The following is a 121896-nucleotide window of genomic DNA, read 5'->3' on the forward strand; positions in this document are numbered from 1 at the left end:
TATTCTGTTCTCTATCAATGTTAGGGTAGTAAAACCACAACCACTTGGTCTCTCTATCCTGTTCTCTATCAATGTTAGAGTAGTAAAACCCCAACCACTTGGTCTCTCTATCCTGTTCTCTCTCAATGTCAGAGTAGTAAAACCACAACCACTTGGTCTTCCTATTCTGTTCTCTAGCAATGTCAGAGTAGTAAAACCTCAACCACTTGGTCTTTCTATCCTGTTCTCTACCAATGTCAGGGTAGTAAAACCACAACCACTTGGTCTCTCTATCCTGTTCTCTATCAATGTTAGGGTAGTAAAACCACAACCACTTGGTCTCTTTATTCTGTTCTCTATCAATGTTAGGGTAGTAAAACCACAACCACTTGGTCTCTCTATCCTGTTCTCTATCAATGTTAGAGTAGTAAAACCCCAACCACTTGGTCTCTCTATCCTGTTCTCTCTCAATGTTAGGGTAGTAAAACCACAACCACTTGGTCTCTCTATCCTGTTCTCTATCAATGTTAGGGTAGTAAAACCACAACCACTTGGTCTCTTTATTCTGTTCTCTATCAATGTTAGGGTAGTAAAACCACAACCACTTGGTCTCTCTATCCTGTTCTCTATCAATGTTAGAGTAGTAAAACCCCAACCACTTGGTCTCTCTATCCTGTTCTCTCTCAATGTTAGGGTAGTAAAACCACAACCTCTTGGTCTCTCTATCCTGTTCTCTCTTAATGTTAGGGTAGTAAAACCACAACCTCTTGGTTTTTCTATTGATCTCTCTCAATGTTAGGGTATTAAAACCACAACCGCTTGGTCTTCCTATTCTGTTCTCTACCAATGTCAGAGTAGTAAAACCTCAACCACTTGGTCTTTCTATCCTGTTCTCTATCAATGTTAGGGTAGTAAAACCACAACCACTTGGTCTCTCTATTCTGTTCTCTAGCAATGTCAGAGTAGTAAAACCTCAACCACTTGGTCTTTCTATCCTGTTCTCTAGCAATGTCAGGGTAGTAAAACCACAACCACTTGGTCTCTCTATCCTGTTCTCTATCAATGTTAGGGTAGTAAAACCACAACCACTTGGTCTCTTTATTCTGTTCTCTATCAATGTTAGGGTAGTAAAACCACAACCACTTGGTCTCTCTATCCTGTTCTCTATCAATGTTAGAGTAGTAAAACCCCAACCACTTGGTCTCTCTCTATCCTGTTCTCTCTCAATGTTAGGGTAGTAAAACCACAACCACTTGGTCTCTTTATTCTGTTCTCTATCAATGTTAGGGTAGTAAAACCACAACCACTTGGTCTCTCTATCCTGTTCTCTATCAATGTTAGAGTAGTAAAACCCCAACCACTTGGTCTCTCTATCCTGTTCTCTCTCAATGTCAGAGTAGTAAAACCACAACCACTTGGTCTTCCTATTCTGTTCTCTAGCAATGTCAGAGTAGTAAAACCTCAACCACTTGGTCTTTCTATCCTGTTCTCTACCAATGTCAGGGTAGTAAAACCACAACCACTTGGTCTCTCTATCCTGTTCTCTATCAATGTTAGGGTAGTAAAACCACAACCACTTGGTCTCTTTATTCTGTTCTCTATCAATGTTAGGGTAGTAAAACCACAACCACTTGGTCTCTCTATCCTGTTCTCTATCAATGTTAGAGTAGTAAAACCCCAACCACTTGGTCTCTCTATCCTGTTCTCTCTCAATGTTAGGGTAGTAAAACCACAACCACTTGGTCTCTCTATCCTGTTCTCTATCAATGTTAGGGTAGTAAAACCACAACCACTTGGTCTCTCTATCCTGTTCTCTATCAATGTTAGGGTAGTAAAACCACAACCACTTGGTCTCTCTATCCTGTTCTCTATCAATGTTAGAGTAGTAAAACCCCAACCACTTGGTCTCTCTATCCTGTTCTCTCTCAATGTTAGGGTAGTAAAACCACAACCTCTTGGTCTCTCTATCCTGTTCTCTCTTAATGTTAGGGTAGTAAAACCACAACCTCTTGGTCTTTCTATTGTTCTCTCTCAATGTTAGGGTATTAAAACCACAACCACTTGGTCTTCCTATTCTGTTCTCTAGCAATGTCAGAGTAGTAAAACCTCAACCACTTGGTCTTTCTATCCTGTTCTCTCTTAATGTTAGGGTATTAAAACCACAACCACTTGGTCTCTTTATCCTGTTCTCTATCAATGTTAGGGTAGTAAAACCACAACCTCTTGGTCTTTCTATTGTTCTCTCTCAATGTTAGGGTATTAAAACCACAACCACTTGGTCTTCCTATTCTGTTCTCTACCAATGTCAGAGTAGTAAAACCTCAACCACTTGGTCTTTCTATCCTGTTCTCTATCAATGTTAGGGTAGTAAAGCCACAACCTCTTGGTCTTTCTATTGATCTCTCTCAATGTTAGGGTATTAAAACCACAACCGCTTGGTCTTCCTATTCTGTTCTCTACCAATGTCAGAGTAGTAAAACCTCAACCACTTGGTCTTTCTATCCTGTTCTCTATCAATGTTAGGGTAGTAAAACCACAACCACTTGGTCTCTCTATTCTGTTCTCTATCAATGTTAGGGTAGTAAAACCACAACCTCTTGGTCTTTCTATTGTTCTCTCTCAATGTTAGGGTATTAAAACCACAACCACTTGGTCTTCCTATTCTGTTCTTTACCAATGTCAGAGTAGTAAAACCTCAACCACTTGGTCTTTCTATCCTGTTCTCTATCAATGTTAGGGTAGTAAAACCACAACCACTTGGTCTCTCTATTCTGTTCTCTACCAATGTCAGAGTAGTAAAACCTCAACCACTTGGTCTTTCTATCCTGTTCTCTATCAATGTTAGGGTAGTAAAACCACAACCACTTGGTCTTCCTTTTCTGTTCTCTACCAATGTCAGAGTAGTAAAACCTCAACCACTTGGTCTTTCTATCCTGTTCTCTATCAATGTTAGGGTAGTAAAACCACAACCACTTGGTCTCTTTATTCTGTTCTCTATCAATGTTAGGGTAGTAAAACCACAACCTCTTGGTCTTTCTATTGTTCTCTCTCAATGTTAGGGTATTAAAACCACAACCACTTGGTCTTCCTATTCTGTTCTCTACCAATGTCAGAGTAGTAAAACCACAACCACTTGGTCTTCCTATTCTGTTCTCTACTAATGTCAGAGTAGTAAAACCTCAACCACTTGGTCTTTCTATTCTGTTCTCTCTCAATGTTAGGGTAGTAAAACCACAACCACTTGGTCTCTCTATCCTGTTCTCTATCAATGTTAGGGTAGTAAAACCTCAACCACTTGGTCTCTCTATCCTGTTCTCTCTCAATGTTAGAGTAGTAAAACCACAACCACTTGGTCTTTCTATCCTATTTTCTTTCAATGTTAGTATGCACAAAGAGCCCGAAACAATCAGAGAAGTCTGCAGCCCAGAGCTAGTAAACTTGCAGCACAAAGCTAATAAGTCGGTAGCGCAGAGCTACCAGAGGATCAGACCATTTTAATATGATACACTGGAGAGTCAGTTCATTTAAAAAAGTGTCTAAAACCAGATAACTTTTAAAAAGAAGGGAACTTTTGACAAATAGGGAGCGTGTCACTACAAGGCAGCTAGCAAACTATAACTAGAAAGGCCACAATCAGCTAGGTCTAAGTATATAAAACATATTATTTTGGCTTGGGTGGTTTAAAATTATTACAATAATTTTATTATTGGGACATTGTAATCTGTATATATAAATCTCAAAGTTTCTGTGTGTGTCTTTCGGTTTGTCAAGCTATAGCTATTAAAGTTTAGGAATTAAATATCCTTTTCATGCTGGATTTTATTTCAGAACCTCTCATTATCCAGGCAAACATCTTACCAACTTAGCTTTTAGAGGTTGATGGATCCGTTGGGCAATATGAGTGATTATCTAGTTAAAATACGCATTTCATTACGTTACGGCACGACGTCACTAAAGCTTGCTCTCACAGCTCTTATTAGTAAGCTTACTCAAATTAGCCATTTGCAATGTGCCAGGCTAATGGCAAGTAGTAGGCAATTACATTACCTGTCACAGCTTATAAGGTAATTTCTAATGCCCGTGCACCAACGGGCATATCCCTAGTAGTATATAAAGTCATAGAAACTTTGACAAGCACTGGTCTTTGTTGTTGTTAGCTTCAAATATCTCTGAGCATTCTAGTCTAACGGTGCCTGCCATAAATATTTCTGCCTTGTTGTTGAAGCAATGTTATAGACAGATTGGAGAATCCTTGGATATTAGATAGCTTGAACCAATTTACCGTAATTAGGAAACATTGATTCATATAGTGGCTCAACCTTGCCTTCTAGTAACTATTTTATTTTGAAATAAACATCAATACTGTAAAGGAAATTGGTGCATTCCTTTACCACTACGCCAAGAACCCCAACACTGAAGTACATAGACAAAGATATATATGTATATATATAATAGGTAAGTGGTCAGGTCTACTGCTAACAGCACTCTACGCTCTAAAAATTGCGGAGTGTTATAACTAACTAAGGTGTTGGAATCGGTTAATGGTACTTATATTTTTTCCAGATTGGTGTTTTTATTTGGGGTCACGACAGGTCTGTTTCGTGCTACTGCAATCATCAGATGACTTGCGTTAAATGGCTGGTGGAATTGCCTCACCTGGTTTTGTTGGTTTTATTCGATCTCCTTAGCCTATACGACCCAGGTAGAGGTGGAGCTACGAATAACACCAACCACAACAGGAGATATATATATATACATACATATATACATATATATATAAATATATATATAATAATCATAATAATCATAGCTGCATAATCATGTCACAGGTGTTGTGTATAAAAGTCTATGTGATGAGTATGGCCTTAATAAACCACAACACTGGTCGGAAATGATCAACCAATGTAATGAAAATAACCAACTCGAATGTATTGCGGTCAGAGGAGTACCGCAATACATTCGAGTCATCGACCAAAACCTACCAAACAGCCTTAAAGAATAGTGGGTACAACCACAAACTCCAATACTCTCCTATAGCAACAACACCTCAAAATAAAAGGAAAAACCGAACGCGTAACACTACTTGGTATAACCACCCATTCAGCAAACATGTCGCAACCAAGATCGGCAGACAATTTTTAAGAATCGTCAGAGAAGAATCTCCTAAAAACCACCCACTGCACACCATATTCAACAAGAACACTCTGAAAATCAGCTACAGCTGTATGAAAAACGTAAAAAACATCATCGCCTCGCACAACCTAAAACTCTTGAAGGGCGAAGAATCTACCAGGAAAAAATTCCCCAGCAAATTCTTGCAACTGTCGTGTAAAAGCCAACTGCCCACTAAAGGGGAAATTTTTGCAGTCTGCTATAATTTACCAAGCCACTGTCGCCTCTCATGATGGCGAAGCTAACTACATTGGCTTAACAGAAACTTCATTTAAAACGCGCTATAACAACCATAAAGCGTCGTTTACACAACGAAATAAAAGAACTGCAACTGAACTCAGCAAGCATATATGGCAGTTGAAGGATTCAAACACTAACTATTCCATCATCTGGAGAATACTGGAGCAGTCCATACCACTGGCCAATGGCTCTAAGAACTGTACCTTGTGTCTACAAGAAAAACTTTATATTATATACAGGCCACACCTTGGTTCACTAAACAAACGCACTGAACTCGTCAGCGCCTGCAGACACGCTAGCAAGTTTCTACTGTCCAATTTTAAAACCTAATGCTTCTGTGAATCCATAATCTTCCAGCTATGAAGTTTTAGTAATTTCAATAGTTCCAGCTGTATATAAGTAACCAAAACTGGTACTAACACTTTATCTGAAGATTGCTCTTACCAAGCATGAAACTAATAGTAATAAAGTGTTTTATCTGAAGTTATATTCTGTTTTATTGATTTTAACTTGCTCTGATTTTATCATTGAGCTCTCTGGTTGGATCTGGTTTTTACTTATGTATATATACAGTATATACCCCATATATACATGTATATGGGGTTTGCGTCCCTTGTCTGAGCTCTGAGGTGCACTGATGAGGCTTCAATATCCAAAACAGTACTGACTATAGCATGAGTATATATATATATATATATATATATATATATATATATATATATATATATATATATATATCAGTCATACATATATATATACACAGTCACTATTGACTGTGTATATAGACACAGTTAATAGTGCGCATACAATTGAACTGCATTCAATAAGACTGACAGGTGATCTGCTTTCCTTGGATCATCTAGGCTCCCTATATATGATTGGAGCTGGTAAACTCCGCCTCCTTCTTTAAATTCAGTTGATCGCGTACTGCCATTTGTGCCGGCTTTTAGCCGGGCTAGCTTTTAGCCATGCCAGCATTTGCCATGATAGCGATGCTTCAATTGTGCCTGGCTCCAGCTCTAGCTCCAACTCGAGCCAGGCTGTTTTTAGCCGTGCCGGCTTTTGCAGTGATGATTGTACTCACCTAGCTTGCTAACTTATTCTCACTAAGCTGACCGTGCATGCAGCTGGTTAATAATCTCCTAGCTGACTAACAAATTGTTAGCGAGCTTAGGCAGCTCATCTAGATGGCTTCTACTACACACTCCTTCATTAGAGATGTCATCATTTCTAATAAGTTGTCAGCAGAGTAATGTTCTATCAAATACGTGTACATGCTTAGTTTTGCTGGCTGAATGCTCCAGTTTATTTACTTGTAGGTTTGTTCAATCTACATTCTGATCTTGCCTTTTTGGGGTCCTGACCGGTCTGGAGTTGTGCCGGACTTGCTCCGGAACTGTTTTAGGCATCACACCCAGTGAGGGCGACAGTGATTGCTGATGCTTATCGTGTCTCGGTCATCATCGGTCACATTTGGTAGTTTAGGTACCTGGTTTCTACATTCTTTTTGTGACCTCCAAGAGCTCTTTATTTGACGATGGGACTGGTTGTGGAAACATCGGCTCAAGGTTTATTTTTTCAGGAGATGTTTTCTCCATATGGGTAGGCCTATCTCCTTTTATGTTTGGCCCTTTCTTTTGCTCCAGGGTTGCTGATGCCTAGCCAAGTTTCTTTGGGCAAGCATGATATGGTTTTAGCCAGTCCTCATTTTGTATAGATGACCATTCCTGCTTTTCGATCAAATAGGTATGGTTTGGCTAGGCCCAGATGATCTGATAGGGCTCCATAAATTTGGTCAGCAGTTTGGGATTATATCCTCTTCTTTGTCACTTGTTGAGCACCCACACCAATTCTTCATGGGCATAGAGGGTTGGCTCCTCCCTGTACTTTTGTCTTATTTCTATCTGCGCCTCTCTGAAGGTGCCATGGAGTTCTTCCAGCCTTTTGAGTAATTCCACCATGTACCCATACGCTGGCTAAGAGTCCATTCATGGAAGGATGATATTCCAGCTAGTCTGGCAGGTTTGGCTCTCGTCCCAGCATTAACATGTTTGCTGAAGTTTTTGTGGCTGAATGTGGTGCACCCCGATAGCGGTTGTGGGAAAGAGGCAGTACTGTCTCAGGTCCAAGACAGAGCAGGAAGGGTGATTAAAGAAACTACTAAAAGGAACCAAGGCATCCCACGGCGGGAGTTACTGGCAGTAGTCAAGGCCATGATGAACTTCCGATCATATATATGACCGGTAGTTATTATTCCGAACGGACCATGCTCCGCTTTGCTGGCTGGCAGGAAGAAAGACCTGTCTAACCAAGTGGCAAGATGATTGGAAATTCTGGTGGAGTTCCAATATTTGCTGGAACACCTGGCCATGATGCACTTTGGCAATGCTGATGGGCTGAGCAGGCAGATTTGCAAAAACTGCCAGCATTTGGGATATCATCGAACTGAAAAATGGTGCACCCACCCAAAGAAAACTTGCTAGAGAAGGTCAGCCTTTGTTGAGCAAACTCAAGGAAAACTCAGCAGCAGTATCAAAAGTTGCCAGGACCGTGCGAGAGATGGCTGATCATAAAGGCTAACCTGCTGCCTCCAAAGTGGCTGCTCTAGAGGATGACCCAAGACCGGCTACAGCCATACCAAGAGTTTGTGACATGACTTGAATGAATACTCAAGGTGATGCCGGCAAAGAGCTGGCACAGGATGCAAGCCAGGGACTGAAGACCCGTAGCCACTTTGTCTTAAGCACACTCTAGAGGAGATGAACTGACCAGGGAATAACTGGAGCTGAAAGGGTCAGGAGCTCCGGCAACTACACAAAATTCGGCCATTATTCCGAATACGGCCGGAAGGATTGTAAGAAGCTCGGACATTACCCTACAATTAGCGCACATAGTGTGCAGTCTGGCCCCCCGGCTGTACGTAAAACCACTGTATGACAAACGCATACTTTGGCCAGCTTTGAGGTGAGCACAACAACCAGTGGCCTCCATCTGACCTGGTACTGGCCAAGACTGACAGCAACAGTGAAGTGACTGGTCAAAGGTTGCGAGCTGTGCCAAGCTGCAAACCACCGTGGAACAGAGGCAGCCAGAGGAAGGCAGAGACTGTACACCAGATGGCCCTGGCAGAAGGTAGCTGTAGAATGTAGACCCCAAATTGGACTGGAGGACCATTGCTACAGTTGAACCGTTTTTTGTTAAAACAGTATTTTTGGACATGTCGTTGGTTTCCACGGCACCAGCACTGAAGAGGTTTGGCTTGCACAGTTTTCTTGGGTCCATGTCGTTCCTCCTGCAACTGTCAGACCTGCTTCGTCAGCTGTTGTACCAAGATTGGAAGCTGGCTGATAATCTGGTCTTAAACCACTGTTGCCTGCAAGGCTGGTCCTTTCTCCACGGACCAGACGGAAACCTCCTGATATTCCCCAAACCCAATCTGAAGGAACTCGGTGCCAGGTCGGACCGAATCAGTCAACGTGGTGGTTGGCACGACTAGCAAGTGCTGTTGCAGGTTGAGGTTGCTCAACTTATAGCAGAACATCCATTTTGCTATTTTGGTGAGAATCAAGAAGATTGCTGTAGGCTACTCTGCTTTTATTGTGCATGGGGCAACAAAATATGGTACATCTTAAGTGATTTATGACCTACTAGTAAAACTCTAGAATATTTTACTGAGTGCATTATATGCTTATTTGCTGACATTGTTCTTCCACTTTAATATTTTTTTCTGTTTTATTTACTCAGTCTTATGTCAGCATTTGTATATAGATAGTTTTTAGATGTGAGAATTATTTGAGAACAAGTGAATTAGATATTTTTCAGTCAGTGATATTTTCTCCTTCAATTAATAACTTTAAGAAAATGTAATCGATCTTTAACATACTCACTGTTTGCATGCTCTACCTATCTCGACCTTTCTTATTTATGCTGATGTTTCAGCACAAATGCTCTTCACAGAACCACTTCTTTATATTATTTACACAGTTATACAACCCACAAAACATTCAACCCACTCTCTTTTTGCTAGTACTTTGATAGTGGTATAGGTAAATGTGGAGAAAATATGTTATGCATAACTAATCCGAATCCTCACACAACATCAGTGTTGAAATTGCTTTGTCATCTTATTCTATTTTGACTATGTTTAGTTTGTGCAATTTTGCTTAGCGTGTGAGAGTTAATTGGAACTAATTTGATTATTCCTGGTTCAGGTACTATAAAGGTGTTAAGCTTTTGTAAGCAATACTGATATTTACCAGTAACAGTTACTTTTTGGTTCTATAAATAAAACGATTAAAATACAAAACTAACAAAATTCTGAAACAATAATATTAATGGGAAAAAGTTAGAATAGCTAATGAAAGTTACAATGCTTACTCGATCAATCATCGATGCTTGTTTGCTTAGTCTTTTATGGCTGTGAGTCTCGACAGTCAATGAGAGTTGTGACAGTCCATAGGTAAAGAGTTTCAGCAGTTGAGATGGTAGCGTAGAAGAGGCTCAGCTGATGAAGGAGAATTAGGCTCCATAGGCGAGGGAAAGGCTCCTCAGCAGGCAGAGGGGAGAGCCACTAAGAAAGCTCTCAGGAAAGAGAGAGAGATTTGCAGGCCTTCGGTAAAGAGAGAGAGGCTGAGTCATTAGAACTCTTCTCTCTTATAGATGTCTGGCATGTGGGTTGGCTAGCCTGTGGGAGAAGGTTGAGTGTTAAGGTTCAATGCTTTATGTCAGGTGTGTGTAGATATCTTGATTGCATAAGTCTTTAGCTGGTGCACGTGATATAGACATGTTGGGTTGACCTTATGACTTACTCTTGGTATCTAGGCCATGTTTGACAAAAGTGGCAGATCTGGATGTGTGCTCATTTGATTCGTCTCTAATATATTTTTTGGTGGTTTTCTAGTGACGGTCGTTGGTAGGTTTAATTGCTTCGATATTCCTTCAGCATATTCTCCATCTAGCGCTGACCCAATTTCTATGATTGATTCCTCTAATTTTGAAGTTTCTAATTTGCTTTTGACTTTTTCCAATTATTAGATTTTTTGCTGTCATGTGGTTTCTTGCTGCTTGTACGTAGTATATGTTTATCCTGTGGTTTGGCTGCATCTCCTGTTGGTATGTTGGTTTCTTAATATCTCCATCAACAAGAGCACCACCAGCAGGCTGAAACACATCAGTATTAAACTTGCCGATTGTCCACCAGCATACCGACCAATGATATACAGCCCTAAAGGGCTGTATATCATTGGTATCGACAGAAAGTTATGAATCATATATTGGTTGAACCAGTAGAGTAAAGGTGCATTCATTGCATCTCACTGCTTGGCTGGTTGCTGTAATCATTTTCTCCTGTCAGGACCCGAATTTAAGTTGACGCCCTTCTGACTGAAGAAACTTGAATTTTGAAGTTGTGTTTTCTTTGTCTATGCGATTTGTCTCTGCAATCTAGGGACAACACAAATCCACTTTACGATTTATTAAAGTTGCAACCGACCTTCGGTAAGAGTCGTTTCTATACTCGGTTTGATTGGTTCTAAATAACGCGCTAAAATGCGAGCCGACTCGGTTTAAAAGGTATTTTGAACGTTGCTAACTTTGAGTTAGTTAGGTTTTGGGGCTAACTTATATCAATTCAACTATAGTTCTTTTACTTTTATCAAAGACGTAAAATGAGCGGAAAACAAAGGCCAATTTACGAAAAGGATGAAGACTTTATACATCACGTGCCGAATAGCTTGGCAACGATTTGAGCATCTAATATGACCGATTCGACTATGAAGAAAGATTTATGTCCATTTGGTTACACAACAATTGCATGTGAGTTTTGTCTGGTCACAATGATGTTAATTATGACATATTTGTTATTTTAATTATGACATATTTGTTATTATTCTTTAACTGCTATGCGTTTGTGAGTAGATAACTTATTTCATACAGGTGTCACCTATCGTTCAAACTGTAATTGTACCATATAAAAATTCGAACTGCTAAATTACGAATGATTCGTTGTTATAAAAAAAATTCGTAAAATGTGTACGACTTTGTTTGAGTTAGTTTTTAAATAATGTACAGCATTCGTAAATTGTGTTGAATTCGTTAAAAGATTTGTGGACAAAACTAAGACTTTTATGGGTTGTTTGTTGCGCGCGAAAGATCTTACGTTTATCAAATAGACGTTTGCAGATAGACGTATGAAAATAAGACATACTCTCTTATACCGCATTTTGTCCAATGAAGAAAACCATTATGCTTTATCAAGCTCATATGATGAACCTATACAAGACCATACAATCCTACTGAAATGGCGACAACTAGGGCTGTGGCAAGGGGAGAACCTACTACAATATTCGCCAACAAATCAGTATACCATAACAGTTTCTTACCACAAACTGTCAAAGAACTTAAATCAAAGATTGCTTGCTAACTGCTCTCGTAACATACCGATGCTTCTAACACGCTGCTATAACATATAGTCGTGACACAGTAAACACTACCGATAAATGCTGGCTAATGACTTTAATTTATGAGGTGCACCACTTGTTCCAGCTCTAATGTGTCCGGAAGAAAAAGAGAAGAGAATCATTGTTTGAATACATACTTGCAAAAGAAGTCACGCTCTGTTAGAGTTTAAAAGATAAAATGAGCTCATTTAATATGAGGTTTAGTAAGCTTAGCAGAATTAGTTTGTTTTTAGAGAGTACGAGTGGAAGTGAATTGCTATGAAGGGAGACGTTTCAGGAGTGAGAATCATTCCAGATGAGATTCGATTCGCAGACACTCAGGTCAACACAGTCTATGCAGTAAACATTACCGTAAAAAATATCAGCACATCGAGCAAAAGTATTCGCTACTATGCTCCACAAACAAAGGTTGGTTATATATCATACCATGTAGTGCTAGTTGCTAGCCATTATAAAATATTGAAGAACATCTTCAATAGCTTGTAATATTATCTATATCTCAAAATCTATATCAATTCTATTCAAATTCCATCAATCTATTCAAATCTGCACATTTGCTTGAATATTGACGGTTTACTTTAAAGGAAACTTGTGTGCTATGGTGTGTTTTGGTGTGGCTATCAGACATGTTTTTCAATTATTGCCTGCTACCGCGTAGCCGAAATAGATCACTGAATAGACGTTCAAACAAGGTTTATAATACCTAGAAGAACATGTAGAAGAACTTGGCTGTCTGTGGATGGCTCACCATTGGTTTGTCGGTAATTGGAATTTGTATTCAGCTTTGTCAAAGTTTTAATTTTAATTGAGTTTGTATTAGAAAATGCTGGTGCACTAAAACTCACTTGCTGGCGAAAATAATTGCCAAACAACATGTCATTATTAGCCGAAGGTGCGAGATCTACAGCTGCCAATAGCAATTATCTTGCATCAGTGCCGACCAAACCATAATCTGACTTTTATAGTTTGTTTCACTAATAAACAGGCAAGCACTACACAGACTGACCTCATGTGCCAACTCTATTTTATCACGGAGACTCCTACAGAGTATCGGAAGTTCTTGTCATCGATTCAACTGAATATTCAATTTTTTCAATATGGCCAAGAAAATTTTCTGTCGTATTTAAAAAAAAGTAACATTTAGTATCAGACATGTTACTGAAGTGTCAGCCCGAATTCATATTTTGAAAATGATTTTTGGTTCATGGTCAGTTCAATTTGTTGTTAAGCGTAATAAATATGCTGTGATCAGTGGTTTTGTGGGAAAATTTAGAGAGTTGAAACTTATTGCATTTGCAGAAGTTTAGGTTGAAAGTGAAGAACCCAAGCGCAGCAGTAGCGCCAGGTTTGGAAGTAACAGCAGTCGTGGAGTATGAGACGAGTGAGCCTGTGGATGCAAAAGACAGAGTCGTAGTAACAGTTGATGGAGATGTCATAGAAGTACCTTTATTGGGGTGAGTGTGGATTTGTTACTTGTTAATTTAGTGCTTACCTGTTGAGCTATAAAGATGAAGACCACATCTAGATTTTGTGCCAGAACCAATTGGAAATTTTTTTTGTCATTCAGCAATATAATATTACTCGCAGGCAAACGTGACTAAAAAATAAGTGTTATATTTATCACATGCTGGTACGTAGTTAGTTTTAACTAATGCATGTAACTATGACATTTCACTTCTGCTCTTTTCAATATTAGCTCTTCACTGGACAATTAAATTTTTAAACATTAATTTTTAAGTTATATCGCAGATATAATCATGAATTTATTTGAGCTTTACACTGATCATTTACCAGACTACCTGCTCAACCTGACTTTCACCTCGAGACACCTGCTGATTTTGGCAATGTCGTGCTCGCTGCCAAAACGATCTACAATGAGATAATTTTATCTAACAATGGAGCAAAAGCAGGTGAGCCATTGTGCGGATGCGTTGAAACCAGGTAATATGTATTAACAAATACAAACAAATTATGTATTTGAGTTGCTGTATGTGTTATGAAACTCTCCACCGGAATGGCATGCAAGGTTGTTACAAACCAGTCCACGGTATATAAATTTTTTAGCTATTTACATGAAAGGGTTCTCTTACACCAAACTTAATGTTGTACTGCTCCATTTCAGGAAACTTTAAGATATCTTACAATGGAGACGAGCCAGTCTCTATTATACCCTCGTCAGGCTCTGTACCCGCTCACTCTCAGCTTCCTATAAGAGTTGAGTATGTCACAAGAGTACCAGGTTCCTTCTATGAGGAGGCCCAGTAAGTTTATCTCTGTGAAGCTGATTTCTCCTGTGACCTGTGTAACAACTGATAGTAAATTATCAGAGAAAGAGAGAGTTGGACAAGTCATTATAAGTTTGAAGATCATTTCGATAATAGTGTATTTTATGAAAAGCAAAGCACCAATTTTTTTAATTTGGTCAGTTCTGTTCTGTCTCCTCACACACAAAGATGATTTTTATTGTGATTTTTTGTTGCGAATTGCTGAACTTTAAACTAACATACTTTGTGAATGTTACGCACTTGAACAAACAGTTCTTATTGAAATTGGTTAAATTTGGTGAATTATGTTTAACATTCGAATTAACCTTGACCTAACCATGGTAGTTAGAAAGATAATTTTTGCTGAGATCTGCTATGAGAACATTGTAAAATATATAAATTTAATTTAAAAATGGCTTCCTTTGATAATAGAGACAATGTAAGCATTTTTTATGTCATCTTAGTAAGTTGGTCCTACTATAATCACCGATAATAAAAGCGCTCTGCAATCCTGCTACACAAAATAAGTTTTTTTGTATTTCGAACATTCAAGGCTCTTCAATTCACTTTCTACAGAGTTTTACCCGTTGGTATGTCACAAGCCAATCACACTATTTCATATGGCTATCAACTAAAATAATTCCTTATCAGTTTTCAAATGGAAACAAAGATAATGATTATGACTAAGTAATTAAGTTTATTAGTGGCTGCGATCTGACCTGACTTTATGTATCATATTTTGAGAAATTTACAATACATTGTATTCGCTATAAGGGTGGAACTGCAAGGACAGGCAGCGACTGTGCTGCCGATAAAGGGCTGCGTTGTTGAGAGAACCCTCGAGCTTCTAGATCAGGAACAACAGAAGATAGAGTGTCTCCGATTTGGTGCTACTTATTACGGAACGGACAGGACAGAATGGGCGTAAGTCTGTTTCTAGTAGTCTCCTGAGACAACAGCAATAGCAATTTCTAGCGGATAGACTGCTTCTCATATTAGTATTGGCTTAGTGCTATTTGAACTTGTACTCAACATAGTACTGTGATTAGTCCTTCAACTCTATCTACCACTCAACATAGTACTGTGACAGTCCTTCAACTCTATCTACCACTCAACATAGTACTCTGATTAGTCCTTCAACTCTATCTTCCACTCAACATAGTACTGTGACAGTACTTCAACTCTATCTACCACTCAACATAGTACTGTGACAGTCCTTCAACTCTATCTACCACTCAACATAGTACTCTGATTAGTCCTTCAACTCTATCTTCCACTCAACATAGTACTGTGACAGTACTTCAACTCTATCTACCACTCAACATAGTACTGTGACCAGTGGTTCAACTCTATCTATCACTCAAATAGTACTGTGACCAGTGGTTCAACTCTATCTACCACTCAACATAGTACTGTGACCAGTGGTTCAACTCTATATATCACTCAAATAGTACTGTAACCAGTACTTCAACTCTATCTACCACTCAACATAGTACTGTGACCAGTGCTCCAACTCTATCTACCACTCAACATAGTACTGTGACTAGTGCTCCAACTCTATCTACCACTCAACATAGTACTGTGACCAGTGGTTCAACTCTATCTATCACTCAAATAGTACTGTGACCAGTATTTCAACTCTATCTACCACTCAACATAGTACTGTGACCAGTACTTCAACTCTATTTACCACTCAACAAAGTACTGTGACCAGTGCTCCAACTCTATCTACCACTCAACATAGTACTGTGACCAGTGCTTCAACTCTACCTACCACTCAACATAGTACTGTGACTAGTTTACCCAGGTATGAATGATTAATGAATTTTAAAGTTGCCCGTTTCAAAACAAGCTTAAGTGGCTAATTGAATTAACTATTACAAAAATTACCAAATTGCTATGATACTAACAATGAACTTTAAATATTCTTAAATCATTATTTTGTCTAGTTGAGCTCAAACACTGCCTTCCTACAACAGGAAAAAGTGTGAGCTACCTGTGGTGAAATTGTTGACCTAGCCAGTCGGTTTTCAAGTTTTCAAGAAACCTTTTGTAGCGTTTTGATTCCTGTAGTATAACCTTTGATTTGCATAGAAAATATTTTGGGTTAACTATGAGTATAACTTAGTGTGTACTAATATTTAAAGATTTGAATTGAAAAAATCATATTTGATAACAGCAGTTCAGTGAGCTGTATGTCACTTTGCATACAAATTTAAACAATAAAATACTATCGCTGAATTGTTTCAAAGTGAAACCACTCGGTGTTCTTGATTAGTAGGTTGTTGGTGTTGTTTCTGGTTGGTTATCGTAGCGGAATAATCATCTGAACAACGAACAAGAGCATGGCTAATTATTAGACAAGTTTCAGATAAGTTGGTAGTCAAGTATTTCTCTGAATCATGAGCTGATCAGTTTTTACAAACATTGCCCAATTATCCGCTTTTGCAGGTACCTCTACAATAACTCACCTGAGCCAGTCAACTTCGTCTGTGTACTTGATGAGAATGCGGTCGGGCAAGAGCTGGGGGTTGACTTAACTATGAGCACGGCTGCCACACTCGCCATGAAGATGCAGCCTAAGAACCCAGGCGAGTTGAACATGATGAACTCACTAGTAAGTGTCGTTCCTAACCAAGGAGTTCTCAACCCCTACGACAGGATGATGGTCTGCTTTAGGTTTTCTCCGAGGTTGGTTTATTCTACAATTAGGTTTTTGTCATCTGCTAACTGGTGTGTTGTCCACAACTAGATATCTGTCACCTACTAACTAGTATGTTGTCTACAACTAGATATATATCACTTGTAGCCAGCTAACTGTCACCTGTAACCAGACATGTACCACCTATAGCCAGGTAACTATCACCTGTCGTCAGACATGTGACAGTACCTCCAATAGCCAGGTAACTGTCCCTTGTAATCAGGCATGTATCCCCTATAGCCAGGTAACTGTCATCTGTAACCAGGCATGTACCACCTACAGCCAGGTAACTGTCACCTGTAACCAGGCAACTGTCACCTGTAACCAGGCATGTATCACATATAACCAGGTAACTGTCATCTGTAACCAAGCAACTGTCACCTGTAACCAGGCATGTACCACCTATGGCCAGGTAACTGACATCTGTAACCAAACATGTATCACCTATAGCCAGGTAACTGACACCTGTAACCAAGCATGTACCACCTATAGCCAGGTAACTGACACCTGTAACCAAGCATGTACCACCTATAGCCAGGTAACTGACACCTGTAACCAAGCATGTACCACCTATAGCCAGGTCACTGACACCTGTAACCAAGCATGTACCACCTATAGCCAGGTAACTGACACCTGTAACCAAACATGTATCACCTATAGCCAGGTAACTGACACCTGTAACCAAGCATGTACCACCTATAGCCAGGTAACTGACACCTATAATCTAATGCGCATGTTGCCTAGTGCAACCTAGTTTATAATCTAGTGTATCATCAATAACCATGACATGCGTCACTTTCAATGTGTCACCTAAACCGATGGACTTGTGAGGTATAGTCTTGTTTATGTAAACAGTTACTGATTTAATTTTGAAGATATGTCTGTAATAATCCTCTAAGGTAAACCTTGTTTGAAAAAGAAAATCCTAATTTACAATCTTAGTTTAGTTATGAAAGATTATTATGTTTACAGGTGGACTCCAAGCAAACAAGGTTTTGCGTGCTCCGTGAAGCCTCCACCACGTCAGGACTTTGCCATATTTATGAGATTTCTTGTGGTAGGAGCCAAGGATGCCCTGGCAGAAAGGGAACAGAATGTTCCTGAAGCTCCTATTAGTAAACCAATCGGAGGTAAGTTGGAGTTGTCTTTACAATTTTTCAAAGGTTTCTAAAAGCTCTTCTTCCGTACAGAAGTTTTTTATAGATGATCAATTTCTGGCGGCTTTGCTGTGTTTTGACTCATAGTTACCACAAGTGGTGGCTTTGAAGTGACTAGCCGCTTTTATCAGCTGTTTTGGAGACTCATCGCTCGTCAACTACACATCCACCTTTTACAAGCTATGTTTTCATTACATCGAGTGTTATTAAATGTAGTTAGTGACATGAAATATAAAGATCGTATATTATTTGTCTTTCATCAATATGTATTTATGCATTTTAGCGTTTCTAGACAAAGGTTTGTCGCTCCCACAGCTTTTTAGTTATATCTACCACAGCCCATAGCACCAGCTTGTTTTCAAGTTGCACCCCACATGTTGTGACAAGTAACATTTTTTGATCAACATACACCTGCACATGTTATGACATACAGTGTCCTTTGATCAACGTACACCTGCACATGTTATGACATTCAGTGTCCTTTGATCAACGTACACCTGCACATGTTATGACATACAGTGTCCTTTGATCAATGTACACCAGCACATGTTATGACATACAGTGTCCTTTGATCAACATACACCTGCACATGTTATGACATACAGTGTCCTTTGATCAATATACACCTGCACATGTTATAACATACAGTGTAATTTGATCAACGTACACCTGCACATGTTATGACATACAGTGTCCTTTGATCAACGTACACCTGCACATGTTATAACATACAGTGTCCTTTGATCAATGTACACCTGCACATGTTATGACATACAGTGTTCTTTGATCAATCTATACCTGCAGATGTTATGACATGCAGTGTCCTTTGATCAACGTACACCTGCACATGTTATGACATATACTGTTCCTTCAAAGGTCTTCTTGGACCATGCTTAGGTGAAACAATCTGTTAAGACCAAGTTACACTCACCAAATAATTAAACTATAGTTAGAAAAATTAAAAGTTGCCTAAGTTAAAAAAAACTGGTCTTAACTAGTTATATGATGACTAATACATACTTCCATATACCGGTATATAATTGCTCATAAAAGCTGAAAAATGAATTGGCGATGTGCCAACTTTGGCTATGGAATGATCATGTAAGACCAATCTCTGAATTGTTTGGTTGTGCTGCTGAAATAACGCAAGACCAACTTTATTGGCATTAAGTATACTCATAAACAGGTTTGTATGATATCATAAACAGATGTGTGTGATGTCATATTTATATAATTTATAGACACTACGCTGAATACAGTATTTATATAAACTATGGAGACTTTGCTGAATACAGTATTTATATAAACTATAGACACTCTGCTGAGTAAAGTATTTATATAAACTATAGACACTCTGCTGAGTACAGTATTTATATAAACTTTCGACACTGTGCTGAATACAGTATTTATATAAACTTTCGACACTGTGCTGAGTACAGTATTTATATAAACTATAGACACTCTGCTGAGTACAGTATTTATATAAACTATAGACACTGTGCTGAGTACAGTATTTATATAAACTTTCGACACTGTGCTGAATACAGTATTTATATAAACTATAGACACTCTGCTGAATACAGTATTTATATAAACTATAGACACTGTGCTGAGTACAGTATTTATATAAACTTTCGACACTGTGCTGAATACAGTATTTATATAAACTTTCGACACTGTGCTGAGTACAGTATTTATATAAACTATAGACACTCTGCTGAGTACAGTATTTATATAAACTATAGACACTGTGCTGAGTACAGTATTTATATAAACTTTCGACACTTTGCTGAATACAGTATTTATATAAACTATAGACACTCTGCTGAATACAGTATTTATATAAACTATAGACACTGTGCTGAGTACAGTATTTATATAAACTATAGACACTCTGCTGAGTACAGTATTTATATAAACTTTCGACACTCTGCTGAGCACAGTATTTATATAAACTTTCGACACTCTGCTGAATACAGTATTTATATAAACTATAGACACTGTGCTGAGTACAGTATTTATATAAACTATAGACACTGTGCTGAGTACAGTATTTATATAAACTATAGACACTGTGCTGAGCACAGTATTTATATAAACTTTCGACACTCTGCTGAATACAGTATTTATATAAACTATAGACACTCTGCTGAGTGCAGTATTTATATAAACTATAGACACTCTGCTGAATACGGTATTTATATAAACTATAGACACTCTGCTGAGTGTAGTATTTATATAAACTATAGACACTCTGCTGAATACAGTATTTATATAAACTATAGACACTCTGCTGAATGCGGTATTTATATAAACTATAGACACTCTGCTGAATACAGTATTTATATGAACTATAGACACTGTGCTGAATACAGTATTCATATAAACCAGTGGTTCCCAACTTGGGGGAATTCCCCCCTAGGGGGAATTTGGCATTTTAAAGGGGGGAATTTTAGTTTTTATAGTTTCACATTTTACGAACGCGCTTTTAAGCCTTAACAAAATCCTAGATGTGTTTTCTGTTCTCATTCCTCTTCTATTACATGTTTATTCTGGCTGGGGTAGTAGACCAAGTACCTTTGACTGTACATTCATTGTAATACAGTCTGCATGTAGGTACTGTAAATGTAATAATCTTTGCCAACAACTTGGAAAAATTCCAACAAGCCAGCTTGACCTTAATTAATGACCTTAGTAACTAAGGTCAAACTAAGGCTTAGTTTGAAATTGTGCTGCTTACAGTGCACATGTATTTGACACAAGGACACACTCACTTATCAACTATTGCATCACATGTAAAAGAAAAAAATCTGTAAGATTCTTTTTACAAGTATAATTACATATATGCTCACATTATTGTTTCCTATTATCACTCATATTGTCTTACTTGCTTTTCTGCAAATAAGTCACATAATCATGTATCTATTATAGTAGTAGATTAAATAAAAAATATTAATACAGTCCAGATGATTATTATTGTACAAACAGATACTAGGTCGTTTATAATAGTTTTTAGCCGCCGCTTTATTTTTACAACTATTAATTAGTGCAAGATGTCAAAGGCAAAGAAACGAACCTACACTGAGAGTTACTTGGATTATGGGTTTTCGTATCTTATGAAAAACGGTCGTCGGCCTCCGCAATGTGTGATATGCTTGAAAACTTTCTCAAATGACTCCATGAAACCCTTTCAGTTGAAGCAAAACTCTCAAAAAATTTACCCCACACTAGCTGAGAATGACTGGAATTACTTTTAGTCCAAAGAGTGGCAAGTAAAGAGAAGTAGACTTAGGCAAGTGGAAATCTCTATGCTCATAGTAATGCACTTATTACAGCTTCATACGCTGTTTCCTACTGCATTGCTCAGTGTAAAAAGGCACATACAATAGGAGAGACCTTGATCAAGCCATGTATGTTAGACTGCGCATCAATAGTACTTTGAAAACTAGCTGGGCAAAAATTTCAAGACATCCCACCATCCAACAACACTGTGAAGCGATGCATTGGTGATATTGCAGAAAGTATTGGAGAAATTAGTTGCTAAGATTAAAGCATCCTTATTTTGAGCCATACAACTTGATGAGTCAACTGATGTTGCCAGTCTTTCCCAGCTACTGGTGGATGGTAGATATGTGCATGACACATCCATTGAAGAGGAGTTTCTGTTTTGTCAGCCCTTTCTTCGAACAACTTCACCAAGAAATGTGTTAAAAATAGTTGAATATTTCCTTGAAAAGGCCAAGTTAGGTTGGGAGAAGTTAATAAGTGTATGCACTGATGGAGCACCTGCTATGTTAGGATGTAGATCAGGCTTTGTAAAACAGATCAAGCAGAAGAACCCTGATATAGAAGGAGTGCATTGCTTCATTCACCGTGAAGCATTGGCATCAAAAACTCTTCCACAAGCGTTGAAATCAAACTTGGATGTGAACATAACAGTTGTGAATTACATCAAAGCATCAGCACTAAATACCAGATTGTTCTCAGCACTATGTTCTGCAAGTGATGTCGTGTTTACAATTTTGTTATTTCATACTGAAGTGAGGTGGTTGTTCAAGGGAAACATGTTAGGCAGGCTCTTTGAGCTACATATGTCTGAGGTTATGAAATCTCTTGAAAGTAAAGGCCAGCATGAACTTTTAGCAGCCATGAAAGCTGATAACTATGTATTTGAGACTGCATACCTGGTTGATACATTTGCCTCGCTAAACAAGTTGAACTTGAAGTTACAAGGGAGCAATCATCATTTCTTTGCCTTTTATGACAGCATTGATGCTTTCAAAGCTAAGCTGGTACTGTGGCATACACGAACCTGCACTGGGAACACGGTATCCTTTCTCACACTCACTGAATTATTGGAACACAAAACCTGCTCTTGGGAGTCTAGTGGCAACCATTACTGAACACCTGTTCGATCTCATAACAGAATTGGGATGCTACTTCCCTGAGCTACCTTCAGAAAAAAAAAGATGCTCAACATCACACGAAATCCATTTCAACGCACTGTTGAAAAAATTCTAGAGGAGCTACAATAGGAGTTTGTTGAGTTGGTTAACATTTCTGCACTGAAAGATGATTTCAGACCAATGTCTATTGACCAGTTTTGGCTCTCAGCGAGAAAAAATTCTCTACTCAGTGCTAAAAAGGCAATAATGATTCTGATGCCATTTAGCTGCACTTAAAAATTCTTCAGCAATGATGAAAATCCTACGCGTAGTAGGATTTTCATCAATGCTGCACCTTAGAAATGAGAAAAGAAATCGACTTGACCTTGAGAGCGACTTGAGATGTGCATTATAAAAACAAAGCCTGATTTGTGAAAACTTGCACAGAGGCATCAGCAGTCTCGTTAAAACTCATAATCTCACCCCACACCCGTTGAGTGTACCGGAATAACAATAATGTTGACGTGATTTATTACTATATATGCTACTCTCAGTTATTTAACAAATAAATATATGTATATATGCTGCTGACCTACATATATGTACCTGTGTAGCCCTTTCAGTGAATACAATATATAGTAGGCCTATAGGTTCACACTTCACTTTTTCCAGGGGGGGAATTTGTATTTGAAAATTTTGCGAAGGGGTAAAAGCAAAAAAAAGGTTGGGAACCACTGATATAAACTATAGACACTCTGCTGAATACGGTATTTATATAAACTATAGACACTCTGCTGAGTGCAGTATTTATATAAACTATAGACACTCTGCTGAGTGCAGTATTTATATAAACTATAGACACTCTGCTGAGTGCAGTATTTATATAAACTATAGACACTCTGCTGAATACAGTATTTATATATACTATAGACACTCTGCTGAATACAGTATTTATATAAACTATAGACACTCTGCTGAGTGCAGTATTTATATAAACTATAGACACTCTGCTGAATACAGTATTTATATAAACTATAGACACTCTGCTGAGTGCAGTATTTATATAAACTATAGACACTCTGCTGAATACAGTATTTATATAAACTATAGACACTCTGCTGAATACAGTATTTATATAAACTATAGACACTCTGCTGAATACAGTATTTATATAAACTATAGACACTCTGCTGAATACAGTATTTCACAAACCTATTAAGCCAACAACTCATAAGTATTATAAACACATTGAGAACCATCTACTTTTGATTATATAACACACCAATGATTCACGACGTGTATATGCTCTATTATATAACATTGTTATCCACTGATATTTTTTAGGTAAATTGAAAATAGCTACATTTTTGCACTGAAAGCGTTTACAAGCAATAGTAAGACGCTTTTATCATGTTATGGCTGGTCTTTTTTGTGTCAGCGCAGGCAGACAGAGCGATAAAAAATGATTGACACTTTTATATCTGGTCTATTTATATAAAAGTTGATTATTTTAATAAGAGCTCATCTGTTTTTACAGCTTTGGACATGGCAATGCACGGTGAACTACTACTCACTCCTTCAACTGTTTGCCATTGCATGTCCTTACTGACCAGCCCCTTTCTAATTAACTTTCTAGGACTCTCAGTCTAGCGCTCCTCTCGCTTGATTAGGAATATCCTTGCTTCCCGCACTCCAACACTTTGTGTGATCTTATTATGCATGAAATCATCTCATATCAGCGTGATCCTTATTGCGCTTTGTCTTCCTCTTTCACATACATGTAGCTGCGCTTTCACGTTTCATTCACATTTAATATCCTTAATTTAACATCTTATCTGGTGGCGCTATTGATTGTTCAGTCTCTCTCTCGCAATAGATATATGCTCATTAATAGATATATGCTCATTATGAATAGATATATGCTCATTAATAGATATATGCTCATTAATAGATATATGCTCATTATTAGATATATGCTCATTAATAGATATATGCTCATTAATAGATATATGCTCATTAATAGATATATGCTCATTAATAGATATATGCTCATTATTAGATGTATGCTCATTAATAGATATATGCTCATTATTAGATATATGCTCATTATTAGATATATGCTCATTAATAGATATATGCTCATTATTAGATATATGCTCACTATTAGATATATGCTCATTATTAGATATATGCTCATTAATAGATATATGCTCATTAATAGATATATGCTCATTATTAGATATATGCTCATTAATAGATATATGCTCATTATTAGATATATGCTCATTATTAGATATATGCTCATTATTAGATATATGCTCATTATTAGATATATGCTCATTATTAGATATATGCTCATTATTAGATATATGCTCATTATTAGATATATGCTCATTATTAGATATATGCTCATTATTAGATATATGCTCATTATTAGATATATGCTCATTATTAGATATATGCTCATTATTAGATATATGCTCATTATTAGATATATGCTCATTATTAGATATATGCTCATTATTAGATATATGCTCATTATTAGATATATGCTCATTATTAGATATATGCTCATTATTAGATATATGCTCATTATTAGATATATGCTCATTATTAAATATATGCTCATTATTAGATATATGCTCATTATTAGATATATGCTCATTATTAGATATATGCTCATTATTAGATATATGCTCATTATTAGATATATGCTCATTATTAGATATATGCTCATTATTAGATATATGCTCATTATTAGATATATGCTCATTATTAGATATATGCTCATTATTAGATATATGCTCATTATTAGATATATGCTCATTATTAGATATATGCTCATTATGAGTGAGTTTGTTTGAGATTGCTTATCTTCAAGAATGATGTTTGTTTGTTATTTGAATGTGCTGCACTCCTCTCGCTTACATTTATTTTCTCCAGTGACAAATTTATCAGCAATCACTTTAGCAGTGACTTCCTAAGGTTGGGTGTACTTTAGCAGTGACTTCCTAAGGTTGGGTGTACTTTAGCAGTGACTTCCTGAGGTTGGGTGTACTTTAGCAGTAACTTTCTGAGGTTGGATGTACTTTAGCAGTAACTTCCTGAGGTTGGATGTACTTTAGCAGTGACTTCCTGAGGTTGGGTGTACTTTAGCAGTAACTTCTTGAGGTTGGGTGTACTTTAGCAGTAACTTCCTGAGGTTGGATGTACTTTAGCAGTGACTTCCTGAGGTTGGGTGTACTTTAGCAGTGACTTCCTGAGGTTGGGTGTACTTTAGCAGTAACTTCTTGAGGTTGGGTGTACTTTAGCAGTGACTTCCTGAGGTTGGGTGTACTTTAGCAGTAACTTCTTGAGGTTGGGTGTACTTTAGCAGTAACTTCCTGAGGTTGGATGTACTTTAGCAGTGACTTCCTGAGGTTGGGTGTACTTTAGCAGTGACTTCCTGAGGTTGGGTGTACTTTAGCAGTAACTTCTTGAGGTTGGGTGTACTTTAGCAGTAACTTCCTGAGGTTGGATGTACTTTAGCAGTGACTTCCTGAGGTTGGGTGTACTTTAGCAGTGACTTCCTGAGGTTGGATGTACTTTAGCAGTAACTTCCTGAGGTTGGGTGTACTTTAGCAGTAACTTCCTGAGGTTGGGTGTACTTTAGCAGTGACTTCCTGAGGTTGGGTGTACTTCAGCAGTAACTTCCTGAGGTTGGATGTACTTTAGCAATGACTTCCTGAGGTTGGGTGTACTTTAGCAGTAACTTCCTGAGGTTGGATGTACTTTAGCAATGACTTCCTGAGGTTGGGTGTACTTTAGAAGTAACTTCTTGAGGTTGAATGTACTAATGAAAATTAGGCTAAACTTGGTTTTACATGAGCAACATTGATTCCCTGTGTTTTTGATGCTATGTTGAGATAGTCCACAATTGCAAAGCTTTCTGAATGGGTATTTTTTAATCTTACAGTAGAATAAGTTTATTTTCTCAATCAATGCAGTACATGATTTTTGAAAATTATCAGGTACATGTATATTTCATCATATATTATTTGGATAAACTGATTTACATATAACCTGACATAGTTTGATTTTATTTTGAGTTGTCACTGGACGAATTACCATTAGTTAGAGTTGTGATTGGATCAATCGCTGTTTGTAGACGTGCATGCCGAAGTGGCCATAGTTGCCACTGCCCTGCCAGTTCTTCTCACTGTCAGCCCAGTTGGCGAGTTCAACTTTGGAGAATGCCCACTGAATGAAAGAGTGGATGCCATGTGTAAAATATCTAACCAATGTTCTATACTTCCTGTCACTTACCAGTTCAGACGGATCGCTCATTTCCGGGCGCAACCATCGGCAGGAAAAATAAATCCTGGAAAATCTGAGAATGTGATTTTTTCATTTCAGCCAAATCAGATTGGTAAGTGAATTAATTAGTGCCTGATAGATAGTGGACAATAGACATTGGACAATAAACAGTGGACAATAGATAGTGTACAGTGGACAATAGACAGTGGACAATAGAAAGTGTACAGTCGACAGTGGACAATAGACAGTGGACAATAGATAGTGGACAATAGATAATGGACAGTCCACAGTGGACAATAGACAGAGAACAATAAACAGTGAACAATAGATAGTGGACAATAGATAATGGACAGCAGACAGTGGACAATATACAGTGGACAATAAACAGTGAACAATAGATAGTGGACAATAGACAGCAGACAATACACTAGACACCTAAACCAGTTAATTGCAAACAAGCCTTCTATAAACAAATAGTTACTCTAAAGAAGAGACAGTCTCACTCAATGTTCCAATGTTCACCTGAGGTTTACAAGTATCTGCCACTCTGACAAACACCATTCGGCTTGCATAAGCACTCAAATTTTGTTCGTGATTTCAATAGGCTGAATAGCGTCTCAAAAAATGTATGGACCAATCAAACAGGTGATTTACCAAAATTCAATTTTTGTGTATTTTTTGTATAGCTATCAACATCATTAGTTATATTCACAAAAAATGATAGCAATACTGAACAAAAAGTTATAGTTGATACTTACACACTTACCTCTGTATATTTCAAGGCTATACATGTACTTAATACCGTTACACTTACCTTGGTGTACATTGAGGTTATATCTGGTACTTGCACATTTACCTCTGTCTATGTTAAGTTTATGCTTGATACTGTTACACGTACTTTGTTGTACATGGTAGTTACAGCTGGTACTTACATATTCACTTTGGTATGTATTAAAGTTATAGTTAGTACTTACATACTTACTTATGTGTATATTATGTTCATGCCCAGCTATTAATGTTATGTACATCAGAGTTTTATCTATATATTTAGGTCACTTCAAGGTCACCCAGAATATTGATGTTCTGGGTGAAGTTGCAGACTATAACAACCCATTTCTTGCTTTCCTTGAAGTGATAAACTCTACACCGGTGTATTTTGTGGCCAGGTGTGATCCGCAGAGTAAAAGTGCGAAGCCAAGACTCAACCTTGGTAGGTGTTCAAATATGCTCTTTTTTATCTTCTTTAAAGATTTGTGTAAACTCATCCATTTCAGCTGCATTTGCTGTTTCAGAGCCATATAACAATTTTCTATAAATATTTCCTGGAGAATTTATCTGTTGTATATATTTGACGTTTTAGGGCTGATTTTAAAACTTGCAATACTAACTGAACTGTCCTTGACCCATTTATAAACTGTTTGTAGATACTTAAAAAGTCTCCTATACACACAAAGTGACCTTAATGTTAAAACATTATTCATTGTTTTTTGGTCTAATAGTTTCAGTTTGGTTGAAGGTAGTTAGTTTTACTTTGTTTTGTACTTATTGTGAAAGAAGCCTAGAAGTATTGATGTGTGGAAAACATAGATGCATTTGATTTAGTTTAGGTTGCCCATCAAAACAATATGTATACTTTCTTGTTTTACCAGACGAAAATGCGCCATTTTAAGAGTTGTCTAAACATTGTAGGCATAACACCAAAGATAAGCAATGAGGTTGGGTTGAACTGTGAGCTTACCTTTAAAGACGGCCTTGAACTCAATCCGAAAGCATCTCTGGCGGCAGCACAAAAGAGAAAACTTATGCCAGGTATATTTTTTATACAAAAAACAAGTCTCTATCTCCTCTCATATACTTTGCTATAAGCTCCCATATGATATTTTGCTATACGCATGCACTTATAGCAAGGAACTCACTGCTCTTCTGTTGTAAACATGATACTTGTTTCTAGGGTTCAGATCAGCCCCCTCAGATGCTCGAGGCTCTCAGAGTAAAATTACAGACTCCGATTCCCTCATAGCTTTTCCCAATGACAGATATGTGAGCGTGCGACCAACAGAGAGAGGCAAGCGTTATAAGTAAGTTGTTTGTATTATGCAGAAAGATGCTAAAAAATAAATGTTATAGATTTACTATTTAAAAAGTATGTGGCAATGCTTCTCTCCCTAAGATATACCTGGACAAAGACATCTCATTAAAGACTGACCACAGCTATTGCTATGATGCTACCTCTTGTCATAGTACATTCGCTGTTTTGTCATAGTACACTCGCTGCTTTTATAGTACACTCGCCGTTTTTATAGTACACTCACTCTTGTCATAGTACACTAGCTGTTGTCTCATCCGCAGGACGATATTCACGAGAACGGAGAGACACAACTATGCTGATCCAGATTACTCGTACACTGATGAGGAAATGGCGGCCATTGAGGCGCACAGAAAGTACTACAAGCAGTTTGTGGATGAGCTGAGAGAAGATAGAAAGGAGCGAACCAGAGTGAAGGAGCACAGAGAGTTTAACAATGAGAGGAACATTGGGATGAAGGTATTAGGGTGCCCCATTCATTTTTTTTCTATTTTACATTATGAGAGTGTGTGCATATTTTGTTTTCGCTTTATCGAAATTAATTTGTTCTCTCGGATGTTTGAAGTTCTCTCTTCACGTTGAAGCTCCACTTTAATGTGTAGCTTCTGTCACCCTCATATTGTGCTGCCTCCTTTTTGCTTGAACGATGTGAAGTGCCCCCTGTACTCAGATGCAGTTGTTGACCTCGGGCAATGTTCATGAAGTGCCTCTGTACTCGGATGCATTTGTTGACCTCTGACAATGTTTATGAAGTGCCTCTGTACTCAGATGCAGTTGTTGACCTCTGGCAATGTTCATGAAGTGCCCTCGTACTCAGATGCAGTTGTTGACCTCTGGCAATGTTCATAAAGCGCCTCCTGTACTCAGATGCAGTTGTTGACCTCGGGCAATGTTCATGAAGTGCCTCTGTACTCGGATGCATTTGTTGACCTCTGACAATGTTTATGAAGTGCCTCTGTACTCAGATGCAGTTGTTGACCTCTGGCAATGTTCATGAAGTGCCCACGTACTCAGATGCAGTTGTTGACCTCTGGCAATGTTCAAGAAGAGCCTCTGTACTCAGATGCAGTTGTTGACTTCTGGCAATGTTCATGAATTTTTCTGTGTGTATAATTTTGTTGTAACTATGTTATACTATTCCTTTACAATAACAAATTATGTTTTTAGATCAGAATAAGGTGAAGGTGTTGTTTACAGATTTCAAGTGAAAAGTTGCTCGCCTTCATTTACCATTATTCTAACATTGAAAACCCTACTAACGAGTCTTACATACATCTGTATTCAATGCTGCTGCAACTTGCAGGTGGCTGCTGGACTGAAACCTAAAAGGCTGACACTCATGGACATCAAAGATGACCCAAGGCCACCAACACCTCCAAACTCTAACTGGAAGCTCACCTCTACAAGTGAGCTAGAAGCCTTAGAGAAGCAGACGATTGGCAAACCACTGTGTGACGGTCTCAGAGCTGTCCCGCAAACTGACCAGGAGAAGAAAGAATGCTCCGCTTACCTAACTCCTTCCGATCTTCACAAAATTGTCATAGGTATTCACGATTTACTTAGGAGAGGACAGTCTTGCTTTGTTTGCTGGATGTGGTCGATCTAGGCTCAGCAGTTATTTCTGGTGAAATCTTGATAAGAAATTGAATATGCTAAACCATTGCATGTTTGTCTTGATTCTCGCTTCATTCAGGTCTGATTTATATTTTGATCACTTTATTTCATCTTGTCTAACTTGAATGCTGTTAAAGTAGTTCCAAGTTATCTAATTTATTTGCTCTTGACAACTAGCCTCCTTTTTGTGCAAGTTAAGTTGTTCATAACTTCTCTCAAGTTTTGCCCACATGAAGTGTCAAACTATCAAGCAATCCTACATTGGAGCCGCATTCGAGCTATCGCTGTTGCAAGAGTGCTATAAAATTTAGTGCTATAAATGAGGGCCCTACTTCTTGTAGGGCCCCCATTCATAGACTTCACTATACCTCTTGTAGGGCCCCATTCATAGAATTTACTATACCTATAGTAGGGCCCCCATTCATAGACTTCACTATACCTCTTGTAGGGCCCCATTCATAGACTTTGCTATACCTTTTGTAGGGCCCCCATTCATAGACTTCACTATACCTCTTGTAGGGCTCCATTCATAGACTTCACTATACCTCTTGTAGGGCCCCCATTCATAGACTTTATTATACCTCTTGTAGGGCCCCCATTCATAGACTTCACTATACCTCTTGTAGGGACCCCATTCATAGACTTCACTATACCTCTAGTAGGGCCCCCCATTCATAGACTTCACTATACCTCTTGTAGGGCCCCCATTCATAGACTTTATTATACCTCTTGTAGGGCCCCCCATTCATAGACTTTACTATACTTCTTGTAGGGCCCCCATTCATAGACTTTATTATACCTTTTGTAGGGCCCCTATTCAAAGACTTTACTATTCATCTTGTAGGGCCTCATTCATAGACTTTACTGTACCTCTTGTAGGGCCCCCATTCATAGACTTTCAGGACGTCTGCATGAGATCCGTCAATACCAAGCATATCAACATCGTGAACAATCTGGAAGCTCATATCTATGTGCAAGTTACAGTAAGGAATACAGTTACTACTCATTTCTGTCTCACGCGCTCATTTTTAGGTTACTGTTTTTAGGTTACCGTTTTAGGTGTATAAGTAGAAATTTAGTATACTTGTGAGTTGTTCTTGTTTCTGTGCTGCCGACAAGTTTAGGTGCACTGCTATATCACTTTTTTGATAAGCTTTCAGTAAATGATAAAATGATGTAATTACGTATATAAATTATGTCACTAAATGCAGCTATTAGATGTTTAAATGCTGTCATGGAAGATTGTCATTAAATATTTAACTACATCTATTGAAGAGATATTAAACGTGGCTTATTGTATCAAGCATCAACTCTCTGAACAAGTCTATGTATTATCTAAACATGAATATTCAACTCTATACATTTGAAGTTATCTCATTCTTAGATTTGCTTTGTACATCAAAACTGTTGTATGTTGAAGCAGATATTCCTATTAGAATACATTGTAATTGGCTTAGTCCATTTCACAGCCTACAACCCTTTGCCAAATTATTGACAAATACTACAGTAAATTACACATAGCCTCAAACAATTATCTTACAAGAAGCTACGTAAAACCTAATTATAAAAGTCTTAAATCTTTTTAAGGACTGAATTTATAAAGTAAGGATAAAACCAGTTTGTACCTTACCTCCTGAGACACACATAAGCAGAAGGATAGGTTCAAAAGTGTAAAGGTGTTGAGGTTGTGATAGATATCTGTGGTGTAACCTACTTATGTGTAGACCAGGTGAAACCTATTCTTAGGTCGACTAGGTTAAACCTGCTCTTACGTAGACCAGGTAATACCTACTCTTATATGGACCAGGTGAAACTTACTCTTATATAGACCAGGTACAACCTACTTCTACTTAGACCAGAACAAATCTACTTTCACTTGGACCAGGTAAAACCTACCAGACGAAATTCAAATGACTTTTGCATATGCACTTCCGAGTTCCTTCACTTTCGGCTAAGAAGCTGTGATGCTCCATAAAGCTTTAAACCTTTTATGTAGTAAGCTACTTGGTTATAGCATCGAATATTTGCTCACATTTTTATGTAATGTTGAACAATTTATATGCAAGGTTTATAAATGTGTAAATAACCAAGTTCAGCTTGCTAGGGTTGAAGTTCTTCTCATTGAAGTCTTGTCTAACTGGAAGTCTTCTGGATTGGAAGTCTAGAAATTCATCACAGTGACCTAGTTTATATAGGTCATACTTCATATACTGATGCTATTATAAGACAAATAACAGTGATCTAGTTTATATAGGTCATACTTCATGTACTGATGCTATTATAAAACAAATGACAGTGACCTAGTTTATATAGGTCATACTTCATGTACTGATGCTATTATAAAACAAATGACAGTGACCTAGTTTATATAGGTCATAATTCATGCACTGATGCTATTATAAAACAAATGAAAGTGACCTAGTTTATATAGGTCATACTTCATGTACTGATGCTATTATAAAACAAATGACAGTGACCTAGTTTATATAGGTCATACTTCATGCACTGATGCTATTATAAAACAAATGACAGTGACCTAGTTCATATAGCTTATAATTCAGCTATAATATAAGTTGTATTATTACTCTACAATATATACCTGCATATTTTAGCTTGAAGAGTCACCCGTACTATTTGAAACAAAGTTAGTTTAAAGTAATTGTTTGGCGTATATATCGCTGACTTTGTAACATATTGCTTTTCAGATTGACTGCAGAGAGCTAAGACAAACTAGTCCACTGTCACAGGTTGTTCCTCCAATGAGCAAAGCCGCTGTGCCTGTCATTTTCGAGTCAGCAACAAAAGGAAAGTTCCAAAGGTAAGGGCCTTTAACGCATGAATGGAGTTGAGATTTAGTATTCGTAAATTCTTACCAAAGCATGGCTGTGCTGTATGTAAACATGCAATATTATTAAATTGCATTTGTCAACTTATTGTTTGAGGATTGCGCATTCAATACAACAGTGATGCTAGTATAGTTCTAGATACAGTCTAAACTGTGGTGACAGTCTGCACTGTGGTGGCTACAATCTGTACTGTGTTGGTTACAGTCTGTACTGTGGTGGCTACAATCTGTACTGTGGTGGTTAGAGCTTGTACTGTATTAGTTAGTCTCACTGTGGTGTTTACAATAAGCACTGTGGTGATAGCAGTATGCACTTTGGTTATTATGTATGGTGGGGACTGCAGACTGCACTCTTGTGGTGACAGTCTGCACTATTGATGTCGGCAAAAAATCATTACAATTCTATTAACTTAACGTGAATATTGCAACCATAATGAGAACCATTTTTATGAAACTTTGAATCTTTTTGAGGGCATTTACTTAACATCTATCTTCATTAGGTTTTTACCTTGGCAACATTTTGTTTATTTGCATAGACTACCATGAAGTTATATTCATCACACGCTAGACCCATCTGCAGTTATATTCATCACTCACTAGACTCATCTACAGTTATATTCATCACTCACTAGACTCATCTACAGTTATATTCATCACTCACTAGACTCATCTACAGTTATATCCATCACTCACTAGACTCATCTACGGTTATATTCATCACTCACTAGACTCATCTACAGTTATATTCATCACTCACTAGACTCATCTACAGTTATATCCATCACTCACTAGACTCATCTACAGTTATATTCATCACTCACTAGACTCATCTACAGTTATATCCATCACTCACTAGACTCATCTACAGTTATATTCATCACTCACTAGACTCATCTACAGTTATATTCATCACTCATTATACTCATCTACAGTTATATTCATCACTCACTAGACTCATCTACAGTTATATTCATCACTCACTAGACTCATCTACAGTTATATTCATCACTCACTAGACTCATCTACAGTTATATTCATCACTCATTAGACTCATCTACAGTTATATTCATCACTCACTTCTACATCTGTATGTAGGTCTATAAACTACTCAATCAACGGGTTCTATAAGAATCATTTGACAGTGACAGCTAATGTGGTGCCTCCCATGCTGAAGTTACACACCGAACTCTTAGAGGTCGATGCAACTGTCGGCCTGCCGGCGGAGGCAGGAATGAGAAGTGTCATTTCCCTCAGCAACCCACTCAACTACCCAGCAGAGTTCACCTGGTATCCAGTCGTCAGCGAGCAGGGAACTGCTTTCTCCATTCGACCCGCCAGCGGTAAGCCAACTTGAAGTTAGAAAAAATATTACAGAGAGTTGCTTCAATGCAGTATGGACAAACAGGTTTCAATGCATTATTGACAAACAGGTTTCAATGCAATATGGCCAAACAGATTTCAATGCAATATGGACAAACAGGTTTCAATGCATTATGGACAAACAGGTTTCAGTGCATTATGGACAAACAGGTTTCAATGCATTATGGAAAAACAGGTTTCAATGCAATATGGACAAACAGGTATCAATGCATTATGGACCAACAGGTTTCAATACATTATGGACAAACAGGTTTCAATGCAATATGGACAAACAGGTTTCAATACAATATGGACAAACAGGTTTCAATGCAATACGGACAAACAGGTTTCAATGCAATATGGACAAACAGGTTTCAATACAATATGGACAAACAGGTTTTAATGCAATATGGACAAACAGGTTTTAATGCAATATGGACAAACAGGTTTCAATGCAATATGGACAAACAGGTTTCAATGCATTATGGACAAACAGGTTTTAATGCAATATGGACAAACAGGTTTTAATGCAATATGGACAAACAGGTTTTAATGCAATATGGACAAACAAGTTTCAATGCAATATGGACAAACAGGTTTTAATGCAATATGGATAAACAGTTCTGATGATCTTTTGTTTAACTTTGTAGAATTTTAGCACTTACATTCTAGTATCGTCTACCGAATTTCAATTCCTGTCATAAGGAGGATTCTACATTTATAGTCTGAATGATATAGGAAGTGAGAAGGATAGCATTCGAATGTTAATAATAATATGTTAATGCTCTTTGTAATAGGTTTTATGTTTCTGCTAGGTACGGTGGACGCACACCAGACACTAGACTGTGAAGTCGTTTTTCATCCATCGTATCTCGCACCAGATCACGGTCGTTTTCAGCTAAAGGTAGGACCTTCAGTATTTCGTCTGATCAGTTAGTGGTTAGTTGCATTGCACAGTGTAGCACTATGACTTTATGAAACGCATACGAAGCACTGTGCCAATGTAAATCATGCTCATAATACAAGATAAAGTCATGTAAAAAGGTGTGAACACGTGACAAACTTTGGTAATGGGATAAATTATAGTCATGTAATCACGTGAACACGTACGAAACAGTAATCTTGTTTTTGTGTATTTTCTGTTGTATTTGTTGAATTTGAACTGATATGTAAGGTGAATAATAATGGCCTATTTTATTGTTCGCAATATCTTTCCTGTCTCAAATAACGTCTCACTGAGTGTGCATGCAATACCTTCCCTGTCTCAAATAACGTTTTACTGAGTGTGCATGCAATATCTTCCCTGTCTTAAATAACGTCTTACTGAGTGTGCATGCAATATCTTCCCTGTCTCAAATAACGTCTTACCGAGTGTGCATGCAATATCTTCCCTGTCTCAAATAACGTCTTACTGAGTGTGCATGCAATATCTTCCCTGTCTCAAATAACGTCTTACTGAGTGTGCATGCAATAGACCCTTATTGAATATTAGGCTTAATTTGTATCAGCCACGTCTATTAACCAGTCTCTACTTTGCAGGTGCACGGAGGTCTTGCTCAATCTCTCGAATGCGTTGCAAAGTTTGGTCCAACCAATGTTCAGTTTATAGAAAGAAGGCTTATGTTTGGAGTTGTTCCTCTTAATCTCACGACTACCAAATCAGCACTCCTATTTAATGGCAGCAGCAACCATGCCTATTTCCAGGTACAGTATTGGGAAATTTTCAGCAAAAAAATTGTCAGCAATCACTTCATCTGGTATGTTCCATGGAGGATTGTTAGTCATGAACCAATTAGTTGTTGTCTTTACAAAATTAAGAAATAATGGGGATTTGTCTTATCTCTAATAATGCATACCCGCCTTGCTCTGTTTACTCCATTTACTCTATTAGTGTCCATTGCAACTTCAGTTGTCTCCCTTAACTGTAACTATGCGTCCTGATTGGTTTATTTAATATTTGCTGCAGGACGCCCTTAACTTTTACCATCTCTTTTAATTAGTGTATGTTTATTTACTACAGTCATGTCCCTTATTTCTATGCCAAATAAAGATGACTTGATGCAGTATTGTTAGGAACAATAATTAAAACTGCTGAGTCCATGCCCTATGCATGCTTTTCTTGTATATTAGAGTTTGTGCATTCTTTCTCTCTGTAGGTGTTGGATCCAGTGCCATTCCAAGGACTTCTTATAACCCCTGTTCAGGGTGTCATACCTGTAGGTGGCAAAGCTGAACTCAAAGTCGTACTGTCTCCAAATGCACTTATCAAGTTTGATACCAGAATACAGGTGGCCATCAGAGGAGGAAAGACACTTGAACTCAGAGTGGGTGGCACAGTGGAACCGCCCTGCATTGACATTGAACTGGTTAGTTCCATTAAAAACGCTAAAAATTTCATTGCTTCAAGGCATACACACACAACTTTGTAGTCTTTATATTACTCTCTGCTTCAGTTGGCTTTGTATGTCGCTGACATATATAGCTTTAGGTTAAACTATATTTATGAATTGTACCTTTCACTTATAGGCACCACTTTCCTCTCATCTAGTGTTCAATTCAAACGTCGCATTAATTGACAAAAGCTGCACCTTTCCCCTAGTTTTTACTCACCTTTTGCCTAGTATCTACTCACCTTTCACCTAGTGTCTACTCACCTTTCACCTAGTGTCTACTCACCTTTCACCTAGTGTCTGCTCACCTTTCACCTAGTGTCTACTCACCTTTCACCTAGTGTCTACTCACCTTTCTCCTAGTATCTACTCACCTTTCCCCTAGTGTCTGCTCACCTTTCACCTAGTGTCTACTCACCTTTCACTTAGTATCTACTCACCTTTCACCTAGTGTCTACTTACCTTTCACCTAGTGTCTACTCACCTTTCACCTAGTGTCTACTCACCTTTCACCTAGTGTCTACTCACCTTTCACCTAGTGTCTGCTCACCTTTCACCTAGTGTCTACTCACCTTTCTCCTAGTATCTACTCACCTTTCCCCTAGTGTCTGCTCACCTTTCACCTCGTGTCTGCTTACCTTTCTCCTAGTGTCTACTCACCTTTCACTCAGTGTCTACTCACCTTTCACCTAGTGTCTACTCAACTTTCACCTAGTGTCTACTCCTAAAAAGATTTGGAGAACTACAAAAAAGTCATTTCAATGCAGTAAATGAGCAAACATACTGATGTTTAATATATGTGTGGATGAATAGCAGTAGTCGGACGTATTTACACATGAATATATAAGATACAGTATTTCTCTTTTTTTCTGTGAGTCTCAATGTGCTAGCTTGAAGCTTCCTGCGTTTCCAAAGCTCTTGCAATTTTCTTCTACTTGATGGAGATTTTAGGTAGTTTAGTTGAGGCTGATACCGTTTTACACCAATTCACTTGGTAAACTTTCAGGGACATACTTTACTGCATAAAAGTTCAGCACAGCCAATTTATAGAAACATGAAATATACAGACACACGAGTTAACATCACAAAGCCTGTTCACCCACACTTGAAAATGCATATGACGTGATGTCAATGCATATGACGTGATGTCAATGCATATGACATGATGTCAATGCATATGATGATGTCAATGCATATGGCGGGATGTCAATGCATATGACGTGATGTCAATGCATATGACGTGATGTCAATGCATATGATGTGATGTCAATGCATATGACGTGATATCAATGCATATGACGTGATGTCAATGCATATGATGTGATGTCAATGCATATGACGTGGTGTCAATGCATATGATGTGATGTCAATGGATATGATGTGATGTCAATGCATATGATGTGATGTCAATGCATATGATGTGATGTCAATGCATATGATGTGATGTCAATGCATATGATGTGATGTCAATGCATATGACGTGATGTCAATGCATATGACGTGATGTCAATGCATATGATGTGATGTCAATGCATATGACGGGATGTCAATGCATATGACAGGATGTCAATGCATATGACACAATGTCAATGCGTATGACGTGATGTCAATGCATATGATGTGATGTCAATGCATATGATGTGATGTCAATGCATATGACGTGGTGTCAATGCATATGATGTGATATCAATGCATATGGCGTGATGTCAATGCATATGATGTGATGTCAATGGATATGATGTGATGTCAATGCATATGACGTGATGTCAATGCATATGATGAGATGTCAATGTATATGATGTGATGTCAATGCATATGATGTGATTTCAATGCATGTGATGTGATGTCAATGCATATGATGTTATGTCAATGCATATGATATTATGTCAAAGCATATGATGTGATGTCAATGCATATGATGTTATGTCAATGCATATGATGTGATGCCAATGCATATGATGTCATGTCAATGCATATAATGTTATGTTTCCAAATAAATGGTTCACTTTTTTCAACCATAGTAAATCTATAGTTAACAGTACAGCACACCAAGCATCGGTCCGCAGCTACTAAAGTTTGTATAGTTTCCCAGTCATCTGTGTTGCACCGTTTTACATTATTTAGCATTTTAACATTTCCTGAAAGCATATCTCATATCTGTATTTATGCACAGACTAACTTCAACCTAGGAGGAGTTGCCTGCGGTTCTATAAAAAAGCTCGAGTTTCAGCTGGTGAACAGAACTAAGACTAAGACAAAGTGTGAGTTTGATCTCTCATGCTACAAAGACTTTGCTCTCGAGTTTCCACAACTCGTCACTCCCGAGGATCTTACCTACCAAGCTCGGAATCCTGGAAAATACTGTGTCATGCTCAATGGAGAGGAAGAGACAACTGGGCTTCTTGTCTTTTGTCCAACAGAGGTTCGTATATTGGTGGGATATATTCGAGAAAGTTAGCATGATGTCTTGGTTAGCTAGGGCTCAGCTGCAGATGCTCTGTCATCAAGGTTTGTCATCTCAATTGTGTCCAATCAGGGTCCTGTGCTGTCGGACTTCCCACTGCGAGGTCGACTGCTTAAACGCTATTATATGTAGATTTACATATAATAGTATATCTACAAAGTAAATTGCTTGCAAGTAGAATACGGCGACAACATGGCTTTTTCAACTCGTGAAACTTATGTCTAAATAAACCACTGTGAACAACGCTTGTTATAATGAGTTCCCCTGAAAAGGGTCAAGGTTGTTATAATGAGTGCTCCTGAAAAGGGTCAAGGTTGTTATAAGGAGTGCCCCTGAAAAGGGTCAAGGTTGTTATAATGAGTGCCCCTGAAAAGGGTCAAGTTTGTTATAATGAGTGCCCCTGAAAAGAGTCAAGGGCCAAGGTGGAATAAATGGAAGGAATAAAAACAATGCGCTTGTGCGTTGGCCTAATTGGCTGCAGACTTTTTACTGCAGGCTTCTTTGCTGTATAATTGCAACTGAAAAAAAATCATGAATAAAAAGCTAAACTTATGGTGGGGAGAGACGGTGAAGGTAAGAGAACAGTGAAGGTGGCGAGTGTTAGAGGGTGAAGAGAAAGGTCACTTGATAATAGAGGAAGTAACTACCGGATGGTGGATGAGGTGGCCACCAGATGGTGGAGAAAGTGGCCACTGAATAGCAAAGGAAATGCTAGAATGTCAGTGAGAGAATTTTAATGTTTGAGAGAATTTAACGTTCTCTCAAACCAAGCCTTGTTTGACAAATAAATAATCTCTGTTTTGATATGATTACAACAGCATACCTCCATTTGAAGGTGGCAGCATATGATTTCATACTACCTGTGTCTATCAACGCCGTGACAGCACCTACGCCTACACACACACCTGTACCACCTACTCCTGCCCCAAGTAACAAGAATACTATACACAACATCATTAACCCCAAACCTATTCCAGTCACCATAGCAACCCCGAGGAAACGAGTGATATGCACTGCACTCCGACAGCCTCTTCAAATGAGCAGGTCCAACTTGAAGTTTGTGCTGACTTCAGACTATTACCAGCTAGCCCCTGACTCAGGAGCAAACTCTACTAGAATCCAGGTACATTAATAATATATTGCCTTTGTTTTATTCAAAATGTATGTAATCTATATCTAAATGTTTGTCTGTCTGTCGTTCGTCTGTCCAGTTATGGCGATAAAGTTTTAGCAACGAAAAATCACCTTCGTACTGGATTTGAACTCGCAACTACTGAACACCGATCATTCAGCTATATGTAGTTTATATCTATATTTAAATCTCAGGGTTTATTTGTCTGTCATCCGTATGTCCGGTTATAGCGATCAAGTTATAGGAAAGAAAAATCCGCTTTGCATTAAAATTGAACTGGGAAGCTCCAGGTCTGCAACCAGGCATGCTATCTACTAGGCCAACCGACCACATTGTTATACAATAGAATAATTGAGGTCATATTCATTACGCCAGTGAAAATACGCACACTAGAAGCGCGTGCGAAAGTCCTATTGATTGCTACTAGCACGCTTAAAGATCATGATTGACTGCGTGAGAGATCATGATGTATAAAGTAATGATTATAAGCATGGCTCTTATTATAATAAGTTAATTTACTAGCTGACAAGTTAGTTGTAGCTAGCTCAAATTACTAGTTTAAGTTACTCAAATTCATCGGGTAAAGACAATTAGGCAATGGCAGCTACATTACCTACCAATGTTTATAAGCCATTTTTTACAACGCTGGGCATTCACCTAGTTCTTTACTACAATAAGATCTGGGCCCGTCTGTCCGAAAACTATAGTTAGAGGTTTAGGAAAGTATTTCATCATACAGGATTTCAACCCTCGGTAGGCAGCTTGGTAGCCCGACACTTTTACACCTGCCCCAATTGATCTCCTTAGCAGACTGAAATAATTGTGCAGCAAATTATTCTCTCTGCTTAATCGACACTCCTGACGATCTCCCGCAGAACACTAGACTGCCAGAGTATTGCTACTACATAATCTCACTGTATCTTTTTCCTGTGGGCAGTAGTAGCTCTGCTATACACGCTGTGATCCCACTAGACAACAACACCCTCAGAATTAAATGACAAACTTCATGAATTTTTTGTAAGCGCTCAAGATACAACCTGAGTATAAAATTGATACACCGTGTGTGGTCTATTAAGCTTTTACGTATCATGGAATTTTGCTTTTACTGCCTCCATTATTGAAGGCTTTTGGAATTTTGTGGATTTTTTCGCTCACTGACTGACACCTGCCACTTATCCATAAGTAACTATGGACAGGTTTTTGCCTATGTATAAGTGGTCATTCTGATGGAACTCTCCAAGCTTTATTGCATTTCTATAGCGCTTACTTTGCGTGTTAATGTGTTTAGATTAAGGGTCTCGTAGATGACTGCCCATACACTAAAATGGTAAGAGGCCTGGTTACTGTGGTGTTTAAACTTGTAATATCTCTGCATTGCCATTGATATTAGGCGTGGCTTGTGGCTGGTGTGAGGGTGTGGTTTATGGCTCCTAAACTTGACATTTCTGAGTTTCTGCACTCTGAAGATTGGCTCTAGGTAGCATTATTCTATGCATGCCAGTGCAGACAATAGGAACAGTGTCTATGCGCAATACCGGCATTCATCGATATTCTACTATATTTCTAAGGTGTAGCAGATCTTGCAATCCTTCCATTAAAATGGTTTCTGTCAGTAATTGATCGGCAATGTTAGTTTGCCATATAATGTTATTATTTAGAAGAATGAGCCAACATATATATATATATATATCTATATATATATATATATATATATATATATATATATATATATATATATATATATATATATATATATATATATATATATATATATATATTGTATATTAAAGTTAATAACCTAACCATTAGGTGAGGCTATGACTATTTGTAAAAGATTCGGCCAGGTCGAGATCCTTGACCCCCCAATTCCTATCATCTTCTGTATCGGCTCTCATCACTACTTTAGAAGTTTTCTGGAAATGAGAGGATGAAATTTTTTTAATTTACTCGCGAGGATTGTGTGATGTAGTGCCCGCAGTTAGAGTGTTTTAACTGATTGCTGGCATTGATCTGCTTTTGTGTGTGAGTTTTGAGGCTTGTTACCCTTTTCCCTATATTACTCATACGAAGTGGGAGTAATAGCAATGCTTTGTTCGTCTTTAAAAGTTGTTTCTCTGCTGATCAGTGCTTTGCTTAAAGGTTGACTCGCAACAAAGTTCACATTACAGTTATTTGGTATCAAAAGGTTCACCATGTCTCACTCTGCTGTGTTGTAGGTGCCAAATATGTAAAAATGTGATTACAAGCTCATAAAAACTAAAAAATGAACAGTTAATCACAGCTATCACGAAAACGCCATAGGTTGGAATCCCCCTCCAAAATGGCTCAAAGGTGATGTAGTTGAACACGATGTGCTCTTGTTTACACTTTCATGCAACCTCATTCGTCGAAATATTTTTACAAATAAAATTCTCGCATTCAATAAAACCAAGTCTATTGTCCTTACGCGTCTGTTTCATCATCATTGCAATGCTGTCATTTTGAGCACTGATATCTCAAAACCCACTGTGAAAATTTGTTTAATTTTTTAACCTTAGCTCGAAGGAGTGCATATCATCTTGTGATAAACATGAGGAGCCTGGTAGTCACCTGTGATAGTCGAAAATGCTGCAGAAATTATTCGCGCTTTTTTGCAGGAAGTATGGGTCACATGATTAGATTACAACTAGATGAATAGACCAAGTCGAAATAAAACTGCAAAATAGCGAGCATCTATATTTGATACAGGCTTTTTGGTAAAACCCGAAGTGTTTATCATAAACTAGTGCTATGAGACGTTTTATATTGAGCCTTTTATTGGCCTTTCAGTTCATGTGATAACATCACTTGTCAAAACAATAACCAAATCGTTTGACTATGTCAGAGAAATAAATTGATTCCAATGTACGGTGGTTTTGTGATGGCGGCGATTAACAGTTTGTTTTTGAGCTTTTAAGAGCTTGTAATCACATTTCCACATATTTTGCACCTACAACACAGCAGAGTAAGACATGGTGAATCTTTTGAAACCAAATAACTGTGGCGTAAATAAATTTTTCACATAGCAGACACATCACAAGCCATGCATGGTTCGCATAGCAGACACATCACAAGCTATGCATGGTTCACATAGCAGACGCATCACAAGCCATGTATGGTTCACATGGCAGACACATCACAAGCCATGCATGGTTCACATAGCAGACACATGACAAGCCATGCATGGTTCACATAGCAGTCACAGTTCACAAGCCATGCATGGTTCAAATAGTAAACACATCACCAGCCATACATGGTTCGCATAGCAGACACATCACAAGCCATGTATGGTTCACATAGCAGCCGCAGCTCACAAGCCATGTATGGTTCACATGGCAGACAGATGACAAGCCATGTATGGTTTACATAGCAGACACATCACAAGACATGTATGGTTCACATAGCAGACACATCACAAGCCATGTATGGTTCACATGGCAGACAGATGACAAGCCAAGCATGGTTCACATAGCAGACAGATGACAAGCCATGTATGGTTCACATAGCAGACACATCACAAGCCATGCATGGTTCACATAGCAGACACATCACAAGCCATGCATGGTTCACATAGCAGACACATCGCAAACCATGCATGGTTCACATAGCAGACACATCACAAGCCATGCATGGTTCACATAGCAGACACATCACAGCCATGTATGGTTCACATAGCAGACAGATGACAAGCTATGTATGGTTCACATAGCAGACACATCACAAGCCATGTAATGTTCACATGGCAGACAGATGAAAAGCCATGTATGGTTCACATAGCAGACAGATGACAAGCCATGTATGGTTCACATAGCAGACACATCACAAGCCATGTATGGTTCACATAGCAGACACATCACAAGCCATGTATGGTTCGCATAGCAGACACATCACAAGCCATGTATGGTTCACACAGCAGACAGATGAAAAGCCATGCATGGTTCACATAGCAGACACATCACAAGCCATGCATGGTTCACATAGCAGACACATCACAAGCCATGCATGGTTCACATGGCAGACAGATGACAAGCCATGCATGGTTCACATGGCAGACACATCACAAGCCATGCATGGTTCACATAGCAGACACATCACAAGCCATGCATGGTTCACATAGCAGACACATCACAAGCCATGTATGGTTCACATAGCAGACACATCACAAGCCATGTATGGTTCACATAGCAGACACATCACAAACCATGTGTGGTTCACATAGCAGACGCATCACAAGCCATGCATGGTTCACATAGCAGACAGATGACAAGCCATGTATGGTTCACATAGCAGACACATCACAAGCCATGTATGGTTCACATGGCAGACAGATGACAAGCCATGTATGGTTTACATAGCAGACACATCACAAGACATGTATGGTTCACATAGCAGACACATCACAAGCCATGTATGGTTCACATAGCAGACAGATGACAAGCCATGTATGGTTCACATAGCAGACACATCACAAGCCATGTATGGTTCACATGGCAGACAGATGACAAGCCATGTATGGTTTACATAGCAGACACATCACAAGACATGTATGGTTCACATAGCAGACACATCACAAGCCATGTATGGTTCACATGGCAGACAGATGACAAGCCAAGCATGGTTCACATAGCAGACAGATGACAAGCCATGTATGGTTCACATAGCAGACACATCACAAGCCATGCATGGTTCACATAGCAGACACATCACAAGCCATGCATGGTTCACATAGCAGACACATCGCAAACCATGCATGGTTCACATAGCAGACACATCACAAGCCATGCATGGTTCACATAGCAGACACATCACAAGCCATGTATGGTTCACATAGCAGACGCATCACAAGCCATGTATGGTTCACATAGCAGACGCACCACAAGCCATGCATGGTCGTCTTTTTACTTTCTTTTATTCCATCTTCTTTATTTCAGAAAACTATGCTGGCCAATGTGAGTGACCGGGTTGTGGAATGGTCTCTGGATTTAAACAACTGTGGTTCAGTTATTGACGCAGGAATATTTAGGTTTGTTCATGAGAATGGAGCTCCTTTTCTCACCCACAATGGCGGAGGAGTCTGTGGAAAACTTGAACCAGGAGAAACCTTTGAAATTGGAGTATTCTTCTGTCCAGGTACGTCTAGTCAAATTCTTTGGTTATCTCGGGCAATTTTAATTTAGCTCATTACATTTCTTTTAGAGGCGCTAATAAAAGTACTTTTCTGAAAAAGTGGTTTGGCACAATTAGGCTTTAACTCTCAGTACCTACCTTATCGGCAAGATTTAACATTTAACAAGCCGTTTTAGTTTCATGTTTTGCTTTCAGTTTTTATATTAGCTTTAGTTTATCATAGTACTTTTAGCTTTAAATAGTTTTTTAAAGTTACCATGGTAATTTCGGTTTCACATAATAGTCTACATAATATACACTATCACTAGTGTACAGTGACCTTGTTATAAACTATCACCAGTGTACAGTAACCTTGTTGTAAACTATCACTAGTGTACAGTAACCTTATTATAAACTATTACTAGTGTATAGTAACCTTGTTATAAACTATCACTAGTGTATAGTAACCTTGTTATAAACTATCACTAGTGTATAGTAACCTTGTTATTAACTATCACTAGTGTACAGTAACCTTGTTATAAACTATCACTAGTGTACAGTAACCTTGCTATAAACTATTACTAGTGTACAGTAACCTTGTTATAAACTATCACTAGTGTACAGTAACCTTGTTATTAACTATCACTAGTGTATAGTAACCTTGTTATAAACTATCACCAGTGTACAGTAACCTTGTTATAAACTATCACTAGTGTACAGTAACCTTGTTATAAACTATCACTAGTGTACAGTAACCTTGTTATAAACTATCACCAGTGTACAGTAACCTTGTTATTAACTATCACTAGTGTACAGTAACCTTGTTATAAACTATCACTAGTGTACAGTAACTTTGCTATAAACTATCACTAGTGTACAGTAACTTTGCTATAAACTATCACTAGTGTACAGTAACTTTGCTATAAACTATCACTAGTGTACAGTAACCTTGTTATAAACTATCACCAGGGTACAGTAACCTTGTTATAAGTTAGTCTCAGTCTCTTAATGACTCAACATCTACTGACTCATGGCTGACTAAGATTTATGACTCATCATTCCTTGCAGAGAAACCACGAAACTATGAAGCTAGAGTCCCCATCGTACTCAATGGGGACACAGAAAATCCATACCTTTACCTGTCACTCTTTGGAGAACTGGAAAAGCCAATTATAGCCTTTGAGCCTAACCCAGTCAGTTTGACACCTGTGCCACTCGGTATCTCCTCCTTTGCTATGTTCACCATGTCTGTTTCAGGATACCGTATGTAAGTATCTCAATGAAGCATCTCATTAATCTGTGTTTAACAGATTAATTACTGAACAATGATGAACAATTACTAATTCTAACATTTGTTTGATGTGTGTTCTAACAATGTGTACAATTAATATGATTCGTGTGACAAGTATTCACGCTGTTGTAATAATCATACCATCAAACTTTGACAGGAAGTTTGACTGTAAAGGTTAATGGAGGCCTCTATATGTCTTACAATAATTTTATCACCTATGTTCCAGAGCTTCAGAACTCAGACTAAAGCTGCCTAAAGTCGAGTGTGAAGACGGCAGCATTGTCTCTCCCCTCTCTGTGTTTTACGAGGACAAAAATGAGTTTGAATGTCACTCAATAGAGCCTAGTGACGACGTAAACCACAAGTGCCATATAGCTCTCAAGCTAAGGTAGTTTTACTAATATAAACCTCAAGTACCATAGAGCTCTCAAACTAAAATAGTTTTACTAATATAAACCACAAGTGCCATATAGCTCTCAAGCTAAGGTAGTTTTATATATACAAATATATATAAATCTGTTATATATATATATATTTATATATATATATTTTTTGTATATATATATATATTAGCTGTACAACCCAGCTTTGCCTGGGTAATAAAAAGTCTTTGGACAGAAAATTGAAACTTCATATTACAAGGAATATGTTTTGTGCAGGTCAAATAAATTTAAAAAAATAAAACAACTATAAAAGGGTTTAGATGTAAATGTGAAATAATTAGCAAGTAATAACTAAATTAAGTCGGTTTTGCTACGATTACAATATAAGATGATTCTGTAATGATACAATTAATATGAACTGAGAAAACAAAATAAAAATCCTAAATATGTAGAATTAGTAATAACAATTCCTGCATAGAAGTGTGTGTTTAAAAAAGGTTACTGTTCCAAGAGAAAATATCCGTCAAAACCTTGAATATGACGATACTATTACCTCTCGATATTGATACTAAGGTAAAAATGAGATATCGTACTTTGTCTGACAGAAAGGAGAGCGAATGTCGAGGCTTTCTCATGGAGATGATATAATTGTACGCGCGAGAAGAATTGGCCTTGACCCCAGGTATAGTAATTGAGCGTTAAAAAATATTTCTTAACAGGGGCATCGTAATGCGTATTCGCATTGGTGAAATGATAAGCATGCGCTCTAGCTATATCTATAGCCGGAAAATCGACAAACGACGACATACTTTGAGAAATATATATATAGATACAAATAACTACACTGTTATATATAGTAGTAGCTATACTGATGTATATAAAAATAGCTTCACCGTTATATATACAAATAGGTACACTGTCTTGTATACAAATAGGTACACTGTCTTGTATACAAATAGCTATGCTAATATATATACAAGTAGCTAGGTTGCTATATAGCTATTTAGATAGATACGCTGTTATATATATGAATAGCTATGCTGTTTGAAAGGTTTGAAAGCGACAGACCTTTGTCCTTCATGGCTCCACTGATCTTTGAGGATAGCCTGGGGAATTGCTACTCTCTCGATATTACAGCTACAGCTGACAACAGTCTTCTTACCTGCTATCCGTTTGTAGCACAGCACCGCATGGACCACCAAATAGTTTGTGAAGAGGTAAGACATGAAACAGTCGGTCCTTTGTTCAGACAACTATTGAGGCAATGGTGATGGTCAAACCTTCTGTTTGTCCAGATGATGGGAAGGATTTAGTTAACTCTGTTAGGGAATGAAAAGATTGAGATTTGTTGTGGATCAGAAGGAGGGGGGGGGGGTGTGAACTCTCCTTAGAGCATTATCTTATATCTGTAGAAGGTGCCTCTTATCATGGATAACACGGTGAGACCGCTGATGAACTTATTGCTAATCATATGTTGAAACAAACCGCTGCCTTGTTTGAACTTATGTTTGCACTTACCTATTGAGCATATTTGGTTCTGAGTAACAGTTTGGAAGCATTTTCCTTTTGTTATGAGTGGGCTTCAAACTGTTCTGGTTCTTGCACTAACAGGTGCAGAGGAATGTGGCTATTCGTGGGCCAAATATTCAGCGAGTAAGGTCTTGGTTTGCTTACGCTGCTTTTTGTGTTGATTACTTAGTCTGTTGTCACTGCAAATGACTGAAAGGTCTGATCATGTATTGTGCTGCTGTCTATTATGTTTGAGATTAAACCACTGTTTACAAGACTCACGACACTCAGTGGCATTTAGTCACATCAGATAGCAAGTATTCAACGTACAAAAATTATTAAACGAGTTGAAAAAAGTTATTTTTGCATCTTTGCTATTATGCAATTTTGTATTATTTCAGTTCTCTGTGTTGCAGTTAGAAATACATAGAGAATAGATGTAAGTGTGAAAGGTTCGGGGTATGTTACTAAAGATATTATAGCAGAGATGTAGATGTGAGAGGTACAGTGTATATTACTAGAGATATTATAACAGAGATGTAGATGTGAGAGGTACAGTGTATATTACTAGAGATATTATAACAGAAGTGTAGATGTGAGAAGTACAGTGTACGTTACTAGAGATATTATAACAGAGGTGTAGATGTGAGAGGTACAGTGTATGTTACTAGAGATATTATAACAGAGGTGTAGATGTGAGAGGTACAGTGTATGTTATTAGAGATATTATAACAGAGGTGCAGATGTGAGAGGCAGTATGTTACTAGAGATATTATAACAGAGATGTAGATGTGAGAGGCAGTATGTTACTAGAGATATTATAATAGAGGTGTAGGAGCAAGAGGTACAGTGTATATTACTAGAGATATTGTGTTACTACTGTGGTCACTCAATTCTATCACCTGTAGGGTAAGTCCTTGCGCTCCTTGAGGCGGTCCAGTTCAAGTAACCGCAGCGCAGGAGAACCAATCATCAGAAATATTGTAACTCCCAGCAAAAGTAGACCGAGCACCAGCGTCACAGTTTCACAGTTTGAAGTGTCTAGCTCCTCCTATGAATCAGAAAGCAGCTCAGGTAGGAAATGGGCTAACTTACTAATTATAACAAGAAGTCTTACCGCGAAGCTGTGAACTGAATGCTTTAAAAATTAGTTGTTATTGAGTCATTGTTGCTATTAGCTGGCTGATCTCGGATTCACAGGGTTTGCTTCAAGAATTGTTTGTACATTCAGAAATTGTTCACACATTAAGGAGTTGTGTTCACACATTAAGGAGTTGTGTTCACACATTAAAGAGTTGTGTTCACACATTAAGGAGTTGTGTTCACACATTAAGGAGTTGTGTTCACACATTAAGGAGTTGTGTTCACACATTAAGGAGTTGTGTTCACACATTAAGGAGTTGTGTTCACACATTAAGGAGTTGTGTTCACACATTAAGGAGTTGTGTTCACACATTAAGGAGTTGTGTTCACACATTAAGGAGTTGTGTTCACACATTAAGGAGTTGTGTTCACACATTAAGGAGTTGTGTTCACACATTAAGGAGTTGTGTTTACATTCAGATTATGTTTTTATATCCATCATTTGTAGTTGAGTAGCTAAAGGTTTAGAGAATAAATAGAGACTTTTCCATGTATAATGAGTAGATACAGCCCTGTATGACGGCGGTCAGAGAAAGGGCGCTGTCAACAAAGCAGGAAAATCTGACAGCAATGCCGAGGCAGCGCGCAGGTCTCTTGGTTCCGCTGTTTTTCCTGATGAAGAGACAGAAGAAGGAATTTTCCACCAGGAAGTGCTTTACTCTGTACAGCGGTGGTTCTCCGCTCATGGCTGGCCTGGAGGCTCTTATCCAATCAGAATACCCGAGTCTCTCAGAAGGTAAAGAAGGCAACCGAGTTTCTTTGCTGCTGACATAAGCTTCTGAGGGGTAGTTTAGTACCGTGTGATATTGTCATATTCTATTCAACTGATACTTTAAAACTCTTCTACGGTGATTCTTATTTTTACTGAAAGGCGTGCTGATAAAAAGCAAACCAAATAGTAAGTATGGTCATTTGTTAGTTATAATCCATTTTGTTAGTCACTCTATGACTCTTTCTGTCTGGTATTCTCACTCTATCGCACATACGCTGTCTTATAAGCAAGCACATCATCATATGAGTTACTGGTTAGCACCTCTCACAAGTCTATAAACGAGTCTATAAACGAGTCTATAAACGAGTCTATAAACGAGTCTATAAACGAGTCTATAAACGAGTCTATAAACGAGTCTATAAACGAGTATAGTAGTTCATCTGGTTAAACAAGTTTCCCAGTCATCCTCTTTATCAGCTAGTCTACTGTCTCTACATCGCATGTTTGTTACTGTCTACTGGTGGCTGATGAGTTTTATCTCTCCAGAAGCTCATGAGCTGCTCACTTTCTCTCCAGACACCAAGTGCCTTATCTTGTGAACCCGTTGTTTGTTAATTGACTCTACTAGAACAGGAGCGCAACCACCATAGCTTGATAGAGATTTTCTAAGGTTTACATGCTGGAGTTGTCATCTCATTTGCATCTAATATGTAATCCCAATTGGCTTTATTTCTATGAGCTTACATTAAAAATTCTTTATAGAAGTGTTAGAAAAATTTGACTGATTTCCTAAAGTTGTAAATAAAAAGTAGATGGTCAGTGATAATATTACCGCTATGTTGTAACAGTTTTGTCTTTAATTCTTTAGTGGAGTTACAAAACAGGGGGACCAGTCCAAATCACGAGCCGCGTCCATGGATGCTAACAACCTGCGGAAAGATCTAAAGACTATATATGAAATGGTAGTGCATTTAGCTGGAAAGCCTATACCAGGAATTCCTACAAATGGGCCATTACCAACCGACCCTACCGAAAGAGTCAACCAAGTTTACTGGCAACACAACACCATGCTTACTTTTCTCAAGTGAGTTTTATATTTCATTTACATAACTGTGAAGACAACTCCAACAAGACTGGGCTAACACATTGCCGTAAAAAAGAGGGGCTGCGGTGTGGAAAAGTTTAAATATTTGGATGTTGAATGACAGCGAAAAAGATCACTTCAGAAATATCTTAGCTTGTCATAGAGCTGCATTCGAGTTATATAGCCGTCTGCTATGCTTGCACTTGATGTATGTTTATACTTACTCATACTTCAATGTATGTTTATACTTACTCATATTTCAATGTATGTTTATACTTACACATACTTCAATGTATGTTTATACTTACTTGTACTTCAATGTATGTTTATACTTACACGTACTTCAATGTATGTTTATACTTACTCATACTTCAATGTATGTTTATACTTACTCATATTTCAATGTATGTTTATACTTACACATACTTCAATGTATGTTTATACTAACTCATACTTCAATGTATGTTTATACTTACTTGTACTTCAATGTATGTTTATACTTACTTGTACTTCAATGTATGCTTATACTTACACGAACTTCAATGTATGTTTATACTTACACATACTTCAATGTATGTTTATACTTACACGTACTTCAGTGTATGTTTATACTTACACGTACTTCAGTGTATGTTTATACTTACTCGTACTTCAGTGTATGTTTATACTTACTCGTACTTCAATGTATGTTTATACTTACTCATACTTCAGTGTATGTTTATACTTACACGTACTTCAGTGTATGTTTATACTAACTCATACTTCAATGTATGTTTATACTTACTCGTACTTCAATGTATGTTTATACTTACTTGTACTTCAATGTATGCTTATACTTACTCATACTTCAGTGTATGTTTATACTTACTCGTACTTCAGTGTATGTTTATACTTACACATACTTCAATGTATGTTTATACTTACACGTACTTCAGTGTATGTTTATACTTACACGTACTTCAATGTATGTTTATACTTACTCGTACTTCAGTGTATGTTTATACTTACTCGTACTTCAATGTATGTTTATACTTACTCATACTTCAGTGTATGTTTATACTTACACGTACTTCAGTGTATGTTTATACTTACTTGTACTTCAATGTATGTTTATACTTACTTGTACTTCAATGTATGCTTATACTTACACGAACTTCAATGTATGTTTATACTTACACATACTTTAATGTATGTTTATACTTACACGTACTTCAGTGTATGTTTATACTTACACGTACTTCAGTGTATGTTTATACTTACTCGTACTTCAATGTATGTTTATACTTACTTGTACTTCAATGTATGTTTATACTTACACATACTTCAATGTATGTTTATACTTACACGTACTTCAGTGTATGTTTATACTTACACGTACTTCAATGTATGTTTATACTTACTCGTACTTCAGTGTATGTTTATACTTACTCGTACTTCAATGTATGTTTATACTTACTCATACTTCAGTGTATGTTTATACTTACACGTACTTCAGTGTATGTTTATACTTACTCATACTTCAATGTATGTTTATACTTACTCGTACTTCAGTGTATGTTTATACTTACTCGTACTTCAATGTATGTTTATACTTACTCGTACTTCAGTGTATGTTTATACTTACTCATACTTCAGTGTATGTTTATACTTACACGTACTTCAGTGTATGTTTATACTTACTCATACTTCAATGTATGTTTATACTTACTCGTACTTCAATGTATGTTTATACTTACTCGTACTTCAATGTATGTTTATACTTACCTGTACTTCAATGTATGTTTATACTTACACGAACTTCAATGTATGTTTATACTTACACATACTTCAATGTATGTTTATACTTACACGTACTTCAATATATGTTTATACTTACACGTACTTCAATGTATGTTTATACTTACTCATACTGCAATGTATGTTTATACTTACACGTACTTCAGTGTATGTTTATACTTACTCGTACTTCAATGTATGTTTATACTTACTCGTACTTCAGTGTATGTTTATACTTACTCGTACTTCAATGTATGTTTATACTTACTCGTACTTCAGTGAATGTTTATACTTACTCGTACTTCAGTGTATGTTTATACTTACATGTGCTTCAATGTATGTTTATACTTACTCGTACTTCAGTGTATGTTTATACTTACTCGTACTTCAATGTATGTTTATACTTACTCGTACTTCAGTGTATGTTTATACTTACTCATACTTCAGTGTATGTTTATACTTACACGTACTTCAGTGTATGTTTATACTTACTCATACTTCAATGTATGTTTATACTTACTCGTACTTCAATGTATGTTTATACTTACTCGTACTTCAATGTATGTTTATACTTACCTGTACTTCAATGTATGCTTATACTTACACGAACTTCAATGTATGTTTATACTTACACATACTTCAATGTATGTTTATACTTACACGTACTTCAATATATGTTTATACTTACACGTACTTCAATGTATGTTTATACTTACTCATACTGCAATGTATGTTTATACTTACACGTACTTCAATGTATGTTTATACTTACTCGTACTTCAGTGTATGTTTATACTTACTCGTACTTCAATGTATGTTTATACTTACTCATACTTCAGTGTATGTTTATACTTACACGTACTTCAGTGTATGTTTATACTTACACGTACTTCAATGTATGTTTATACTTACACATACTTCAATGTAAGCTTTATCAGTGTGATTTGTATGCATTACAAACTCTTCTCAGAAACCAGAGCGGCTGCGTAGCTTCGGTGAGACCAGAGTATTTGATGGAACCAAAAGACTACAAGCACTGGAAGTGGCTCCAGGAGCTCGAAGAATCTGGAGGAGACATAAACACTGCTGCTGCCAAAAGGCCAGTGCCGTCTGAAGAAGAAGTTCACCTCGCTGACTCAATATTTGAGGCGATTAGCAAAAGGGCCTGGACTGATGTCCTCTTACAGGTGTGTTTGTATTATCCAGACGTAACTTGAGAGTCGTCTAGTTGCAAGTAAAAACTGTGTATTTGAAGTTTAGATATTTAACCATTTCTTTCAAAGAGTTGGTATGTTTTGTATAGGGTATGCATGTGTTTGTATAAACAAGCATAATTCATTTTGTAATTATATAGCATTATTAATATTCTTTAAAACTGTTCACCTCTTAAGCAACGACCACCGTTATGTGTTAATGAGTGATATAGTACTAGACCATCGAGAATTGTGTATACATATATATGCTTGTGTAAAACACTGAATTATTCGTAGTCAAGTTTGAGGAACTCAAACCAAGATTAACAGCATCATTCATTACAGGAAATGTGTTGTAGTAGTGCAGTTTGGTAGTGGATTGGATGGTTTTATTCGGTTTTACAGTTATTTCAAATTCAGAATGCTTTGAAGCGTGTCAACACTGTATAATCTGGTTTAATAATCTGGTATAATCTAATTACTAAATAATTCTATAATCTTCAGTACTTATGAATCACTGTTTGTGTGTCTAGATCTGGAAGAGCCTCGTACTGTCAAAGATAACTCCGCGGCAGTTGAAAGCGAGCAGATTACCGGACAAAGACTTTCCTCCCCCAGTCGTGAATGTAGATCCACTTTGCAGTAACATATACAACGTCTCTGAGAGGATTGTCCTTTCTTGGATGAATGACCTGTACAGCAACTACAAGGATAGAGTGTGGTATCAGAGCACCAAGGGTCAGTGTCTGGCATAGACTATGTCATACTATTCTTTTTTTGTCAAATAGAGGCACTGTTACCAGTGTTTTGCATTGCTACCGCAAAGAAGGGCCAACTAGCCGGAGACCAGCTGATCTTGATACACTCCTACTCCAACCAAACAGGCTATGGCTGACTATGAATATGGCTGACTATGAATATGGCTGACTATGAATATGGCTGACTATGAATATGGCTAACTATGAATATGGCTGACTATTAATATGGCTGACTATGAATATGGCTGACTATGAATATGGCTGACTATGAATATGGCTGACTATTAATATGGCTGACTATGAATATGGTTGACTATTAATATGCCTGACTATGAATATGGCTGACTATGAATATGGCTGACTATGAATATGGCTGACTATGAATATGGCTGACTATTAATATGGCTGACTATGAATATGGCTAATGTTAAAGTTGTTCAATACATAGATGCTGTTTGGCCTAATTGTCTTTTCTGTCATTGATATCTGTTATAGGAGGAGTACCCAATGCTCGATGGCTGGTTAACTTTGACTATGACTTGCTCGATGGACTCGTGTTGGCAGCATGTCTCGGCGCTTACTGCCCTTTTCTCATTTCCACCCACTTTGTCGACATGTACACCAAGCCAGAAAGTGCTGAACAGTGCTTACACAACGCCCTCAAGGTATGTTCACTCGGCCTATCAGACAACCTCTTACATCAGCCTATCAGACAACCTCTCTTACAGCTCCAGGTTGAACCCTCAAATTGAGCTTATCACAACTCCTCATGCAGTGAAGATTTAACTGTACATGTGAATAGGGGTTTGTCTGTACTTATAAATAGAGGTTTGACTGTACCTTTAAATAGAGGTTTGACTGTACTTGTGAATAGAGGTTTGTCTGTAATTGTAAATAGAGGTTGACTGTACTTGTAAATAGAAGTTTGACTACACTTGTCAATAAAGGTATGACTGTACTTTTAAATAAAGGTTTGACTGTACTTGTGAATATACGTTTGTCTGTAATTGCAAATAGAGGTTTGTCTGTACAGTACACCCTCGAGATACGATGTTGATCCGTTCCAAGGCTGGCATCGTATGGCGAAAAACTTGTATGTCGGGGTATAGAAACCATTGTAATTATACAATGAAAAAAAAATGGTAAAAATCGTCCAAAATTTTATAAAAATGCTGTACATATTGAAAATTAGCAACAAAATAGTATGTTAACTTTAGTAACTATAGTTACCTACAGTAGCTGCATTGTATTAAGTGCACCTAGTGATTATAATCTGCAATACTGTAAAATTGTAATCTGTGTACTAAATGCAGATCGTACGTTAAGAAGTTCTTACCTTCAAAAGGTACGCGTGACATAAACTTTGAATTCGCTTCAAATAAGTTTAGCTTGCCAAACTCACCCTTAAAACTAAGTTTTAGTATGTATTTTGAACTATTTTAATGAATTTTTACTTTTTATCACGAAATTTTATCCATCATAAGTTTCTGTCTTCACTTTCATTATAGAATTTAGCGTGTCTTTGTTTGTTTGTTTGTATTTTCATCAAAGAATCAAATAAAACATAATAGAAAAATCAATCTATATTTAATGATGAGGGCCCACGTGCACAATAGCGTAGCTAGTCGAGGTGCAGAGCCCGGGTAGACAGTCAACAAAAACAAAAGTTCATTTACTGCAAAAAAAGCTATGTCAGAGAGTCAAGGAGCCATTGTTTCAGAGTAGTTCGAAAAACAGTGTGATTTTCAATCCGCCGCAATCCGACCGGCTGTCCGTTCCAGGCAGCCGCCAGCTGGTAAGCACAACGCCTGTGGCCAACAGCGGAGGTCGAAGGTGGCAAGGGAAGAGAAAATTGAGAGTTTCTGGTATCATAAGGTGGAACTGGCTTAGATTTAATATAGCTTTTAAATTCAGAATGAGCCAATGTGCAAATACGTAAAAGATATAATTCATGAATAGGTGGAATATTTGCTTTTTTGTAAAGATCAGAAGTATGATAGGGGGTTTATTAAAAATTACTCTCAATAGTCGATTTTGAATTACCTAAATTTTATTTAGGTGACTCCGTGGTGCATTTCCCCAAGCCTCAATACAATAGATAATTTTACTGTTGATCAGACTGTTGTAAAGCAAAATCAAAACATTTCTAGGTAATAATCCTGATGCTATATAAATCAGACCCAAGCTTTGTCTAAGTTTTGAACGGAGGCTGTCAATATGGTCTTTCCAGCTTAGTGAGCTATCAATGATAATTCCAAGAAATTTAACGCTATCTGAGTAATTCAGTTGTCTGTCATTTAAATAAACCACTTCGTTTAATTGAAATCTGTTTTGGGGATTTTTAATTATCATATAATTAGTTTTATCTACATTTAATGTCAGTTTATTAGCAAAACACCAAAATTTTAACTTCTCTAGGTTCAGGTTGATTTGAGCCATGTCTCTATTTAGATTGTTACTCTCAAAAAATAAAGTGGTATCGTCTGCAAACAGAATTGTTTCAAAAGAATTTGCGCTTTGAACTAAGTCATTGATATAGAGGAGGAATAAGGTAGGACCCAAGATAGATCCCTGGGGTACCCCACAGGTAATATTCAGAGACTGAGATGTGACTTTGTTTACATTTACACATTGTGTTCTATTAGTTAGGTAGTGTTTTATTAGATCCATAGAGTTGTATTCAAAGTTTAGGTTTTGAAGTTTATGCAAGAGGATTGTATGGTCAAGGGTATCAAATGCCTTCGAAAAGTCTATAAATATACCAATAATCACCAAGCTGGAGTTTAGCGCTGCAAATGCATTGTTCACAAATTCTATTAAAGCATGGTGAGTACCTTTGTTTGATTGGAAACCATATTGGGAGCTACAATGTAGATACTATATTTTCTTCTTGAATGTGCAACTGTAGCTGGGTGTTTAATACTGATTCGAACACTTTAGAAAAAATTGGGAGTATGGAAATAGGGTGATAATTAGTTAGACTGGATTTACTACCTTTGTTTTTATATATAGGTAAAACTTTGGCACATTTCATCTTAGAAGGCACTGAACTAGTCAGGATAGATTGATTTATTATGTGCACTAAAGGAGCGGCAATGTAGTCCGCGCTATCCCTAACTAACCTCGCAGGAATTCCATCGATACCTTCAGCTTTGTGCTCATTTAAATTTTTTAAGAGTTTGGCAACCAAGTCAGCATCAATTAGATGGAAAGTAAATGGTTTATGTTGTGTTTGCTCAGAGAATGGATAGCTTGGACAGGATGGAATTTTCTTAGCTAGATTTGGCCCTATTTCAGTAAAGAAAGTGTTAAAAGAATTTGCTATATCTAAGGGTTCACAAAGGATGTGTTTATCATTATCTATAAGCTTTTCAATAGTCGAATGACAGCTATTTTTGCGTACACAAGCTTCATTTATAACTTTCCATAGCTTTCTAGGATTACCAGTCAAATCATTTACTAATTGAGTGTAATAGTCAGTTTTAGCCTGTCTTATTAAGCTAGACACTTTATTTCGTTGTTTAATATAGCTGGTTGAAGTGTCTGGTTGAAACCTTTTTAACCAGACTTCAATAAGAAAGGCCAAGCGATGCAGTTATCAAAGCGGCCTTTCACACACCTGACCATTTAATGGCTACCGAAAAGAAAAATGAAATTTTATTTACAGGGCGTACATACCTTTGGAGTAATGTGATTTTAGCTGGTACGTGTAGCGAATAAAACAGAGAGGAGGCAAAAATGTTTCAATGCTAATTATGTTGCTGTACACTTGAAGATTAATTGAATACGTAATGAAATGGAACTTTTAGCAGGCTAAAGAAAGTTGTCTAGTCCTGTCCAATTTTTCTTCTAGTTTAAAAGAAAAAAATGCTGGTGCAATGCAGAAAACTGTTAGCTAGCTAACGCTTGTAGAAGGATCCAGAGGAACCAAGAATCAATGTAACCATACATACAAAGTTTGTACGTATTTATACACTAGATGACAGGGCTTTAACAAGTTTCAGAAAGTAATGTGAATTCGTCAACTATCTTGAGTAGCTAGTTATATGAGTTACATAAATACTATGAATTGTATTCACGTAGGAGATAACAAACCCACCTGCAAAGACATGGTTAGACGAGAAAATATAACATAAAATCAAAAGGAAACGGATAAAATATGAAAAACATGCCACACAAGAGATAAATAATATATATTATACATGCATTGTTTTAATGTACCAGTCCACATAAGTAAATTAAACACTTGAAATATTTCTGCCAATGTGGGGTTTTCTGTATCTTCTACTTCCTCGCCCTTGCTAAATGGGTGCTCCTTTTGAATGCTGATCGCATGCATGGCCTTCTAACTCCTTCAAATATTCAGCCGTAAGCTCCTTCTTGTGCTTGCTTTAATGGAGTTCTTGTTTTAATAATAATTGCAAATGCTGATTGGTTGCGATCATATTCCTTGACAATGTTAATAATACAGGTGCCTTCTTATTTACTACATCCCCAACTTTGTTGACATAGAAATCATTTTTCCTTTGTTTTGTAACGTTTGTATCGGTCTCATATTCCATAGCTAACTAATTAAATGTAAATACTTGTAGTTATATACGTATGCTGACTTGAAAAATTATAGTAAAACATATTATAACGCTACAAACGAATATTTGCTCTCGCTTGTGTACTTTACACGAATTTTTCCACGCGGTATGCTGACATGAGAGAAGTCGATCATCGTGTCTCTTCTAAACTTTCTGAAAATGTTATCGGCAAACTATATTTCGGTGTCTTTTTTTATTTTGACGTGCGTTATGAGCACACCGACCACCAAATTTTAACTCGGGCGAAACTTTTTTCAAGATCGTATGGTGAAATAAAATTTGTATAGCGAGGTGAAGATCTCACGATGTTCGACTTCGTAAGGTGAAAAAAATCGTATATCAGGGTAATCGAATCTCGAGGGTGCACTGTAGTTGTGAATAGAGGTTTGTCTGTATTTGTAAATAGAGGTTCGACTGTACTTGTACATAGAGGTATGACTGTACTTTTAAATAGAGGCTTGACTGTACTTGTGAATAGAGGTTTGTCTGTAATTGTAAATAGAGGTTTGACTGCACTTGTGAATAGAGGTTTTTCTGTACTTGTAAATAAGAATTTTACTGTCTAAAAATTTTTCAATTCTTCTAGTAGTTCTGGCGGTGCTACTACTAAAGGAGACTGACAACGAGACCAAGTCAGCAGTGAATTGAAAACTCTAGGCAGCGATATAGTAAAATAGTAAGGTAGTAAGGTAGTAAGGTGGTAAGGTAGTCAGGTAGTAAGGTGGTATGGTGGTGAGGTAGTGAGGTGGTAAGGTAGTAAGGTGGTAAGGTAGTAAGGTAGTAAGGTGGTAAGGTGGTAAGGTGGTAAGGTAGTAAGGTGGTGAGGTAGTGAGGTGGTAAGGTAGTAAGGTGGTCTATTTAACTATATTCATTTTGTGTCTCAGGTTGTTAATGCTATGCGCTACATTGGGCTCGACTATGACATTCAGGCCATTGATATCACCGACCCCAACCCTATATCGCTGCTCATGCTCTCAGTCTATTTGTACCAAAAGCTGCCACTCTACCTACCTAAGAGTACAGTGACATTCACAGGTGCTTTACATCAAAAAGTGCAAAGACAGGTAAAGGCCAATGATTTATATACTTTATTAATAAGTAGTATATTTCAACACCTTGGAATGGATCATAAAGGGTTGCTAGGTTTACTCTCTCTTAGTTATCTGATGAAATGTTTGTGTTTAGTCTAGTTATGTCTTATTTGTGTCTCTTTGAGCTTAGTGTCCTTTGTGTCACCTTGATCTCAGTGTCTTTAGTGTCACCGTGATTTCAGCTTCCTTTGCGTCACCTTGAGTTGAGCATCAATTTGATCACCTTGAGCTCAGTGTCACTTGTGTTACCTTAAGCTAAATGTCTCAAGTGTCACCTTGAGCTCCATATCTTTAGTGTCCCCATGAGCTCAATTTCTTTATTGTCACCTTGAGCTCAGTGTCCTTTGTCTATGTAGCTAGTATGGCTCAACCTCCATAGCAGTTTTTTCTTGAGAACTTTTTTCAAATTATTATTTTAAGAAAATTTTAATTTATCATATTTGAGTATACATGTAATCATGCCTATGACAGAACATATTGTATAGAGAAGCGTATATCAACCATTATCATGCTATTATGGTGATTTTAATTTGATGATTAAAGGCTACTTTAAGGCTAGTTAAGCCTCCCTGACTGAGTATTGTTGGGGCCAAAAAAAACAGTGCTCCGGTGACACAAGAAAAACCTTGCCTTTTGGTAGATACTTGTAGAAAATAATGGGTCAGTAACTCGCACTCATTACGCTGCCTACATAAGAGGAGCTGATGTTCAATGTTTTACGCTTAAAGATGTTTGGGTAATTCTGCTATTCGCTTGTGCTGTTACGTTGTTCATATCTTTTCCATAATACATGTAGGTATGCTACGGCTACATACATAGAAAATTTCAGGAATGTTTATATATGTTTACTGCTAGTTGCCATGATATTGTTATGTATTTTTCTCTAAATGTATTTCTAACAATGATAAACAAGTTTCAATGTATGCTCATATTGATGGGCTCTGGATATTGAACTAGTTTACTGTTTTCTATGCTTGCTTCATGATACATACAGTGTATTACACGATACATACAGAGTAATACATGATACATACAGAGAAATACATGTTACATACAAATTAATACATGATACATACAGAGTAATACATGATACATACAGAGAAATACATGATACATACAGTGTATTACATGATACATACAGAGTAATACATGATACATACAAAGAAATACATGATATATACAGTGTATTACATGATACATACAGAGAAATACATGATATATACAGTGTATTACATGATACATACAGAGTAATACATGATACATACAGAGAAATACATGTTACATACAGAGAAATACATGATACATACAGTGTATTACATGATACATACAGAGTAATACATGATACATACAAAGAAATACATGTTACATACAAATTAATACATGATACATACAGAGTAATACATGATGTATACGGAGTAATACATGATATATACAGAGTAATAAATGATACATACAGAGTAATTCATGATACATACAGAGTAATACATGATATATACAGAGAAATACATGATATATACGGAGTAATACATGATATATACAGCATAATACATGATATATACGGAGTAATACATGATACATACAGAGTAATACATGATACATACGGAGTAATACATGATATATACGGAGTAATACATGATACATACAGAGTAATACATGATACATACGGAGTAATACATGATACATACAGAGTAATACATGATACATACAGAGTAATACATGATACATACAGAGTAATACATGATATATACAGAGTAATACATGATATTTACAGAGTAATACATGATATATACGGACTAATACATGATACATACAGAGTAATACATGATACATACAGAGTAATACATGATACATACAGAGTAATACATGATACATACAGAGTAATACATGATATATACAGAGTAATACATGATATTTACAGAGTAATACATGATATATACGGACTAATACATGATACATACAGAGTAATACATGATACATACAGAGTAATACATGATATATACAGAGTAATACATGCATCAGATTGACTTGTGCAAATTCGTATGCTAGTGATGTTTTGTCTTTTTCATTTTTTATTGCCTTATTATAGTATTATTATAGTATTATTATAGTATTATTATAGTATTATTATAGTATTATTATAGTATTATTATAGTATACAGCATTTAGACATACAGTCCACCCTGATATACGATCTTTTTCACCATACAAAGTGGAACATTATGATTTTTTCACCTCACTATAAGAATCTTATTTCACCATACGAATCTTATTTCACCATACGAATCTAATTTCACCATACGAATCTTATTTCACCATACGAATCTTATTTCACGATACGAATGCAACAAAAATTTCTCTCAAGTTCAAATTTGGCAGTTGGTGTGCTTATTACATGCGTCAAAGTAACAAAGACATCGAAATTCTGTTCGCCAAAAAAATTTTCACGATGCCTGAAAAAGACACGATGATCGATTTTTCTCAGCTCAGCAATTCTAATGTGTAAAATGGCAATATTTTCCCTTTTAAAACCAATAGCAAAGTTGGAGTCTAATACCTTCAAACAAATCAGCGGGCAGAGAACTTAACTTAACTTGCTAACAAAAATCCACTTTATTATGAAAACAGCAGCGCTCAGGTTTTCTTGCCGCATTAGGTTGAAAAACTAAAAGTTATAATGAAAGCAAAGATGAAAACTTATAAAGGATAAAATTTTAGGGATAAAAAGTTGAAATTCAGTAAAATAGTTAAAGATACTGAAACTTGGATTTACATGTGTCTGTTGAATAAGCTAAATTTATTTGGCTTATTCAAATATTTGGCTGAATTCAAAATTGATTTTTTACATACATCTGTCTTGTCTTGAAGGTAAAAAGTCTCTACGGTGCGTACTGTATATGGCACATTATAATGTTACATTTTATTGCAGATCGTAACCACTAAATACACTAAAATTAATACAATAAAGTTACTGTTGGTAACTATAGTTACTAAGGTTAACATACTGTTTTGTTACTAATTTTTAATATATGCAGTACTTATAAAATTTTGATGATTTTTATTAGGAAATGTTTACATTATATAATTACAATGGTTTCCATACCCCTGCATACCATTTTTCTACCATACGATTCCAACCCGGTATTGTATCAAAATCTTATTCCGAGGGTAGATTGTAGTCATTTGTTCCTTCGAGTATCAAATTTTAATTTCAGTCAATTTGGAACAGAGCCAATTTTATAAATCACCTTGCATTGCTGTTAAGAATAAACCACATTTTGCAAATAGCTCACTTAAATACAACATTATTTTTGTTTATTTCTGAATGGACATGTATACTCTAACTTCTGCTTTTGTTAATAGGTAAAGTTAATGTTATTTATCTGAGTTTTTGTATTCTGAAAAGCATATTTTAGTAGGTGTATCCTACATCTTTAGTCATGCTGTTTCCTGTTCTGCAGATAAAGTTGAGCAATCCAAGCAATGTCAAACCTCTTCTCTATCAGCCAATTATCAGCGGCTTCGATGCCGATGACTTCACAGTCAATAAAGGAGGGACAGCAATATCTATACCACCTAAAGGTTCCCCTCTTAGTTGTTTACCGTTCATCCGTGTCATGGTTTTTTATTAGGCAACCAATCGACTGGAGTGCATTTATAGCTAAATTTCACTTTCTATTCTATATGTATTTTCAACTCTTGAGATGTACTGAGTTGTCTGTGTAATGACTTGAATAGCATTGTACTATATAGGAGTATATTTTCTATAAAACAAGCTATTGTTTGCTATATTCCCACAGCATGTCATCTTGGGTTGACATGATGCTATATATGAGATATATGTTAGGTTAATATGAGGCTATATAAGCTGGCTAACACAGATGCATGCAGACTTGTGGTTCCACTATCAGCTATTGAGAAGGCTGAATATTTTGTACAGTGGCAGAATAACAAAGTTGACCTGCAGCAATTGTACAAAATCTTGCATCTTACCATTTTGTAGGCCAAGTCAATTTGTCGGTTGAGTTTGAGAGTAGGTTTCTTCGGCCCGCAGACGCTATGCTTATACTTGTTGGCCACAGGGTAGGCTCTGCCAGTGGAACTACAATGGTATTCAAGCTTTGCTCACAAGTTGATGATGTGACCCCTCTGGTTAGTTTACAAATACTTGTAATAGTTCTGTTTAGCCTTTAGCAGTCTGTGTATACATCTTCATGACTGGCAGCGTGTAAATATTCCTTATTTAGATAAATCCCAGTGTTTGACTACTAGCTGTTGATAAATATCAAACTGAAGCATAACAGATCAGCTTGCAGGTGCAAGACTTGTTACTTGTCTCTAGTCATGAATATAGTTACACAGAACCCATTCATTGATTTTGGTTTGTTGGTTTGTAGCAAACATTGAGCAGTCTATATGAAGCTAGTTAGTTGTCATATGGTGCTAATTGCTATCACGTTGCTGGAGAGTTACTGTACAGCTACTATAGAGTTACTGTTGAGTTACTATAGAGTTACTGTCGAGTTACTGTAGAGCTACTGTAGAATTGCTACGGAGATACTGTAGAGGTACTGTACAGTTGCTGTAGAATTACTATAGAGGAACTAACAAGTAATGTGGAGCTACTGAAGAGCGACAATAAAAATATCACACAGCTATTGTAAAGAGGTTAGATTTGAAAAAAACAGAATAGATAGAAGTGCCCTTAAACTATGATTACTTGAGAAATAATATAACTTGCTACTCATCTTCATGCAGATCTGGAATAGCAGGAAACCACCTGCAAGCTCTCAGGTTTGTCTCCCTGTCCACCATTAAATTTGATATCTTCTAAAAGAAGACGATTATGAGTTTGCGTGTAAACCCATTTGTTGACTGAGCTATGAGTTAGCTAGTCGTGTATTCATATATTAACCAAAGTATCGTTCTGTTTGTATGTCTTGTTTGTCCATACATGCACCATATATAGCGACTTTAACCTACAGTTATCATTTACAACCATTGCTAATTTTTTGTTTCAGATGGTCGACTATTTTTTGGTTAAATTATTTGTACATAAAGTTTTTATCCCTGTCTTTTAGTTATAGTGTTATATTATGTGACTCTGGCTTAACTCCTCAAGTTATGTCACCTTGATTTACCTCCTTTAGTTATGTGACTCCGGCTTAACTCTTCAAGTGATGTGACTCCGGCTTAACTTTTCAAGTGATGTGACTCCGGCTTAACTCTTCAAGTTATGTGACTCCGGCTTAACTCTTCAAGTTATGTGACTCCGGCTTAACTCTTCAAGTTATGTGACTCCGGCTTAACTCCTCAAGTTATGTGACCTTGACATAACTCCTATAGTTATGTGACTCTGGCTTAACTCCTCAAGTTATGTGACCTTGACTTACCTCCTCAAGTTATGTGACCGTGACTAGATTATGTGACTGTGACTCAATCATGTTTCTTTACCTTTAGTCAAACTGTGGCCAGTGTGACTTATTACCAGGGATTAATGCCTGACGATAGCTCTGAACATTATTTCAGCTAAATCCCTTATGCAAGAGAGTATTAGATAGTAGAACTCTAATTCATATCTTTTTTTAGCAAAGCATATAATCTATATCATATCATATATTCAGGTTATCAAAGCATATAATCTATATCATATCATATATTCAGGTTATTAAAGCATATAATCTATATCATATCATATATTCAGGTTATCAAAGCAAATAATCTATATCATATCATATATTCAGTTTATCAAAGCAAATAATCTATATCATATCATCTACTCAGGTTATCAAAGCATATAATCTATATCATATCATATATTTAGGTTATCAAAGCATACAATCTATATCATGTCATCTACTCAGGTTATCAAAGCATATAATCTATATCATATCATATATTCAGGTTATCAAAGCATATAATCTATATCATATCATATATTCAGGTTATCAAAGGATATAATCTATATCATATCATATATTCAGGTTATCAAAGCATATAATCTATATCATATCATATATTCAGGTTATCAAAGCATATAATCTATATCATATCATATATTCAGGTTATCAAAGCATATAATCTATATCATATCATATATTCAGGTTATCAAAGCATATAATCTATATCATATCATATATTCAGGTTATCAAAGCATATAATCTATATCATATCATCTACTCAGGTTATCAAAGCATATAATCTATATCATATCATATATTCAGGTTATCAAAGCATATAATCTATATCATATCATCTACTCAGGTTATCAAAGCATATAATCCATATCATATCATCTACTCAGTTTTGAGGGACCAGTTCATATATTTTCAGCATCTACTTTCTCCTATGTACTTACTTGATGGTCTATTTGCACTAGGACACTTCACCAACACCAGTAACAAAAATGTTTTAAGTATCTGATAGGCATAAATTATATATATATGTACAATATACGTAAATTTTATATGATATATTTTACATGTGATATAGGCATAGGATACAGGTTAAGGATATAGACATATTTTATACAAATCTGAACTAGATGATTATCTGGAAGTATGCTATGTAAGTGTATGATTTAAGCATATGATATAGGTGAATGTCACAGATACATGATATACGCATCTGATCCTAGTTTGTGATATAGATATACTTTCCCAGGGATAACATTGAGTAAACTATACTATGCATATATATTATAGGTGGACAACAGCTGATTAGTAGAAAAATGCTATGAGTTTGGTATGAAGTCAATTTAACAATACACTGTTTTGAGCAGGGCATCATACAGGAAGAATCGCCATGTTACGAGCTGCACAAAATAGATGTCGACATCACAAATCCTTTCAAAAAAGATGGCGAGTTCAGAATTGTTACCGTAGAGAAGATGGATGAAAATGAGAATGGCAAGGACAAGTATGTCACTTCCTGTTAAGGATTTATTCCCTATTTAATGCTGCAAAGCCTTGTGGAATCGGCGAGCACTGTGGAGACAGCGAGCACTGTGGGGACTGCGAGCACTGTGGGGACAGCGAGCACTGTGGGGACAGCAAGCACAGTGGGGACGGCCAGCACTGTGCTATGCGTATTCTTTGATCAGGATCTTTTTGTTAAAGTTATTTAGGAAATACTGATGATTTCTCCACACAAAACTCAAAGGATGCTGTATGCTTTTTTATCAAGTACCCACATTCTTTAGTATCTGACTAGATGCAAACTTTTAAACTATCACACTCATCAGTTATTTTATAACTTTGACTATCAGACTCATCACTTATGTTATAACTTTGACTATCACACTCATCACTTTTGTTATAACTTTGACTATCACACTCATCACTTATGTTATAACTTTGACTATCACACTCATCACTTATGTTATAACTTTGACTATCAAACTCATCACTTATGTTATAACTTTGACTATCACACTCATCACTTATGTTATAACTTTGACTATCACACTCATCACTTATGTTATAACTTTGACTATCACACTCATCACTTATGTTATAACTTTGAATATCACGCTCATCACTTATGTTATAACTTTGACTGTCACACTCATCACTTATGTTATAATTTTGAATATCACGCTCATCACTTATGGTATAACTTTGACTATCACGCTCATCACTTATGTTATAACTTTGACTATCACACTCATCACTTATGTTATAACTTTGAATATCACGCTCATCACTTATGGTATAACTTTGACTATCACACTCATCACTTATGTTATAATTTTGACTATCACACTCATCACTTATGTTATAACTTTGACTATCACACTCATCACTTATGTTATAACTTTGACTATCACACTCATCACTTATGTTATAACTTTGAATATCACGCTCATCACTTATGTTATAACTTTGACTGTCACACTCATCACTTATGTTATAATTTTGAATATCACGCTCATCACTTATGGTATAACTTTGACTATCACGCTCATCACTTATGTTATAACTTTGACTATCACACTCATCACTTATGTTATAACTTTGAATATCACGCTCATCACTTATGGTATAACTTTGACTATCACACTCATCACTTATGTTATAATTTTGACTATCACACTCATCACTTATGTTATAACTTTGAATATCACGCTCATCACTTATGTTATAACTTTGACTGTCACACTCATCACTTATGTTATAACTTTGACTATCACACTCATCACTTATGTTATAACTTTGACTATCACACTCATCACTTATGTTATAACTTTGACTATCACACTCGTCACTTATGTTATAACTTTGACTATCACACTCATCACTTATGTTATAACTTTGACTATCACACTCATCACTTATCTTATAACTTTGACTATCAGACTCATCACTTATGTTATAACTTTGACTATCACACTCATCACTTATGTTATAACTTTGATTATGACACTCATCACTTATGGTATAACTTTGACTATCACCCTCATCACTTATCTTATAACTTTGACTATCAGACTCATCACTTATGTTATAACTTTGACTATCACACTCATCACTTATGTTATAACTTTGATTATGACACTCATCACTGATGTTATAACTTTGACTATCACACTCATCACTTATGTTATAACTTTGATTATGACACTCATCACTTATTTTATAACTTTGACTGTCACACTCATCACTTATGTTATAACTTTGACTCTCACAGGAAAAAAGTGACTAAGGCAAAGAAGAAGGCAAAAAAAGTCAAAAGCAGGATCAACCATGGACAGCGTACAGTAGAGACACCGTCTCCCCCACTCATTGAGAAAACTGAGACTGTAGATTTGGCAATGCAGACTGCGGCTGCTCGTAAGTTGGGCCTGAAAATTATTTTAAGTTTTTCTCCCTGTAGGATTATTCAGAAGCAGCCATGCATTGTAGTTTTGTGTGGTTATTATCTGCTCGCGCTTGCAGTACTTGATATCTGTCTTTAGGAGACATTACCAAAAAATACAAAAGGTTCTCAGTGTTCTTATTGAGCGATTCTCCAGAAGACAAACTTTGTTTCATTTTATTTTGTGCATTCAGCTAGTTATTATCGTTTCCTTGATAGTTCTACTAAACAACTAACTATATCTCTTTTTTTGTTTGATCCTCAAAAGGACTAACCATGTCCCCATCTTGTGGTAGATTCACTCAAGTACTATCTCCCCTCCTTTCATAGTTACACATCAAGTAGTGTTGGTGCGGGGCAGCCGGGAATAACTACTAGTAACCTAGAATTTTGGTGGACTGTGAGAGATTATCCGGTGTAATAAGTAACTACGCAATTGCTCCAAACCATAGTATGGCAATTGATTAGCCCAGATGGGCAAGTATTGGTCTATCAAGCTGAAAGTTGTGAATTTTGAAAGCAATTTTTTTTCTAACTTCTAAGCATGCTTGAGGCAGACGAATGGACGGAGGGACATGGCTCTTATTATAGTAAAGATCGTTTTATGTTGACAATGGGAAAATCATGGATACCGAAAGTTCCTAGAGTTGTCTTTTATATTAGCAATAAGTCTGGCAACAATTACTGTATCTTATTCTAGTCGCTAGCTTTATTTCATTGCAAAGTATATCGAGTCTTTTTTTCTTTTAATTACCACTATGCATATTCTTATAGCCTCCATTTTTTGTATGCAACTGCACCGGTCACAAGCCTTGATTGTTATCTCCCTTGTCACTAACGTTTCCATATTACTTATTCTCAGCATAGACAGAGTACAATTAAATAAGAAATGATCAAGTGTTGCCTATAGTTTAACTTCCTAAATTTGACAGATGAGCTGATTGACGGGTCGAGCAAGATGAGCGCCTTCTTTTGCCCAGCAGAGACTGTGTACCTAAAAGCCCATGAAACTAGAACTATACAGCTCCACTTTCTTCCTTTCAACCTCGGTAACGACTTAGAGTGTCTCGTGTGTAGAATTAGTAGGAGTTATCCCTACAATAAAAGTGCGTCTCGTTTTGGACCTCACAGAAATTACTCATAATCAGTGCTTACAAGCATCTCACTCCAGTTTGGCATTGATCTCTACAGGCAAGTACTGCTGCTCAGTCATACTGATGAATGAGAGTATCGGAGAGTTTCTCTACACAGTCGAGGTCAAGGCTGGCTACCCTCAGGTCTCCGCTTTGCCATTCAAGCCTGGCCCTAACAGCGTCCGAATCAGCAGTGCGGCAGCTGCCAGTAAGTCTATATAGCTTACTATTGAAGGTGATCATTTTCAGAACCAATGATTTAGTCAGTTTCTATTGCAGAGTTATGGTCTTATGCAGAAAAATTAACTAAAAATTAATATTGTATATAGTAATATATACTCAAAACCTTTTGAGTATATATTGCTATATACAATATATACTATATATTGTATATAGCAATATATACTCAAAACCTTTTGAGTATATATTGCTATGTACAATATAGGCTAGTAAGCTAGTGTATATATGTATATATATACACTAGCCAAATGTCAGGTGTTCACTGGTATTAAAAACTGCATGTGTATTAAAAACAGCTTATATAAAGTGGCAGGTAATGTAGTTGCCTGGCACTCGCCATTAGCCTGGCACATTGCCAATAGATAATTTGCGTAAGCTTACTAATAAAAGCTAACTACATGCTCTCACGATTGAGCATGCATAAAATTACGCTAGCTACCGCTCTAAATCATTGCACCGTAACGAAGATGGGTAGCATATTTACACTCATATAACGAAATATATCGCCAAATGAATTCATCAACCTTGTGTGGCTTAATCGGTACGGGATTGGACTGGTAAACAGAAAGGTCCGAGATCAAATCTTCTGCGATTCTTCATTCTACGATTTTAATAGCTATAGCTAGACATAGTGAAAGTCATGCGTACGCAACTTTGAGAACTCTATATAGATGACCATGCTATATGCTTATTTGGCTAATGGATTTGGTAATTTAGTGCATATTTGAATATGCACTTTTTTTTAATATGAATTTTATTATAAAACGTATAATTCCTCTAGAAAAACAAACCTGCAGCTGTTTGCAGAGACAAAACCTATCAGAATTTGAGCTAGGTACCAATTTAGGTAAGACGTGTACTTTGACTTTAGCTTTAAAACGGTTTTCTTATCCTAAATTATAAAATTATTGGCATCACCTTGTAGGGAGTTTTGTCCTCTTTCAAATATTGTATAATAAAAACATCAATTTAAGAGCTACCAGAAATGGAAATTATTTTTGTTTGTTAATGCAATGATCTCTTGGTTGTAGCTTAGCTTGTATAAAATCGTCTGCTTGTTTGGAAACTAGCGTTTTCGTTTCCTGTTTGGTTTACTGGACTCTCCGCTACATGGCACTAGGTTGCTGAACTAAGCACCAGTTGTCATGGTTACCATTACAAATTACATCTCAGACATCAATTAGTCAACATGTTTAGTGTAAACTATTGTGGGTGTTGATTGGTCGAGATCTTTCCATAATAATGGTTTTCCCCTCCTTGCTTTCGAATATTTGTATGATTGTCCGTCGTACAAACATTGATTTATTTGATCTTTCGAATTCTTTGATGAGCTGAAAGTCATTGATTCTGTTTGGGACCTTTCAGACGATGCCTTAGAGAACTTTGGTACTTATAGGCTTTGCGCTTTAGCTTTAGTATCCTAACATTAGTATGTATGATGTGGGATGCCTAACATTAGCGTGTGAACGGCAAAAGGGTGTGCACTAGTTAGCAGCCGCTGGAGTGTAATTCTGATTCATGCTAGCTGGTAAAACTGCGCTCTACCAACTATCGCTTATAGTATTACAGTGCTGTGTCTGTTTATTTATATGACACTCTAGTTGGTTAGATTGCATTGTCATACTGTAGCGTGTTTTGTTGCATTTGATTTTATTATATTGTCATGCGAAATCTTGTGTTCTCCTCCAGGATGTAGCATGAATTTGTTCTCAAACAAGTGTGCCGCCCACACCTTATTACGCTGCTACACGAGGCTTCTTTTCTGCACTAGTGCTAAATAGCGTTGCTGTTCTGCATTTAGTGAGTTCCACAGTCTTTACCACTATATTGGTTGACTATTGCAGGCCGGGGACTCGGCCAGTTTGGAGGCAGGGATGATGTGGTGTACTGGAAGTGTGAAGAGGGGCAGCTACTAGAAGAGCTGTTGACGATACCCATGACCAACATTCGGCGAGAGGAGGCTCTCATCACTGCCGCGCACCAGCAGATGACCGAGATGGAATATGAGAGGCGGCGGGTCACCGGCACCCTTAATAGCTCTACTATTACAACTAAAGCCGTTCAGCTGCTCACAGTGGGGGGAAAACTCCACAGCAGCCAAAAGCAACCTAAGGTAACAATTTTTTGATTGGATCACAACCACAACTCTCAATTCTATGCACAGAGCTAAAGATTTTTCAAAAAAATATTTTTCAAGTTCTTTTCTCGAAATATTCTATCTACTTTTGGGAGCTGAGCACTCTCACATGTGTCTAGTTGTGTGAAACTAGTCTAGTTTATAGCTGCACCCCACTGACCCCAGCATGTCATTGTAGGCTAATCACCACTTTCCCTGTGATAGCTCTATGAACTGACCCCCAGCATGTCATTATAGGCTAGTCACCACTCCCTGTGATAGCTCTATGAACTGACCCCCAGCATGTCATTATAGGCTAGTCACCACTCCCTGTGATAGCTCTATGAACTGACCCCAGCATGTCATTATAGGCTAATCACCACTCCCTGTGATAGCTCTATGAACTGACCCCCAGCATGTCATTATAGGCTAGTCACCACTCCCTGTGATAGCTCTATGAACTGACCCCAGCATGTCATTATAGGCTAGTCACCACTTTCCCTGTGATAGCTCTATGAACTGACCCCAGCATGTCATTATAGGCTAGTCACCACTTTCCCTGTGATGGCTCTATGAACTGACCCCATCATGTCATTATAGGCTAATCACCACTTTCCCTGTGGTAGCTCGATGAACTGACCACCAGCATGCCTTTATAGAGTAGTTATTTCTTTTGTACTGTCCATACTAGGTAAGTTTTTTGTCATTGTGCTTACTGTAAGCAGGTAAGTTTCTTAAAATTTCACTGTAAGTAGTAGGTAAGTTTCTTGACATTGTACTGCAAGTAGGAGGTAAATTTAATTGTACTGTAATTAAGAGGTGAATTTCTTGCCTTTGTAATGCAGGCCAAGCACCACCGAGGGACGCAATTCACAGTTAGCATTGACTCCAAGTATTTCTCTTGCCCGTCCACCATCATTGTGCCTCACCCCAACTCTCAGGCTAAGCCTGCCGCCCTGCAGGGCACCAAAGTTGAAGGTTAGCAAACAGGCTACACACAGCCTTCTTAACCAATCACATCTACACAGAGCCTTCTTAACCAATTACAGGCTACATACAGCCTTGTTAACCAATTACATCTACCCACATCCTTCTTAACCAATCACCAGCTACACACAGCCTATTTAATCAATCACAGGTTACATACAGCATTTTTAACCAATCACATCTCAAAAGCTTATTTACCGAGCAGATCATATCCACAGCTATTTAGCCTTTTTCTTTTATTTATATTTGTATGTAAGATAGATTAAAGGTTGTTTAGCCTGAGGCCTGCTTATAATAAGTCAACCCTCAGCTATACTACGGGTTAAACTTGATGTGTCCAATCATAGACACTATTGACTAAATTTTATAATTTATATTGCAGTTTTTGATATATCATAATTGTTATATTACCTAATGATGTATCATTATTGTTATATTAACTAATGATATATCATTATTGTTATATTACCTAATGATATATCATTATTGTTATATTACCTAATGATATATCATTATTGTTATGTTAACTAATGATATATCATTATTCTTATATTACCTAATGATATATCATTATTGTTATATGACCTAATGATATATCATTATTGTTATATTACCTAATGATATATCATTATTGTTATATTGCCTAATGATATATCATTATTGTTATATTACCTAATGATATACCATTATTGTTATATTACCTAATGATATATCATTATTGTTATATTAACTAATGATATATCATTATTGTTATGTTAACTAATGATATATCATTATTGTTATGTTCACTAATGATATATCATTATTCTTATATTACCTAATGATATATCATTATTGTTATATTACCTAATGATATATCATTATTGTTATATTAACTAATGATATATCATTATTCTTATATTACCTAATGATATATCATTATTCTTATATTACCTAATGATATATCATTATTGTTATATTACCTAATGATATATCATTATTGTTATATTAACTAATGATATATCATTATTGTTATGTTAACTAATGATATATCATTATTGTTATATTACCTAATGATATATCATTATTGTTATGTTAACTAATGATATATCATTATTGTTATATTAACTAATGATATATCATTATTGTTATGTTAACTAATGATATATCATTATTGTTATATTACCTAATGATATATCATTATTGTTATGTTAACTAATGATATATCATTATTCTTATATTACCTAATGATATATCATTATTCTTATATTACCTAATGATATATCATTATTGTTATATTACCTAATGATATATCATTATTGTTATATTAACTAATGATATATCATTATTGTTATGTTAACTAATGATATATCATTATTGTTATGTTCACTAATGATATATCATTATTCTTATATTACCTAATGATATATCATTATTGTTATATTACCTAATGATATATCATTATTGTTATATTAACTAATGATATATCATTATTGTTATGTTAACTAATGATATATCATTATTGTTATATTACCTAATGATATACCATTATTGTTATATTAACTAATGATATATCATTATTGTTATGTTAACTAATGATATATCATTATTGTTATGTTCACTAATGATATATCATTATTGTTATATGACCTAATGATATATCATTATTGTTATATTGCCTAATGATATATCATTATTGTTATATTACCTAATGATATATCATTGTTGTTATCCCACGACCAAACAAGAGTGAAACGATTGATTGGGAGATTATGATAAATGCACATGTGCACACAACTCCCAAAATATTATCCGTTAACGGCCGTCACCAAACTCTTGCAACGAAATCCTATCAACAAATTTAACTATTTTTCAGTTAAGTCGTTTAAGTATAATAATGATACAAAACGCATATAAACCTATTTAAATATGTTACCAAGCCTTAGAAAGGTTACCGCAAATTCCTAAAACTAACCCATCTGATCGGATTCTACACAAATAGACAGATTTCTTTGAACGAAAGTCACCACAAAACGCTTGAAAAGCTTGGATTAATAAAAGTTAAGACCGGAAATTGAAACGCCGAGCGACAGAGAATAGAACGATAAAGTCTTGCGCGTTTCACGAAAAAAAACGTGCACTTTTCACCAGTCTATAGCATTGTTCCCAAGGTTTCAGCAATTAACATAGGAGTACAGAAATCGTTTCATTCTTGTCGATTTCAATTTTTTCATTTTCAATTTCATTTGCTGACACATTTGAGTACTTTGGTATTCTAACTGATGTCCAATGCAGTATAAGTAAAGGAAATGACGATGATATTTTTAACAGTTCTTATGAGATTATTACAATAATTAATTATAAGTTTGGATGACTACAGAACAATGACTATGTAGTACAGATTTTCTAAAAATCTATATCAGTGCATTTTACTTCTAATATTGGCCGATATTGCATTTCTATTTTTGCAGGAGGAGAGATATAAACATAATCCTTTCCTTTCATTATTGCTATTTGTTGTATATAATAACACCCACACCCAGTACATTACAGCTACAATTGCAGTTATCCTATTTGACTGCTAATATTGCATTTCTCAACCAACAGTACCCTTTCTTTTTTCCAATATCACTTTGGTCGTGGGCTGTATGGCAGTGGAATTTCTAGTTATCTTTATGTTAACTAATGATATATCATCATTGTTATCTTACCTAATGATATATCATTATTGTTATATTAACTAATGATATATCATTATTGTTATGTTAACTAATGATATATCATTATTGTTATGTTAACTAATGATATATCATTATTGTTATATGACCTAATGATATATCATTATTGTTATATTACCTAATGATATATCATTATTGTTATGTTAACTAATGATATATCATTATTGTTATATGACCTAATGATATATCATTATTGTTATATTACCTAATGATATATCATTATTGTTATATTGCCTAATGATATATCATTATTGTTATATTACCTAATGATGTATCATTATTGTTATATTAACTAATGATATATCATTATTGTTATGTTAACTAATGATATATCATTATTGTTATATTGCCTAATGATATATCATTATTGTTATATTACCTAATGATGTATCATTATTGTTATATTAACTAATGATATATCATTGTTGTTATATTTCTTAACACTGTGTTCAAAGAGCAATCAAAGGCTATTTAAACCAACCAAACATGGCTCGAATGACCAGCTAGTACATGAATGCAGAGGCTATATATAAACATTATATTATATATATTCCTACTTGTCAAGAATTTGTTGTTTTAACAGTCTCAGGTCAAAGGCTCCGGACAGGTATCAGGATGCAGTTTCTAACAATAGCTTCTATCCCTCTTGTTCTTTAACATGTCTGTGTTTGTGACTCTTTGGACGCATAGGCTAACTCTATGGTTGCATAGTCATAGATCTCCGCTCCATAACAGTTGTCCAGTTATGGATGTCTTTAATGTAGCTATTCCAGCCAGCTAAAGTTGTGATGCTTTCTCAACTCATCAAAACCGTCACAAACTGACTTAGTTTTTTGTGGTGAATGTCTGTCCACCATCGAGGACTCAAATGAATACGTTGAACTGTATTACCTTTGCAGGCATGGTATTGGATGATGGAACCATAGACCTGCCGATAAAGTTTACATCAGATAAATCAGGTCACTATCCTTGTCGAATCATATTGGAAGCGCCTGATGACATCAGAGTTTATCAGGTTGAGTGCACAGTCAATCCTCCGGGCTGCAGGTGAGCAGTTCTACTCGTCATTAGGCTTGCCTACTAACACGCTGTCAAACTCTTTTGGAGTTATCTCTCTATTTGATTATATTTTGCTCCAATCTCTCGCCTATGCCAATGTTGCCAAGTTCAAAGAAGATTTTCAAAAGTGTAATCTTTCTTGTCTACTTATGAGATGAAATTGCAACAAAATTTGTTGAATGAGCATTTTCTTACATGAATTAATAATCAGTGCATTCAAGTATCACGAGTAGAAGGGTTGCATTGTAGAAATATAACATGATGGATGAGACAGCTAGTGCTCACCGTATACTGTGCAAGAAAGCAGTACAATTTAAGAGCTGCCAGCATTATACTCAGATTCACTGCTACAAGTCCAATGGCAACTAGCCTAATTGTATATAATTATGACAGTTTAGGGCAGGTGACTGACTCGCTTATATTCCTGCTGACTGACCTGTGGGTGAAGCAGTAAAAAAACTTTTAAGGCTTAACTTTACCTGCAAGTCCTACCAGATTTTCTGTCATTTCTTACAATTGTGCTGAAGGCAGATGTTGCGAGCCTATTGCTATATAGCTATAGCTATATACATGTATTGCTATGCTATTGTATCAGCTATTATTCAGAGCATTTGAAATGTTGACTTATTGTTTGCCCAATATGGCTAAAGTCTTGTGTTATCTAGCGCACAACTGGAGTTGCGAGCCCCTGTCCACCAAAGTGTCATCCAAAACATCCCAATTATAAACACAAGCAAGCATGACTGGCACTTGGATGCTCAGATAGATGGTAGGAATATTCTAAGATATCGCATGGATCTGAGTCATTATAATTTGCTTGCCTAGTTGTTCAGTTTTGTTTTGGATTTATCTCCTCAATTGAATGTTATATGCTCACAGCAATAGTGACTTGTATAAAAATTCACAAGTTTTGAACACTGTTCGCCACTTTGTAAGAGTTGTCATGTTTGGAAGGTACAGATATTTGTTCAGTAAATTTTATTGCTAGCCTTTGGACAATTGTTTCTGACGACACGCTAATATAATACTGTAGATGTTTCGGTAAGATTACTGGCCGGTGGACAGCGGCTAAAGCATAGGCGAGATTAACTGATAATACTGAGTAAACTGTGATTGGCTTTTGTAAGTCTGAACATAAATGTTGTCTAGTTTCAGTCTGCAATTTATTTTCAAGCAGTATTTCATTTGGATTATCTTTTGAGTTCATTTAAAGGTTTACTTGCAACAAAATTCACATTACAGTTATTTGGTATCAAAAGAGTCACTATGTCTTACTCTGCTGTGCTGTACATTGTAGGTGCAAAATATGTGGAAATGTGATTACAAGCTCTTGAAAGCTCAAAAACGAACAGTTAATCGCCGCCATCACAAAACCGCCTTAGATCGGAATCTGTTTATTTCTCTGACGTAGTTAATCCATTTGGTTATTGTTTTGACACGTGATGTTTTCACGTGAATTGAAAGGCCAGTAAAAGGCTCAATATAAAACGTGTCGTAGCATTAGTTTATGACAAACACTTCGGGTTTTACCGAAGACCCCGTATCAAATATAGATGCTCGTTACTTTACAGTTTTGTTTCGGCTTGGTCTAGTCGTCTAGTCGTAATCTGATTATGTGATCCAATACTTCCTGCCAAACAGCTCGAATAATTTCTGCAGCATTTTTCGATTATCACAGGTGACCAACAGGCTTGTAATGTTTATCAGACAATGATATGTATTCCTTCAAGCTAAGGGTGAAAAATTAAATGAATTGTTACAGTAGGTTTTGAGATATCAGTGCTCAAGGTGACAGTGTTACAATGATGATGAAATAGGCGTGCAAGGACGATAGACATAGTTTCATTAAATGCTTCAAGTATATTTGTGAAAATATTTCGGCGAATAAGGTTGCATGAAAGTGTAAACAGAAGCCATCTTGTTCAACTATGTCCCATTTGAGCCGTTTTGGAAATGAATTCTAATCTACATGTGCAGCATTTTCGTGATGGTGGCGATTGACTGTTCGCTTTTTTAGCTTGTAACACAGCAGAGTAAAACATAAATCTTTTGATACCAAATAACTGTAATGGGAAATTTGTTGCAAGTAAACCTTTAATGTTGACAACTGTTCGTAGGGATGGGATTCTTTGGCCCGCCGTCTCTGATAGCCAAGGCTATGCAGGTTACAACATACCCGCTCACCTTTAGACCTGCTTACGAAGCAACTATTGATGGCAGTCTGTTGTTAGAGAACAAGGCCGATTGTCATGAACACATCTTTGATCTGATAGGGGTGGCTACAGAGCCGCTCCCTCTCGAAAAAATCACTATAAAAGGAGCTGTGAACAGTCCTTGGTCTAAAATAGTTGATGTTCCAAATGTGACTAAGAAAAAGCTTGTGTACAGGGTGAGTGAGTTACATAATAGTACTTACATGATAGTACATTACTTACATAATAGTAGTTACATAATAGTACTTACATAAAGCTACTTACATGATCTTACTCACATAACTTACTTTTAACTTATAAATTACAACTTACATGACGATCAGTCACATCAATGCTAGAGAAATTTGAAAAGTCAGCTTTCATTTTTTTGAGTATTTCAGCAACCAATTGTTAATTTATTTGGTACAACTGACTGTTGTTGTTAGGTCTATCCAGGCAGCAATAGACAAAATTTTGTATCGAACATATGGATAAATATATTTTGCATAGTTACATGTATGTGGCCACAAAGAATAAATATCAAAAATCTAAACATTTCCTGTGAAGTCATGTTAGCTAGACTGCTCATTTCTGTAAAGTTATGTTAGCTAGACTGCTCATTCCTGTGAAGTTATGTTAGCTAGACTGCTCATTTCTGTGAAGTTATGTTAGCTAGACTGCTCATTTCTGTGAAGTTATGTTAGCTAGACTGCTCATTCCTGTGAAGTTATGTTAGCTAGACTGCTCATTTCTGTGAAGTTATGTTAGCTAGACTGCTCATTCCTGTGAAGTTATGTTAGCTAGACTGCTCATTCCTGTGAAGTTATGTTAGCTAGACTGCTCATTTCTGTGAAGTTATGTTAGCTAGACTGCTCATTCCTGTGAAGTTATGTTAGCTAGACTGCTCATTCCTGTGAAGTTATGTTAGCTAGAATGCTAATTCCTGTGAAGTTATGTTAGCTAGACTGCTCATTCCTGTGAAGTTATGTTAGCTAGAATGTTAATTCCTGTGAAGTTATGTTAGCTAGACTGTTCATGGGCACTGAAAGCCATTGAGCTGATTAATCTGTGTAGTCTATAGCAATATTCTGAAATGAGTTACAAACCTTCCAGTATACAGTGCACCCTCGAGATACGATGTTGATCCGTTTCAAGGCTGGCATCGTATGGTGAAAAAATTGTATGTCCGGGTATAGAAACCATTGTAATTATACAATGAAAGAAAAAGTACGCATAACATAAACTTTGAATTCACTTCAAATAAGTTTAGCTTGTCAAACTCACCCTTAAATTAAGTTTTAGTATGTATTTTGAACTATTTTAATGAATTTCAACTTTTCATCACGAAATTTTATTCTTCATAAGTTTCTGTCTTCACTTTCATTATAAAATTTGGCGTGTCTGGTTGAAACATTTTTCAACCAGAATTCAATAAGATAAGCCAAGCGATGCAGTTATCGAAAGTGGCCTCTCACACACCTGACCATTTAATGGTTACCGAAAAGAAAAATGAAATTTTATTTACTATTATACAGGACGTACATACCTTTGGAGTAACGTGACTTTAGCTGGTACATGTAGCGAGTAAAGCAGAAAGGAGGCAAAAATGTATCAATGCTAATTATGTTGCTGTATACTTGAAGATTAATTGAATACGTAATGAAATGGAATTTTTAGTAGGCTAAAAAAAGTTGTTTAATCCTGTCCAATTTTTCTTCTGGTTTATAAGAAAAAAAATGCTGGTGCAATGCAAAAAACTGCTAGCTAGCTAACGCTTGTAGAAGGATCCAGAGAAGGTGCTACAGTAGTTTTTCTTGTATTAAATGTGCACAAGAATCAATGTAACCATACGTAGAAAGTTTGTACGTATTTATACCCTAAAGGACAGGGCTTTAACAAGTTTCAGAAAGAAATGTAAATGCGTCAACTATCTTGAGTAGCTAGTTATATGAGTTACATACATACTATGAATGGTATTCACGCAGGAGATAATAAGCCCACCTGCAAAGACATGGTTAAACCAGAAAAGAAAACATAAAATCAAAAGGAAACAAATAAAATATGAAAAACATGTCACACAAGAGATAAATAATATATATTATACATGCATTGTTTTAATGTACCAGTTCACATAAGCAAATTAAACACTTGAAATATTTCTGCCAATGTGGGGTTTTCTGGATCTTCTACTTCCTCGTCCTTACTAAATGGTTTTTCCTTTTGAATGCTGATAGCGTGCATGGCCTTGTAACCCCTTCAAATCTTCAGTCGTAAGCTCCTTCTTGTGCTTGCTTTAATGGAGTTCTTATTTTAATAATAATTACATATGCTGATTGGTCGCATTCATATTCATTGACAATGTTAATAATACCTTGCCTTTTTTCTATTTACGACATCCAACTTTGTTGACATAGAAATCATTTTTTCTTCGTTTTGTAATGTTTTTATCGGTCTCAGATTCCATAGCTAACGAATTAAATGTAGATACTTGTAGTTATATATGTATGCTGGCTTAAAAGTTTATAGTAAAATATATTATAACGCTACAAACAAATATTTGCTCTAGGTTGGGTATTTTATACAAATTTTTTCACGCGGTATGCTGACATGAGAGAAGTCGATCATCGTGTTTCTTCTGAAACGTTCTGAAAATGTTTTCGGCAAACTATATTTCGGTGTCTTGTTTATTCCGACGTGCGTTATGAGCACACCGACCGCCAAATTTTAACTCGGGCGAAGCTTTTCTCAAAATCGTATGGTGAAATAAAATTCGTATAGCGAGGTGAAGATCTCACGATGTTTGACTTCGTAGGGTGAAAAAATCGTATACCAGGGTAATTGTATTTCGAGGGTGCACTGTATAGGAGTTAATTGTGTACAAGCCGCATGTTAACTCACATGACCATTTGGATGTTTTTTGCTTTCTGCTATAGGTTGAGACGGATTTGTCTTTCCTTGGTGGAAAGCCTGTCCTCACAGTGCTTGAAGGCCAGTTAGGCAAGTATGAGCTGACAGCGCTGCCTAGGCGCAGAGGAAAGTTTACAGGCGTCGTTGCATTTGTTGCAGGAAAGAATCCAGTGGTGTAAGTGCATAGCATACATAGTATAGTTGTAAGTACATAACATACATAGTATAGGTGTAAGTGCAAAGCATACGTAGTATAAGTGTCAGTGCATAGCATACATGTAGTATAGGTGTAAGTTCATAACATACATAGTATAGGTGTAAGTGCATAGCATACATAGTATTATTACATAGTATTACCATGTATGCTATGTACTTACACCTATTTAGGTGTAAGTACATAGCATACATGGTATAGTTGTAAGTGCAAAGCATACATAGAATAGGTGTAAGTGCTTAGCATACATAGTATAGGTGTAAGTGCATAGCATACATAGTATAGGTGTAAGTGCATAACATACATAGTATAGTTGTAAGTGCAAAGCATACATGGTATAGGTGTAAGTGCATAGCATACATAGTATAGGTGTATGTGCTTAACATACATAGTATAGGTGTAAGTACATAACATACATAGTGTAGGTGTAAGTACATAGCATACATAGTATAGGTGTAAGTGCTTAGCATACATAGTGTAGGTGTAAGTGCATAGCGTACACAGTATAAGTGGAAGTACATAGCATACATAGTATAGGTGTAAGTACATAGCATACATAGTTTAGGTATAAGTACATAGCATACATAGTATAGGTATAAGTACATAGCATATATAGTATAGGTGTAGGTACATAGCATACATAGTATAGGTGTAAGTACATAACATACATAGTGTAGGTGTAAGTACATAGCATACATAGTATAGGTGTAAATGCTTAGCATACATAGTGTAGGTGTAAGTGCATAGCGTACACAGTATAAGTGGAAGTACATAGCATACATAGTATAGGTGTAAGTACATAGCATACATAGTATAGGTATAAGTACATAGAATACATAGTATAGGTGTAAGTACATAGCATATATAGTGTATGTGTATATACATTGCATACATAGTTTAGGTATAAGTACATAGCATACATAGTATAGGTATAAGTACATAGCATACATAGTATAGGTGTAAGTACATAGCATACATAGTATAGGTATAAGTACATAGAATACATAGTATAGGTGTAAGTACATAGCATATATAGTGTATGTGTATATACGTTGCATACATAGTTTAGGTATAAGTACATTGCATACATAGTATAGGTATAAGTACATAGCATACATAGTATAGGTGTAGGTACATAGCATACATAGTATAGGTGTAAGTACATAGCATATATAGTGTATGTGTAAGTACATAGCATACATAGTATAGGTGTAAGGGAAGTCTAACATTATCTTTCTTATGAAAATCTGAAAGCGATATGTGTCTTCAATGACATAAGGGATGTAGCTGGGATCAGTGAAGGTGCTAATAACTTAGCTACTTCTACAGCTATCTCTAACACCAAGGCTATATTTTACAGTTGTCATCATAGAATCTATTAAGCTAGTCGGCCTGTTAGATATTTACTACTATGCAAGATTATGTAGAGATACTAGGGCTATCAAAAGTATTAAGTTATTCAACACTACCTACCCGCAGTCAATACGACTCAGACGGGGATGAAGTTGTTGGGTCTGACAATGAAGATGATGAGTATAACGGGTACAAAGTTTGGTACAGCGTGACTAGCGACATAGCCCCTGCTCCTGCTGAGAGAAGCATCTCCATACGCTGTAACTGTCAGGTATGTTTGTCTATGATCGTACCATTTTTCAATTTATCGTCCAGTAGAATGACATTGACCTAACTCTGGGAAGCACTGTCAGAAAGAGGTTGGGCAGCCTTTGAAGTTTTTATTAGCTATAGATTGTAATTAAATGCAAAATGCAAAACTAGTTTAACTGTTAATATGTATACACTAATCTAATGCATATACACTAATCTAATGCGTATACACTAATCTAATGCATATACACTAATCTAATGCGTATACACTAATCTAACGCATATACACTAATCTAATATGTATACACTAATCTAACGCATATACACTAATCTAATATGTATACACTAATCTAATGCATGTACACTAATCTAATACGTATACACTAATCTAATACATGTACACTAATCTAATACGTATACACTAATCTAATGCATGTACACTAATGTAATACGTATACACTAATCTAATACATATACACTAATCTAACGCGTATACATTAATCTAATGCAGGTACACTAATCTAGTGCTCATACACTATTCTAATGTGTATACACTATTCTAATGTGTATACACTAATCTAATGCATGCACACTAATCTAATATGTATACACTAATCTATTACATGTACACTAATCTAATGTGCATGCAGTTTTAAACAAACTATTTTAGGTCTAAGGGAATAACCTATCATAAAATAAGTTTTGTATTGGATGAATTCAGTACACAATGCTTGCACTTATGCTATACATACCATACAACGCATGACTAGACCAGCATTGCTTGTTGGTGATCATGGAAGAGAAGTCGCACAAATTTGGTGTGTTTTTCCTTGGATTTAGTCTCCTTCCGCTTCTTTGACTTAATTGTTTCATATGAATGACAGGATATGGCCATTGAACTCTCTATTGTCGTGTTTAAATACTACTAGCTTTTCAGAAGAAAATGAGCCTGTGTTTACACCGACAATTATGTTCTAGAAAATACACACAGTTGTTGGTAAAATTTAGATAAAAGTTGGTTCACAAAGACCAGCATGCGCTTGCAAGGTTTTTTCTGTTGCTTTCTGGCATTTCATCGGTCTTCTTTCTGGCATCTGGATATGTAACTTGTATGCGTATTGGGTTGTCCTTCAACATTATTAGCCGGTAGACGCAAGTTGTCGCTGGCATGACCTCCAATAGTAATATTATCATCTGGTATATATTTGCCATAATGTAAAGCCAACCTTATGATTATATTAGCATTATGGCTTGTTCCTTTTTTATCATGCCTTTTTTGGGTATTAAGAGTTGTTTTGCTCTCTTCCATTATGCTTTCTACCACTCTACCCATTTCTAGTCTTCTACGGAGCTACTTCGATGTCAGGCGGTTCTTTTAGCTGGTGTCTTCATGGTAACCAAGTGTAGATAGCCTCGAGGCTGCTGTCCTCCTGGGTTGCTACTAATGTATGCTGGGCTTCAATTTTTCTGATATCTGTTGAACCCACTCATTGATCTCTACTGAATGCATCACCATGTATCTTTAGTAGTTACTCTACTAGCTTTTTGTTATTTGTGTCCAAGCATTCTGTCAACTATTCTATATGTGGGGTCTAAATGTTTGCTGTCTATTATCATGCTTCCTCTGCCAGTACTATACCTATTCTCATCATGATTAGTGCTTTTACTACTCTTGCCTTTGTAGTGTTTCTATCAATCTGATAGAGTTCCATGTTCTCCCACTGATCTTCACTGCATAAGCGGTTAGTTCTGTCGCTTCAGTAAGGCACACTCCAACCTGAATTAGTTGTTCATCATGATCGCAGCATAACACTGTTTCTGTCTGTACTCTCTAAATAAGTCCAGCCCTAGCAGGTTACACCGATTCATTTCTGCTAGCTGGAGCCGCTGTCATACGACTTGGTTTCTAATGGGCATCTCAATGTCTCCTATTTCATGCATTATTACGACGCTGCCATCTGCAAGTCTTCTCCTATTGGCCATAGCCTTCATCACATGGTTACATTTCTCTGCAAGCTCTTCAAAGCACTGACTGGTTCCCAAGACATCACTGAATGTGAGCATTCTGCATCTATTATCATCACATTTTTCACATAGAGTGCATCACAGAGTGCATCATAAAGTGTATCATAGAGTGCATCATAGAGTGCAGCATAGAGTGCATCATAGAGTGTATCATTACCCACTGCAGCCATTCCTACTGCAGCCATTCCTACTGTAATTTATCTTTTTCACTTCTCTCTCTTTCTTGCAACTACTTGCTCTTCTTTTACGGAGAGTTCACTTTATTCTCCACTACTTCTTCATCTTTACTCAGTTCGTGGTTAGCTGGTTCAGAGTGACCAGCGTCTGAGTCTGCCTGCGCATGACCTGATGGCGTAGAGTAGTAAGTATAGCGATCCTTGGTATCGCTACTGCATTCCTGTTGGTATGTCTGCGTCCTCACTCTGTATCTCAGGCTGTAGAAGGGTCAAGGGTGTCGCTACGCTAGTTACATTATGTATATTTGATGAAATGGTCTGTTTTTGCTACGCTACAATACAAGATAAATCCATGAATTGAAAACCTTTACAGAAAAGAGCGGTAGTGGAAATAGGAGTGAAGAACCCTACAGAGAATGACATAAAATTGGAAGTAGACATACATGGGATGGGCCTCTCTGGAGAGAAGGATATTCTCGTGCCAGCCAAAGGTATGTATGGAGGGACTGGCCTCATTTAGAAATCAAGCACCTTACAGAGACTGACATAAAATTGGAGGTAGACATATATAGAAGGGTCTCTCTGGGGTGAAGGATAATGTTTAGAAGCCCTCCGGCAAGTGTACATCACTTAGCTATCCTCAAACAGTGCTTGATGGTTATACCTGATGATCCTGCCAGAAATCTTTAAGCTGATAAATGTTTTGTTCTATGAAGCATTTTAACTAAAGCTTACCTTTCAGCAGTTGTGACTCTTTCATTGGGTCGGCTCTCTTAACAGATGTGTCAACGAATTTATGTCAACAAAAAACAAACATTTGTATTACAAGAAATTCCCCTGACCACGACCTGGTAATGGAATAAGTGATAATGAAAAAAAGAAAGGGTAGTGCTGGTTGTTGAAAAAGTAGTTGTCAGCAGGAATTGGTAGAGTATAGTGTAAAAGAAAGTTGTTCGAGATGACATAAATTAAATTTGAGGGAGCACGACTTCAAAAAGGTGCAAATAGCAATTTCAACAAATATAGAAAAGTTAGATAAGTTCAGCATTTGATGTAGATGGTTGCTGTGAGGACCTATTTATCCTCCTATTTATCCTCCTATTGCACTGTAATAATTGAGAGACACGTGGACGGCCATTCCATTGGCCGCGACGTGGTGTTTTGGGAAGTTGTATGTCCATGGTAGTTGTCAAGTTGTTTTGAAGTTAAATTCAAAAAGTCAATTATGCAAAACAAAAGATTGTAAAAAAATCACGCTTAATCCACTACTATCTCAAACCTATGTTTTACAACAATAAAATAAATATTAATTAAAGCTGTAGGCCTAACCTACTGTAATGTATGTAATTTAACAACAACAATAAGGAAATATGTTTATTATAACTCTGAAATGCGAAATTGGAAGTAAAATGGCAAGCTACTGTCTACTATACACAGTTTGAAAGTTGGTTGTGTTGAATGCAGAACGGTTTTGATAGCGATCTTTAACAGAAAGCAAGTATGAGCGTTCACGCGTCTGGAAGTTTTCTGCAAACTGCAGCAAAATAAAAGAATGTTCTCGTCGTAAAGGGGCATTGTAGTTCGGCCCTAGCTTGTACATAAGTTGTAAAGAATTTTGGCTAACGTTTTAAATAATTTAATGAAACCTTCGGTGATTGGACAAAAAAACATAGGCTGATAAACTGTGTACCACAATTTCGTACCTGTAAATCGGTCTACGCCTCAAACGGTCTACATTTATTACAAAAATCTTCGGATAAATTCAATTACAAGTAAACAATGCCATAGACTGGTGAAATGAGCACAGTTTTCTCGTGAAATGCGCACTGCTAAATAGTTCTACTATCTGTCGCATGGCTTTATTGACATATCGTAGGCCGGTCTTAACATTTATTAAACCAAGCTATTCAAGCGTTTTGTGGCGATTTTGGGCCAAATTAATCTGTCTATTTATGGATAATCCGATCAGATGGGTAAGTTTTAAGATACTGTCGACAATTTACAAAGACTTGGTAACATATTTAAATAGGCTTATATGTGTTTTGTATCGTTATTATACTTTAACGACTCTACAAAACGATGGTTAAATTTGTTGATGAGATGTCAAAGGGTTTGCGACGTTTTTGATGAATAATTTTCGTAAGTTGTGTGCACATGCATTTATTATAAAAACTCTCAAACTTTGCTCCGCTCGTTTGGTCGTTGGATTACTTTTGTATTACTAATGATGCTATACTGATATTTATATTACTATTATAATAATATCACTATTATATTTATATTACTGTTGTATTAATATTGCTATTGCATTACTACTATATTGCTGTTAGAATGACGCTGAAATAAATAACTGGGAACAATATTTCTACATGGCTTCTATCACTAATGCTGAGATCATCAGCTATTGTTCCTGAAGGAGCCTCGTTCTCATCTTTACACTCTATAATAATACTCGCAGGAAGTGCTGCCTATGAACTAGTCTTCTTTCCTACCTGCATCGGGGAGACCAAAGGAAGTATAATATTCTACCATGATGCGACGGGAGAGTTCTGGTACGAGATTGATCTGATTGCTGAAAACCCTGCCATCACAGATCTTCCAGAGATGTCCTGTGAGCTTGGAAGGTAAATAGGCTGGGAGGTCATTTAGTGCGTGTCTAGAGGTATAATCTTTTTGCTGAACATGTGTGTGTAGTAGCGAGTTGTTATTGCTAGCCACCAAGTTCATTAAGCTGATAAAGTTGTATCTTGAACAGGTGGACTCAGCAGATGATATCACTGACCAATCCAACATCACAAACACTAGAATTTGTGCCGACAATATCTAATGCCAACAACTTCTCACTAGAACGTGATGACCAGAGGCCGATAGTGATCAAGGCTGGGGCAACTCTCAAAGTTCCTCTCAACTTCATGCCCTCATCTCTTGGCCAAGCTGACCACAAGGCAAAGATTACATTCCACAGTGAAGAGGTTAGAGGATATTTTACCCAAACCAGTATTGATGTTTATATTTTCATGAATTGGAAGATTTTGGAATATTTGTAAAATCTGAGGGAAATTTTTGGTCTCTGTTTTTTGGTCTATCCATTTTGTCTTTTCATATCATCTAGTTTGGAGAATGGGTCTTCACAGCTTCAGGCAAAGGAACCCTGCCCCAACCACAAGAGCCAGTTAGTCTGAGTTCACCAGCTGGAGCAAACAGTACAGTAATCATACCTTTCAGGAACCCCCTTGACACAACCATCAGCGTTGATGTTGTGCTTACTGGTAAGCATTTATCTTATTCATCGTCTGCTATTCTGGTTTACCACCAGGATGTTCAGCCGCACAAACAGATTGAGTCAGAACACTTTCTTGTCACTTTCTAATTTTAGTTTATGTTCAAACGCTCTCACCACACATAAAAACTACGCCTGACTTGTTAATCACTATGTTTCCATGATGCGCAGCGCTTCAATGCAGCCCCCTCCTAAGTCGAGAGGGTTGTACATTTACATGCTGCGCAGTGGTTTTCAGCAAATTAGCCAGAGAAGAAAAATTGTATAATTCGAATCACCGGATGGAGAGATAAAATCGATCATGGATACCGAACGTCAGAAACAGTCTTTTTATGCTTCTGTCGTCGTTATATTTTTATTTACAATACACATTCACAAGGTTTTACAAACCGTAACACAATTTTTACAAAGTAATATATTTGAATAAGTATTTTTAAGTAATATATTATTTAAATGTTACTTTATGACTTGCCGCCTATTTTTCGAAGTGTTGGCATTGATAACAAAGTCTAGGAAAGTAATCACCTAAATAAATATTAAGACCATAATTAAATTTAAGTGAAAGAAGATCGGAAGAATAGAAAAAGCGAGATTAGCAAGATAACTTTAGTGCTAGTTTATGGCCTTCGATGAATCTGCCTCCACAGCATGAGAGCTATGCGCAGCTACTGCGCAATGCCGTTTGCTTGCTGTGAATTTGCACTGGCTTCGCACTGATCAGTGCGCAATGATTTCAGTGCGAAGACGCAGTTTCCATGATTCGAAGAGAGCGAAACTCCGAAGTACTGCGCATCATGGAAACAGTGATTGATAACAAAACATATAATTTTATGGTAAACTTTGACTTGCGATCAATCTCTTTACATACAAAAGTTTGAAATATGATGTCAATTGATACAAGTACGTGTATTCGACACAAAACTTAAAGGAGTTTATAGTATACGTCATTGGAAGTTTCTCAAAACACTGTAGTAAATCAGTTCACATGTAAACAGTTTGCCTTTATATAACTTGGTTTAGCAGAGCTTGAATGATATTGACATAATATAATAATATTAACATAATACAATAATATTAACAGAATACAATAATATTAACATAACATATAAACAGCATTGATTGTCTTAAAATAGACTGGAAGAAGACTAGTGATAGCGTAAATAGGGAAAAACAGCTGATTTTCTTAGAATATAAGCTTATAGTAAAATAAATCTTACACTGTCTGGGAGTCATTGTGAGAAAACAGGTGAAGAAAGGAAAGCGAGCAACTGGAGACGTGACAAACAATCAAAGATATACCGAACCAGAAATATATAGAATATGCTAATTTATAAGAGTGAGATGATTAGCTCCGTATTTTACTGTCACTCCTACCGATGCCCCATCCACCTCTTTTCGCTTGCTTTTCATTTGAAGGCAAAGGGATTACAAAAACATTTTTTTTGCTTTTTTGTGGATTATTACTTAATTAATTGAGTTTCTGGTATAAAGCTAATTCTTTTTTAATTTAGTTTTTTACTTAGTTTTAAACAACCCATTATTCTGCTATTATATAATACTAGATGAATGTCCGGCATTGCACGGGTAATAAAATAAGTACCCAATGATTTTGAGTACCTCAAACTAGTAACTTGAACTAGTCTAAATATTTACTATAGTAACAGCCATGTCTGAAGCCAGCTTAATAATCGTTATGTGTTATGATCTCTCACGAAGTCATGATCTTCAAGCGTGCTAGTTGTAACCAATGGTTTTTTTCCAAGCGCTTTAAACATGCATAGTTTGACCGATGTATTGAGTATGACCACAATTATTCCATTGTATAGTCCATAGGCCTAGTAGATAGACTGGATTCTCCAAGTTCAAATTCAGTGCGCAGTAGATTTTTTGTTCTTGAAGCTCTGTCGTTATAACTGGACATACAGACAACAAACGACCAATTACAAACAGTGACATTAATATATGTATATAAATTACTCTACTGAAGTATTTACCATTACTTTTTGGGTCGTGGAAGGAATTAAAGGAAATACACTGTATTTCTCATATGAGAAATACAGTGTATCCATACAAGAAATACTGCGTATTCATATGAGAAATACAGTGTACTCATATGAGAAATACAGTGTACTCATATGAGAAATACAGTGTACTCATATGAGAAATACAGTGTACTCATATGAGAAATACAGTGTACTCATATGAGAAATACAGTGTACTCATATGAGAAATACAGTGTACTCATATGAGAAATACAGTGTACTCATATGAGAAATACAGTGTATTCATATGAGAAATACATTGTCTTCATATGAGAAATACACTGTATTTCTCATATGAGAAGTACAGTGTGTTCATATAAAAAAATGCAGTGTATTCGTATAAAGTTCTTGCTTCAATACTTCAAAGGAAATCATCAAATGATGGCTATGATGATTTTAATCTAGAATTCAAATGTTTGGATTAGCTTAACATGTTTTGATTTAGCTGTATTTTGTTAACCTGACAATTATCAAATGCATATAATCATTTCAGAACAATCTGTAGTCAGTGATCCAGGTAACATGATTTAGTATCTATTATACAAATATTTATATTTCCTGTTGTATTTATTTTGTTTTAGCAGCTCACTTTGGCAGCACTCACATACTGTCTTTCGCACCATGCACATCTCTCATCAATCATCTCCCTTTCTCACCTTATGAGTTGAGAGAATTTTAAGTCTTGGTTAATTTTAAAGCACCGCAGGTAGACTGTTGTTTGTTTTAAAGCACCGCAGGTAGACTGTTGCTTGATTCCTGTCCGAGCTGATGCAAATATAAACTGGTACAGTTTACGTTACTGATATAAACGAACCAACCAGCTCTCTGTAGCTCATGTAAATTAATTAACATATCATGACCAGACAATTCCACGCATCCTGTCTTTTAACACTTACTTTGTGTATCTATCTGAGGGAAGCCTTGAAGGCAAAACCATCAGATGTTACAAGTAGTATAACTATGCATATACTGCGTATAAAATATAAATATGCATTTACTATGTATAACTATGCGCATAACTATGTACGTATTTTGTGTATAGCTCTGTGCATAACAATGTATATACTATGATATTGCAGACAAAGATTTACAGTATCACAAGATCTTCCACAATAGTAACGATTTATCTCCAGAAACACCGTTTCGTCTTCTTCTCAAGAAATCATTGGGTATAAGAATAGGTCCCAAATCAACCATTGATATCCCAGTATCCTTTGCACCCGAAGAGATGCGAATGTATGAAGCCTTGTGCCTCATTACAGTCAGAAAACTGGATGGATCTGGCTGGAAATATGATATGCCTCTAAGGGAGTCGTACGTGACTATGTTGATCTAAACTAGTGGTTCCCAAAGCTTAAGTTAAAGCTATTCTTATCATGTGTTAAGAACAGCAATCTGAGAGAAAGGATTTTACCAATTATGCTGAATTTTTGCTTTAGCAACACTAGCTAATGAGTTGCATGTGTAGAAAAGAAGGAGTTGGCTTTTCTTACAGTGAATTTCGTGCAGTTTCTCCATTGAATCTGGATTTTGGTAAAAAGAGACTTGCTGATGTAAGAGAGGTGTTTGCAGCTTTGCGTGGCCAGCCATCTCAAGCTATTGGTATATCCAACCCTTATCAATGTTGAACTTTGAGGCTAAAAATCAGTCTAAAAATTAATTTGCGTGGCTAGTGCCATAGAGAGTTGTCTAAACTTGGAACGAATTGTGTATAATTGGAATTGTGTGTACTTGGATTAATCGAATATGACTCTTTCAAGCATTCTCAAGCAAGCTTGAACACAATGTTCACTTTTACTATATTATAGGAGCAATGGTCCTCTTTTACCATGTGGAGAGCTCAATGAAATCAAGTGGTTGTACCCGGTGCATGGAGTGACAGAAGCCTTTGATCCAACAGCCAAGTCAGCAGTGCTTGAGTGCCAAGCACGCAGCAGGATTGAGGAGAGGCTCGAAGTGACACTGACTGGGGTTGCTCCCTCCTGCTCTGGTCAAACAAGACCCATTAAAGCAAGAGCTGTAACTCCTAAGGACAGTCAGCCCACTGTGCCAGCAGGAGTTGTAGTTGCGGAAGGTATTACTAGGGCTGTTTCTGTAAAGCTCATTGCTGTTCCTTGCTGTTCCTAATTGTTGGACTTGTCAAGGAATTTCCTAGAGAACTTGTCAGGGAGCGGGCAACAAAGCTCTTACATAATTCCTTCGTTTATATAGGACCTGTTCCAAATACCCTAGGACACTCATATTTTGCTAGTATTTAGTTTCGTGACTAGCATACAGAGAAAATTTCACTGCAACTTAATTTCGCAGCTCTGATGACTGCGAAAATATAGTGATGTGAAAATAAATGCAGTGGAACAAACATAATTAGATTCATCAGGTTCAGTTCACCGCAGGCCTGTATTCACTGGTTGCAAGTTGGGGCGGCTAATGTTAGGCGACTAGTTATGAACACCTGGGGGTGTTGAGGGGGGCGGTGTAAGCCTCCAACAAGATTTTCTTATGTAGGGCCTCAGCCGGGCCTCTTGTGTGAAGTTTTAAAAAATTTTATCGAAAAGTATCAACATTTTTCTATTCGTTGAGGTTTGTTTTGTTTCAGGTGATGTGACTGACGAGACGTTTTTAAATTAAAATAGGCAAAACTTGACCGCAGTTAAAATGCTCAGAAAAAAGACATCTTTTTCTTTTGAGCGTTTTAACAAGGATCAATTTTGCCGATTTTATTTTAAGTTTATACGGAGGTTTCCACGCTTTCGATGGGACATGGCCAAGCGGATGTTTGGTAAAACTTGATATTTTGCAAACCTTTATAAAGGTCGTTAACAAGAATATTTTGCCTCTGATGATGATAATAATGACGCCTAAGAACTACTAAAAGTTGATGTTTGTCTCTATGGCTTGGAATAAAACGATATTCTACAGCAATAAAAACCGTCTCCATAGCCGTTGGGCAAATAACTTTTCGAATAAATGATGTTGAGGTCGAGTTATTTGAAGCAATTTACCATTGCGTGGGAATGGACCAAACAAATCCGTTCGTGTTAACCGTGTGTTTGAGATGAAATGTTACATTTTATCTGAGGGCGAGTTTTCCGTGTTTGACTGTACTTAGCCGTGGAAAGTTCCTAAAAAGTTGAGACGGCTCAGCTGGCCAGCCGCCCCAGGGAATGCTGTCCTGGTTCACTGATAAGAAAAAAATTTCAATTTGGGAGTAGTTTGTAATTGTGAACCGCAGGTCAAATGGTGTGGGCGAGGTCGATAATGCAATTTGATCACTTGCTGCCATTTGTTTCTTGGACTATCAATGAACAAAGCTATTTAATTTCATGTTTTCGCTCGTTCGTTATGATAGTTTAGTTTCGCGCATGAAATTTTCGCGAGGGTGACTCCGCGAAAGTTAGATGAGGCGAGTACATAGGTGTCCTAGGGTAGCACACTTTTTTGCAATCGACTTGTGTCGATTATTACTGGTATTTGGGCTTACACATTTGATGTACAGGTGTCATTGCACCCAATGCTTCAATGACTGCTGGAATTACAGTTAATCTTTTCGGCCAGAACTTTTCTATATCCTTGCTGTCTGATTAGGAGATGTTTCTCTACTTTTTCTTGGACAATGTTTTAGTCATTAGGTATATCTATATAGATATACTATATCTATGATAATTTCTGGTGTGATAGATCTGTGTCTGGAGTTAACTATGTATATAATAATATATGTAGTCACTAATCTTGGCAGTCCAGGAGCAAGTGCTCCCAACTAGGTATATATATATATAACTCATAAATGTATATATAGGTATGTATATAACTCATGAATGTATATACGTGTATATACATATATATAATATATATAACTCATGTATGTATATATATAACTCATATAAATGTACATACGGTATATCTATGTACATATCAAAAATCCTTGTAAAACCATGTTAGGCTGCACACCAAACATTGAAGGTTTTTTTTAGAGACAGGTGTACTGTATGTATAAGCTGCACCTTGTCAAATTAACACATTTAATTTCATTTAACCACGCAGTCATTCGCAGTCTACTGTCTCTTGTCTGTCACACGCTGACATGGTGGTAATTGACCAATAACTGTTCTTACCTTTGCGGAGGATGCGTTACGTCTTCAACGAATTAATCTACAGTAAACAAGTACCAAATCAGCGAGCATATCTTTTAACAAGATGGGTAAAATACAACGCCATGTTTAAATTTAAAGCAGTAAATGTAGCTTTGGAGACTACCTACCAAATTGCTGCCACAGTTTTTCAATTAATGAAAAACACCCAAATGAATGGAATCCAGTGCTGGATTCCATTCATTGGGTTGCGTGGATTCCATATGTTACATGACAGTGACCATGACTCATAACGTCAGTACAATTACTAGCTATTTCCTAGCATCTTATTGTTAAATGAATTATTCTTTGCATTTGCACATTTTTACAGTTAATTCATAATGTATTCATAATTATTCTTATAACAAATCTTGTTTAAATTTATTAATATTTTATATAGTTATAAATATATCTTTCCATTATATGTAATGCCAAGATTCTCTTGTGATAGTACCTTAACCCAAGTGCAAGGAAAAGTTTACAGGTATAATTTTCAGGCTACAGGTATAAGCCGTATGACAAACCTTTAAACAAAATTTTAGGTTCACAGGTGTGGCTTATACACGAGGATTTACGGTGTGTATACATATATACATATGCACATATATAAACAATAACAATATGTACAATAGTTTTGTACATATACACATATGTACACACTTACCCAGCTGTATACATATATACATACACACATATGTACACACTTACCTAGTAATAGTAATATGTACACACTTACCTAGTAATAGTAATATGTACACACTTACCTTGTAATAGTAATATGTACACACTTACCTAGTAATAGTAATATGTACACACTTACCTAGTAATAGTAATATGTACACACTTACCTTGTAATAGTAATATGTACACACTTACCTAGTAATAGTAATATGTACACACTTACCTAGTAATAGTAATATGTACATACTTACCTAGTAATAGTAATATGTACACACTTACCTAGTAATAGTAATATGTACACACTTACCTAGTAATAGTAATATGTACATACTTACCTAGTAATAGTAATATGTACACACTTACCTAGTAATAGTAATATGTACACACTTACCTAGTAATAGTAATATGTACACACTTACCTAGTAATAGTAATATGTACACACTTACCTAGTAATAGTAATATGTACACACTTACCTAGTAATAGTAATATGTACACACTTACCTTGTAATAGTAATATGTACACACTTACCTAGTAATAGTAATATGTACACACTTACCTAGTAATAGTAATATGTACACACTTACCTAGTAATCGTAATATGTACACACTTACCTAGTAATAGTAATATGTACACACTTACCTAGTAATAGTAATATGTACACACTTACCTTGTAATAGTAATATGTACACACTTACCTAGTAATAGTAATATGTACACACTTACCTAGTAATAGTAATATGTACACACTTACCTAGTAATAGTAATATGTACACACTTACCTAGTAATAGTAATATGTACACACTTACCTAGTAATAGTAATATGTACACACTTACCTAGTAATAGTAATATGTACACACTTACCTAGTAATAGTAATATGTACACACTTACCTAATAATAGTAATATGTACACACTTACCTTGTAATAGTAATATGTACACACTTACCTAGTAATAGTAATATGTACACACTTACCTAGTAATAGTAATATGTACACACTTACCTAGTAATAGTAATATGTACACACTTACCTAGTAATAGTAATATGTACACACTTACCTAGTAATAGTAATATGTACACACTTACCTTGTAATAGTAATATGTACACACTTACCTAGTAATAGTAATATGTACACACTTACCTAGTAATAGTAATATGTACACACTTACCTAGTAATAGTAATATGTACACACTTACCTAGTAATAGTAATATGTACACACTTACCTAGTAATAGTAATATGTACATACTTACCTAGTAATAGTAATATGTACACACTTACCTAGTAATAGTAATATGTACACACTTACCTAGTAATAGTAATATGTACACACTTACCTAGTAATAGTAATATGTACACACTTACCTAGTAATAGTAATATGTACACACTTACCTAGTAATAGTAATATGTACACACTTACCTTGTAATAGTAATATGTACACACTTACCTAGTAATAGTAATATGTACACACTTACCTAGTAATAGTAATATGTACACACTTACCTAGTAATAGTAATATGTACACACTTACCTAGTAATAGTAATATGTACACACTTACCTAGTAATAGTAATATGTACACACTTACCTTGTAATAGTAATATGTACACACTTACCTAGTAATAGTAATATGTACACACTTACCTAGTAATAGTAATATGTACACACTTACCTAGTAATAGTAATATGTACACACTTACCTAGTAATAGTAATATGTACACACTTACCTAGTAATAGTAATATGTACATACTTACCTAGTAATAGTAATATGTACACACTTACCTAGTAATAGTAATATGTACACACTTACCTAGTAATAGTAATATGTACACACTTACCTAGTAATAGTAATATGTACACACTTACCTAGTAATAGTAATATGTACACACTTACCTAGTAATAGTAATATGTACACACTTACCTAGTAATAGTAATATGTACACACTTACCTAGTAATAGTAATATGTACACACTTACCTAGTAATAGTAATATGTACACACTTACCTAGTAATAGTAATATGTACACACTTACCTAGTAATAGTAATATGTACACACTTACCTAGTAATAGTAATATGTACACACTTACCTAGTAATAGTAATATGTACATACTTACCTAGTAATAGTAATATGTACACACTTACCTTGTAATAGTAATATGTACACACTTACCTAGTAATAGTAATATGTACACACTTACCTTGTAATAGTAATATGTACACACTTACCTTGTAATAGTAATATGTACACACTTACCTAGTAATAGTAATATGTACATACTTACCTAGTAATAGTAATATGTACACACTTACCTAGTAATAGTAATATGTACACACTTACCTAGTAATAGTAATATGTACATACTTACCTAGTAATAGTAATATGTACACACTTACCTTGTAATAGTAATATGTACACACTTACCTAGTAATAGTAATATGTACACACTTACCTAGTAATAGTAATATGTACATACTTACCTAGTAATAGTAATATGTACACACTTACCTAGTAATAGTAATATGTACACACTTACCTAGTAATAGTAATATGTACACACTTACCTAGTAATAGTAATATGTACACACTTACCTTGTAATAGTAATATGTACACACTTACCTAGTAATAGTAATATGTACACACTTACCTAGTAATAGTAATATGTACACACTTACCTTGTAATAGTAATATGTACACACTTACCTTGTAATAGTAATATGTACACACTTACCTAGTAATAGTAATATGTACACACTTACCTAGTAATAGTAATATGTGTTTTGAGCATTAGATTCTAGTCTACTCTCCTATTTCCAGGAATTTTGGTCGCCAAGCAGTTCTCCTTCAACCTGGAATACTTTTGTGCGGAACAACAACATGCATTAGAACACTGTGTGGCTCTTTCATTGGTCAGACAGCAACGAGACAACCAATCAGGTGTTGTCACTCTAGTGTTCAACATTGTGTATGCTCCATATATACAGATGAGGTGAGTCTAAATACGTCTGCTGACGAGTTGGTAAATAGAAGGTAGAAACAGTAGTGCCCAACAAACCCTTTACAGCTCTGTTCACGCTAGTAACAAAATTACTTATTATCACTTTGGCAGCTTCTATATATATATTTCTCAAAGCCCGTCTGTTGATCCGTCTGTAGGTTTTCCGGCTATAGCTATTATTAGAACACCTGAGCTGAACAACAATGCAGACTCAGTCATGGCTTACCGTCATTGGAAGCCTAACCTTATTAACTAGCTTAGTGGAATTTTTTATTGGCATTATGCCAGGCTACTAGCTTGAAAGGTACAGTTGTTTGACAAAGTTTTAAAACCTTTACAGTTGTTTTTATTTTTTAAATGATATGTAGTTTGAAAGTTAGAATGGCAAATTTTGTTATATATTAAATACAAATGAATTTTCTGTACAAATACTCTTCTATTACACGGGTAACGCCGGGTGGTACAGCTAGTTAGTTTATATAGTTGTTTACTGTATATGTAGATGATTCATTTGGTGTCTAGAGTGGTCTGTCCTTGGATATCTATGGCAAGATCAATGCAACTAGAAGTAATGTTATCCAGCCATTGTTCTTTCATTTGATTCCCTGTATGAAGTAACCTCCATTTTAACATTGTAGACATGATGTTATGCTGGTGATAAAATCAGCAACAGGGGGAGTGTGGAAGTTCCCAGTAAAATTTGTAGCCACGGAACCTATGGCTGATGACACGATAAAACTGGAGGCGGTTGGTCTGAATAAGACTTCTAGTGTGGGCATAAGACTCACTTCTCAAACCAAGTATGTATGTGTATGTATGTACATGCATGTGCATGTATATGTATGTACATGCAAGTATATGTATATATATTTGTATGTACATGCATGTGTATGTATATATATATATATGTACACGCATGTGCATGTATGTGTATTTATGCGCATGTATGTGTATGTACATGTATCTGAATACACATGAAACTTCATAATCATCAGCTGCTAGAATATAACAATGATATTAGTCACTCACTACTACACATGACATCCATTACAGGTGTCCTGCATCATACCAAGCTTATATGCTTGGCAATAGCGATCCAGAGCTGACAGTGACACCTTGCAATGGAGAACTTCCACCTGTTGATAACCAGGGTACCTTACTCATTGTGTCATTCACACCCAACAAATATGGCAAAATTTACAAAGGCAAACTAGTTGTGCAGGTATGCGATTTTATTGTGAACCACTTGTTGATAACTCTATTATCACTTTAGAGCTCAACTAAATGGATGATTCTGATTATTATGGCTGCATTCACTGTATCAGTCTATTAAAAATGTATGTAAGATATTATCACCCTACACATATAACAGGGTGTGATAACATGGAATACACATATAACAGGGTGTGATAACATGGAATACACATATAACAGGGTGTGATAACATGGAATACACATATAACAGGGTGTGATAACATGGAATACACATATAACAGGGTGTGATAACATGGAATACACATATAACAGGGTGTGATAACATGGAATACACATATAACAGGGTGTGATAACATGGAATACACATATAACAGGGTGTGATAACATGGAATACACATATAACAGGGTGTGATAACATGGAATACACATATAACAGGGTGTGATAACATGGAATACACATATAACAGGGTGTGATAACATGGAATACACATATAACAGGGTGTGATAACATGGAATACACATATAACAGGGTGTGATAACATGGAATACACATATAACAGGGTGTGATAACATGGAATACACATATAACAGGGTGTGATAACATGGAATACACATATAACAGGGTGTGATAACATGGAATACACATATAACAGGGTGTGATAACATGGAATACACATATAACAGGGTGTGATAACATGGAATACACATATAACAGGGTGTGATAACATGGAATACACATATAACAGGGTGTGATAACATGGAATACACATATAACAGGGTGTGATAACATGGAATACACATATAACAGGGTGTGATAACATGGAATACACATATAACAGGGTGTGATAACATGGAATACACATATAACAGGGTGTGATAACATGGAATACACATATAACAGGGTGTGATAACATGGAATACACATATAACAGGGTGTGATAACATGGAATACACATATAACAGGGTGTGATAACATGGAATACACATATAACAGGGTGTGATAACATGGAATACACATATAACAGGGTGTGATAACATGGAATACACATATAACAGGGTGTGATAACATGGAATACACATATAACAGAGTGTGATAACATGGAATACACATATAACAGGGTGTGATAACATGGAATACACATATAACAGGGTGTGATAACATGGAATACACATATAACAGGGTGTGATAACATGGAATACACATATAACAGGGTGTGATAACATGGAATACACATATAACAGGGTGTGATAACATGGAATACACATATAACAGGGTGTGATAACATGGAATACACATATAACAGGGTGTGATAACATGGAATACACATATAACAGGGTGTGATAACATGGAATACACATATAACAGGGTGTGATAACATGGAATACACATATAACAGGGTGTGATAACATGGAATACACATATAACAGGGTGTGATAACATGGAATACACATATAACAGGGTGTGATAACATGGAATACACATATAACAGGGTGTGATAACATGGAATACACATATAACAGGGTGTGATAACATGGAATACACATATAACAGGGTGTGATAACATGGAATACACATATAACAGGGTGTGATAACATGGAATACACATATAACAGAGTGTGATAACATGGAATACACATATAACAGGCTGTGATAACATGGAATACACATATAACAGGGTGTGATAACATGGAATACACATATAACAGGCTGTGATAACATGGAATACACATATAACAGGCTGTGATAACATGGAATACACATATAACAGGGTGTGATAACATGGAATACACATATAACAGGCTGTGATAACATGGAATACACATATAACAGGGTGTGATAACATGGAATACACATATAACAGGCTGTGATAACATGGAATACACATATAACAGGGTGTGATAACATGGAATACACATATAACAGGGTGTGATAACATGGAATACACATATAACAGGGTGTGATAACATGGAATACACATATAACAGGGTGTGATAACATGGAATACACATATAACAGAGTGTGATAACATGGAATACACATATAACAGGATATAACATATAACACATATATACACATATAATAATTGACCATGGTGAAATTAAGTTCTTGAAAACTCAGCAAAAAACTTCAATAAAATCAAACGATTTATAAAACTATTTCTGGGACAGACAATCAACTTTTAAAGAAAATCAACTTTTAAAGAAAATCAACTTTTAAAGAAAATCAACTTTTAGGAAAAAATTTTCAACTAAAACCGTAGTAGAGTATAACTTGGAAAAATTTTGATTATAGTAAATATATGCAGTTTGTCTTCTCTTACATAATCTGTAGTTGAATCAATTATCTCCACTGACATAGTGTAACCTACACTATGTCAGTGTAACCTACACTATGTGAGTGCAACCTACACTATGTGAGTGTAACCTACACTATGTCAGTGTAACCTACACTATGTCAGTGTAACCTACACTATGTCAGTGTAACCTACACTATGTCAGTGTAACCTACACTATGTGAGTGCAACCTACACTATGTGAGTGTAACCTACACTATGTCAGTGTAATCTACACTATGTCAGTGTAACCTACACTATGTCAGTGTAACCTACACTATGTCAGTGTAATCTACACTATGTCAGTGTAACCTACACTATGTCAGTGTAACCTACACTGTGTTAGTGTAACCTAAACTATGTCAGTATAGGCTACACTACATCCTCTTGGACCCGAGACAAATATTAGTAACTGTTCTCAGTGCTATTCAGAATGCTGTCTAGTTTGTTCAAGTCTGTTTAGCAGCATTCACTGCTGGCTGTACATGATACATAGTGTTTAGCAGCATTCACTGCTGGCTGTACATGATACGTAGTGTTTAGCAGCATTCACTGCTGGTTGTACATGATACATAGTGTTTAGCAGCATTCACTGCTGGTTGTACATGATACATAGTGTTTAGCAGCATTCACTGCTGGCTGTACATGATACATAGTGTTTAGCAGCATTCACTGCTGGTTGTACATGATACATAGTGTTTAGCAGCATTCACGGCTGGTTGTACATGATACGTAGTGTTTAGCAGCATTCATTGCTGGTTGCACATGATACATAGTGTTTAGCAGCATTTACTGCTGGCTGTACATGATACATACTGTTTAGCAGCATTCACTGCTGGTTATACATGGTACACAGTGTTTAGCAGCATTCACTGCTGGTTGTACATGATACATAGTGTTTAGCAGCATTTACTGCTGGCTGTACATGATACATACTGTTTAGCAGCATTCACTGCTGGTTATACATGGTACATAGTGTTTAGCAGCATTCACTGCTGGTTGTACATGATACATAGTGTTTAGCAGCATTCACTGCTGGCTGTACATGATACATAGTGTTTAGCAGCATTCACTGCTGGTTGTACATGATACATAGTGTTTAGCAGCATTCACTGCTGGCTGTACATGATACATAGTGTTTAGCAGCATTCACTGCTGGTTGTACATGATACATAGTGTTTAGCAGCATTCACTGCTGGTTGTACATGATACATTAACAGACAAGCTTGAAGGATGCTCTCACTTGTTCAATACATTAAGCATTATTATTATTCAGTTGTAATATTTTGCATAAATGTAAGTTGACGTTAATCATTTATCAATACAGGAATTGGCCAACTTTCGTTGCTATTTTTACAAATTTCCTCAGCTTACAAATTTTGCAGAAATTTATGTTTAAGTATGACAACAAAACATTAATTAGATACGCTATGGGGATGCTGTGGGGATGCTGGGAAGGCTAAATGGAAGCACTCCTTAGAAATCAGACATGTCCAAAGTCCGGTCCGCGAGCCAAATGCGGCCCGGGTTCAATTTTCATCCGCCCGCAGCCTCTGTCATAAAATCAATAACGTCTGGCCCGCCTGTAGAGTTAACCCTTTGAACCCCAACGACCGATTTTCCGGCATTGCGCAGTGTGAGTCAAAATCCGTAACGACTGGAATTCTGGCATTCACATGGCTTTGTTTACAAAGGCAGTTTCCAAGTAACAGCGTAAACCAATCAGATTGATTCTTGCACAGGATGTTTTACTAGAAATGTCTCATCCATTTGTAACAATTTTCAAATATCTTTACTTCCTTCGATTTAATAACAAATTTTATTAGAATGGTATCACAAAAAAATTGGTACGACTCGTTTGTTGGTAAGTCACAAATGATTGTGATGCAAATAAAGATTTTTATGATACTAACTATAATTTTCCAGTATATTTTGAGTCAAAATGATGATGAACATGTGCTCAATGGATATGATGCTACTGTGAATGTTTTCACGAGTTTTTTTTAATCGTACGAACTTTTATAGTTTTGGCCCGAATAATGGTGACACACTGTTTTTTTTTTTTGATGACATTTGCTGTGGGTCGCTCGACCTTTTTACTAATGTTTTACTAAATATCATTGTATTATGAGCATGTTTCGTTATATTTAATAAAAGTTTAAAAACTTAGAATCGCTGGACAGATTGCTTAGGGTTACTGACATGCATTGACAAAAACGACCAGGGTTCAAAGGGTTAATAAATTGAGCAGAAGCACTGTTACTTGCGTGTTACACATTTAAAAATCCAATCAACATTTATAGTTATGTTCATATTTTAAATGAGCCCTGCACTTGTTGATATGCCTATTACTTGTTCATTTTTCTGTATTCGTGTTTGAAAACTCTATAACTATTAAACTGCCATGGTGATCTACTGTTATTACTGTACACCATGTTTGGTGCTCTGTGCCATATAATTTTACTGTTATTACAGTAAACCATGTTTGGTGCTCTGTGCCATATAATTCTACTGTTATTACTGTACACCATGTTTGGTGCTCTATGCCGTATAATTCTACTGTTGTTACAGTACACCATGCTTTTTTGCTTTTTATTTTTTATTTTAATCATGCTTATGAACTGGTTGGTTCTTGTGTTGCAGACGTCAGAGATGCAATGGACGTACGACGTAGTTGGCACTATTCCAGACTACACACCTCCCCAAACTGAATCATCAAAGCAGAGCAGAGGACTTACAAAAGGGAAATCAATCGAAAAGCACAACTATGTACTTAACAACCTTAGCCTTAGGACCACGGCAGTTAGCTCGCCTATTAAAGGCGCACCGATAGTGCAAAGAAAGACAAAAAATTCAGGCGTTTGAGCTAAACAAGCCGTAGACAATAAAAGCAAAACTGACTTCGGTTGGATTTACTTATTGCAGGTTTATTTTTACGCCGTAGTTTTGTTTGTTGCAGATAAATGCTTGTTTTTGTAAACATGATTCCCTCCAGTGTTTGTGTTTTTCCTCAATTATAATATATGCTTTGATATTTGATAAACATAGCGGTTTATGCTAGACGATTAGCAGCTGTGCTATAGCAAAGAGAACAGTTAAAGAAACACACAATTATAAGCACTACACAATCTCTATTGACATGAATAATGTGCAAAATATTTCTAATGCGCTGAAGAAACCGAGATTAAGCAAACGCTGATAGCTACTTTAACCATGTAAGTGTAGTGTACATTGCTTCTCCGATCGTGTGTTGATCTCGCCTAAGCATCAGTCACTTCAAGGTGAAGGTCAAACTGTTGATCGAGGCCGAGGTATGAATCACTCAAGACGTAGATGGTGAATATGTGCCTACCTACATGCAAAAACCACAGATTTCTAGTTACATTTTGTCAGCTTTTGAAAGTTATAGGAAAAGTCACCAGCATGCGTAAATAGCCATTTAAACTATTGATCAACGAAAAGAAAATGAGGTGATGAAGATCCTCGTAAATATGGCGAGGTGTGTATAGACTTTAAAACCAAGGCTTGTGTTTATTAGGTAGTTCAACTTCTGGGTGATGTTACGTGATTCCTAAAGAATTCGCAAGCAGCTTGTTTATAGATAAGACTCACCTGCCATATAAGGCGTGACAATAGAAAGAGACACAGAGGTCTGTCCTCTAACAAAACCAACCCTTTTCAGGGCCCACAACTCTCCACTCTCAACATGGCCATTGACAATGACCCAGCCTTTATATTTTGGCTTTGGCTAAGCTCAAGAAAGCGCTTTTGTTTCGCTGAGAGACCTCTGTAAATACAGTGAGAAACTGGTTATGATTTTATTGTAACTAAGAAAATCAAAAAGCTATAAAACGAAGTTGGGTTTCATAATTTCACCTTGAACTTGTTGGTGCGTCTTAGATTTACAACGACTGTATATTCCTGGTCCTTGCTAACTTGCAACCATTTTTCCTCACTCCTTACTCTAGCATCCATTTTAACAGCATGCTCCACATCAGCATCACCTGCTACTTCCCCTACTCCCCTTAGGCTCACTGATACAGCAATCCGTGGCATGAGCCTGACATGTTCCACCACCTTAAAACAGAACAACGATACTTTACAACGTTCATAGACATTACTGTTACCATTTCTCAATGCTTCACTTCTAATGAACATGTACTTTCAGCAGCTGTAAAACGGCAGAGGGATTGGTTCTCGCAAAAGCAAGCACAAGCTTTGAGTGAGCTTTCACACAAACCAAAACTACTAAGTATCGGGGCAGGTCGGTCGATTCTAACTTGGCAAAAAACCATATTACAGAGCATCGTAGATATTGGAACGGAAAACATAAGGTCAACGTCTTGCAATTCTTTCACCAAGATTATTCAGAAACATAAACAGATGGAAGATTATTCAATTCCATGGAGCATAGGGTAGTAGATGAGATTGAAGGATTTCATAGGGTAGTAGATGAGATTGAAGGATTTTATAGGGTAGTAGATGAGATTGAAGGATTTCATAGGGTAGTAGATGAGATTGAAGGATTTCATAGAGTAGTAGATGAGATTGGAGGATTTCATAGGGTAGTAGATGAGATTGGAGGATTTTATAGGGTAGTAGATGAGGTTGAAGGATTTCATAGGGTAGTAGATGAGATTGGAGGAATTCATAGGGTAGTGGATGAGATTGAAGGATTTCATAGGGTAGTAGATGAGATTGAAGGATTTCATGGGGTAGTAGATGAGGTTGAAGGATTTCATAGGGTAGTAGATGAGGTTGAAGGATTTCATAGGGTAGTAGATGAGATTGGAGGATTTCATAGAGTAGTAGATGAGATTGGAGGATTTCATAGGATATTAGATGAGATTGAAGGATTTCATAGGGTAGTAGATGAGATTGGAGGATTTCATAGGATATTAGATGAGATTGGAGGAATTCATAGGATAGTAGATGAGATTGAAGGATTTCATAGGGTAGTAGATGAGATTGAAGGATTTCATAGGGTAGTAGATGAGATTGAAGGATTTCATAGGGTAGTAGATGAGATTGGAGGAATTCATAGGGTAGTAGATGAGATTGAAGGATTTTATAGGGTAGTAGATGAGATTGAAGGATTTCATAGGGTAGTAGATGAGATTGAAGGATTTCATAGGGTAGCAGATGAGATTGAAGGATTTCATAGGGTAGTAGATGAGGTTGAAGGATTTCATAGGGTAGTAGATGAGGTTGAAGGATTTCATAGGGTAGTAGATGAGATTGGAGGATTTCATAGGGTAGTAGATGAGATTGAAGGATTTCATAGGGTAGTAGATGAGGTTGAAGGATTGCATAGGGTAGTAGATGAGACTGAAGGATTTCATGGGGTAGTAGATGAGGTTGAAGGATTTCATGGGGTAGTAGATGAGATTGAAGGATTTCATAGGGTAGTAGATGAGATTGAAGGAATTCATAGGGTAGTAGATGAGGTTGAAGGATTTCATAGGGTAGTAGATGAGATTGGAGGATTTCATAGGGTAGTAGATGAGGTTGAAGGATTTCATAGGGTAGTAGATGAGGTTGAAGGATTTCATAGGGTAGTAGATGAGATTGAAGGATTTCATAGGGTAGTAGATGAAATTGAAGGATTTTATAGGGTAGTAGATGAGGTTGAAGGATTTCATAGGGTAGTAGATGAGATTGGAGGAATTCATAGGGTAGTGGATGAGATTGAAGGATTTCATAGGGTAGTAGATGAGATTGAAGGATTTCATGGGGTAGTAGATGAGGTTGAAGGATTTCATAGGGTAGTAGATGAGGTTGAAGGATTTCATAGGGTAGTAGATGAGATTGGAGGATTTCATAGAGTAGTAGATGAGATTGGAGGATTTCATAGGATATTAGATGAGATTGAAGGATTTCATAGGGTAGTAGATGAGATTGGAGGATTTCATAGGATATTAGATGAGATTGGAGGAATTCATAGGATAGTAGATGAGATTGAAGGATTTCATAGGGTAGTAGATGAGATTGAAGGATTTCATAGGGTAGTAGATGAGATTGAAGGATTTCATAGGGTAGTAGATGAGATTGAAGGATTTCATAGAGTAGTAGATGAGATTGGAGGATTTCATAGGGTAGTAGATGAGATTGGAGGATTTTATAGGGTAGTAGATGAGGTTGAAGGATTTCATAGGGTAGTAGATGAGATTGGAGGAATTCATAGGGTAGTGGATGAGATTGAAGGATTTCATAGGGTAGTAGATGAGATTGAAGGATTTCATGGGGTAGTAGATGAGGTTGAAGGATTTCATAGGGTAGTAGATGAGATTGAAGGATTTTATAGGGTAGTAGATGAGATTGAAGGATTTCATAGGGTAGTAGATGAGATTGAAGGATTTCATAGGGTAGCAGATGAGATTGAAGGATTTCATAGGGTAGTAGATGAGGTTGAAGGATTTCATAGGGTAGTAGATGAGGTTGAAGGATTTCATAGGGTAGTAGATGAGATTGAAGGATTTCATGGGGTAGTAGATGAGATTGGAGGATTTCATAGGGTAGTAGATGAGATTGAAGGATTTCATAGGGTAGTAGATGAGGTTGAAGGATTGCATAGGGTAGTAGATGAGATTGAAGGATTTCATAGGGTAGCAGATGAGACTGAAGGATTTCATGGGGTAGTAGATGAGGTTGAAGGATTTCATGGGGTAGTAGATGAGATTGAAGGATTTCATAGGGTAGTAGATGAGATTGAAGGATTTCATAGGGTAGTAGATGAGATTGAAGGATTTCATAGGGTAGTAGATGAGGTTGAAGGATTTCATAGGGTAGTAGATGAGATTGAAGGATTTCATAGGGTAGTAGATGAGATTGAAGGATTTCATAGGGTAGTAGATGAGATTGAAGGATTTCATAGGGTAGTAGATGAGATTGGAGGAATTCATAGGGTAGTAGATGAGGTTGAAGGATTTCATAGGGTAGTAGATGAGATTGGAGGATTTCATAGGGTAGTAGATGAGGTTGAAGGATTTCATAGGGTAGTAGATGAGGTTGAAGGATTTCATAGGGTAGTAGATGAGGTTGAAGGATTTCATAGGGTAGTAGATGAGATTGAAGGATTTCATAGAGTAGTAGATGAGGTTGAAGGATTTCATAGGGTAGTAGATGAGATTGGAGGATTTCATAGGGTAGTGGATGAGATTGAAGGATTTCATAGGGTAGTAGATGAGATTGAAGGATTTCATGGGGTAGTAGATGAGGTTGAAGGATTTCATAGGGTAGTAGATGAGGTTGAAGGATTTCATAGGGTAGTAGATGAGATTGGAGGATTTCATAGAGTAGTAGATGAGATTGGAGGATTTCATAGGATATTAGATGAGATTGAAGGATTTCATAGGGTAGTAGATGAGATTGGAGGATTTCATAGGATATTAGATGAGATTGGAGGAATTCATAGGATAGTAGATGAGATTGAAGGATTTCATAGGGTAGTAGATGAGATTGAAGGATTTCATAGGGTAGTAGATGAGATTGGAGGAATTCATAGGGTAGTAGATGAGATTGAAGGATTTTATAGGGTAGTAGATGAGATTGAAGGATTTTATAGGGTAGTAGATGAGGTTGAAGGATTTCATAGGGTAGTAGATGAGATTGGAGGAATTCATAGGGTAGTGGATGAGATTGAAGGATTTCATAGGGTAGTAGATGAGATTGAAGGATTTCATGGGGTAGTAGATGAGGTTGAAGGATTTCATAGGGTAGTAGATGAGATTGAAGGATTTCATAGGGTAGTAGATGAAATTGAAGGATTTTATAGGGTAGTAGATGAGGTTGAAGGATTTCATAGGGTAGTAGATGAGATTGGAGGAATTCATAGGGTAGTGGATGAGATTGAAGGATTTCATAGGGTAGTAGATGAGATTGAAGGATTTCATGGGGTAGTAGATGAGGTTGAAGGATTTCATAGGGTAGTAGATGAGGTTGAAGGATTTCATAGGGTAGTAGATGAGATTGGAGGATTTCATAGAGTAGTAGATGAGATTGGAGGATTTCATAGGATATTAGATGAGATTGAAGGATTTCATAGGGTAGTAGATGAGATTGGAGGATTTCATAGGATATTAGATGAGATTGGAGGAATTCATAGGATAGTAGATGAGATTGAAGGATTTCATAGGGTAGTAGATGAGATTGAAGGATTTCATAGGGTAGTAGATGAGATTGAAGGATTTCATAGGGTAGTAGATGAGATTGAAGGATTTCATAGAGTAGTAGATGAGATTGGAGGATTTCATAGGGTAGTAGATGAGATTGGAGGATTTTATAGGGTAGTAGATGAGGTTGAAGGATTTCATAGGGTAGTAGATGAGATTGGAGGAATTCATAGGGTAGTGGATGAGATTGAAGGATTTCATAGGGTAGTAGATGAGATTGAAGGATTTCATGGGGTAGTAGATGAGGTTGAAGGATTTCATAGGGTAGTAGATGAGATTGAAGGATTTTATAGGGTAGTAGATGAGATTGAAGGATTTCATAGGGTAGTAGATGAGATTGAAGGATTTCATAGGGTAGCAGATGAGATTGAAGGATTTCATAGGGTAGTAGATGAGGTTGAAGGATTTCATAGGGTAGTAGATGAGGTTGAAGGATTTCATAGGGTAGTAGATGAGATTGAAGGATTTCATGGGGTAGTAGATGAGATTGGAGGATTTCATAGGGTAGTAGATGAGATTGAAGGATTTCATAGGGTAGTAGATGAGGTTGAAGGATTGCATAGGGTAGTAGATGAGACTGAAGGATTTCATGGGGTAGTAGATGAGGTTGAAGGATTTCATGGGGTAGTAGATGAGATTGAAGGATTTCATAGGGTAGTAGATGAGATTGAAGGATTTCATAGGGTAGTAGATGAGATTGAAGGATTTCATAGGGTAGTAGATGAGGTTGAAGGATTTCATAGGGTAGTAGATGAGATTGAAGGATTTCATAGGGTAGTAGATGAGATTGAAGGATTTCATAGGGTAGTAGATGAGATTGAAGGATTTCATAGGGTAGTAGATGAGATTGAAGGATTTCATAGGGTAGTAGATGAGATTGAAGGATTTCATAGGGTAGTAGATGAGATTGGAGGATTTCATAGGGTAGTAGATGAGATTGAAGGATTTCATAGGGTAGTAGATGAGGTTGAAGGATTTCATAGGGTAGTAGATGAGATTGAAGGATTTCATAGGGTAGTAGATGAGATTGGAGGATTTCATAGGATAGTAGATGAGATTGAAGGATTTCATAGAGTAGTAGATGAGATTGGAGGATTTCATAGGGTAGTAGATGAGATTGGAGGATTTCATAGGATAGTAGATGAGATTGAAGGATTTCATAGAGTAGTAGATGAGATTGGAGGATTTCATAGGATATTAGATGAGATTGGAGGAATTCATAGGATAGTAGATGAGATTGAAGGATTTCATAGGGTAGTAGATGAGGTTGAAGGATTTCATGGGGTAGTAGATGAGGTTGAAGGATTGCATAGGGTAGTGGATGAGATTGAAGGATTTCATGGGGTAGTAGATGAGGTTGAAGGATTTCATAGGGTAGTAGATGAGGTTGAAGGATTTCATAGGGTAGTAGATGAGGTTGAAGGATTTCATAGCGTAGTAGATGAGGTTGAAGGATTTCATAGGGTAGTAGATGAGATTGGAGGATTTCATAGGGTAGTAGATGAGGTTGAAGGATTTCATAGGGTAGTAGATGAGGTTGAAGGATTTCATAGGGTAGTAGATGAGGTTGAAGGATTTCATAGGGTAGTAGATGAGGTTGGAGGATTTTATAGGGTAGTGGATGAGATTGAAGGATTTCATAGGGTAGTAGATGAGATTGGAGGATTTCATAGGGTAGCAGATGAGATTGAAGGATTTCATAGGGTAGTAGATGAGATTGGAGGATTTCATAGGGTAGTAGATGAGATTGAAGGATTTCATAGGGTAGTAGATGAGATTGAAGGATTTCATGGGGTAGTAGATGAGATTGAAGGATTTCATAGGGTAGTAGATGAGATTGAAGGATTTCATAGGGTAGTAGATGAGGTTGAAGGATTTCATAGGGTAGTAGATGAGGTTGAAGGATTTCATAGGGTAGTAGATGAGATTGGAGGATTTCATAGGGTAGTAGATGAGATCGGAGGACTTCATAGGGTAGTAAATGAGATCGGAAAATTTCATAGAAATAGCCTGATAACAAAATCTGATAAAAAAGTTTGTTGAATACACAATGTAGGTCGACCAACAAGAATATACATTGTAGATCGACCAACATGAATAGATGAATTGTAGGTCAACCAACATGAATTTAGATTGTAGGTCAACCAACATGAATTTAGATTGTAGGTCGACCAACATGAATATACATCGTAGGTCAACCAACATGAATACACATTGTAGGTCGACCAACATGAATACACATTGTAGGTCGACCAACATGAATATACATCGTAGGTCGACCAACATGAATATACATCGTAGGTCGACCAACATGAATATACATCGTAGGTCGACCAACATGAATATACATCGTAGGTCGACCAACATGAATATACATCGTAGGTCGACCAACATGAATATACATCGTAGGTCGACCAACATGAATATACATCGTAGGTTGACCAACATGAATATACATCGTAGGTCGACCAACATGAATATACATCGTAGGTCGACCAACATGAATATACATCGTAGGTTGACCAACATGAATAAATCAACACTCTGACATAAAAAATCTGAAACCAATAGCACAGCCAGAATAAAATGAGAAACTGCTGGGAAAAAACTCCTAGAAATAATAATAACTGTATTTAAAGGGATCTGAGAAGAGAAGATAACAAAGGTCAAATGACAGACAAAAAATCTGCAGATAATGTACAAAGTGCTGACTGCAATGATGTCTGTAAGTACAGGCAGATGATTCATGAAACACAGCATGAATGAACAAACATATGAAGGAAATATGAAAGGGAATATGAAAAGGAATATGAAAAGGAATATGGAAGGGAATATGAAGGAAATATGAATGGGAATATGAAGGGGAATATGAAGGGGAATATGAAAGGGAACATGAAAGGAATATGAAAGGGAGTATGAAAGGGAATATGAAGGGGAATATGAAGGAAATATGAATGGGAATATGAAGGGGAATATGAAAGGGAACATGAAAGGAATATGAAAGGGAATATGAAAGGGAATATGAAGGGGAATATGAAGGAAATATGAATGGGAATATGAAGGGGAATATGAAGGGAAATATGAAAGGGAATATGAAAGGGAATATGAAAGGGAATATGAAGGGAATATGAAAGGGAATATGAAGGGAATATGAAAGGGAATATGAAAGGGAATATGAAAGGGAATATGAAAGGGAACATGAAAGGAATATGAAAGGGAGTATGAAAGGGAATATGAAGGGGAATATGAAGGAAATATGAATGGGAATATGAAGGGGAATATGAAAGGGAACATGAAAGGAATATGAAAGGGAATATGAAAGGGAATATGAAGGGGAATATGAAGGAAATATGAATGGGAATATGAAGGGGAATATGAAGGGGAATATGAAAGGGAACATGAAAGGAATATGAAAGGGAGTATGAAAGGGAATATGAAGGGGAATATGAAGGAAATATGAATGGGAATATGAAGGGGAATATGAAAGGGAACATGAAAGGAATATGAAAGGGAATATGAAGGGAATATGAAGGAAATATGAATGGGAATATGAAGGGGAATATGAAGGGGAATATGAAAGGGAACATGAAAGGAATATGAAAGGGAGTATGAAAGGGAATATGAAGGGGAATATGAAGGAAATATGAATGGGAATATGAAGGGGAATATGAAAGGGAACATGAAAGGAATATGAAAGGGAATATGAAAGGGAATATGAAGGGGAATATGAAGGAAATATGAATGGGAATATGAAGAGGAATATGAAGGGAAATATGAAAGGGAATATGAAAGGGAATATGAAAGGGAATATGAAGGGAATATGAAAGGGAATATGAAGGGAATATGAAAGGGAATATGAAAGGGAATATGAAAGGGAATATGAAAGGGAATATGAATGGGAATATGAAGGGAATATGAAAGGGAATATGAAGGGAATATGAAAGGGAATATGAAGGGGAATATGAAGGGGAATATGAAAGGGAATATGAAAGGGAACATGAAAGGAATATGAAAGGGAATATGAAAGGGAATATGAAGGGGAATATGAAGGAAATATGAATGGGAATATGAAGGGGAATATGAAGGGAAATATGAAAGGGAATATGAAAGGGAATATGAAAGGGAATATGAAGAGAATATGAAAGGGAATATGAAGGGAATATGAAAGGGAATATGAAAGGGAATATGAAAGGGAATATGAAAGGGAACATGAAAGGAATATGAAAGGGAGTATGAAAAGGAATATGAAGGGGAATATGAAGGAAATATGAATGGGAATATGAAGGGGAATATGAAAGGGAACATGAAAGGAATATGAAAGGGAATATGAAAGGGAATATGAAGGGGAATATGAAGGAAATATGAATGGGAATATGAAGGGGAATATGAAGGGGAATATGAAAGGGAACATGAAAGGAATATGAAAGGGAGTATGAAAGGGAATATGAAGGGGAATATGAAGGAAAAATGAATGGGAATATGAAGGGGAATATGAAAGGGAACATGAAAGGAATATGAAAGGGAATATGAAAGGGAATATGAACGGGAATATGAAGGAAATATGAATGGGAATATGAAGGGGAATATGAAGGGAAATATGAAAGGGAATATGAAAGGGAATATGAAAGGGAATATGAAGGGAATATGAAAGGGAATATGAAAGGGAATATGAAAGGGAATATGAAAGGGAATATGAAAGGGAATATGAAAAGGAATATGAAAGGGAATATGAAAGGGAATATGAAGGGAATATGAAAGGGAATATGAAAGGGAATATGAAAGGGAATATGAAGGGGAATATGAAAGGAATATGACAGGGAATATGAAAGGAAATATGAAGGGGAATATGAAGGAAATATGAATGGGAATATGAAGGGAATATGAAAGGGAATATGAAGGGGAATATGAAAGGGAATATGAATAGGAATATGAAGGGAATATGAAAGGGAATATGAAGAGAATATGAAAGGGAATATGAAGGGGAATATGAAGGGGAATATGAAAGGGAATATGAAAAGGAATATGAAAGGGAATATGAAAGGGAATATGAAAGGGAATATGAAAGGGAATATGAAAGGGAATATGAAAGGGAATATGAAGGGAATATGAAAGGGAATATGAAGGGAATATGAAAGGGAATATGAAAGGGAATATGAAAGGGAATATGAAAGGGAACATGAAAGGAATATGAAAGGGAGTATGAAAGGGAATATGAAGGGGAATATGAAGGAAATATGAATGGGAATATGAAGGGGAATATGAAAGGGAACATGAAAGGAATATGAAAGGGAATATGAAAGGGAATATGAAGGGGAATATGAAGGAAATATGAATGGGAATATGAAGGGGAATATGAAGGGGAATATGAAAGGGAACATGAAAGGAATATGAAAGGGAGTATGAAAGGGAATATGAAGGGGAATATGAAGGAAATATGAATGGGAATATGAAGGGGAATATGAAAGGGATATATGAAAGGGAATATGAAAGGGAATATGAAAGGGAATATGAAGGGAATATGAAAGGGAATATGAAAGGGAATATGAAAGGGAATATGAAAGGGAATATGAAAGGGAATATGAAAGGGAATATGAAAGGGAATATGAAAGGGAATATGAAGGGAATATGAAAGGGAATATGAAAGGGAATATGAAAGGGAATATGAAGGGGAATATGAAAGGGAATATGAATGGGAATATGAAGGGAATATGACAGGGAATATGAAAGGAAATATGAAGGGGAATATGAAGGAAATATGAATGGGAATATGAAGGGAATATGAAAGGGAATATGAAGGGGAATATGAAAGGGAATATGAATGGGAATATGAAGGGAATATGAAAGGGAATATGAAGGGAATATGAAAGGGAATATGAAGGGGAATATGAAGGGGAATATGAAAGGGAATATGAAAGGGAATATGAAAGGGAATATGAAGGGGAATATGAAGGAAATATGAATGGGAATATGAAGGGAATATGAAAGGGAATATGAAGGGGAATATGAAAGGGAATATGAATGGGAATATGAAGGGGAATATGAAGGAAATATGAATGGGAATATGAAGGGAATATGAAAGGGAATATGAAGGGGAATATGAAAGGGAATATGAATGGGAATATGAAGGGAATATGAAAGGGAATATGAAGGGAATATGAAAGGGAATATGAAGGGGAATATGAAGGGGAATATGAAAGGGAATATGAAAGGGAATATGAAAGGGAATATGAAAGGGAATATGAAAGGGAATATGAAAGGGAATATGAAAGGGAATATGAAAGGAATATGACAGGGAATATGAAAGGGAATATGAAAGGGAATATGAAAGGGAATATGAATGGGAATATGAAGGGAATATGAATGGGAATATGAAGGGAATATGAAAGGGAATATGAAGGGAATATGAAAAGGAATATGAAGGGGAATATGAAGGGAAATATGAAAGGGAATATGAAAGGAATATGAAAGGGAATATGAAAGGAATATGACAGGGAATATGAAAGGGAATATGAAAGGGAATATGAAAGGGAATATGAATGGGAATATGAAGGGAATATGAAAGGGAATATGAAGGGAATATGAAAGGGAATATGAAGGGGAATATGAAGGGAAATATGAAAGGGAATATGAAAGGAATATGAAAGGGAATATGAAAGGAATATGACAGGGAATATGAAATGGAATATGAAAGGGAATATGAAAGGGAATATGAAAGGGAATATGAAAGGGAATATGAAAGGGAATATGAAAGGAATATGACAGGGAATATGAAAGGGAATATGAAAGGGAATATGAAGGGGAATATGAATGGGAATATGAAGGGAATATGAAGGGAATATGAAAGGAAATATGAAGGGGAATATGAAGGAAATATGAATGGGAATATGAAAGGGAATATGAAAGGGAATATGAAAGGAATATGAAGGGGAATATGAAGGGAATATGAAAGGGAATATGAAGGGGAATATGAAGGGGAATATGAAAGGGAATACGAAGGGGAATATGAAAGGGAATATGAAAGGGAATATGAAAGGGAATATGAAGGGGAATATGAAAGGAATATGAAGGGAATATGAAAGGAAATATGAAGGGGAATATGAAGGAAATATGAATGGGAATATGAAAGGGAATATGAAAGGGAATATGAAAGGAATATGAAGGGGAATATGAAGGGAATATGAAAGGGAATATGAAGGGGAATATGAAGGGGAATATGAAAGGGAATATGAAGGGGAATATGAAAGGGAATATGAAAGGGAATATGAAAGGGAATATGAAGGGGAATATGAAGGAAATATGAATGGGAATATGAAGGGGAATATGAAAGGGAACATGAAAGGAATATGAAAGGGAATATGAAAGGGAATATGAAGGGGAATATGAAGGAAATATGAATGGGAATATGAAAGGGAATATGAAAGGGAATATGAAAGGAATATGAAGGGGAATATGAAGGGAATATGAAAGGGAATATGAAGGGGAATATGAAGGGGAATATGAAAGGGAATATGAAGGGGAATATGAAAGGGAATATGAAAGGGAATATGAAAGGGAATATGAAGGGAATATGAAGGAAATATGAATGGGAATATGAAGGGGAATATGAACGGGAACATGAAAGGAATATGAAAGGGAATATGAAAGGGAATATGAAGGGGAATATGAAGGAAATATGAATGGGAATATGAAGGGGAATATGAAGGGAAATATGAAAGGGAATATGTAGGGAAATATGAAAGGGAATATGAAAGGAATATGACAGGGAATATGAAAGGGAATATGAAAGGGAATATGAAAGGGAATATGAAAGGGAATATGAATGGGAATATGAAGGGAATATGAAAGGGAATATGAAGGGAATATGAAAGGGAATATGAAGGGGAATATGAAGGGAAATATGAAAGGGAATATGTAGGGAAATATGAAAGGCAATATGAAAGGAATATGACAGGGAATATGAAAGGGAATATGAAAGGGAATATGAAAGGGAATATGAATGGGAATATGAAAGGGAATATGAAAGGGAATATGAAGGGAATATGAAAGGGAATATGAAGGGGAATATGAAGGAAATATGAATGGGAATATGAAAGGGAATATGAAAGGGAATATGAAAGGAATATGAAGGGGAATATGAAGGAAATATGAAAGGGAATATGAAGGGGAATATGAAGGGGAATATGAAAGGGAATATGAAGGGGAATATGAATGGGAATATGAAAGGGAATATGAAAGGGAATATGAAGGGGAATATGAAGGAAATATGAATGGGAATATGAAGGGGAATATGAAAGGGAACATGAAAGGAATATGAAAGGGAATATGAAAGGGAATATGAAGGGGAATATGAAGGAAATATGAATGGGAATATGAAGGGGAATATGAAGGGAAATATGAAAGGGAATATGTAGGGAAATATGAAAGGGAATATGAAAGGAATATGACAGGGAATATGAAAGGGAATATGAAGGAAATATGAATGGGAATATGAAAGGGAATATGAAAGGGAATATGAAAGGAATATGAAGGGGAATATGAAGGGAATATGAAAGGGAATATGAAGGGGAATATGAAGGGGAATATGAAAGGGAATATGAAGGGGAATATGAAAGGGAATATGAAAGGGAATATGAAAGGGAATATGAAGGGGAATATGAAGGAAATATGAATGGGAATATGAAGGGAAATATGAAAGGGAATATGAAAGGAATATGACAGGGAATATGAAGGGAATATTAAGGGAATATGAAGGGAATATGAAAGGGAATATGAAAGGGAATATGAATGGGAATATGAAGGGGAATATGAAAGGGAATATGAATAGGAATATGAAGGGGAATATGAAGAGGAATATGAAGGGAATATGAAGGGAATATGAAAGGGAATATGAAAGGGAATATGAATGGGAATATGAAGGGAATATGAAAGGAAATATGAAGGGGAATATGAAGGAAATATGAATGGGAATATGAAAGGGAATATGAAAGGGAATATGAAAGGAATATGAAGGGGAATATGAAGGGAATATGAAAGGGAATATGAAGGGGAATATGAAGGGGAATATGAAAGGGAATATGAAGGGGAATATGAAAGGGAATATGAAAGGGAATATGAAAGGGAATATGAAGGGAATATGAAGGGAATATGAAAGGAATATGAAAGGGAATATGAAAGGGAATATGAAGGGGAATATGAAGGAAATATGAATGGGAATATGAAGGGGAATATGAAGGGGAATATGAAAGGGAATATGAAGGGGAATATGAAAGGGAATATGAAAGGGAATATGAAAGGGAATATGAAGGGAATATGAAGGGAATATGAAAGGAATATGAAAGGGAATATGAAAGGGAATATGAAGGGGAATATGAAGGAAATATGAATGGGAATATGAAGGGGAATATGAAAGGGAATATGAAAGGAATATGACAGGGAATATGAAAGGGAATATGAAAGGGAATATGAAAGGGAATATGAATGGGAATATGAAGGGAATATGAAAGGGAATATGAAGGGGAATATGAAGGAAATATGAATGGGAATATGAAAGGGAATATGAAAGGGAATATGAAAGGAATATGAAGGGGAATATGAAGGAAATATGAAAGGGAATATGAA

At 36.4% G+C, this 121896-nt stretch overlaps 2 protein-coding genes across 2 annotated transcripts; one reads left to right on the forward strand and one right to left on the reverse strand.

Moving 5' to 3' along the window:
- Nucleotides 1–12107: 12107 nt before the first annotated feature.
- LOC137404995 (cilia- and flagella-associated protein 47-like) lies at nucleotides 12108–107023 on the forward strand. The gene is given in 55 exon segments (XM_068091221.1): nucleotides 12108–12257; nucleotides 13149–13303; nucleotides 13644–13759; nucleotides 13972–14110; nucleotides 14888–15037; nucleotides 16565–16804; nucleotides 17787–17944; nucleotides 26504–26764; nucleotides 27704–27862; nucleotides 28342–28461; nucleotides 28604–28730; nucleotides 29002–29197; nucleotides 30042–30282; nucleotides 31232–31335; nucleotides 33058–33170; nucleotides 34293–34537; nucleotides 35372–35460; nucleotides 36096–36260; nucleotides 36713–36922; nucleotides 39120–39368; nucleotides 40246–40533; nucleotides 45492–45690; nucleotides 46735–46933; nucleotides 47184–47345; nucleotides 48392–48557; nucleotides 49758–49923; nucleotides 50494–50728; nucleotides 51573–51788; nucleotides 54535–54751; nucleotides 55291–55495; nucleotides 56011–56180; nucleotides 60989–61168; nucleotides 64654–64774; nucleotides 65196–65344; nucleotides 67974–68110; nucleotides 69881–70023; nucleotides 70981–71097; nucleotides 71240–71389; nucleotides 73266–73534; nucleotides 74383–74515; nucleotides 78141–78288; nucleotides 78966–79069; nucleotides 80418–80689; nucleotides 83426–83574; nucleotides 85093–85237; nucleotides 87793–87910; nucleotides 89878–90043; nucleotides 90175–90391; nucleotides 90532–90688; nucleotides 93821–94052; nucleotides 94502–94815; nucleotides 100379–100550; nucleotides 101198–101359; nucleotides 101613–101781; nucleotides 106751–107023. Coding segments are annotated over 55 exon segments (9756 nt in total). The 3' UTR covers nucleotides 106973–107023.
- Nucleotides 107024–107367: 344 nt separating this feature from the next.
- On the reverse strand, nucleotides 107368–114790 carry LOC137404996 (activating signal cointegrator 1 complex subunit 3-like). Its single transcript, XM_068091222.1, has 4 exons — nucleotides 114698–114790; nucleotides 107984–108184; nucleotides 107720–107855; nucleotides 107368–107459 (listed from the first exon to the last, which is right to left on the reverse strand). Exons 1-4 carry the CDS (start codon nucleotides 114788–114790, stop codon nucleotides 107368–107370), a joined length of 522 nt encoding a protein of 173 aa, XP_067947323.1.
- Between the last annotated feature and the right edge of the window lie 7106 nt (nucleotides 114791–121896).

Source organism: Watersipora subatra, chromosome 9 (assembly GCF_963576615.1).
Source record: "Watersipora subatra chromosome 9, tzWatSuba1.1, whole genome shotgun sequence".
NCBI lineage: Eukaryota > Metazoa > Bryozoa > Gymnolaemata > Cheilostomatida > Watersiporidae > Watersipora > Watersipora subatra.

What these genes read in the sequence shown, in the direction of transcription:
- LOC137404996 (XM_068091222.1), bottom strand. Translation starts at nt 114,790, where the DNA reads ATGTATATTCATGTTGGTCGACCTACGATGTATATTCATGTTGGTCGA. An exon ending in GACGCACCAACAAGTTCAAG is followed by an intron (nt 107,856 to 107,983) that starts GTGAAATTATGA and finishes TCTTGAGCTTAG; the next exon opens with CCAAAGCCAAAATATAAAGG. An exon ending in TGTCACGCCTTATATGGCAG is followed by an intron (nt 107,460 to 107,719) that starts GTGAGTCTTATC and finishes TTTTGCATGTAG; the next exon opens with GTAGGCACATATTCACCATC.